Below are 121,896 nucleotides of genomic sequence, written 5' to 3' on the forward strand. Positions count from 1 at the left end.
GAACCAGTGTTTTCTTCATCCGTATTATAGGTTTTAAGCTTTCCTTTCATAAAGCAGTTCTGTATGATAACGTTTGTTACCTTTTTTTTTTTTTTTCAGACATCATCTAAATCTGGGGTCTCCAACCTTTTTCACTCGCGGGCCACATTGTAAATTTTTGTAGAAGAGGCGAGCCGGTCCAACAGTATTTTAGCTCAGATGTTCTATTTAGCTCTAGCCCCCCTCCCCCGTCCATCGCGAATATCTTTTTCTATACGTATTTTAATTAAGCGCTCAGTGGTGGTTTTGAAATTTTCTGGGCTTGCTTCTAAGTTGCTGTATTCCCTTGCACTGTCAAAAATGAAACGCTCAATTTTGACGATTCGGCAATCCTCGAGCACTATTTCGTTATTTTCGACGATCCTTTCGTCACCGAATCACGTGATATTTGACGAAACCAGAAATCTCAAATTTTTGACGAAATTATTTCGTCCCAATTTCGTCATATTGCAGTGCATTCTGGGAATTTTCGTTTCAGCCTTGTACTTGCTCGTTAAATTATCTTACGGAAATTATCCTACAGGATTCATAAAAAAGGTTAGTATTTATTGAAATTTGTATGTGCAATGTGCCTTCTTTTATGTATTGTTACATTTTTGTTTAGTGTTGTGTTTATTGTTGTATTTAAAACACATTAAAATTGAAAACGAACGGTTCGATTAGGTTTAGAATTCTGTCTGTTAACTTTGAGTCACCTCCACGTTAGGCTTAGCTAGCGTTATTTTTTTTTATTTGAAAAAGAGAATATTGGTTTGTTGACATTTATTTCCAAAACGTACTTCCTTTATTTCGTTAAAAAAATTACAAACATGACTAAAGAATTTGTACAAATTTAAACTCACAAAAAAAAAAAAAAACACTCCACCGTAGCTAAACTAACACAGATGATATAAGAGCTTTTATAAATGGCATAGAACTTTGAAGCTTTTAATTTCAACGTGTAATATATTACATGGTTATGTGTTTTCATTCTTCTCCATGAATTTTAAAAAAATAATTCTGTTAAACGAAGTGTATTTTTTAGTTTAATAGTTCAAATTTGTTTCATTTTGCATTTTTATTTTCTTAAAAAAATACTATGTACCAATCCCCCAGTAAGTATTGATATTTTTTCTTCTTCCACTCTACATTTAATGTTTTTTTCAATACAATAATTTATACAGTAGTTCCCAAAAGTGTTCGCAAACTTATCATTTTCAATGAAATATTGCTATATCCATTAGTAAAAATTAATATTTTGGAATGGGTAAACAATATTACAAAACTTCATGAAATATTTAAGTAGCAAAATAAAATTGATTTTGAAGAAATTAATAATCAAAAAGTATCAAGAACTTTATAACACAAAAGTGTTCGTAGAAAATATTTTAAAATAATTGTTTAGCAATCTTTGAATAAAATCGATGAAACTCGAGGAAAAAAAAAGCGCTTGATGCAATAAAAAATAAATGCAAACCGTTTATATCAGCTTTTGGATCCGAAATGATACCGTCTTTTATTTTGTTAAGCTCGTAGACAAGACTTTTAAATGCATATCCCATGTTGTTTATATAATCTCTTTCCCTGCAGCAGATGTTTCTAGCAATAAGTGCTTATGTTCATTATTTGTGGAGCCTTTTTTTTTTACTTGCATAAAACATGAAGTAAAGTAAATATCAATTTAATACAAATCATTTTAAGATAAAGAAAATATTAATTTCCATAAAGAACTCTATCTTTGTGCTTGATATTTCAGCAGAATATTTTCAATATTTTTTAAAATTTTCCCGCAAATTAAAATAAATTATTGAAAGTAGAGTTTTAATGTTTAACCTCGATTTAAAAAGAAAAGATAGTATAGCAGCATGTTTGAAAATTGTAATAACAATAATAAGCATTTTTTGTTTATTTTCCCACTTCATACACTAAATTTATAGGTTTTTCTATGTCAATTTGTGCTACATGATTTGTCATAATTATGAATTTTTCCATTATACATAGTTTCTACAGCTACAATAAATGCAGCATTAATTTCATTGCCATATTTGCCGCCTCAAGGTATTGTCAACAAAAAGTGAGAAATCCCGGTCTACATTAAATCAGACTAAGAAGCATTTTATAGATGAACTTCCAATAAATCCAAATTTTTTGTTGGAGCATGTGTGAGCATGCATGTGAGCATGTGTGAGCAAATGTTTTGTTTTTGTTGATTTTGCTGGATACAAAGTAAAATGTCTGAAAATTTAACCGAACTTCAATTGAAAAATTGAAAGGATAATGAAAATATATGAAAAATTAAAAGGATAATGAAAAAATATGTAAAATTAAAAGTTTAATGAAAATATATGATAAGAAGTAACAAGCTTTGCTTGTTTGTACCACACTGGTCCCTATTTTCATTATAAGTCTTTGGAAAAAAAAATCCATTGATATCAGTCAATTAGTTCTCAAGACACAAACAAACAAGGAAATGCACTTTGTTATTGGATTTCCCCTATCTTTGGCAGCTCTTCTCCCTTGGCGTTTTTTTTATTTACTGCATGAAAATTGCATATTTTAAAAATCAAATATGCTTAGTTAAAAGGTGATACTCCCTTCGTCTCCGTCCCAAACTAGTAAGTAGAGCTACGTTTGAATATTTTTGTACTAGTGATTGATTCTGATGATTTTATGATTTTGTTCGAATATTTTTTAAAGATTTCGAGGTACTATACTATCAATTAAAAACTTTACTTGGTTAGCATTCCCTCTTAAAATCATTACCAGCTGAGTTAAAAAAATCCGAAGTACACACGCCCTTAAGCTACGCCCCATTTTGTAAGTACTCTACCCCCAGTATAGCAGAAAAATCAGTTTTTTTTCCTACTAAATCCCTATCCATCAGCTAGAAGGTAGCTTTATGTAATTATTAGTTAACTTATGAAATGGAGCTTGGCTTCGAGTGTTGGAGCCCTGGGTTTTTGACTCGAATTTGATAATGGTTTAAGGAGGTAAAGCTTGGTAAGTAAATGTTGTTCATTGATAACATAGCACAATAAAATCTCTGAAAAAAGTGCAAATAAAATCATAATCACCAGTTTCAGTACTTAATTCATAAGTACTTTATTGGAACTAATTTGAGTAGGGGGAGAGAGTACTTCAGAAAACATTCGTGAAGAAAACGGAACACGAAAATCGAAAAAAAAAAAAAAAAGAAAAACGGTGTATTTTGGCTATCGGTTAAAATAAAAAATAAATTTAAAAAAAAATCACAGATCAACAATTTTCGCACTTTTGATTTTTTTATAGCTTAAAAAAATGAAAATTCAAAATGTGCAAAAGATTTAACTCGTTTAATGGCTAAATAATGCTGATTCTCGAAAAATTGAAGAAACTCTAATTCTAGAATATTATTCAGAAATTAATTTCAGAAACTAACTGAGAGTCTATCTGCCTAAATAAAAATTTTGTTCATCCGCTGTAAAAATAACTCATTCTTGCAATCTGCTTGAAAAAAAGCTGTCAGCATTGAAATCATCATATATTTTGAAAAATATGAAAATTAAATCAGATGCTTTTCAAAGTCACAAGCGAATCTTAGATTTTTAACTTAAGGAAAAAAAAACTCAGATTTTGAAAGATATCGTGAAAACATGTTTTATTTCAGAAATAAACTGATGAATTTAATCTTTAAACTTTCCTCGAAATAGAAAAAAGATGCATGTGCATGAGGGCATACACCTATGGACTTAAACCTTTACTTATTATGTTATATATTCTCTTTTTAAAACTTTTTTTAGGATGGATCCAACATCACGGAGATAATTGGAACAAGGACAGACGAAGACTTTTTCATAATTATAACAATATTCTAAATGTTCGTATATTATACATTGATTTCATGTTACACATGTTTGGAAATAAAAATAAAAACTTAGGGGTGAAAAGCAAAGGTATATTTTTATAATTATTTAACAAACATTACACTAAATTAATTTTACCGAAAGATTTATTTCACATCTGCATTTTTTTAAGATTTATATTTTCAAATACCTTTTGCAATTTTGGCAGAGAATTGTTTTCAAAGTATGAAGTATGAAATGCATGCAATAACAAAATTCCTGTATTAAAAAACAGGAGTTTTATTATTGCATGCATTTCATGTGGCCAAATAAACATTCTACATACAAGCAAAATTAATAAAACAAATAATTAATTAGAAAAAGAAAAAGGTAAGCTTTTTCTTAAGATTATCTAATTTTATTTTCTGTATCTAATTTTAGAACAAATATGTACTAACTTAAAGTTGTCCAATTTATTGTACTTTTTCTTTGAAATTTGTGGTATAAGTTGGATAAAAATCTTTTTTTTTTTTCTGGAATTTTTCATGCGATGCAATGAAGAAACTTCTCAGCAATTTTCTCCCGAGCATATATCGATCTAACTGTGCATAAAAGTGGCACATGATTTATTTTTCCAGAACCCAATGTCTGCTGAGGAAGTAGCACTTTCATATTCCCAGTAGGGGCAGGGCGATGTAGGAATTTCAACATCGTGATGATTCGCCGTCCTTACATCGCGATGTAGCGATGTAGTTCAAACAGTTTGAAATATTCTTTCCGCTTTAGGAGCACCCCCCCCCCCCCTCCCCAATTAGGGGAGTTTTCCTTACAAAAATCCAGGCTTTTGTCAGATCTTTTTCTAATTTGGCACATAGGTTCTTTAATCACATGGGGTAGTACCCCATATGAATACTACTCCATGGGAAACTATGCTATGTGGATTTCCAGCATCAAAGGATATCTGGGCCGAATCTGGAAAAGATCCGATGAAAACTGGATTTTAATAAGGAAAACTCCTATGGGGTTTGCCACACATAGCGAGGCGAAAACTACACTATGAGAATGCCGAAACATCAAAAGACAAATGTACCAAATTTGGAACAGATCAGACAAAAACTGGGTTCTTTTAAGACCCCCCCCCCCCCCACACACACACGTGGTTTCTCACTCCATAGCAGGACGAAGACGGGAATTTCCGAGCGTCAAAGGATATCTGTGACAATTTCGGAAAAGGCATGATAAAACTGGTTTTTTGTAAGAAAACCCCTCATTTGGTGCACTGTTAAAAAAATTTCCTGAAAATAACGGATAAAGTACCGGCAGCAAAGTTGCCGTAAATATTACGTTTCCGTTAAATTATTTTCCGTGACTTAACAGAAGTTCCATTTCTCATTTCTCCGTTTAGTTCTGTTCTTCCATTTATAAATTTTCCGTGATTTAACGAAAATTCCATTTCTCTTCTTTCCGTTGATCTATTTTTCCGTTTTTAAATTTTCTGTATCTTTACAGAACTTTCGGTTCTTGATTTTTCGTTGCGCTATTTTTTCGTTTCTCATTTTTACATATTTTACTGAAATTTCATTCTCGTTTTTCTATCCTATGTTTAAAATAATATATATTATAAAAATAGTTAACCATTCAAAAACTATTATTTTTTTAATTTGTATTTATTACTTAAATATATTTTAAGTGAAATTTTTGCTTGATAACTTACTTTTCAAGCATTTATCTTGAAATTTGCACCTTCAGATGAATAAAAATAATCGAAAAGTACCAGCAAGGAAATTAGTGGATTTGAATATAACACCAATTTTTGATGCTGATACTGCTCGATATTTTCTTCCACATCTCCTCGTACATATTCTGGCATGGCATGGAAAAGCATACATGAAAAATAGAATATTTTTTTTTTTTTTTTTTTTTTTTGCAGAATGAGTCAAATAAAATACCATTAAAAACCGGTTGACTTTATCTTGGAATAATATACCTGATGGAGGGTACCGCATACCAATTTACTGTGTTTAAAAACAGAATCATTGACATACACGTGAAGAATTTTTTGCTCAGATGATGTATACCCCCCCCCCCCCGGTGATTTCCGCATTTTTCTCTCATTGGAATAGCAACATAGATTTTTAGTGCATAAGCATTATACTTAGGCTAAACATATCAATCAGTTCGTTTTACCCGAAATGTTTTAACAAGAAACTTGCAATAATCTCACATAAGTTGTTGGATGAGATCCTAAGGTAATAAATTATATAATTTATATTTTTTATTATGAATGAAATCCCGAAAGGAGTAATGAATGTTTCCAGATTTCTAAGTAGTCAAGAAAACTTATTCTTGTCAAAACTGTAATTGTATTTTCAAAGATTAACAATCTGCTATGCCTTTTCGCAAAAAATATAACAGCAAGACATACTTTTATTTAGAGATTCAATATGTTTACTTTCAATCTGTCAACAAAAAAAAAAAAAAAAAAAAAAAAAAACTGAGTGACTTTTTTCTGTCTTGCTCGCACACCACGATAATCTCCGGTTGATACGAAATGTTGGCATTTGACGTTTTAATGACTTTCAAGAATACAACGCGTTAGAGCAAAAACCATCGGAATTCTATCAAATGCATATTAACAAGAAAAATACATTTGTATATTAACATGTACAAAGATATTCTACAATACTTACATGTGATCAGCGGTGCTAAGTTTAAGTGTCTCCATTGCGTCTGTACACAAGTAATCCAATAGTCTTTATTTTAAATGGATAACACGAGATTCTAAAACTATTCTCACCGCTAGAACACACAATATGACTAACGAACAGAATTGTTCGAAGTATTAAGCAAAATAATACACCGCAATAATATTCTAATACTGACTCAGTAAAACTCACATCAAATCACCAGGGCGATCAAAACACAGCTGCTTGTCTGAAAATGGCGCAAACATTTTTCCAAACTTACAAAGTCCAAAGGCGTAAAAACAATTTCGACATACGAGTATATTACTTTCCAGACATGAAATAGCAAGCTATCTATTTTGTCTTCGACATCTGAGTTGTTATTCTAAATAAGCTTTTAATTAAAAAATGTAACAGTGCGATTTAATAAGCACTATCAAAAAGCGATGTTTATCATAACTTGAAGGCTAATCAGGATACTAACAAAGTACAGCACAGCGGCAACCCTAGAAATGGAAAAATTCTGTTTTCGTTTCTTCCTTTCGTGATATTTCTGTTTTTGGAAGGAAAAAATACGTTTTGAAGCATTACGGAAATGTTCTGTTAAAATCAGTCAGAAAACTACCTGAACTTTCAGGGTTTTTTTAACAGTGTGGTTGTCCCCCATAGCGGGGCGAAAACCACCCTATGAGAATTCCTGAGCATCAATGAACGAACCTCTATGCCAAATTTTGGAAAGATCCGACAAAAAATAATTTTTTTTCAAGGAAAACCCCATCGGGGTTGCCCCCCCCCCCAACCCATACATTGACGGAAGCTAACCTCCGTGAATTCCTGAGCATCAAAGAACCTCTATGGCAAATTTAGAAAAGATCGGAAAAAAACTTTTTTTTATATAAGGAGAACCCCCAATGCGGTGTTGCTCCCCCCCCCCCCATCATGGAGGGTTGAAAACTACCATGTGTGAATTCCCGAGCATCAGAGGACCTCTGTTCCAAATTTGGAAAAGATATGATAAAAACTGTTTTTCTATAAGAACCCCTCCCGTATGGGGGTTGCCCCCCCATAGCGGAAAGAAAACCACCCTATCAGAATTCCTGAGCATCAAATAACGAAACTCTGCCAAATTCGAAAAGATCCAACAAAAACTGGATTTTTTCTAGGAAAACTACCATAGGGGTTGCCCTCCCCCCCATGGAAGACCGAAAACTACCCTGTGTGAATCCCCGTGCATCAAAGAGCCTATATGTCAAATTTTGGGAAGACCCGACAAAAATTGGATTTTTTCAAAGAACCCCCCCCCCCCCATCGTTCCCCCTCCCCTTATAAAGTGATGAAAACTACCCTGCGTGATTCTTGAGCATCTAAGAACCTCTGTGGCAAATTTTAAAAAGATCGGACAAAAACTTTTTTTTTAATACGGAGAACCCCCAATGTGGGGTTGTTTGTCCCCCCCCCCCCATAGAGGGACATAAACGACCTTGTGTGAATTCCCGAGCCTCCAATAACGATCCTCTGTGCCAAATTTGGAAAATATCCGACAAAAATTAGATTTTTTGAAGGAAAACCCCCATTATGGGGGGGGGGGTTGATTGGATATCATGGGGAGTTTAATCTGCAATGATTTGTTTTACCTTTTTTAAGAAGTTGTTTGTTTGCATTTTTACATAAATAAAAATTCGCTTGACATATTCTATGTGCCTCTTTTTTTTTAACAATTACTTGTCTTTTTTTTTGATGGGGGGGAGGGGGCTGCAGGCCCGTTGTTTCAATTTTTTCCCAAATATGACAAAGAGTCTGTACTCAATAAAAATTTTACAGAAAACGAACTAAAACAACGGCCAGTCATGTATAAAAACATGAATGTTCAAAAATCAAGACGGGAGGGGGGGGGGGGTCAATTGACCCCCTGACCTCGTAAATGACGGGCCTGTGAAAGTGACTATACGTAATAAAGTGGGAAACTACGGTGGTAAGATTCTGAAGTTAGGATTTGATCACACGCACACGAATCTTATAAAATACAGTCGAACCTCGTTATAACGAACTTAAAGGGACCATTAAAATCGATTATTATAAAAAGTTGGTTCGCTTTATCCAAAAAACAATAAACAATAAGACAAAGATTGCAAAAAAGTTCATTTCAGCAGTTATTTGTTTTAAGCGTGTTCGAATTAACGAGGTTCGACTGTATTCTCAAAAAAAAAAAAAAAAAAATTAATGTGCTCAAAGAAAAAAAAAAAAGGGAAATAAATTTTCTTAAAAATTTACGAAACTAATGTCCTCATATATGACGAAATTAATTTGACGAAACTAATGCTCTCAAAACTACGAAAATGATTGTTAATTTGACGAAACTAGAATGAAGAAATATTTCGTTACATTTGACGAAATTCGCATCCTCAAACCACTAACAAAAGCAGTTTCTTCAATTTGACGAAATGTTCGCTCGGAGCATATCCCTGGAAGTGGTTTCGTCAAAAACGAAGAAAATTTCGTCAAATTTGAAAGTCCATTTCTGAGAGTGTGTACAGTGGCTGCCGCTTATATGAATCACGTTTGCTTAACAGTTTTGATTCCATAAAACGGTCAATTCAGTAAAGCTGGATTTTATTTTGTTTTTGACAATTTGATTCTTTAAAGCGGTCGATTCAATTAACCGGCGTCCACTGTACATACAGTTGGCTCTCTGTTTAACGACGCTTTATTTAACGATTTTCTCTATTTAACGACGGTTTTCACGGTCCCAGATGGTCCACTATAGCTCTACGGGAAAATCTGCTACCTATACAAAGCATAACACGAGAAATTACTGGAATATTTTCATGCGGTTTGTTTTAAACGATGGCTATGACTTAGAACTAGAGATGCTCTTTTTTATTTTTTCTGTAGTTATTTTGAAATTTTTTTAATAACATTTTAAAACTTTAAACGACTATTTTCACACGTTTGAAAAATGATATGGAAAAACGGAAAAAGGAGCGCAAGAGATTGAACATTTCTCTTTAAAAACATATTTTGAGTTTGTTTCTGAGACAATTTGTTCTATTGATATTCTCCACGGAGTAAAGCCTTATTTTCGAAAAATTGAGAAAAACTGCGAAAAACACGCCTTCCACCAGACCACACCCATTTCCCCCCCACACCCCACTTTGAGGGACCACTTTCTCTTCTCCCCCAGGGTCTTTGGCTGCTTCTCCGCTTTTCCCCTCTGCCTCGCCACAGGCCTCGCCAGGCAATAAACTGGATCCCTACTAATGACCATTCATTCTTTGTCGTTTTTTGTATCTATGTGACTCGACGGTGACATCCGTTCTAAAAAGAAAACGCATTTTTTTTTTTCTTTTTTCGAGTTCCTCGATAAGTTTTTGAAATTATTTAGGTGATATATTTTTCAATGCTGTTTTAATATAAGTACACCGTTTGAGTGTAGAAGTTATTTTGTTTAAAGAATCTGTGTAAATTACTGCATCTTATAATGGGAAAAAATGTGAGTCTTCTCGTTTGAAGATTCATATACATATTTCAAGAATTGTCATTGCTTGAACTTTTGTCTTAATCATTTGCGCATAACCAAGATCAAAGAGCTCTACTCAGGTCCGCGCCAAGCCTGATCAACGCCGTTGTGCAAATGTCTTTTGAGCGCCTTTATGCAGTGGCGTTCGGCGAAAATATAGTTAACAGCTGGATTGACGTTTTGTAGACCAATATGACGTAGAAAAAAATACGTTTGTCATTTAATTGATTTTGAAAAAAATGTGTATTTAATTTTGGATTACAGTGCACGTGTGTGATTACAGTTTCACTTCATATCTCGAACTTATTTCGAGTTCAGTAGCTCCTCTGATATGCTAATGCGTTTAGGAAAAAGAAAATATTTTAAATATTAACAATTCTAAAATACGGAAGGCATTGAATATGATATCTAAAACAAATACATTGTCCAAAGCTCTTTTTCTGACACACAAATAGTTTAAAAAAAAGGAGGGGGAGAGGAATCGAGTAATTATGGTCAAGTCGTTACTTTTTGGAACTAAAAAGTTAGTCAAAATTGTAGTCTACAATATACAAATATTACGCACAAGTAAAATATATGCAAATACACTTACCATAATTTTTATGTATGATAAAATGAAATAGTCGAATTTCCGCGAGCAATAATTTAAAATCAAAAAGAGACATATTGCACAAATTATAGTACAACATATTCTCCTCAAGATCCAAAATGAAGAATAGAAAATTTCTCGCGCCTCATATGTTCAGCTTCGTGTACTATTAACCCTAAACAGCATTCACGCCTCCACACGAAGAAGAAAAATGCTGATGTATGAATTAACTAGCATCACGTGATTTCAGTGTAAAAGATTGCACTCTTGAAAAGCATGTTTAGACACACAACATGGCAATAATTTTTCATTTTAGATAGGCAGCGAGAGGATTGCTTGTTTCAGTGAGCAGTGTAATTTCTCCGCCACCATAGGATATATAATCAGGGCCTGATGAACTCACGGTCTGGTAGGTCCATGGACCTGGGCACCACAATTTTAGGAGCACCAAAATGGGGGTAAATTTCTTTATTTCTTCCCGTTTTTGAAAACTTCCACACAAAAAAATTGCAGATATTCCTGTGAGAGGGGGCACCAAATTTTGCCAGGGCCTGGGCATCACTTTGGGCTGAGAGGGCCCTGTTGGATACTGGATATAATGAAAAGTTCTTTTTTTTCCTTCTTTGGTTGGAGAGATTCCCCCCATTTGGAACATTTTTGATTGGTAGTGAAAGGCGCCGTTTTGACTCTGGCGCCGTAGTGCGCCTCACGACCTCGCACATAAGGACGGCGCGACCATGGATCTACTCTCTTAATTCACAATGGTTTTTTCGAACTCTTTAATGTTTCATTTTAGATAAAGGTTTTTCTTTTTTTTTTTTTTTTATTTACAATATCAATTTATCAGTCATTATAATTGTGTGAAAAAAAAGGAAAGAAGGAGACTGCGAACAAGAAAGTTCACTATGGTAATACTCTCATCAGCCAGTATTTATCTTTTTCCCAGATAATTGTTTTTTTAAATTTTCAAATTATTTTGTGTTCCTCCTATACTCAAAATGGAAAGGGATCACATTTGATTAATCTAATATATATATATGTATATATATATATATATATATATATATATATATATATATATATATACACAATTTCATGCATTTTTTCCTCCCCTGTGACTTTAGAGCCACAGGTGAAAGTATTTTTTCGAAGAATCAGCAAAGTCAGCACCTCGTATCAAAATGCTTCTCCTTTAAAGATTGTACATATTTCAATAATTATCATTACTTTTATTTTCGTCTTGATCATTTGCGCAGGCTCACAATCAAAGAACTCTATTCACAATTTACAATGCATTTTCCGAACTCTTTTGATGTTACATCAAGTCGATTTTTGCAAAGCGAATTTGTCTATCTTCGCAACTGCGTGAAAAAGAAATAAGACTGCGAACAAGGAAAGTTGAGTGTGGTGATACAGCCATCAGCAAGTAATTTAGTACCTCACAACCTTTTTTCTACGATCAATGTTTTTGAAATTTTCATATTATTTTTTTTCCTCCAATACTCAAGGTGGAACAGGATCATATTTGATTCAATCAATTTCATGTATAAAATGATGCTTTTCGGCCAGATAGCTATTTAAAACCTCAAGTGGAAGTATTTTTTCAAAGAATCAACAAAGCAATGACGCCTGCAGCAATTCATATCAAAATAATTCTCGCTAGTACAAGAAGTATCATCAGTTGAACTTTCGTCTTGATCATTTGCGCATGCTCACAATCAAAGAACTCTATTCACAATTTACAATGCATTTTCCAAACTCTTTTCAGGTTACATAAAGTTTATTTTTGCAATGCGAATTTGTCAATCATCGTGACTGCATGAAAAAGAAATGAGACTGCGAACATGAAAGCTCAGTACGGTGATACTGTCATCAGCAAGTATGATTTAGTACATCAACAGGGGCGGATCCAGAAATTTTTGTAAGGGGGGTCAAGTTTCAATGGATATCGTTATTATTCCTACGTAAAAAAGTAGCAGTTAATCAGGGTTGCCCATCATTCCATGCAGGAGAGCGTACCGCCTCATATGCTACGAAGCACTCCCCTCCCCCCCCAAGTCAAAACCCATTCAAATTACCTCCCCTCCCCCTAAATTTTCAATGCCACAGCCTGAGCCATGGATCATATTCCCTCAAACTTTCATCAAAAGTCACATTTCTTTCGGCAGATATGCTGGTCGTGTCACCGTAAGCTTTAGTTATATGAGATAACATCTATAAATAGTAATAAAAAGCACCCATAACACGCACAACATGTGGTTTGAGGGGGAGGAGAACTGGGGAAAAAGTTAAGCTCATTAGAGAAATTTGCGCTTTTGAAAATGAACAAAGAAATCAAAATAGCAATGCCTCAGTAAACAAATCCAGTCAATTCTTTGAATTATGACGCGCTAAAAAGAACTACCTTACAGAACCGAGCAAAAAAAAAATGTTGACATTGATTCCATGTACTATTTTTTCGGATGTAAAGAATTGAAGTTTAATAATAATCATAATGACATTCTTCTCACAGGGGGTCGGCTGACCCTTTGACCCTCCCCTGAATCCGCCCTTGTACCTCACAACCTTTTTTCCCCGATCATTTTTTTTTTTTAATTTTCATATTATTTTGTTTGCCTCCAACACTCAACATGGAACAGGATCATATTCGGTTCCTTCAATTTTATGAATAAATTGGTGCTTTTTTTTTCCGCCCAAATGGCTCTTTAAAACCCCAGTTGAAAGTATATTTTTTCTAAGAATCAAGAAAGCAATACGAATTTTGCAGGGCGAATTTGTCAATTATCGTGACTGCATGAAAAAGAAATGAAACTACGAACAAGAAAGGTCAGTGTGGTGATACTATCACAGTAATTTAGGGCTACAGTACTCTTTCCTCGCTCTTTTTTTTTTTTTTTTTTGTTTTGAATTTTCATATTATTTTGTTTGCCTCCAATACTCAAGATGGAACAAGATCATATTTGCTTCATTGAATTTCATGTATAAAGTGATGCTTTTTTCCGCCCAAATGGCTCTTTAAAACACTAATTGAAAGTATTTTTTTTCAAAGAATCCAGAAAGCAATGACGCCAGCAGCACTTCATATCAAAAACATTCTCCATATTTCAAGAAATATCATTAGTTGAACTTTCGTCTTGATCATTTGCGCATGCTCACAATCAAAGAACTCTATTCACAATTTACAATGCATTTTCCGAAATCTTTTCATGTTACATAAAGTTTATTTTTGCAATCCGAATTTGTCAATCATCGTGACTGCATGAAAAGAAATGAGGCTGCGAACAAGAAAGTTTAGTATGGTGATACTGTCACAGTAATTTAGGGCCACAGTACTATTTTTTCCTTGCTCATTTTTTTTTTTTTTTTTTTTTTTGAATTTTCATATTATTTTGTTTGCCTCCAATACTGAAGATGGAACGATATCAATTCATTTGATTTCATGTATAATTTTTTCTCACCTTTTGCACTTTGTTTCCCCACTTTGGATAAACAAGTCTTCTCTTTTGCGTACAGCGAATGAGACTGGGAACAAGAAAGTTCCTCATAGTGATAATTAATTCGGCACATAAATTGAGTGCCTCACTGTCTCTCCTTTCGAATAATGCTTATTTAATTTTGTGTCTTTTGCAATCTATTTTTTCCTATAATTCTCGATATTGAACATGATCATACATTTGATTCATTGAATCGATGCATTTTTTTCTTTTTGTCATATGACAGTTTTCAACTCTAAACGAAAATATTTTTCGAAAATATTAACAAAACCATGTTCCTTCCTTTTTTTAGGATTTTTTTTTTTTCTCGTTTCATGACTGATGGCAATCTTTTAACAACAGCGTAGTTGTTGGTACACGTAAATATTTTTCGAGACGCTTTCATGATAGATAACGTTTTTCATTTGTATATTGTGCTACTCATATTGTTTAACGCCACTCTATTTTCATAAGGAATTTTATTTATTTCCTACTATGTGAACAAAATGTTTAAATAACAGAGAGTGTCAAACTGAAAGAAAAAAACATTCTTTGCCTCAAGATCAAGAAATCAAATTTTTATGATACGGAAATTCCTAAATACCACTTGCTGACTATTTTGAACCACTGTACGCTTTCTTACACTTCATTCATTCTTTCGAAGTATATTTAAACCATTAGAGTTCAATTACTTACGTTTTATTATATGCATTGGTAAAATTTGTGAACATATAATTTTTATTCTTTTAACAATACGCTCAATGAATTGAAATTATCTTAAAATGTTGATGAATAGGCACATCGACGAAAGTTTGAATTGAAGTATGCTTTTATCCAAGAAAAACAACAGTAAAATTCCCAATTTGCATTCAGAGCGTGATAAAGGGCTTTTGTACGCAGTAACATGGCTTTTCTCAGATTTAAATCAAGCGTTGATTCTGCATGCAACTGTCAAAAATACTAAGCTCTGCAATAATTTGCTTTTAGCATTACTGAGAGGTGTCATTTCATTCTAATTATTTAGTACACGTGTATAAATAATGAAAACCTTAGTGGGTATTTATCATTGGCGCACACTAGGGACCAGGGGGTCAGGACCCCTCCCATAGGTCTTGCTTTTTTCCCCGATCGATTACGATTCTATATTTTGTGCGTGAAATAATTTCAAACAAAGGTTACAATAACTTCTGTTTTAATAAGTGAAAAAATAAAACCCGCATGTTAAGAGATTTTTTAAAATATTGTGCACTTAGCCTATGAGAAGAAGAATAGGGATTATAAATGAATAGACAGTAATAAGTATGTTTTTAGTTTTGTGATTACAAATTGAAATGAGATCCTTTGAACTTGAATTCATTTTTTTATTATGAGAAAAATAAAAGCGTAAATTATTTAATTTCTGGTTATTTCTTTACTTAATGCTAATTATTTATTCATTAGCTTATTTTTTACTGTTTTTTGTTCTCGGGAATCGATAAAATCAAGTCAATATGTTTGACGGCGTAATAATGGAATGAGACTTTCGACCTTGGACCCTCCCTTTAAAAAATTCATGTGCGCCACTGGTAATATGGTATCCTTCTGATCACTAACAAGACAACAGCATTTTTTTTCTTTTCCTGTTTTCTATCGTGCCAACATGCAGATTCGTCAGTTTCTTTATTTCCTCTTTTAATGCGCAGAAAATTCACAGACAAAACAAAAGCATAATTTTCTAATTAAAAACTGCACAGAAAATCCTTGTACAGGGCGCGATTGTTTTCGAAAGATTTACTATTTATGCCTTTTTATTAATTGTAACATTCATCAAACTAGCTATCAGCAAACCTAACTACACAACTACCAAATGTTTTTATTTTATGCTCACACCGACATCCGCAGAAATTCTTCGACATTTTTCTATGATTAATTTGCTTTTCTTTTCAAGAATAGTTTCAGAAATTTCTGTAAAAAGTAAAGCAATCTTTTATCGATAAAGTTATAAAGATCATCAGTGTTCCGCTCGCCCTCTCCCCCTCAATTATATATTGAAAAATACATAAATGAATGAACTGAACGAATAAATATAAAACAAATAAAAAAAACGAAGATTATGCCGCCCATGAATTGCAAAACAAATACAGAATTCGATTCGAAGAGTAAATGTGTAGAATTGTCTCGCGGTTCCAAAGTTTTCAAGTAAAAGTGAGAAGGGTGGTAGAATAGAATAGGAGAATTGGATTCTTTTTTCTTCACCCTCATACTACACCCTTCTACCCGATCTGTTGTCGTGGTGGGAAACAGGCCGGAGGGGTGGGGGACATGTTTTGGAACAGAATCCTTCTTAGCTCGCTCTCTGCCCTCATGGGGACAGCTTAGATTTACGACTGTCCTTTCAACAACTCAATGATTGACGTTGTCCATCATGAAATCTGACCAATTAGCAGTGCAAAAAAATCGAGTTAGCCCCTCCCAGATACACCCCCTGTGTTGCCACAGATTTCGTGTTTTCGTCGAATCTGATTTTACGGAGAGGTTTAGAAGAGCCTTAAGGACGATTTTTCATGGTCCCTTGAAAGTCGTTAAACAGAGAGCCAACTGTATTTGCTATTAGCTAATTCAAATTATATTTTAAGTGCCCGTAAATCTCTAATAACATAACTATAGGGGGTTTTGTAAAAGTTAGAATAGTACAGAAAACTGAAATAAAACTTATTCTTTGTCACAAAATAAAGTGAAGTTTTTTTTAAAAAGGCTAACGAGTGAGTGATACAAGACAAAATTATTGAAATGAACTAAAAATTTATTTTGTTGAATGAATGATGATTAAAAACTTGGAAATAAATGAAAACACAACACGTGTAAAGCTTTTAAAATACTTTTTATAAAGTCAAAAAAATAATAAGGAGATTGTATCAGTTCGATAAAATTTCAGTCCATACAGGGTCAAACTTCGTAGTCCCGATCATTAAGAGGGATTTTAAATTTTCGTCTGATTTAATGTACTTTAATTTTGAAAACGTCTGTTCACATTTGCAAGTAGATGCAAAAAGAGAAAACATAGCTCTAGCATGATTATTTAAATTCTTAAAGTCTTTTTCTAGTAGAGAACTGTAAAATGGAAGTAAGTTACCTTCTTTGCGGCATTCCTGGAAAGCTGTCTTGAGTAAGTCATTAGTTATTAACTCAATGACTTCCAGTTGCATTTCAGAAAGCACCTGTCAATATCGCACTTGAAAGGGTTTTGAAAGAGTTTAATTTTGTCTGATGCACAGTTAAAGTCTTCAAAACTATTTGCGGGAGACTTTCGATTTCTGTTGTCAAGTTTTTTTCGCAAAATTTAGAATTGAGCAATTAAGTTTGGCAATCAACATTTAAATCTGGTGTCAAGCTCCCTCTCAAGCTGAGCTGACCACTAATTAAACATCGGTGAAGACAGACAGGAGTGAACATATGTGTTTTCCCTGGGGCCAGAAAATGTCCCATGCCAGGGGATTAACGGGAGAATGTGGCGCGGAGAAAAGAGATCTGTTCTCAAAAAGAGAGATAGTTGCTGCACTCGTAGTTAACAGTAAAAAAATGATTAAAAAACGTTAAAATTAACTTTAAAAATATTTTAAATATTTGATTGTAATTAATAATAATGCCTCAATTATATTTCCAACGAGATTGTCTCTGTTCCGAAAAAAAGAAAAAAAAAGTTTGTAAGCTTCCCGTGGGCCGGACAAAATCTCTTCGCATGCCGGATCCGGCCCGCGGGCTGTAGGTTGGAGAGCCCTGATCTAAATGATAAATGGCATCCAAATTGGAGAAAACTCAGGGGCGTGCACAGAAACTTTGGGCCGAATGAGTTTTGCTGGCCTCCTCCATATTGTTTACTCCTATGTCCCTACACATATTTCACCCTTTTTGTTTTAAATCTCGGGCCCCTTTCAGACCCGAGATTTAAAACAAAAAGGACCGTAGGTGTCCTCCCCCCCCTTGCACGCCCCTGGGAACACCCTACCAGGCAGCATTGTGAAGGTTACGCAGTAGAATTATGAAACTGCCGGGTTAGGTTTGCCTCAACTAGGCTGTAGCCCTACTAGCAAAATTTCTTGCATCAACCTTCACAGATCTTGATATTATACTGACGGCGTCAATATTGACGTGTTTCATACTGCATAAAGCTTGCATAAAGATTAAAAAGCAATATTACAATAACAACACTTATGCAACATTGCATTCATCTTAAAATATCAATATTGATATTACCTTACAATAACAACATTGCATACATGTTGACGCCGTCAAAATGATATTGATTTCATGCTGTCGCCGTCAAGGTAATTAGTACACAATAGAACAGGTGGACTTTCGTTGATACTTGCGCATGCGCACAGTTCTTTCTACCCAGCGTCCCTCGCATTGCTTGCTGGCACATCTTTCTAATTCGATTCAGTCGGTTCAGAGGAGCTGCACGTGGCGTTGCATTTCTTTAGGCTTCGTTAAGTTGGTTGCTTAGTTATTAGTGTGGAATCGTATTGTTTTAGGAATAACTTATGAATGACTGATAACTGCATTTGTTTATTAATATAGTACTAAACAAATCATATCGCAGACAATGTGCGATCAATGTTAAAAATGGCCGAAAATAACTTTTTTCGTCCCTAGACTTTGAAACAAAGGACATGAAGCCCAGAATTTCGTATTATCACTTCAATCTCATGAGTAAGATTAATTTTATTCAATGGTTATTTATGTTATTCTTTAAGATAAATTCATGTGTTTTGTCCATGGGATATTTTCAATGCTGACATCCATTTGGAAATGTACTTTATTGTATTTATTTACTTATTTATTATTTTGCTTTCTTTACTCCTAAATGTGTTATAAAAACTTCCGCAATTGTTCCTAACTAGGCATTTTATGTCTTTATAATACAATTAGAAGCATGAATTTAAAAAATAAGTCAAGTATTACGCAAAAAGAAGAAACTTTCATTTTTTAAATTAAATTGCGAGTACTATTAATACATTTATATGAATTTCCGATCAGATGTCAGCTTTAAGGAAATATTCTTAGGCTAGAAAACTAAATTGAAGAATAACAGAAATAATTAAAGAATGAAATTTAATTCTCGACTTTCAAGTGAAAATAATACAAAAAATAAAATAAAATAAATAAATAAAATAAATAGATAAAACACCTTGCAAACGTGCTGATTTCATACTGTCATGACAATGTATATCCTGACATTTTCCTGTCATATCAATACGTATGCAATGTTACAAAAGCAAGATCATCTTGCCTAGACCTTGATTTCATGCTGTCATGACAACATCTTGATATTATCCTGTCATATCAATACGTATGCAAGATTACAAAAGCAAGATCATCTTGCCTAGACCTTGCTTTCATGCTGTCATGACAACATCTTGATATTATCCTGTCATATCAATACGTATGCAACATTACAAAAGCAGCATACCTTGACATTTTCCTGATATTACGCTGCATACACCTTGTCAGTCAATATTGTGGCAGCCTGCTGACAGCATAAATGGAGTAACATAACAACATTGAGGCAGCATTAATGCAAGATGATTTTTCTTGCACGTCAACCTTTATGCAATACTGAGGCAAGATATTTTGTAGAGGCTCACTTTCACTTCTAATTTCTTCTCCCATCTTTTCCACCCATTGCAAAGTTGAAAAGCGTCTGATAAAGCATTTTTATGGTTTCCAAATATTTAACTGATATTTGGACAGTCTTCAAAGTCTTCTGAAAATCTTTATTCTACTTTATTAACTCATTCCTAAATATTTCCGAAGTCAGGGGTGCTCATCCCTTAAGAGTAAAGGTGCACCTCCTAAATATGGCAAAGGACCCCCCCCCCCCCAATTTTAAGAGCCCTTCCCCTCAAGCAGAGAAAAATGCTCCTCTAAACGCCCCCCTCCCCCACCAAAAAAAATTTTTTTTTCAATCCCGCAGTCTGTGCCATGACCCCCTCTTAAGTGGTACCCACTTAAGAGCAGGCCCGGACTGGCCATAGACTTGACCGGGACTTTTCCCGGTGCGCCCTCTCGAAAGGCGCCCTTCTGTCGTTTTCTTATTTTCCAAAACAATGTTTTAGCTATATGGAATAAATTATGTGGAACCAAGAAGTGATTTTGCATTTGAATATTTTTACATGCAATAGCAATGTTCTTTTTATTTATATAAACGTTCCCTTTTATTACCCCCATAAAGCAATTAGTCCCCTCTCGTTTCGTAAACGGTCTACTCCCAGGGCATCGTTTGTGGCTTATCTATTGCTTCAAGGTTCAGTTCTGAGGACAAAAACGGACCCATGGTGTTACCCCAATAAAAAAGAGATGTGAGGGTGAAAGTGACAGCACATATCTATGATCAAGAATACGAGAATGGTTTTACTTATTGACAGTACACTTTAATTGCTGTAAGAGCGGATACCATAATTCCCTGTTCTGCTAACGATCATGAGTGCAATAGAAGCAAGGAAGAAGACAAATAATGGTAATATTTGAAATCTGCGCATTAAAAATAGTATAATGTCGAAATAAGCCACATAAAATCAGTATTTTAGTGGATGGATGGATATGAAGACAGATTTCACATTTTTTGTAGCTCCACAAAAAAAAAAAAATAAATAAATAAATAAATAAAAATAAAAAAAATGAAAAAATAAAAAAAAAATAAATAAAAAAACGAGGACAGGACTGTATGGTGATTTCTTGACTTTTTGAGTCAAGACCCTCTTTTTTGGAACTAAGATTTTCACATGGCGCCCTTCCCAAAATAAAAGTATGACTTGTAACTGACAGTCAAAAATAAATACGAGTCGTGTATCTGCATGGACTAGCCCTTATTTATCCTGCAGTTCTGAAAGAAATGGAAAAAGGTGTCATAAATAAGTCTAAACTAGTTGAGCAAAAATAGTAAATTTTCGAACAGGGCCGATCCTAGGGTGTCGGCCGCCCGTGTGCAAAGACCTAATGTGCCGCCCCTCAATAGTAATTTGCATATTTTGACTAATCTTTAACGACTATATAAATCTTTCTTTAAATTTCTATGCCAAGTTCGAATTTAAAAAAAGGGGGGGGGGGAACAGAAGAATGATCTTATAAAAAGGAAGAAATTTTTTATAGTAAGAAACTCCTTAGGTACAAGTTATATTTTTTTTCAGAAAGTAATAGATACCAAAATTTACTATTTGTAAAAACGCATTTTATAGTCTTTCTTCGGTGACATTGAGAAGGACCGGAGGAAGGGGAAGCGTGGGGGGAGGTATCAGGGGTTAAGGAGAGGAGGATTGCTCCAAGAAAATTATCGAAATTGGCGTATGAAAAATATTTTTAGTTAATCTTTAGTTGTGTTTGGTTGCATGGACAAAAGAGTTAAGTATATTCAAGGTGCATGGAGAAATTTTCGAAATTGATGTCAAATATCGCAATTTTAGGAACTTTTTCGAGACTTTAGGTGAAAGTAATGTTGCAGTTCTTTACTAACATTCTTTCAAAATTGAAATCAATTTGAAGCTATTTTTTAAGACCGTAGCTTAGGAAGGATCGGCGTTCTTCCCGAAAAATCTCCGAAACTGAAATTTTAAACCCGCAATTTCGGGTTACCTTTGTTGACGTTACAAGAGGGAGAGAGATTCAATCGTCTCCCATCGAAAGATTTCGAAATATAAGTTTAAAAGGCAAATTTAGGCCGTATTTGGTGACGGTAGGGGTCTGGCGGCTATCCTCCGGTAATTTCTCGGCACTATTTTTTCAAAAACCCTTTTTTGACTAGATTTGAAAACAATAGGGAAAACGTGAAAATATTCCGAACCCAAAATATTTTTCGGAACTGAAATCCATTATAGGCTATTTTGGTGAAGGAAGGATTTTGGAGCTCTTAAGCGGATATTTCTAAAATCGCAATTTTATATTATCTTTGGTGACGTTAACAGAACTGGGAAGTTTCTACGGATCTTTCGGATATTTTTCATCATTAATATCTGAAAAATATAACTATAGACTTTTGTCCACCTCAACTCGACGATTGATGGATATGCTCTAGCGCCGTAAAAGTTACATAAGCCTGGAAGTTCTCCTCCGGAATTCTTTATAAATATAAGTCCCAAAATCGTATTTTAAGAATTGTTTGATAACGATGGGACTAAGAGCGGGCGGGGGTTCAGTGTGCCCTCACGAACTGTGTTTTTGAAACTGAAGTCAATTTGAGGTTAGTTTAAGCAGGAAGCTGTGGCTCCACGAAACCGTCTAAAAACGAAATTTTCAGGTATAGTGATTGCGTTGGAGAAAAGGGGGATCCGGGGTCTTTCCCCAAAAGTTCTTGAAAATGATGTTTGAAAAACGCAATTTTAGTTTGTTTTTCAATACGTTAAGTGAGAGGGGGTGGAATTAGGGGCTTCTCCAAAGACGCCAATTGAGACTGTCTTTGGTAGTAATGTTTGCGAATGGATTTCCGGGTCCTCCATTGCAAAAATTTCGAAAATGCCAAAGCAATTTTATATGACGTTTGATGATAGGAATGTCTGTCATCTGAAAACACGTTTTGGATTTTGGAACCAACATTTTTAGGCTATGTTTGATTAAGTTAAGGTGGAAGAGGTGAATCAGAGACTTAATTGGGTCCTTAAGATCGATGGTTCAACCAGCGAAATTTTCCGAAAGTAAAGTCCTAGGAACGCAATTTTAAGTCTCCTTTAGTTTCGTCAAGGAGGTCATGGCATCCTTTTGATATTCGTTTTGGAGCCACATTTAAATTTGCTTCCCGGAGCAAGGGCCTTGTCCTCCTACCTGATCTGAAACCGAGCAGTTCATTCAAGATTTTAATCAGAAAAATTGTCGTAAAGAGGGAAAAGTACAACATTTTAGTTCGTCATTCATATATGTTACTCTCAAGGGAGTCTCCATTTTCCACTTTCTCTCCACGCATCCACGATTGTTAAACACAGAATTTGCGACATAGTTTGTTGTTTGAAATGTTTGCGAGAATATCTAATCAATAATGCTTTTTTTTTTAATAAATAAAATATGTCTTCATTGTTTAGGTCTATAAAAGCTTGGGGGGTAAACATTAGTGGCCGCCCTCGGTGCTCCTTTTAGACGGCATCATTTCATGCTTTAGAAGGGGGCCTTTTCCCTCCCCTGTATCCATGCCTGATTGCCGGTTCTGTCACAAACTTTGCAATCAAATGAAGCATATGTGTGTTAAGAGTAGATATTAATGGACAATGAACCAACACAATGTTCCCTAACATTCTATTTTTCTTAAACTATGCTATGCTACCGGGAAATCGACACATACTTAGACAATTGAACATTTAAAATTCAGCATATTTATTCGACTTATTATAAGTTATCTTGTGAGAAATTCTTGAGGAATTTTGCTTAATTATAAGAACTATATGATGCGGCCTGCGGCCGCCCCTTGCTTTGGCCGCCCTTGTGCGGCGCACACTCTGCACACCTACTAGGATCGGCCCTGTTTTCGAAGTGGTCCTAGGAGGACTGCAGGGCTCCCCGGTGCACAGTTGGGGAATTACTGGACTAAACAATAAAGATGCCGAACAGTTTTAAAGATAAAACATTTTTCGATTTTAAACTCAAATTTTGTCAATTAAAATCATAACAAAAGTTCAAGGTCTTTGCCGTTGGCGAGCTTTGTGTTCAAAACATATTCCAGTTTTTGTAAAAGATATAATTCCTTCACTGTCTTATTAGCCAGAGGTGTACACAAAGGAAGGGGATCATGGCATAACCTTTGGCATTGAAATTTTTGGGGGGTAACTTAAGAGATTTTTTAAATTTCATTTTGGGGGTCACGTTCTCGGGGGGGGGGGGGGGGGGCGCAGCATTTGGACGAGGGAGTTCGTCATTGCCCTGGCGGTGGGGGGTTGTCGCCCTTGTCTAAGCTACAGTACTACCTTAAACATATTTTTATTGAATTTCTGCATAAAATCATTACATTATTACATTTTACGCTTTTTTTATATCATTTTGGGAAGTTTTTTAATCTGTGCTTTCCCTCAGATGAAGCTCTATACCCCCCCCCCCTTGCTATCCTGTTAACTTATGAAGGTTATTATTGATAAATTTTGCATTAATGAAACAATACAATTCATTAAGAGCGAAACGAAGTCTGAAGAAGGAATGTATAACGATGTCGCTAATAAGTAAAATGCAAAGGTATTACTACTAGTAACGTCGTTAAGGTGGCCGAAAGGGGGGGCTTTCCGCCCCGGGTTTGACCTGTCTGGGGGAGGCGGTGGCACCAAAAGTAGAACTGCAAGTTTTTGAAAAATATGAAGCTGAAATGCGTTTTTAAAACTTCTAATTTGAAAATTTTCCAGGGGGTGGGACCGCTCGGACCCCAATATTTCCCACTCCACATCGTGGAATTACTACATACTTCTATACTTAGAATTAGGTTCAAATTGTCAATACTTAGACCTAGTACACTGTAAAAAAAATCCGGAAACGTTTCTGAGTATATCGTGCAGCTGTGGTTCATGAAAGTTTCAAAAACGTTTCTGAGTATTTCGGAATCCTCTTTCTGTAATGTCCAGAAACGTGTCTGAGTATTTCGGAATCCTCTTTCTGTAATGTCCAGAAACGTGTCTGAGTATTTCGGAATCCTCTTTCTGTAATTTTCAGAAACGTTTCTGAGTATTTCGGAATCCTCTTTCCGTAATTTCCAGAAATGTTTCTGAGTATTCTGTGCAGCTGTGGTTCATGAAAGTTTCGAAAACGTTTCCGAGTATTTCGGAATTCTCCAAACAATTTTCAAAAACGTTTCCGAGAATTTCGGAATCCTTTTTCCGTGATTTTTTCTAAAACATAATTCTTTATTATAGTATTGCATACCATATCAGTTTCAATTCTTTCATATCTAAGAGCAATAATACAAGCAATTTTAGAATTATTCGTGGATTTTTTTTTTTTTTTTTTTTTTTTTGGAATTTCTAATGACAAATAGTATGGTTAACAGCATAACATATGCACAGTTATAAATTTTTGAAAAATTATGAAATAATCTTGTAGTTTCATTCCTAATCACAAAATCGTCGGGGAATTGGAGTGGGGGTACCTTCTGAAAAGTGGGGATTGTTTGTTAAACAATCTTAAACTTCAGTTTTTCTCTCAATATTTTCAAGACAAAACTATCAACATATTGTATTTTTAATGCAGAACTTAAAAACATATCTTGTACCAAACTTGATAGCTTTTATCTTCGGATAAAATTTGACAGGACTTACCTACCCTTCGCGTTCCGGAATTCGTTCACCTCAAGTCAATTTCTCTGACGAACAAAGTGTACCGAAAAGTACCAACATAGAAATTGATGAATTTAAATATGACACCAAGTCCCCCTGCTGGAACCATTCGGGTTGATTCTTCTGTTCTTGCCCTTTTCCAGCTCATCACAAATATAAATACTTATTCAAAATAGGTTACTGATTTTATTTTTACAGTGTGCGCAAAACGCATTATATATTTTATTTATTAAAACATTGAACTCTATTACATGATTATTCCATTTCATATATACGAGAATAACCCCTCCCCCACCATAAAAGTGATGGTGCACCCATAAAATGCTATGAAGCGCCACCCCCCCCCTTGAAAAAGCAACATCATATACATTATAAATCAAAGTATCACATACATTATAAATCAAAGTATCATATAAATTATAAGTCAAATACTTTAATATGGTGTAGAAATACAAAATTATTTTATTAAGTCTTTTTTTTTTTTTTTGCTTTTGGTAAAATTGAGGCTCGTAAAACGAAAAAAATGAAGACACTTTTAAATACATATATGTATCTATTTGTTAAATAAATTAATACACATTTAACTAATTTAAAGCGTTTCGCTAATGCAAATATTTAAAGAGATATCGTCATTTAGATAATACTGAAGCACTATGTTCCTAATTACAAGAGATAGTTTTTTTTTTTTTTACTTCATACAATCTAGCTACACTGTTTACAAGAGAATGAAAACATGCAACCTTAAAGACGAACTATCAAACCTGACAATTTGCATATTATAACATTTAATTCATAATGCTTGATACATAGCCAAATATTAACTGAGATTGACACATAAAAACAAAGTACACAATAACACATATTTAAATTTTTTTATAATCTTCAATTCATAAATTTTACAGAATAAAACTAGACACACTTGCACTTTAAATATGTGTTCTATGTAATGTAAAATATTTTCAAATTGCAATAGTTCACAACGAAAAAATGATATTGAAGAAAATAGTTTTTTTTAACGAGATTTATATGAACTAAATCTCTTTAAAGTAATAGAGTTGCAAAGCGACTTACCTATTCGTCGGTGGTGGTCTTTTGCAGGCTTTGGTCACCAAAAAGGTGATTTTTATGACAGAAAAAAATTCTGCCAACAAAAATTACCCATTTGGTAGAAAGAAGAAAAGTATCCAAGAAAAAAGTAAATTACCTACACAAGTTATGCGACGCAATGAATTTACATGGCGTCCTCTCGGTAGTTATTTGGTTTTTAATTTCAGTTTGTATTCCTTCCGCGAGCATGCGTCGAGAATTTGCACTTCGTACTTAAAAATAAGTGACATAGCTTCAAATTCAATCTTATGACTATACATATGCAAGAAAATATAAGACTTTAGAATTATCTTCAGTGAATTCATGCGAGGAACAAAACTTCTACTAATCCCCTTGATGAGTGTTACTTCGCATACATGAGTCAGCACTTGTTTTCATTGCGTGCTTTCGAAAGTTTCAGTTTAGATTTGCTGCTGGACTATAAAATTGTGAGCTGCGCATGCGTCGACTCTTACTTTCTTGCTATACGGGAAACGTTTTTGATTATAGCAGAAAACTGCGGAGGGCGTACGAATCTGTGTATTACGGAAAACTTTTTTGTATATTCAGAGAGTTTTCCGAGATTTTTTACAGTGTAGTGACCTCTTATACCAAAAAAACTGAAAACCGATTATCTTTCCCTGTATGTGAGATACGTTTAAAGTAATTACGCGGGGCCTACAATTTCACAGAATCCCTTCCTTTCTTGATATTTCGACGCTCACATTCGTCTAGGGCAAATTACATAAAAAACATTCATAGTTTTTATTTGTCTTTTGTATATTATCCCACTTAAAATTTTGTTTTTCACAAATACAGTTGTTTCTAAAAATTGTAAAATTTTTATGTTTACATAAAATCTAAAACTTTTTTTTTTTTTTTTTTGCGTTTTGAGGAAGTGGGGGGGGGGGAGGGGTGACATCACAAATTACCGCTCCGAGTGTTCCCCATGCTAGATACGCCACTGGTATTACGAATATTAATAGGAGTCAAGAAAGACTATATTAGAAATGTAATGTGAGAAATATCGAAATAACCTTATTCGTTTTCTATCTGCAGTTATAGTTATACACATTTCAGGATAGTATAAAGCCTAAATAATAAAGAGAACTTTTACTTTCACAGAATAAAAGTTAAAGATTCTAATCAGTAAAGCATTTTATGATCGTGTTTCGAAGCATTCTTGTACTGTACAAGAGCTTTTGAGTAACTATCTTTTGGTAAGCAGAAAAAAAGGAAGCATACATATAGGCCACACACTTGTTTTATGGCTTTAAATGACGCCTTTTAAGATGCTTTTTATGGATAAGGATATGCGATGCTTGGGGATTCGTAGCAGTGGATTTCTGCTTGACAAGGGATGACAACTATCATAAATTCTATGCAGTTAGACAACAGAGGTCCAATTTGCCGTTAGTAGTAAAGAAAGGAGAGTTCTGCGGCGGGAGGCGGAGGAAGGAGGAAGGGGGCGTGGCAAGGGGGCGTGGCAAGTTGAGTTGTTTCCCTCCTGCTTCGAGTTGAGTTGAGTTGTTTCCTCCTGCTTCGAGTTGAGTTGAGTTGTTTCCCTCCTGCTCCGAGTTGAGTTGAGTTGTTTTCCCTCCTGCTGCGAGTTGAGTTGAGTTGTTTTCCAAAAGTTTTGTTTCTTCGAATGGCAACACCTGAAAAAGGGGCGTGGCACCACGTGCTCATAGAAAACGTGGTTTCTAGAGTAGTGTTGAGTTGTACACCTCCTTCTGCTATTTTTCTAAAATAAAGAATTTCTTGTTTTCTGTGTTGTCGAGATGAGTTGAGTTGTTTTCCAAAAGTTTTGTTTCTTCGAATGGCAACACGTGAAAAGGGGGCGTGGCACCACGTGCTCACAGAAAACGTGGTTTGTACAGTAGGGTTGAGTTGTACACCTCCTTCTGCTATTTTTCTAAAATAAAGAATTTCTAGTTTGCTATATTGTCGAGTCGAGTTGAGTGTTTTTCCAAAAGTTTTGTTTCTAGGAATGGCATCACCCAAATGCGGAGTAAAAGGGGCGGGGCATATGCGGAGTGAAAAGGGGTGTGGCACCACGTGTTTGCAAAAAAACATGGTTTGTAGAGAGATGTTTAGTTGTATTCCTCCTTCTGCTGTTTTTGAAGGGTAAATAATTCCTAGTTTGTCTCATTGTACAATCAAGTTGAGTTGTTTTCCAAAAGTTTTATTTCTCTGAATGGCAACAAATGCGGAGTTAAAGGGGAGGGGCACTTGCGGAGTGAAAAGGGGCGTGGCACCACGTACTTTCATAAAACATTATTTTAGTATCAGGTTGTGGCGCCATCTATTAGTAGAAAGTGAAATTAATATTTTACTCATGTTGATTTTTCATATTTTTAAACAAAATACATCTATTTTATTCTGGACTTAAATTTTTTTTTTTCATCACTCGGGATTTGAACTCTAAACCTTTGGCTGCAAAAAGCATTCCTGTTTTAAACAGCAGCGCGCTTTGCCGTTTAAGCCACGAATGCTTTCCCTTATGGTGTTGTTAAAATGGAATTTATAACTTCGCCTTCCAACTTCCCTCTGTTTGCTATATAATAACGATTAAATGCAGGAATTAAAATTTTATTAACGAATATAATTTTTATTTCTATGCTTTTAACAGTTATTATATAGCAAGCAAGGACTGTAGAGCATGGATGCAAAATAAATTTTATTTCTCATTCTTAATACTAGATAGGATAAAATCACAATTCTTTCAAATATAATTATCATTTATCACGATGACCTCAAGTGGAGAGGTAGTGTGGATCGTGTTCATTTACATTGGTCTATGTGCTGTTATGAGTATCATCTACTTATTAACAGGAAAATCAGATTTTGCGCTTGATTTCGTCTTTTACTCAAATGTTACTTCCAACCCTATGATATCCTTCAGAGGATGATTTTATTAGTTGAATAAAATCTTCTCCTGAGACAATGAGGAAAGCATATCAAGATCCAAGTCATACTGCCAGTTATGGTGGTGTTGATGCTATATTTCGTGCCGAAAATGGTGAGATTTCCAAGAAAGAAATTAAAGATTGGCTCCAAGGAGTAGATGCATACACACTTCATAAACCTGTTCTAAAGAAGTTCCCAACAAATCGAGTAATTGTACATTCAATTGATCACCAATGGCAAGCAGATTTAGTTGACCTCTCAAGTTTACGGAAACATAACAATGACTATCGCTATGTATTAACATGTATAGATATTTTTTCAAAATATGCTTGGGCAATCCCCATAAAAACAAAACGTGGAGAAGATATAGTTGATGTTTTTCAATTGATCTTTTCAGAAAGAAAACCTAGATTGTTACAGACTGATCAAGGAGCAGAATTTAAAAATGAAAAGTTTCAAAATTTTCTCAAAGTGAATCAAGTCAAATTTTTTACAACTTTTAATGCCACTAAGGCTTCTGTGGTTGAAAGGTTTAACCGCACTTTGAAGACGAAAATGTGGAAATATTTTACACATCAAAATACATACAATTTTGTTAACGTTATTGGAGATTTAGTCAAGAGTTATAATAATACTTATCACTCAACCATTAAGAGAGCTCCAGTAGAAGTTAATACTGAAAATGAAAGTGATGTATGGTTTACAGTTTACGGCAATCTATATGATATAAAACGAAAACCATGCGGTTTCAATGTTGGTGATGTTGTACGTATTTCAAAGCAAAAGCTTACTTTTGAGAAAGGGTATGAAGCAAATTGGACTGAGGAACTATTTATCGTAACAGAGTGTGTTAAGCGACATCCTCCGGTATATCGAGTTAAAGATTTACTAGGAGAATCTATTCAGGGCACCTTTTACTCACAAGAACTACAAAAAGTAAAACTTAAAGAAGATTATACGATTGAAAAAATATTGAAAAAGCGAGTCAGGAAAAATAAAACGGAATATTTTGTTAAGTTTTGGGGTTATCCTGAAAAATTTAATCAGTGGATTACAGCTTCTAATTTATCATCTCTATAAATGATCTGAACAAGAATATTTTCTTTCAGTCTACATCATGAGTTTCTATGTAACACTACCTAGCGATAGTTCCATGAACTATTTTTCGGAAAATAAAGTATCGCACTTCATAACGCGTTTACCATCCCCTATAGAATTGGTTGGTGAGTGGGAAATTGGCTTAGTGGAATTCATTTACCCCCATACGTGGTATAATGTTAATAGAAAAAATAATTTAATAGGATTTGATTTAGGTGATGGAAAAGAACTAGGTAGAAATATTCCACCAGGATGTTACGAGAATGTACCAGATATTTTAAAAGCTATCTCTATTCCTGACCATGAAAATAAAATTTCCTTTAACTATAATCCTGTAACAAAACGGGTAAGAGTTAAAGTAAAAAATAATGCCCGCATTGTTTTCCATGAAGGATTATCTCAACTATTAGGATTTACACCTATGGTTATTGGTGGTGATAGCGATTCAAGTGTGGAACATACCGCATTTAGCCCTCTCATAGCAGATCCAAATGCACACTTTAGAGTTTTGATGATATATACAGATATTATTGAGCCCCAAATTGTGGGAGATGTTTTTGCACCTCTATTAAGAACCGTCAGAGTGACCGGAAACGATGGTGAAGTAGTGAGTGTGGAATATGAAAGACCTCACTACTTACCCGTGAGTCGGAAAATGATCGACACTATTGAAATAGTTATAAGAACCAACACTGGAGCTTTAGTACCATTTGAACGTGGACGTTCATACGTGAAACTTCACTTTCGTCAAAAGTATCTTTCATGATGTATGTACCATATCGATGCTGTCAAAAATCCTTCGAGGATTATTACGCCCATCAAACTGGAACTGGACTTTCTTTTTATCAAGGAGCACCGTATCAAAGGGGATATGGTTTTGGAGGACTCTTTAAATCATTTTTCAGAGCTGCGGTCCCTCTTTTCAAATCGGGAGCTAAGGCAGTAGGAAAGCAAATTTTAAACAGCGGACTCGATGTGTTCAATGATGTCTCACGAGGTGAAAATATTAAAGTAGCAGCAAGACGTCGATTGAAAGAAGTTGGGAAAAATTTGACGGATAAAGCTGCAGTTAAAATTAAAACGATGATCGGTTCTGGCAAAAGGAATAAAAAGCGAAAACGTTCCATGAAACGTATCAGTTTTCGCAAAATCAAGAAAGTGAAAGCATCCCATGATATTTTCTCTTAAAGATGTCTTCTCTCATTCATCAAGACTCACCAGTGTGTGTAAAATCTGAGCTCGACTTATTTGTGATTCCACCAACACAGGCTGCTATCGAAAAAGGACAATTTGTTGAATATCACCCTATTGCGAGTATACGGGATGGATCTCCACTGGAATTTTCTGTATCAGGAAGTGGTGAAGAGTATGCAGATCTTAACGCTTCCTATATACACGTGAAAGCGAAAATTGTCAAGTCTGATGGATCAGTATTAACCGATAAAGATCCCATCACTCCAGCCAATTTATTTCTTCACGCACTCTTCTCTCAAATTGATATCAGTTTAAATGATCGAAATATTTCCTCTGCAAGCAACACATATCCATACAGGGCATACATAGAGACTCTGTTAAACTATGGTGAAGATGCAAAAAAAAGTTTACTCACTTGTGAACTATTTTACAATGATACTCATCCGAATGAAATCGATCCCACGGCTGAGAATGTTGCCAATGAGGGTTTGAAATCACGATATGGGCTTTGTAAAAACAGCAAAACAATCGATATGATAGGACATCTACATTGCGATATATTTCACCAAAACCGATTAATGTTAAATTTGGTCGATATTAAAATTAAAATGATTCGAAGTAATGCAGCATTTTGTCTTTTATCCCCGGAAGCGACTGCTGATTATAAAGTGATATTAGAGCATGCATCCTTATTTATCCGAAAAGTCAAAGTTAGTCCAGGAGTTTCTCTAGGACATGCAAAAGCATTAGAAAAAAGTTCAGCGAAATATCCTATTGATAGAGTCCTGTGTAAAACATATTCCATTTCAAAAGGAAGCTACTCTTTCATGCAAGACAATGTATTTTTGGGAGTCATGCCGAAAAGAGTGGTGATTGCATGTATTGAAAATGCAGCACTAAATGGTGACTACTCCAAAAACCCTTTTCTATTTTCACATCATAATGTAAATTTTATATCCATTTATGTAGATGGACAACCCGTACCAAGCAAACCAATGGAATTAAATTTTGAAAATAATAATTTTATTAGAGCGTATCACAGTTTATTCGAAGGATTTAATACTGACAAAGGTATATATTTATCACGTGAACAGTATTCCAAAGGTACAGTCCTTTACAATTTCAATTTGTCGGCTGATCTCTGCAATGGTCCTCATTTAAATCTACAAACTCAAGGAAATTTAAGAGTTGAAATTAAATTCGCCTCCCCTGTAACTGAAACACTTTCAGTACTCATTTATGCAGAATTCCAAAACGTGATTGAAATCACAAAATCACGTCACGTACTGTGCGATTTCGCTAACTAGTTGAAAATGGATACAGATCAAATACGGCGCATCTTATTTCAAGATAAATTTACAAAGAAATATTTTATAGATGTATTCTCAAGTGATAAATTACCGTCAAAAATTTATAAATTTCCTGCTTGTTTTGTTGCGAATGTTGATACATCTTCAGAGCCAGGAAGTCATTGGTTAGCATTCTATATACAGGATGCTGATCAACTTGAGTTTTTTGATTCGTATGGAAATGATTCAACATTTTTTGAAGGTCCAATTTCAAATTTCGTATCGAAATTTTCAAACGTTATATATAACCCCATGATATTACAAAGCAATGTAACCGCTGTATGTGGACAATACTGTGTTTATTATTTATATTCAAGATGTCGTGAGCAATCACTGAAGGCTTTGTTATCTACATTTGTATCCAATCATATATGTAATGATAAACGTGTGTATAATTTTGTAGCCAAATATTTTCATGTACACCCCAATTTCTATCAATAAAGATATTTAAAGAGAATCATTAATGGCAAAACTTTATTTATAATGGAATTTCCAAAGCTACAACATAGTTTCACGATGGTGGCGTCGGGTCCGACGGGTTGTGGAAAAAGTTTGTTTTTTTCCAACGTTTTAAAGTTTCGACAGGAAATGTTTTCTGTGGTACCAGATAAAGTGATATGGTTTTACGGCATATATCAACCGTTGTATGATGAGATACCAGATGTTACGTTTGTAGAAGGTTTTCCGTCTAACTATCAAGAATATTTAGGAAAAAATACGCTTTTTCTCATTGATGACTTGATGGCAGAATCCTGTAAAAATGATTCTATATCAAAACTTTTTACTCGCGGAAGTCACCATCTAAATATTTCAGTTATTTTTATAACTCAAAATTTTTTTCACAAGGGGAAAGAAATGCGCGAGATAACTTTGAATGCACATTATATTATATTATTTAAAAATAGACGTGATATGAATCAAATATCACATTTAGGAAAACAAATATTTCCTAGACATTTAAAATTTTTTCAAGAAGTTTATGAAGATGCTACAAAGAAAAAGTTTTCGTATTTACTGATTGATCTTAAAAGTGATACTCCTGAAGAACTACGGCTACGCACAGATATATTGCCCAATCAGACGCAGCACATATATCAAAGAAAGTTTGCATAAAATGAAATGATATAAGTTAAAGGATTCATTTGTGAAAATGGTAGTCACGCAGCAACAATTAAAAGAGCTCCATCTCATTCAAATCTGTCCTTTAAAGTTGCAAAAAGAATTATTGAAAAAAATTAATATTCAGTGCATTAAAGCAATTTGTGAATGTTGCCATAACACACTCAAAGGAAATATACCTTTATCGATAGAACAAAAGAAAACACTCACTAAGCATAAGACTAGTATACGTAGTTTAGCGAATCGAAAGTTATCCCTTGCAAGTAAGCGTAAACTACTTGTGCAGAAGGGTGGTTTTTTGAATATTCTTATCCCTGCAGCACTAACAGTATTATCAACACTCATCAATGGAATATAGTAAAAAATTTGCTCTTATACCTTCAGAAATGATCACAAAGCATGTTGTTACAAATAAACAACTGAGTGAACTGGATAAAGCGATGATAGATATTTTAAACAGTTCGTTAAATGACTATGAAAAAATTTCAAGATATAATAAAGTTTTGCAGAAGAAATTACATTTAAGTGACTTTAATTCGGCTTGGCAAAAGGAGAAGGAAATGGAAATGGAAAAAATAAATGATCAGGAAGAAACAGAGGAAAAACATAATCAGAAGAAAACATTTAAAGATAACATTAAGGACAATGGTTATGAATCTATTATTGTGAATAGTGTTCATAAAAACTTTCAAAAAGTTGCAAAGAATCTACTGCAAATTATGAAGAAACATCCCGACATTCTGAAATGGAATGATAAGGGCCAATTGATTTATCATAAGGAAAAGATTGCAGATTCTAACATTGCAGATCTACTGAATTTAATTTTTAGTAATAGGAAAAATACAAATGTAGGAGCAAAAGATTTATTTTTAAATGCCATGTCTGAAATGAATGTACCAAAACATTTTGTGAAAAACAAATATTTATATGATGTAAAACCTTTTAGTATATCTTCAATAATGAAAATTGATGATGGAAGTAATGAAAAACATGTACCCCCTTTACCAAAATGGGAAAATTATTATTAATAAACATTTTTGCTTTATACTTTGTTTGATTCATTACAATCAATGCAGTAACAATTAAAAAAACAAAACAAAAGTCCTTTCCCAAAGAAATACCCCATCACATATTATTTACTCCCATTTCAATGGTTGAAAGATACGTCATAGAATGGTTTCTCACCCCCACAACAAATATCGATAAAGGTATTCTTCGGGAAGAGGGAGGGTGGAAGGAAGGCGAAAATATCATTCTTCCTGCACGTGCGAAAAATCCGTTTAGACAGGTAGGAAAGGGGAATGTGCAAATGGGAACCTGTTTAAAGGGGTGGACAAGACTAGACCCACTCAGGTGTAATTAAGTGTATCATTGTGTGCAGGTTTCGAGAGAAAACATGTTTTTAAAAGAAATGTGGTTCATTTCAGCTAAACCTCTCTGTTCAGTTGAGAGTGGGAGGAAGTTCGGAGTAGATTGTCGTTTCTACTACTCTTTTTATTTCATTATTTTCATAAATTTGCTAGATTCAAAGTTTTTGTGAAATTATCTACAATTTTTTTTTGTTTTGCTATAATGAGTGATTTACCTAAGAAAATTAGTGCATTTCCCTGCGAAGAATGTGGAAAAGTTTTTTCCAGGAAAGATAACTTAAAGAGACATTTGAAAATTCATTCAGGTGACAAGTCTTTTGCTTGCAATAATTGTGAGAAAAAGTTTCGTAGAAGTGATGATTTAAAACGACATTTGACCACTCACAAAAATGACCAAGAATTTGAATGCCGTGGATGTAATTTGAAATTTTCTCGTAAGGATAATTTTATTCGTCACATGAACTCTCATTTCCAGACCATAAAATGTGATCTGTGTGAGAAAACATTTTCCCGCAAGAGCCATTTGTTACATCATGTTCGTGTTGATCATGGAAGACTTAAACGGAAGCTGGATACCGTCTCGGAAACTCCGAAGCGTACGAAGAAAGATAAAGCGGCTTTGGATATATTTTCCACTTTTGAATTCAGACCTTTAGAGCTGAATAATGCCGATTTAAGAGTAGCGCTGAATGATGTTCGTTCTTCAATAGAAGAAAAAGTTAATGAAGAGATTCAAGAAAAAAGATCCGTCAAGTGGTATTTGTTAACGAAATGTGCGTTCAGCAGATTGGGAACCGATGGAGAATTAGAAAAAATGACTTCATATTTCAGAAGCTTAAATGTTATTGATTTAATCTTGGACACTGTTAATACTCATCTAGACGAAGCAATCGCAAAATCTTTAGAATCCTTTGAAGAATTTCTGAAACAAGGTTCTGGATGGGTATTGGATAAAGTTATAGTCACTGAGCTTTTTTCAGCAAAGTATCAGCCGCTTGGCGGAGAAAGCTATATACCGTTATCTCCGAAACTTGAAGCCAAGAAAGCTATTCTCAATATTCAGAATAGTGATGCAAAGTGTTTCCTATGGTCTGTATTAGCCCACAAGTTGAAACTCGATAGAACACAGAAACCTGAGAGAGTAAGCCACTACCTATCACACGAAGATTCCATTCACATGGGAGGCATTTCCTACCCAGTACCGCTAAACAAAGTTCCTGCAGTAGAAAAATTGAATAGCTTAAGGATAAATGTTTATGGATGCAAATCAGATGAAATTTTCCCGCTTTATATATCTTCAGTAGAATCGGATGATTGTATTAATTTATTGCTTCTTACTGATGGAGAAAAACATCATTATACACTTATTAGAAATATGTCCCGTTTAGTTGGAGACATCTCAAAGCATAATGGGCAGTGCTTCATATGTCTCAGGTGTCTGCACAGATTTTCCAAGGAGTCCATATTGAAAGATCATGAAAAATATTGTCGCACCCATAAAGCGCAGAAAATTAAAATGCCCGAACCCGGTGAAAACACATTAGAATTTTCGAATTTGAATTTCCAGCACTCACTTCCTTACATAATATATGCGGATTTTGAGTCCATCATACTTCCAATAGAAACAGTGGAGCAAAATTCCAAGCAGTCATTCACAGTGAAAACAGCTTCTCATATACCCTGTGGATACGCTTATGTAGTAATTGGACCGGAAGGAAAGAGTATTAAACCCATATACTGCTATAGAGGAGAAAATGCTGCACATCACTTCCTGAAAAGACTAATCGCCGAAAAGGATGAACTTTCAAAAAAATTCATTGAAATTCAACCATTAGAACTAACAGCCGAGCAAGAAAAACATTTTCAAGAATCTTCACACTGCTTTCTCTGCAAAAAAGTGCTTGGATCAGATCGCGTGCGTGATCATAATCATGTGACGGGGGAGTATCGTGGAGCCCTCCATAACAAGTGCAATATTAATTTTCGACTGAAACGAGAAATACCGGTGATATTTCACAACCTCAAGAACTACGACGCGCATCACATTATACTTGCATTAGGTACTCTGAAAAATTATGATATTCAGGTTATTCCTTCTACGATGGAAAAGTACATTTCTTTTTCAATTACTAGTCGATGTGAAAAAAAAAAAATCACGCTAAAGTTCCTTGACAGCCTGCAGTTCATGCCTTCTTCTCTTCAAAAATTAGTAGAAAATTTACCGGAAGAGAAGTTTTCAATACTGAAAGAGAACGTACCAACAAATTTTCAAATTCTTTTGAAGAAAGGAATTTATCCCTACGAGTATGTAGATTCATTCGAAAAATTTGAGGAGGATCAATTACCTCCAAGAGAATGTTTCCATAGCTCCCTATCAGAAGAATGTATATCAGAAGAGGAATATGATCATGCTCGCCAAGTATGGAATATACACAATATTAAAACTCTTGGTGACTATCACGACCTCTACGTGAAGTGTGATGTTTTGTTACTTGCTGATATATTTGAAAATTTTAGGGAAATCTGTAAAAGAAATTACGAAATCGACTGCACTCACGTGATGACCGCCCCCGGCCTCGCGTGGCAAGCCTCATTGAAAATGTTGCCAAAACCCCTGGAACTCTTCACAGATGTAAATATGCATCTATTTATAGAAAAAGGAATTCGAGGCGGTGTTTCGATGATAAGTAAAAGACATGCAAAAGCGAATAACCCTTATCTCGAAGATTACAACGCATCTTTACCAACATCATACATAATGTACTGGGATGCGAACAACCTATATGGATGGGCTATGTCCCAGCCTTTACCGTACGGGGAGTTCGAATGGGTACCCAACACCGGTATAAATGAAGAGTGGATTCAAAATATTTCAGACGATTCTGAATACGGATATATTTTGGAAGTCAGTTTAGGCTACAATCCGGAGCTACATTTGATGCATAATTGCTATCCACTTGCACCCGAAGCAATGGTGATAACAAAAGATATGTGGTCTCCAACTAATGCTCAAAATAATTTTTCGAACATTACAAAGAGTGAGAAACTTGTTCCGAACTTAAGTGACAAATCGAATTATGTCATTCATTACAGAAATTTGAAGTTTTATTTACAGCAAGGAATGAGTTTAAAAGAAGTACATAAAGTAATGAAATTTAGGCAGAGCCCATGGTTAAAGAATTACATAGAATTCAACACTAACCAGCGCAAGAATGCAACAACGACGTTTGAGAAAAACTTTTTTAAACTTATGAACAATGCGGTTTACGGAAAAACTATGGAAAATGTGCGTAACAGAATGGACGTCAAAATTGTGAATGATAAAAAAAGAGCCACCAAGTTAGTTGCAGCACCGTCATATGATTCTTTCACAATTTTCAATGAGGATGTGGTTGGAATACAACGCGTAAAAAATACCATTACTTTGAATCGTCCAATATATGCTGGATTTACTGTGCTAGAGTTATCGAAATTGCATATGTACAATTTTCACTACAATTTCGTCAAGAGAAAATATGGAACTGCCGCTAATTTACTTTTTACAGATACGGACTCCCTTACTTATGAAATTTTTACTGAAGATCTGTACAAAGATATCGAGAAACATCTTGAACTTTTTGATACATCAGACTACCCTCTAGATCATCATCTACACAGCGTAGAAAATAAAAAACGTGTAGGTTGTTTTAAAGACGAATTAAACGGGAAACCCGTTGTTGAATTTATAGGCCTAAGGTCTAAGATGTACTCTATTCTTTTTGAAGATGGGGAAAAAAGAGCTGCAAAGGGCGTATCGAAAAATGTCATCGATCGGAAACTAAAACATGAAAACTACAGGGAATGTCTCTTTAATAAGAAATTTAGCAGGGAGTTGCAAAGCCGAATCCAAAGTGAAAAGCACAGTTTGTTTACTGTGAAAACAAATAAGATAACGCTATCCCCGTTCGATGACAAACGCTATGTGTTAGAAGATGGAATAAACACACTTTCTTACGGTCATCATGAAATTAATCGGGAATAAGAAAGTGATCACCTTGATTCTGTTTTGGAAAACTTAATTTTCCTAGGTATGTTCTTGATAATTATTTTAAATTTCACCTTTTTCATTTATCCATTAATTTTCTTCAATAATTGATGTGATTCATAATTATTTTCCTCTGATTTTTAACTTTAAAGTTATTGAATAACTTTTCATTGAATGTGCAAAATTATACTTTCATGCAAAAGTTTTAATAGTGATGTTTGTGCTATAAAATATTAAGTTACTCATGTGAAAGAAGCTTATGTAACATCTTTATGAGTATTTGAAATATATATATATATATATGTATATAGTTGTTTTCATTTTTACTATAAAATGGAAATTATTCAATCACTTACAATCATGAATTAATGTAGAAAGTTTCAAGGGATAGCTATTAATTATTTTCATATCAATTTAAACTGCTTTAATCTCAAATGATATAATAACATGCTTTAACTCTTAGTGTGAACAGACTAAGTACTTTAACACTGCTTTTAATTATAAAAACTATTTGTTTTGTAAATATTGTACGTAAAATGCTTAAAGGAAAGTCGTAAATTTAAAATCATTTTTGTACAAAGAAAGAATTCTCTTCCAATTGTTTTTTTTTTTTTTTTTTTTTGTAAGTTGAAATTTGTTTTGATCCTATCAAAGTATAAATTTACTTACTAGGGTTTTATTATCCTACTAAGAATTTTAACTGTTTATTGATTACTGTATTATAATTTCATTCATGCATCTATTGAAGAATTTCATATTAATTTTAAATTGTTTGTATTAATTGGTTTACATAGTATTTTTTCAAATGTCACTCCAAGCATCGTATTTAACTCATAACCTTCATTTTGTGTCCTCCAAGTAATGTAAAGGGAAATAGAGTAATTGTAAAGCTTTTTGTTTTATTTTACAATGTTTATGTGTTAATGTTTAGCGGATAAATCATTTTTACAATCCGCTTATGAATATTTTGGTTGATTTTCTTGATTTATAAAGTGTAGAATTTTAATTGAATCAAAGTTTTTCTATATTATAAATAACCAAATCTTTAAAGTTTGTCGTGTAGGTATCGTATTTCATGTAAGAGTCAATAAAAGAATAGTTGTCAATAAGATTTCTTTTATTCTTCATCAAATTAGTACTTTACAATTTTAAACGGAAAATACTTCATTAACATTATTTTTGCTTCAAAAGATTTTTTGGAGCATATTACATTTTACCATTGACATATAGGCATTTTACGGATTCAAAAAATTCATTTACATTAAGACATGGGAAAAAGTCACCAATTTTCACTAGATGGTAGAAAAATGGAAATTTTAAGCATGCACTAACAAATTTAGTGGCAACATCTTCCCAATTGAGCTCATACAATGCGGTACTGAAATAGTGGGAATACTTGTGAGAAAGATTTGAATTTATACAGTCATGTCCGAGTTCGTTTTCATAACCAATTTCACATCCATAACATTTGAAAAGCTTTTCAATACCGATATTAATGAATTGATACACTAGTTCACACAAAATTTGAGTACATTCTGTTACACCTTCTGGATTATCCGGATCCCAATTGTTATCAAGCGGTGGATTAGATATTTGTTTCTTAAGTTCCTTCTCCACAAAATATTCAAGCGAATCGTGTATCACACTTTCTTTTATAAGTTCAGCAATTGAATTACTGAATGATACGAGTTTTCTAACTTGATTTTCATTCAGAGTGATAACTGTTGGTAAAAACTGGAAGCTTAGATCTCTTCTTTGGAAAAGTCTCTGAAATGTAGTTTGCACATTTCCATCCACAAGCTGTCTTGAAATGCATAAGTTTTTGAGTACCATAATTCCTTTACGGCAATCTAAAGATGGTAATGAAAAGTCCATCTCATAGTTTGTATTTTCCCATACATGCGGAGAAAGGGAAATACCATGTTTCGTAGGTATTAGTGTGTTTGATGAATCTATTATGTACTTTCTAATGTGTACTCGAGTCATACCTTCAAAACAGGATACAACAGTAAAAAAATCATTACCGAGATGAAGCATATTCTTTGGTAGTGAATCTAACATGATATTGGGTGTTGAAACAGTTTTCGGAACAACTATCTCTTTTTTCATCAAAGATCTCTTGCCAGCATGACTCCAACTTGTAGGTAGATTGCGCTTCATCTCTACAATAATTTCACTAAGATTCACTTTTATTTTATAGATGAATGAAAATAATTAAAAATCAATCTTTTACTACTCACTGATGTAACTGCGTTTATGGAGCATAGATGTTATCGCTTCAACATTGACTTTTCACCCTTATTGAGGCAAATGATAGAACCGTTCTGAAACGCTCCCGATACAGTTAATGGTGTAAAAACGAATCTGAAAAAACATGTCTTTACAAGATTTGATTTGTATAGTCACGTGATCGTGTGACCTCATCGTTTTTAACGTCATTATACGTAAAAACGTTGCTATTTTCTTTTAAAGGTTAATCACATGACAAGAATCCGAGATTTTCTTTAGCCGTAATTACAGAGAGAACAATAATTAAAAGTAAGAGAAATAATAATTGATTATGCCTTAAAGCATAGAAATAAAAATTATATTCGTTAATAAAATTTTAATTCCTGCATTTAATCGTTATTATATAGCAAACAGAGGGAAGTTGGAAGGCGAAGTTATAAATTCCATTTTAACAACACCATAAGGGAAAGCATTCGTGGCTTAAACGGCAAAGCGCGCTGCTGTTTAAAACAGGAATGCTTTTTGCAGCCAAAGGTTTAGAGTTCAAATCCCGAGTGATGAAAAAAAAAAATTTAAGTCCAGAATAAAATAGATGTATTTTGTTTAAAAATATGAAAAATCAACATGAGTAAAATATTAATTTCACTTTCTACTAATAGATGGCGCCACAACCTGATACTAAAATAATGTTTTATGAAAGTACGTGGTGCCACGCCCCTTTTCACTCCGCAAGTGCCCCTCCCCTTTAACTCCGCATTTGTTGCCATTCAGAGAAATAAAACTTTTGGAAAACAACTCAACTTGATTGTACAATGAGACAAACTAGGAATTATTTACCCTTCAAAAACAGCAGAAGGAGGAATACAACTAAACATCTCTCTACAAACCATGTTTTTTTGCAAACACGTGGTGCCACACCCCTTTTCACTCCGCATATGCCCCGCCCCTTTTACTCCGCATTTGGGTGATGCCATTCCTAGAAACAAAACTTTTGGAAAAACACTCAACTCGACTCGACAATATAGCAAACTAGAAATTCTTTATTTTAGAAAAATAGCAGAAGGAGGTGTACAACTCAACCCTACTGTACAAACCACGTTTTCTGTGAGCACGTGGTGCCACGCCCCCTTTTCACGTGTTGCCATTCGAAGAAACAAAACTTTTGGAAAACAACTCAACTCATCTCGACAACACAGAAAACAAGAAATTCTTTATTTTAGAAAAATAGCAGAAGGAGGTGTACAACTCAACACTACTCTAGAAACCACGTTTTCTATGAGCACGTGGTGCCACGCCCCTTTTTCAGGTGTTGCCATTCGAAGAAACAAAACTTTTGGAAAACAACTCAACTCAACTCGCAGCAGGAGGGAAAACAACTCAACTCAACTCGAAGCAGGAGGGGAAACAACTCAACTCAACTCGGAGCAGGAGGGAAACAACTCAACTCAACTCGAAGCAGGAGGGAAACAACTCAACTTGCCACGCCCCCTTGCCACGCCCCCTTCCTCCTTCCTCCGCCTCCCGCCGCAGAACTCTCCTTTCTTTACTACTGCCGTTACTTACATGAATCGAAGAGTCATTTGGATCAGATTTTTGCATTAGTGAACAAGTAATTTTGAAGCGGCAGCAAAATTGGATATATTAAGTCAAGGATCTTTTCAACAGTAGGTTACTCGTTTCAGTTTTCATTTTTTTTTTTTTAATTGCGAAAATATTTTTCTTTATGTATAACCTTAACTTATAGAATTACGATCTATGATTCATAATTAACTGCAGTATGATATAGCTGCGAAATGACAAACGATATAGCAAAATTTTCGATAGTACATATGGTTAAAAAAACAACGTACTTAGATAAGTTGAAAAGTCTTGTGTTATCAATTGAAAACTATTATTTTAAAAGGTAAAAACTACTAAGATCAAGCCTGTCCTTGAACTCTTTTTTTTTTTCCATTCTCCCTCTCTTTTTAATATGATTGGTTCATTTTATGACGGCTCTTTCTAGGTTGCGTCAGTTTTCAAAAACAAAATTTCACACTCAAAAAGTTTTCTAAACTTTTAAGACAACAGAACCATAAAAATGAATGGAAACGTAAAAAAGTAACACTTTAGACAGCGAGAATTTCTGAAACGAATTTTCAAAAATTAGATCCTAATCTAAAAATGTTTAGGAAAAAATATCATCACGAGAAAAACCCTCCTGTTTTCTTACCCTGCGGAACAAAAAACTTGTAATTTTAATTTTACTTCGAAAAAATTAAGGAATTTTTAAATGAAAAAATTAGGCAAGAAGGGGAAAATGGGACATGGGGGGTCAAAAAACAGTGGCGGCGCTAGGCGTCGGCGACGTCGGCAACTGCCGACGGCCTCGCGCAGATAGGGCCTCGCAAAATTCTCAGAAGTTTTAAGATATTTCCATGTTTTTGATTGAAGCTCTCTTATTAAATACAGCAGACGCAAAAGTAATCAAAATAGTGTGTGCAGGGGAGACTGCACAGAGCCCAGCCTTAACAAATGTTTGGCCCAATTCTGTCGGGGCCTGAGTTAAAAATATTCAATGGCAACAGCTACAGCTTATTGATCAGCTAACTCTTTCCCCCCCCCCCCCCACACCTTCTTTCTTCTTTTTGCTCTTCTTTTCAGTTCTTTTCTTTTATCTTTTTTTTCCTAAGTTCATCTAAAAGTAAGAAAATATCCCAAATGCTGCTCCTCCGAACTCCCCCCCCCCTCCATACACACACCGAAAGGATCACGGAGCAACTGTAATTTTGTTTCCAGATCTTAAATTTCGCGATATTTCCAGATTAAAGCCCCCACATACTAACAACATCGAAAATCGTTCAAAATTGCGTTTTTTTTTAGCTTGAATTTCAAAAATTACCGCGCCTAATATTACAAAAAATGGCCCTACAACCGTATTTTTAAGGCTTGATTTTCAGAAAATATTCGGGCAAGGATCCCCATTACGTCTTTCTTTTATATCATAAGCTAATAGGCTTTTTAAACTACATTAACAAAAAGTTTAAGTGGAATTGTTCCTGAATATAAAATATTGCCAAAGTTTTTAGTATCATAATTTTCAAAAATTTTCGAGGGACTTCCTTCCCGTAAAATCTTCAAAGTTTGTCTAAAATTCCGTTTCTGAAACCTCAATTTCGAGAATTTGCAGGAGATTGATTTTGACCTTTTTTTTTTTTTTAAAGAAGCGATCTGGGACAGTCTCTGACCCTAAAGTCAACAAATACAGCCTATAATTGCGTTTTTAAGGCTTCAATTTCTAGAAATTTCCACCGAGACCCCCTGTACCTTTTTTCCCTTAACATCAGCAAAGAAAGCCTAAAATGGCGTTTTTAAACTATAAATTTCAAAATTTTCCCGGGGGAGAACCCCCGGACCCCCCTTTCTATCAGGTAATTTTTCCCCCGTCAATGTGCCTCCTCCTCCCCCCACTACCAAAAAAATTTCTTTTTGACTGCGCTATTAATCACGAAATATTTTTGTCCTAGCAATTCAGTGATTTGGGAACACTAAGTGCCAATAGTTAGTACAGAAATTAATTCCATGAATTCAGTTATTTGTCTGAGAATATTTTATGATTTGAAGAGCCTCGCAAAATTGCATCGCCGACGTCTACTTTTGCTGTCGCGCCGCCACTGTCAAAAAATGTATTTGTTCTTCTTTTAAACTGAAATCTTTGATTTTTTTTGCAAAAGTTTTATCAATTAACTAACTCTTTCATTTATTCCTTATAATGGTCACAAACAATAATAATAATTATAAATGTATATCTCTACATAAAAAATGATTTCTTAAATAATTTAATTTTCGAACTTTTCCCAACAGTTCAAGTGTTATCAAAATAAGCAAAGAGGCAATTAGGTTTACTGGATGAGTTAGTTCGATTGGTTGTATTTTCTTGTAACTTTCACCCAAGATATTTGCTATGACATGATCATGTTGTTAATCATACTACTAATAAATAAATAAATAAATATCGGATTTGAAAAAAAAAATCAGACTTTAAAGACTCTAGATATTACTTATGTTTTATTTATAAAAAATATGTATTCCAAACATTAAGCAAAAAACGTTACATTTTAACTCATTTTCATGGTTTCATGGGAGCAGTTACTTTATAGCATACATAAGCCGTTTTCATTACATTCGTGTCAAATTCGACGTTTGAGATGCAAAAAAATAATAGTATACTATAAGTACAGAACAAATGAGTAAACATAATTCGAATAATCTTTTGATTTTGAGGACTGAAATTAATTAATCATCAGTGTCGTGTCTCATGTTATATACACATCCACACTAAATTCTTCATCTTAATTCTTCTTTAGTAATTTTTATTTTTGATAAATTATAACATTTCTTGACTTATTACCCACATTGTAAAATTATGTTTTCCCTTCATGACTGAATGCCATTTTTGTATTGCTATTCATCCAAAAACATACCTTTTTTTTCTTTAAGTTGGTGTTGGTACATGTATAGAAACTAGTAATGGTCTGATATTCATTACCACTCTCTCATACTCTCAAAATAATTGCATAGCTAAAATACTTTAAAGAAGCACCATGCAGAGATTTTTAACAGTGCAAAGAAAAAAAATACTTTTAATGAAATGGTATTTTTAATTTATTCTTTTTGAGTTTTAACTTTAGCACAATAAATAAAGTGAAAAAAAAATTTTTTTTTAACAGTCTTTGAAAACGGACAACAGTTTAAAACTTGATATACATCTCTTTTTAATTTTGAATTGCAGAAGCATTTTGTATGACAAACTATCATACGCAGGGAAAAAAAAACTAAAAAAAACCTGGGCATGAGTATCGATCGCACAGAGAAAACCTCTTCAGCTTAAGGAATCGACAAATTCATGTAACAAAATGACAGCATCATGTTTTAAAACAACTGCAGATACCAGTCAAATTCAATCGACAACACACACACACACACACACACAAAAGTATCACGGCAAGAGGTGTTTCCTAATGCTGTTAACTAGTGAACGATGCATTTCTGAAAAAGAACGAACACGAAATGAATTTTCGGAAGTAGTGTCTGTTGAGAAACATTTAGCAAAACTTCTCATTCTTCGAAACAAAAATTCCCCCCCCCTCCAACCGCCCCCCGGCGTTACTCAAATTTTCAGGGAGTATTTTGGTGGTCTTTCTTCTCTCTTTTTTTAAGGACTCTTTCTAGGGATAATCAGTAATATTTAACGGGATGTGCCAACACTCTTGTGGGGGGGGGGGAGGTCTCTCCTACTATTTTTTAACATGCAAAAAATATGACTTCTCGTTTGGACATTTTCTGTAACAAAAAAAATGGCTTTATTTACTTCTCAATGATTTTTTATCCCCTTAAAAAGTCCACACCAAATCTTAATTTCTTTGATATTATGGAGGCTAAATCGGCGCCCTTCAACTCAACCTTCCCGCGCCCTGTTGACCACCCAGTCCGGCCCTGCTTAAGAGGTATCTAAATCGTAAGGTATGGATGACCTACTGAAGTCATCCAAACCTTGCGATTTTTCAGCATAATTTACAGGAAGGTTTTTTGCAGTTTTGAAGCATCTTGGCTTAGAGATTTTCCAATCATTATAATTTTCGTTTCTCTGCATTCGCCGTCGTAGTAGTCTGTGCCGTAAGTCAAGTGCCCTGCCTTATGTCAATGTTTTTCCGAGAGCCTCCCATCTGGTTAGTCACTGCTAGAGTCCCTATATGAAAACGTAGTTTTCAGAGTTGCGACAACAGCTACGCTCGGAAAGCGCAACCGGTTACAGGAGAAAGATAGGGTTGCCGCCGAGCTGCAAGATTGGCTCCTTGTTCGCTTTCGAGTTTCATTACAAAAAAATAGTCACAAGCGGGAGCGGGAAGAGTGGCTGAACCGGGTTCTGAAGTATGTAAGCACGCGGATTCGAAAATGCATGCTGTCAATAAATGAAACGCCCGATTTTGATTCAAACATTAGAAAAAGACAAAATGGTCCTGTGTTAGCAGAATTAAAAGCAGATTTTTTCTTTAAGCTTATTCTCTTTAATACGATTAATTTTAAATTAATCAAAAGATTCTGAGACAACGAAAATTATATTATAGTTTGAATTGATTCAAAATGAATGAAGGAATAAAAAATGATTTAGAAAATGAAAATAAATAAATAAGCAACAAATAACGAACATAAAAAATTGCTTGTTTTTGCTACATTAATTAAGTTTTATAAAGATTTTTGAACATAGAAATATTTCTTGAATTGATATCAAAAGCATTGCTTATTTATTTTTTTTTCTATAAAAGGAAAAAAAATACAATTTTCTGATTTAAATGGAAAAGTTTAGCATTAGCTTAAAAATTCCGAAAGGAAATATATGTCTGGGATGTCCACCTACGGGGGGGGGCACCCATGTATATGCAAAGGAAAGTTTGAAAGAGTAATACTAGAAATATGCAGAAGCTTAAAACAAGGTGTCCTATCCAGGCCCGTATCTATACATTTTGGGTCTCCCTGCAGCAGAATCTGTATGCAGCTCCCCCCCCCCCCCCCCCAAAGGCCATCAGTGTATTATTTGTAACATTAAATAAGTCTTAGTGCTAGGTTTTTTTCAATTTTTTTTCTTCAATATCATAGGCCGTTGGACCCCTTAAGACCTGTGACACCCCACACTGTGGGGATCCTATCTCGCTCCCCCCCCACTCCAAAAAAAATTAAGAACCTCTGAATATTTCAATGGTTTAGTGGGCACACCTAGTTAATAGATTAATTTGTATTTAGTTGAAAACGAAATTATATTAATCAGAGGTCATTTTTATTTGAAACTAGATGCAGATAGAAATATTCAGAAATGAATTGGGAAGTTAAGGGAAGGGGGCGTGTATTTTGACATATATTTTTTTAACATTTGTATATGCATAAGAAACAGATGTCTCCATTGTTTTATAATTATTTCTTGAAAGTACACTATCTATTATTTAAAATTTTCAACAACATTTTTATACCAAAACAATACTAGAATGAAAGGTAGTTAGGTAGTAGACATTTTTTTAATGAAACAAAATTAAAACAATTCAGAGCACCAAAAAAGGACTTGTACTTCTTTTGAATTTTTATGAGAAAACAAAAACTAAAAATCAAAAACAATTTAGCATGAGGAAAACTCATTTATTTCATGCTAAGTTTTCAGATCAATAGCATGATCTTATAGTTGTTATATTGTTGTTGTTGTAAACAACATAGATCTCTGTTGTTCAATTTATTTTTTGGTGTTATTGTATCTATAAACTTTATTTAAAACACAAAATTTCCAGCATTTTTATCCGAAAAAGAAAACATTAGTTTAATTAAAAACTTCAGTCACTAATGGGCTAATCTTCAAAAAGTGCAACTTTGCTGTCACATGCCTTTTACAGTTAAAACTAAGGAATAGTTTATTAGTTTTTAATTTCAGCAAAAATATATCCATTTAAATCTGCCGACAGTTTTTTTTTTTTGTAATAATTTTTATTTATTTATTTATTTATTTTTGGGAGTTTGCAGCATGTGAATTCTTACCTCCATGTATTAGAATTTAATTAATTCAAAATAAATGAAGTGATAAAAAAAAAGATAAGAAAATGAAAATAAATAAATGAACGACAGATAATGCACGTTAGAAATTGCTTGTTTTTGTTTCGGAAAGGCAAGCGTTATAAAGAGTTTTAAATCTAAAAATATTTCCTGTGACCATCTAAAAAGCAATATTACTAATAAAAATGGCTTGCTATTAAAAAAATTGCATGTTTAAGTTTACCCTGTACAATTTTCTGATTTAAATGTGATTAAGTTAAACATTAAATTAAAAATCTGAAAGGTAAATATGCAAAGGAAAATTTGAAAGCTTAATACTAAAAATAGGTAGATGGTTAAAACGAGGTAACCCCCCCTCCCCCCAAAAAAAGAAAGAAAAAATACCAAGAACCTCTAAATATTTTATTGGTTCAGTAGGTAATCATGGTTAAAATATTAATTTGAATAAAATTTAAAATTATTACTTTAATTTGATGTAGATAGAAATATTCAGAAATAAATTGAGGAGTTGAGGGGGTGTAATTTTAAACATTACTTATTTTCAACTCATATGAATAAGAAACAAATGTATCTATTGTTATTTATTTATTTCTCTGCATCATACATCTATTACTTAAATTTTGAACAATATTTTCACATCAAAACAATATTACAAAGAAAAAATCATTCACAGCACCAGTAGAGGACTTGTACTTATTTTCAATTTTTGTGGAATAGCAATGTTTACATTTAATTTTGACAGATATTTCAAATACAACTTAGCATGAAGAAAACTCATTAATTCCATACTAAGTCTTCAGGTCATTACCACATAAAAATTACAACCAAAGTATCTAATGTTCAATTTATTTTTTGGTGTTGTTACATCTGTAAACTTAATTTCGAACACAGAATTTCCAACATTTTTACACGAGGAAAAAAAGAGGAAACAAAGACATTTTTCCCAACTAGGCAATCAAACTCAAATTGAGGGTACCGAAACAGGATTTGTAGTTTTTATAGATTTTGGGACACACTATTATTATCAATAACTGCTTAAGTAACAAAATAGGCAAAGATTAATCTTTGTGTTTTCTGAAATGCAACGTAACCTCAAAATATTTAGATGTTCAAAATGTAGTTATTATTACCAAATTTTTAAAAATTCCTTACTCCAAAGTATCATTTCCTAAAAATAATAATTATGGACAAAACATTAGTTTAATCAAAATTTTCAGTCACTTATAAACATAAAGAAAATAAATTTTGTTATAGGCTTTTTTCCCATCTACTCAATCAGGGAGTTTCGATTAGACAGGGCAAAATATATTGATGCTTGTAATTTATTTTCTCTTATACTATTCGTGAAGTAAATTTTTATGAAAAAAAACTCCCTTGATTGAAATAAATTGAATTTTTTGTTCAGAATTTTTCATATAGATTGCTATTCCATTCATTACCCCATATCATGGATGGATGAACATGACGTATGTTCTAATATCCTGAAAAATGCTTCCAGAACTCAGTCAGAAACAGAACAGGTGCACTGACAGTCAAAAGTGGACTAAGATAACAGTTGCTACCAATCCCTTCCAAAATTGGAGCTATTTGCAGTTATTCAAATTCTGTCCTGTAGTTTAAGTGGGGAGAAAAATCTCTTTTTGAGAGGGGGGAGGTTCTGGATAATTACAGGAACAGAATAAGCAGAAATGAACTATTTATTTAATGCTGAAATAAGGTATAACAATAAACAAACCTAAATACATCTTTCATAATTTTATGTATATCTAAATTTTTTAGTCTTGCTTTAAATACCAAAAAATTTATTATAAATCTGAATTGAAAACAATATTTTTACATGACAAACAAGCATAAACCTAAAGAAAGCACTTGATTTACAAAACAAATTCAAAACTCTAAATTTAGAGAATCAAAACAGAACACCAGCTACTATTCCAAAATCTCTGTTGCAAAAGTATTGTTTGTTTAACCTCTTTACATTTCAATATTATTATACTAATGAATGACAATAAATTTGATAATAAGTGTAACAAATCAGAAATACAGCATTGTCTGTATGAAGAAGATCAAAATTTCATTTAATTACACTACTTAGCATTTAAACACAAAATTTTTGTTGGTTTGTATGTCGTTGTTGAAAATCCAAAGACCATTTCGGCAACAAATTTCCTGAAGTTTACAACATAACAAACATGAATGGCATATTATACATGGAAATTTATTATTTTTTTTTAAACAACTTCATTAAAATTAGTTTTGATAAAGCTGTCAAGCTAAGAAAACTTCGAAAATGATTTCTGGACATCCTTGTAAACTTAATACTGGAGATCATTCTATTATACAATTTTTTAAGCAAACAGTACAATATTATCACGAGTTTTCTAGAACATCTGCATCAGGGCTACAATTCAATTAGTAGTTGAGCTTTCTTTAAGTTGCAGAATATCTGGAAGAAACTTAAAAAACATTAAGGGCAAATAAATTTTAAAGCTGAAGTAAAACTCTTCAAATGTGCTAAATCATCAGTACGGCTGATGTTTTGAATTGGCAGGAATGTTTTTTAAAGTAGTTCATAAAATTATAAATGGAAAATAAATAAACACACTTTAATTGAAATAGAGCTGTATTTCAACTACTTTGCATTAAGTGTGTTGTAAAGTTTAATTTCAAATAACAGGGTGTTCTAAAAACACATGAAAAAGTAAAACACATATTACAGGGAATATTTTAATTCATCAATCTCTTTTGACTAGCATAGATTATGTTTTTCTTTCATTTATGTACATAATATTATGTACATATTTTTTAGTGTGCATCATCTTTGCTCTTAAGAAGAGAAATCATCAGTTTATAATGACTAAAATAAGTAATGATTGTTCGTGATTCCAAATTTTATAGGAACCGTGAGAAAGCTTGCTTGTTTTTTTTTTGCATTTCACTTAGGAATATCCACAGCAAAATTGTAGGGGTAGGTGGGGTATGTTGGACAGTGGGGCACGTTGTTCAAGTCCCAATTATTTTAATAATATTAATATTTTTTATTTTATTTTCTGACCAACAAATAGCTCCTATGGTCCTACAAATCCTATCACGAAATCACATGGCACAGTTATATTGAACAAATTTTTTTCCAGAAAGTGTTATTTCAGCAGTCCTGAGTAATTTTCAGAAAACTAAAAATTAATTTTTTTAATGGTTTTAGTCAAGATTGAGGCGAAAAAAAATTAAACTCCTGTCTTAAACTTTTACGTGAATGCTACTACCTCATCAAAGAGCTTACTTGTGCTTGTGATTCAAAAAATGTGAGTGCATACTGTAGAAACTATTTATAAACTGTTCTTGTTTGGCTTTAACATATAAATTTAAGTGAAGTAAAAATATAGAGAATGCAATATAACTGATGCTTAAATTTATTCTTTAAAATAAAGCCACATTTTTCTGTAAATTCATTTATCTATACCAGATATTTCAGCTGGCCACATGAATCAGTTTTGAAAGCCATATGTTTTCAAAATTGTCCATTTTCACCATTGTCTTAGAGCATTTGAATTCCCCTTTATTTCAATGTTCTATTTCGTGACAAAAGTATTGATTTTCTAAAGCCTTTAACAAATTAAGATAATCTCTGATAAATTGAATATTTTTTATTTATACATTTATTTTTATGAGTGGTTGAAATGAACTCAGATGCAAATGAATTACCTTTTGTGTGGGTGAGGCAAAATCACGAACATGTAATAAATGAATATAAATAATGAAAGAAACATTACTTTTAAAGTGGATGCATTTATAATAATAATAATATAAGAGAAATAAACAACTCTGATTTAAGGAAGCAGTTACTAAAGACTTTATTTTGCATTGATTGAAAACATCGGATAAATATAAAAATATCTAATATATATCAAAATATCGGATATTTTCGAACCCTGATCTTTACGGATAATCTCAAAAACCCATTATGACAGCCTTTATTTTAAAATGCCACACTAGTTAAAATTTAACTCCACATTAATCGAGATAGGATTATTTAAAAATCATTTTTCCACCAAATATCGAAATTTTTACGAAATTGATGTGGGGTGAGAGCTTCATGTATTTTATTTTTCTGCTGATCTAGAAGAGTAGAATTCTTCTAAAGTTTGATTCCAAGAAACGGGTTGTGTCATAATGACACACGATAGACGCGAAACATGTTAATTGTTCATCAAACACTTTTGAATATATTGTATTTCTTATTCATTTTCTTACATAAAATTACATACATGTGTCCACTTATAATGATCATCTTCTTCCTTCTTAAGAAGAGAAATGATCTGTTTACGATAACTAAAGTAAGTAATTACAAATGTACATATTGATCTCCGCGCTGCCTAAACGTAGTACATGCAACCATACAAAATGAGAAAGAAAGCGAGAAGAGCGGAAGGTCTCACTTTCCTCCAATATCTGAAGGCAAGCAAGCCACTATTTTCCTTCTAACCGACATTGCTTATCCCCACCACTTTTCATCACACAAAAAGGTTGGATATAACTTCAAAGCCCTTGCATAAAAAGTTTCACTTAAAAAATCTTTGATTCAGCATTTTATTATAAAAGTATTGATATTTCAACTCGCAAAACTTTAAATGTACCTAATTTCTGACAAACAAGAACTTTGTGGCTGGGAGGACTTTTACAATCTCAAAAACCCATGATAACAGTCCTTACCTCAAAGGTAATTCAAAAACTTGTTAAAACTTAACTATGTATCAATCATGGCACAATTATTTAAAAATCATTTTCTCAATAAAAATAGAAATTTTTACAAACCTGAAGTGGGGTGATAGCATGCACTTGATTCTTCAGGTGATAAAGAAATAGCAGGTAAAGGAAATAACAAGGCAACCTAAAAATTAGTAAACCCTAATTAGAGCATAATAAAACGTACCAACACACTACTTGAACCGAACTTAGAACACCTCAGTTTTCTGTTTATGATGGAACACACAGCGACTGGCATGCTTGTTGAATAAAAAAGAGTAAATTACCAAAATAACCAAAACTACCTACAATTCATTAAATTTTTAATAAAATAATACGTTTTAAATTGGCTCGCTCAACCTAAAAAATTGATAAAAACTGTACGGTGTGTCAAGCAAGTGTTGTACTTCATATCCACCTCAAACGCTTTGACAAATTCATGTGGTCACATTAGTTTCATAATCGAACTGACATTATTTTAACAAATTTTAACTAATAAACATTTAACAGAATATCATAACAAAACGTTTCCATAAATCAAAATGTTTTTAAAAGATACTGCCAGCAAGCACTGAAAGTCCTATAATTTATAAGCATTTTATTTCCTTTGCATCTCCTTTCAAAAAACAAAAATTTGACACTGCAAATACTTACGTTGCATAAAGTGAAGATTGCTTGAAGGAACATGAAAAACGATACATTAGTCAATTTTTGCCTAAGAAATGATCAGGAAAAATAAAAACCTTAACATTAAAACATAAGTTAAAATGGGTTTTAATATCGTCACATTCATTTAAAATAAAAATTTCCGCAGCATAAAGCATTTATAATACAAATCACAAGTTAAGATCTCTTCACATCACAAGTGTATGTTTTGTTTACTTCCACTCGTCGCCAAGCACGAAATTGATCGCGCCAAACCGAATACAGAGATCTAGCGTTAAAAAAATTTAATTTACACAATTTAAACATTTGCCTTGTCTTAAAATGTTGTTTTTCAATAACGTTGTGATTGGAATCATCGATTTAACAGAAAAAATAACTATAAAAGACCCAAATAAAGTGTCATTATGGAATTTTAGCACACCTGAACACATGTTCTTGATATAATTACGCGATAGTTAAAGAAATAGGAATGGACTCACTCAAGTAAAGCTACACACGTATAATTTGAACATTGTAGAACAGTAATATGAGCATTAAAATCCTGGACTCACCTTTAATTTTTCAGATTCCGGGTTTTTCCACAGCACTGTCATACGCTCCATGTTAATCCTACGGGAGAAGAAGAAACCTTGCCTCAGGCGGTCTTCGACCAATAGGAAAATGACACCGCGTTGTCGCAACTCTGAAAACTACGTTTTCATATAGGGACTCTAGTCACTGCGTGTGATAGGGGGCCTTTATCAATTAACTACAGCCCTGACCTTGGAGGGACCTTTGTGGTATTGAGTAGAGAATTAATGTTAGATAGGTGACTCTGGTTTTCTTAGACATAAACTTAGTACAATGAAGTAAAGTCCTTTATTTGTGCATCACCAACGGTAGTTTTTGCCTTGTTTTCGTTTTTTTAAACATATTATAGTCTTTTAATGCGGATCCTTTACGCAAGTTCAAAATTAGCCAAAATTCTTATAAATAAATGAAATTAGTTCCGAATGTAAACATTAAAGTTTTATTTGTTCTCAAATGAGCCTAAAAGTAATAATTTGAAATACGACAATAATTTCTTATTTTCTGTGCTTTTTATTTTTTGATTGTTTTCCTCCAAGGTTTTTCATACTTCTAAACAGTTTGAAGAAAGTGGCAACACGTTTTAACGGTATAAAAAATCAAAAATCTCTTTTCAGCAAGCAGCGTTCTTGAACGAAATGGCGTCGAAAGATTCAAACGCCGATTTAAACAATGCTTATCTTAATCAACTCATGCAAGAGAAAAAATCTCTTAGTGTTCAATATGGTGAAATTCACAAGCTTGTACAAAAAGGTATGTCATGTTAAAGTTTTACTTTTTACATATTTCATTTCCAAATGTCCCTTAGTTCAATTGTAGTCTCCATCTTTCCCGCGCCGGTAATTTTTGAAAATTGCGTTGTTATCAATTTCCAGTAATTTTTTGGCCAAGTTGCTTCGTTAGTACTTTTGGAAAGTTAAGTACTTGATTTTTGGCGTGTGCCATGTTCTTATTTTTCCCAAAGATTCTCCTTTCATCTTAAATTTCGTATTGTGCAGTTTACCACATAAGCCTACTTCATGGTGCGGTGTTTATTTAACATTTACTTAACTACAAAAGATCACGGACTTGGGAGTGATTTTTTTTTTTAATTTTAAACTTCATTTTATGCCTATTAAATTTTTGCTTGTCTCATGTAGGTTTCTCATCTATTATATTAGCATCAAGGCTCCCGGCTTTCGTGCCACTTTTTTTTTTTACATGCTGGGTTGTCAACCCTTAAGTTTCGTAGTTTTTCTATGTTTTAAAGCGTGTTTTTAAATTGTAGGAATGTTAAGTGCAATGCTTTTTTTTTATTTAAAACATAGTTGTAAACAAGTTCAATTCTTTTTTGAAGTGAAGATATTTGACTTTCTGGCAAGATAATGAAATTCAGCTAAATATTTGCACTTTTTACTAGGTACTTGATTGTCAAGCTTCCCTAAAAATTTAATAAGATGTTAAAATAAAATGTTACATTACAGCGTCGAGTTCTCTAACAGCTGATACCTTGAATTATTTTCTGTAGACATGTCATAGTTTCTGTAGACATATCATCAACCCCTTTCGATTAGGGGGGTCAGGAAAGAGAATTGAGCCCGAGCTCTCAGAAATTAATCTTTACACATATGAGGGCAGAGCAATAGTTGTAATTAATAATATGCATTGGCTAGATACGGCTTTATGCGCCATTTGTAGAAATTTTAATATGTTTGCGTAATTTTTATGTGTTAAAACTAATTTCTGTTTTAGTACACTTTTTTGGCAAATGTAAGTCGCCAATTTAGAAGTTCACTCAATATCATTGAAAAAAGAGCAAACATAATTTTAAAGTTCTGGTTGATACAATATAAAACTCGGCAGAAATGCACCAGTTTGTTTTTTTTTTTTTTTTTCAGTAAATTTTGAAATTATTTGATTTTGATTTTGGTCTGATCATGACATATACTTGTGCTGAACTAAACTTTTAGGAGGTTTGCTTTCATTGATTTTTAGAAGTGTCAACTCTCAATTTTGAACGTCTCGAGTTTTGTTATACTTTGTCCCCAACTCCCTTATGAAATATCCCGAATTTTCATCTGAACAACAATTTCTCATGACAAGGATTTCCGGAAAAAATCCTATAGCAGGGAAACAAGTGATCTCAAAAAATAAAACCTCAGCATGCATTTAAAAAGCTTTCTTAGATTTTTTTTTTTAATTTCCTAAATTTTTAACTGCAGTTAGTAGGACTGCCTAATGCTCCGCAAAAGAAATCTGCACATTCCTCATCATTATAGTTTTAGAATTTTTCTGTACTATTAAGGGGAGGCCCTTTTTAAATGCTGGAAATGTGAGCTTTGTGAATGGAATGCATACCTTTGTTTCCAATCTCTCCTCTTTTTGCATTGAGAAAAATCTGCTCATTTTAAAGCACATGTCTGCAATAATTATTATTGTCTTGCACTTTTAACACTTATCTTTGATAATTTCTTGTGATGATAGAATTTGTTTGCAAGTATGTATTTAGCATGATCAGTGATTGGAAAAACTACATTTTTTTTTGTAGCGAACTACTACTACTGTAGCACAAATGTAGTTAACTACAACTACTTTTTTCAAAATGTAGCAACTACAAACTACTTTTGAAATGTAGTCACTACTTCGCTACTTTTTAAAAAATAAATAACATACACATACACACCGTTTGAGGATTGAATGAAAAAATTAAAAAATTGTTCGGATTGATATATTGGCTCATTTGAGCATGGAATATTGCTATAAATTTTTCTTTCCTTTACTGAAACGATTCGCCAATCCGAACATTTTTTACCATTTGCACGAATTTTCCCTGCAAGAAAGAATTTAAAAGTGAAAGGAATTCAACCTTCAAATTTTTAATCCTTTCCCGACAGTACATAGTATTTCATTCAAGAGGTGTAACTCGGCTACTTGAAATTGAGATAAATCCAGTCATAATTTTATTTAAATTTTACATAGACATACATATCCATAAAATTGATTTAGATGATGAAAAGCATCTTTTAAACAAAAAAAATTTTAATTTTCATTATATGAGTTAATTTTAAATGAACTTATATTTCATAGTGATTAATTGCTTTTGAGCTACAAGCTAGGGTTCCAGACCTGGACACCATCGCTTTTCTTACGCCCCCCATTATAAAATGAAATAAAAGCATATTTCAATTTTAACAAATAACCTCAAACTCGCAACATTTAATAATTGACTTTTAATATGTTAATATATCAACACTATCGGTGAAAAAGGGAAAATATCCCAAACGGTACTATTAATTATCCGAAACATGAAACATAACTAAAAATGTTTACTTTACTTCAATTTTTAACAACAGTGAACTCTGGCTACAACGCAATTCGACTAACGCGAAATGTCTACATAGCGAGTTTTACTCAAGAAACACATTTTGCAGCTGATGCGAATTCCTCACCTACAACACGAAAATTTTTGGAGCGGAAGTGCAGGGCTTATATCTCCTTTCTTGGGCACTAAATATTAGTTTCGTGAATGGAATTCCCCTGTAGCATCACTGAAAGCCAAAATTCCCCGCTCCGCATTTTTTCGTTCTAAATATGAAGTTGATGAAATATAATTTCAGATAAGCGGGCTGTTTGTCTAAAGTTTGAAACGCATCTCTCGCGTAAGTTGAGGTTTGACTGCATGTGCAAATGGCATTGATACTGAAAGCTTTTTGCTTAACGTGCAAAGTTAGCCATGAAAAGGAAAAAATTAGTTTCTTTCTAAGCCATGCTCTATTAAAGGCAAATATTGGGAAAATGTGAAAGTTTCTATGTCAAACAAACTAATGGCGTCAAACAGATATAACGTTTGGCATCAAAATAATATGTCAGAGATCAGCTCGTATTTTTCAGTCTTACGAATCTGGTGAAAATTTTACTCGCGTAAGACTTGCACTAGTCAGATTCGTTTGAAAACGCGTTTTTTTTTTCTTTTTTTGAAACTTGATTCAAAAGAAGTTTCCAGAAATCGCTACAAACTACTTTTTTTCCGTAGCGAACTACTCATTTCTCTACTTTTTTAAAAAGTAGTGTGCAACACTACAAACTACTAAAAAATGTAGCTACTTGTAGCACGTTACTTCCAACCACTGAGCATGATATATATTTTTATGTGTTGCATATATTTTGTAACAAATGAGGAAATTATAGTAAATCTTAAAAAAAGCCCTTGTACATAGTGATATATCGCAACATCATGATAAATGGTTGATTATAAATGACTAGAAATTCCTTCATCATTCTCCCCCCTCCCCTATTCACTTGTTAATACAGTGAAATCCTGTTATGATGAATTAAAGGGCCCTGAAATTTTGTTTGCTTTAATGGAATTCAAGCAGTGTAAATTACAATTGCATTGGATTAAAAATTTATTTCATTGATGAAAATTTCATTGCATTAGTATTTCACTATATATTATCAGGGCTCAAAATTAGTGATCTGCTGGTCTGGGACCACAAAAACCCATAATTCCGACCAGTAGAAAATAAATTTAAGTGGTCCATAGGACCAGTGAAGTTTTATTCCTGTTTGACTTTCAAAAATTCGAAGTGTTTTTTCAAACTGGAAAGTTTGAATAGTCATATTTTGAAACTGTTATCACCTTTATTTAAAATGCTTGAGTTTTCTTTGCCAGAGAAGGTATAGATAAAAAACTTTCTGCAACATTATAACATTATTTTCCTTCATCTTGCTTTTTTGCTAAAGTGGCAATAAAGATGAAGTTTTGTTCTTTCTTACTAATATCTGCAAACAGAAAGATGCCCATTTCTTTCATTCTCCAGTCCCTTGGACATGTGTACTGAAAACTGCAAATTGACACTCCATTTGTCTTGTTAATTTATTTTAAGTTTTTTTTTCGTTTTTTCAAACCTGGACTAGATTTCAAATAATGGAACAGTAAAATTAAGTAGCTACCAAGGGCGCCCATATAGGAGGAAAGGGCTCAAGCCGCTCCCTCCTTTGAAATTAGTACTCCCTTGCTTTTAGTACTTTTTTCTTTGCAAAATATATAAATATTTCTTCTCCAGCAATTAATGAATAAGTTATTAAAAATGTCAAATTTTAATAACTCGAATCTGTACTGAAATCTGTTTCTATAGGGAAAATATTCTGCTAAACCATGGGGAAAGTATCTGAGCCTCTCCCCCCTTAAAATTTTGCATATAGGCGTTCTTAGTAGCTACTAGTCCATTAGACCAATGGCTTATTTTTCTGAAATTTCTATCCTTGTATATATATACAATATAATATTCACAATGCCATTTAAGTTTGATTTCAAAACTTTTTTTTCTCAAAACCTGAAAATTTAATTAAAAAATGGGGGAGGGGGTAAACTTGTCTTTTCTTGAAATTAGTCTTGTTGGATTTTCAAAAATTGAATTTCAGGTCCGATATGCAGAGTAGCAGAGCACCTGGAAAATGAGTTTTTATTTTAAAAAAAATTTTAAACTTTTTTCCAGCTTGGAAATTTTTGTGAGTTTTAAATTTCTATAGATTAGCAAGAGAACTACCTTTTCATTGCTCGCTTTTTTCTTTTTTCGTAAGAGTCAACAATAAGCTCAATTTCAAAACTATCCAAAGCAGTTCATGTTAAGAGATGTGATGTTAGTCGATTTACGAGGCAGTTTTCTATTCATAACTAAATGTACCAATTGTGACCTGTTCAGTGGTAGAAGAAACTTTAACTCAACCAACAACAAACCAAAAAATGATTTTCCAAAACATGAGAAAAAAGAAAAATCTAATTCTGAGATTGAGAATTAAAAAGGTAAGTGAAAACTTCATAAATAAAAATAATTACAAAGTTATAAGCTCGAGTTATATTCAAAAGATGTTATTGCAAGAGATTTAAAAATAAAATAAATGTCAAATAACACCACAAATAATACTTAAACTTATGCTGTGAGAAATTTAAAAAAAAAAAAAATAAATAAGCATTCTGGTTGATAACAATAAAAGTACTCAAATTGATAAATTTCCATTTTTAGTTATGTGGAATTAGTCCTCAATTTGCAATTTACTGTAATACAAATAGTGTAAAACGGTTGAAGCAAAATAATACTTTTAACAAATGATGAAAGACAAATAATTTGTTAAGTTTTGAATATAACTCAAGGAATATGTAATTAAAATTTTAATTTAAATATTTGTACTGATTTTTAAGATTGTTTTAAGTATGAAATATTTGAAAGAAAAAATGAAAAATCAATTATTAACTTATAGATTATTTCAAACAACTAAGAAAACCTCTTGTATTTTAAAAGCTGCATAAATTTTAAACTTAATGTTATGAAATTCATTATTTTAGAAATTGACCGTGTTATGAATTCTGAAGCTTCCGATGACCCCCAAAGAAAGGATTATCATTTGGATGTGAATTCTGGGAAGCAATTTCGTTTGAAAGTTAAAGTCCACATTCCTGTTGATGAACACCCTAATGTGAGTAAAAATAGACGCCAAATGTTAAACATGTCCCAAATTGTAATAATTAAACCAAACAAAAGGTAAATTAGTCTGTTATTATAAAATAGTGAAATTTTAAATGCTTTAAACTGTTTATATGTCCAAAAAAAGGAAAAAATAAAATTGATAAAAAAACTTCAACAAAATAAAATAAAAACATAAATATATAGAGTAGTTTTTTTGGGTTTGCCAATGTTCAGGGCTGGCAAGTTTCTGCCGGGGCGGTTAAAACCACTGGTAGAAGCCGGTTAAAACCGGCGTGGCAAAAACCACTTTCTGCCACATTTTCGGCAGAAACTGGCAAAAACTCTCAAAACGACAAAAAAAAAAACTATTGACAGACATTGTGATCATCAAATGTTACATTGTTTGGACTCTGCAAGTTGCTTCTTGGAAAAGGTTGTTCTAAAAATATAAATAGTTTCTCAATTTAATACACACGAATGAGAAACTTTAGAATATTCTTGCAACAGAAGAGCTAGCAAGCAATGCATCAAGGAACATGCAATATTCATGAAACTTTCAAATTGTATAATTTTTTAAAGTGGTCCATCATATAGTAATTCGGGTAGTGGTAAAAGTCAGACTAAAAAAACGAGTTTCGAGAAGTGGGGCCAATTTGTTTTGCAAAGCTGTGATATTAAGAACAAAATCTAGATTAATATTGGCAAGTCAAATTTGACACTTTCTTCTTGAAGCACATAATTTCAATCACAAGCAATTTAGATGAAGCTTATTTGCGAGCAAATTACAAACAGTACTGCCAGTTTAATTCTGCATGTCACTCCTCTCCTAAGAACCCATATGATTTTCGTCCTTTGTTAGATTAATCCAAATATTACGAGCATCAGCAAATGAAAATTTCCCTTTCTGAACTAAATCAAGGGCACTAGCATAACATTTTATTTTTTACAATGATAAAATGAAGTTTAATTTTTTAGTTTACCTAAACAAATATCAATTAGTAATTACTTTAGTTTTTTAAGAAAATTTTAAGTTTTTGCCAGTTTCTACCGGTTATAACCAGTTTCTGCCACTGGCACGGCAAAAACTAGTTTCTGCCGGCAAAAAGCCAACCCTGCCAATGTTAGAGGATGTTTGCACATCTTTTAGGTTCTTTTTTATGTTGTCCTAAATTCGACAATTATACTTGTATTTTAATTCTTTATTCAAATTTTTCTAGTGATTTTGTTGACAGTTATAGAGGTGCATAAAATATTCAATTGTTATACAATATACAATAAAACTTCGATAAGTCGAAGTGAATCCTTATACTCGTCTGACTGAATGGGAAATTAATGTTTATTTTTGATTAGCCGAATTTCCTAGAGTCGAAATACTTAAGCATAATTTCACAGCGTTCGTACAGGTCATGGGAATCCTGGAAAGTCATTGAAAAACATAAGTGAACTTTTTTAAATCTGGAAAAATTTCCTGGATAGAGAGAAAGTACCAGTAACTAAAGGAGCATTAGAAATCTTGAGTGATTTAACAGTATAGCACATAAAAGCTATTATAAGTGGAAAATTGAACGATCTCGAGGTCAAATCTGAATTTTGAAATCTCTTTGCAGTCACTTGCCTTTTTTTGCAATGAGATTTTGCTGCTTGAGCATCACTTATTTTGAATTTACTGATATTTTCAATACTTAAGTTTCATATTCTGTAGCAACGTAATTTCAAGTTCTTAATTTTGCCTTAGCCCACTTAAAGAAAAAAAAAAATTCAATTGCATCAGAGTTTGATTCCATTATTCGTAAGAACTTTATTATTAAATTTATCAGTTTATCTCAATTTGTTGTAGGTTTTAGAAAATGAAGATCTTTTGTCAGGCAATAGAATACAGAAAAAAATTCTAATACAGTGAAACCTGTGTAAGTTGACCACCCGCGGTGCAGTACTTTGGTGGTCAACTTATAAAGGGTTAACTTATAAGGGGCGGTAATGGTTTTTTTTTTTTTTTGTCATTTCTTGCACCAGATCTGCGTACCCGCAGTGCGAGAGGCGCTAGAAATTGATGAAAAAATAGAAAAAAAAAAACTAGCACTGAGGCTTATTCGCTTTTCAAATAGACACTGCTGGCCACTAGGGAAAGGCCCTACATATTTTGTTGCCAGGGGGCCCAAAATGTATAGATCCGGGCCTGCTCTTTTTAGCAGAATTCCTGTGTTGCTGCAACGTATTGAAACTGAAAGAAAAGACTTTGAACTTTTCTACTGACACCTATTTTCATTGAACAGAGTACAAAAAGTTATCTCAAATAGAACAACAAATGAAAAACAAGTTTGGAGAATAAAAAGCAGCATAAGCTTTATGCTGCTGTTTAGTTAGTAAAATGCTAGTATGTCATTAAAGCATTAAAAACATTCTTTGAAAGCTATAAAATATATATATATATTATTATTATAAATAAATAAATAATAAAATAATATGCTGAAGAAAGTTTTAAAAAATAAACCAAGTGGTCAACTTACAAAGGGTTTTTTACAATACTCCAGACCAAATTTGGCGTACATTAGTGGTCAAGATAGACAGGTGGCCAAGGTGGAGAGGTGATCAAGTTACAGAGGTTTTCCTTCATTATATGAGATAGGACTAATTTCGTTCCTGACAAAAGCGGTCAACATAGACAGGTGGTCAACTTTACAGGTTTTACTGTACTCTAAAAGAATAGTGCCCAACGTATGGCCCGCAAAACTAATCCATGCGACCCACTACTACGTTCGATGTCGGGAATCAAACATGTTCTGGAATTTCTGAACCTTTTAATTGATATGCATTTGAAAATGTACAAATAAGTAAACAAAAAAGTATAATTTTAAACCAGAAGATTGATTCATTACTGAATGGCTTAAAAAAGATCTGGTTTAGAAACTATGGCTTTACTTTAAAGAACCAAAATACTGTCAAGTTACATGGATGATTAAATGCACTGTTGACACTAAAAGGCAACTTTTGAAGCAAATTTATTGAAATTTAGTGATGACTCATTCAACCTTTGTCCCATTCAATATCATTCTGCCTGTTTATCAAAAAGAAACAAGTCAGACATTTAAGCATAATCATATTCATTTCACTGCCTTTGTATTTTATTTAAAATTTATGTGATGAAGACAAATAAGAATAGTTTAGTTTTTTAAGTGTACACTTATATTTTTTCCATTACAAGTAAGTGTTTCAATGAGGCTGTGACATTCATATAGACGTTTTGCTAATGCTCATTTCCAGAAATTAGCAAGTTAAGATTAGATAGTGCTATTCTCTTCATGTAACAAGGTCAGGAAAATTTTTATTGAAGTCGTAAGTCATGGAATTTTTTCATTCAAATAGAGTATGAACCCTGGTTTTATGACTAATTCGATTTTCTGTGTTAATGTAATTCCATAAGTCAGTCTCTTCTGCTCCGATAGCATGAACAAAAAAAGGCTAAATTTACAAATTGAGTTAAGTTTTGTTACAAAAAAAAATCGCATTCAATGAAACAGATTTTATGGATTTTGTTGCAGTTGATGACAAAATTTATCGGAGTATTCAACTCTTGTAGGTATTTAATATGTAAGTGACAGGGTTGGTAAGTTTCTGCCAAGGTGGTTAAAACCACTGGTAAGAAACCGGTTAAAACAAGCATGGCAAAAACCAGTTTCTGCCATATTTGCGGCAGAAACTGGCAAAAACTCGCAAAATGAAGAAAAAAATTATTGACACACAGTAGAAAATATATGGAAAAAATAATTGTTAACTAAAGCACAATAAATTGACACGTTGCAGCAATGTTACATTGCTTGGACCCTGCAGTTGCCTCTTAGGCGTGGTGCACATCTAGCAGGCACAAACATCTCGCCGACAGGTTTCAGGCAATCAATCGGTCCGAAAAACCAGTTCATTCTGCAGTGAACGTGCACACCTAAACGACAGGGCGGGGGTACATTTGTCTCAGTCTTACCTCTTTCCTTCGAAGTGTAGCAGGAAGGATATTTGTTCTTGTCTCTTTTGCGTCGCCAACGACAAAACAGCAAGATGAGTCTTGTGGTGGTAAAAAGCTCATAATTTAATATCTCTTATCAAAAATGTTGAAAACAAAAATAAAAATTATTTGATAACCTATCGTTGGATTGTTCGAACAAAAATGGAGATAGCGTGGAATAGTGATGTGGATCGGGTAAATACCCAGTGGGTAGGTAAATATTTTTTGGGTATTTACCCGAGTATTTACCGAAGGCCTGGGTGAATACCCAAAAACTGGGTATTTTACAAAAAAATGCAAAAAGTGAATAAGGATTTTTTTTAAAAATCTAAATATGAAATAATTGGTAAAACTGATACATACATATGTATTACACAGTTTATAATATTTTTTATCGAAAGACTTAATGAAATTATGAAAGAAACATATCACGAACCAAAGAATCTTTTCAATGCCATAATTGAAGATGTTTGTTTTTTTTTTTTTTTTTTTTTTTTTTTTTTTGTAACCAGTTAAGCTTTTTACTTTTTGTAGAATTACTTTTTATATGTGAAATTTGGCTATCAACATTGATTAGGCATATCCAACACATTTAATGTGAATATCATATTAGATTGCCGAGTTGTTTCACACAATAATTTTTTAAATATGTGATCAAAATACAAATTTTAGGGGAAAATTTATTGTTTTGTATATAGTTGGTTATACAAGGTGTTTCGTTTTAACCTGCAAGACCTTTATTTTTGCAACCGTTAGTCCTAGATGCTTACTTCCAATTGCAAAAATATTCAGATGCAGAGTAAAGATATTGAAAGTTTGAAGCAAAAATAAGAGTCAAAAACGACAAAATTTAACTTTTTATACGGCTCTAGGTCCCCTAACTTATATTTAGAGAAATGATCTGAATTTAAAACTTACTGACATAAAAAAACTTGACATTTGTGCAATGAAAACTCAAGGAGATATTCCATTTGAAAGTTTTAAGGGACCATGCAGAAGATGAGATTAGAACTTATTACCCTTTCAGAATAATGACAGGTTGGCAAAGTAAAAAACACAAGGTATTAAATTTTTCATTTCTACTCAAAAATTCATGCAAATGTTATGCCGTAATACGCAAAACACGCTGCAAAACCTTGAACGATTTGAAAAATCACTCTGCACACATATAATTTTATATAAACACTCATTAACTGCTATATTTTCCCCCAAAAGATGTTACTGACGGCGAGTGTAAAATGGTGTAAGTTACAAAACGCTGCGTTTCATATCTCGGTGAATATTGGTCGTACTAATGTCAAAGTTTTTTTGTAATTGTTTTTCAGTGGAGATTATTTCCCTAAATATCAATAAGTCAGAGGATCTGGGGCCCGTGTAAAAAGTTAAAATTTGTATTTTTTTACTCATTTTTATTTTTACTTCAAATTTTCAATATCTTAAGTCTGCATCTGATTTTGAACATTTTTGCAATTGTAAGTATGCATCTAGGACTACGGTTGCAAAAATAGAGGTCTTGAAGGTTAAAACAAAACTCTGTATATATCAGGGTTGGCAAGTTTCTGCCGAAGTGGTTAAAACCACTGGTAGAAACCGGTTAAAACCGGCATGGCAAAAACCACTTTCTGCCACATTTGTGGCAGAAACTGGCAAAAACTCACAAAATGACAAAAAATTAATTACTGACATACAATAGAAAATGCATGGAAAAACATAATTAGTTGTAAACCCCAAAGCATACTTTAATTACAATATCTTCTCAGTTAAAGCTTAAATGTGACATTGTCTTAACTCTGCTGTTGGCTCTTAGAAAAGGTGTTTTCTATAATCTAAACAGTTTCTCAATTTAACGTGCACAAATAAGAAATTTTAGAATAGTCTTGCTACAGAAGAGCTAGGAGGCAATGCACCAAGGAACAAGCAATGTTTGTGAAACTTTCATCTAGTGCATATTTTTCTAAACTGGTCTACCATGCAGTAACTATAAAAATGGTACGAATTTGACTGGAAAAATAAGTTTTGAGAAATAGGGTCAATTTATTTTGCAAAGCTATGACATAAGGGCAAAATATCGTACAATAATATTGGCAAGTAAAATTCGGGCACTTTCTTCTTGAAGCACACGATAATTTCAATCACAAGCAATTTAGATGAAGCTTACATAAGCATTCAAATTACAATCAGTAATGCCTGTTTAATTCTGTATGTCACTCCTCTTTCCTGAGCACCCGAATTATTTCTCGTCCTTTCTAATATTAATCCAAATTTTTCGGGCATCTGCAATTGAAAAGTTCCTTTTCTGAACTAAATTAAGGGCACTAGCATAGGATTTTATTTTTTTAAATGATGAAATAAAGTTTAATTTCTTAGTTGACTTAAACAAATATCATTTAATAATTACTTTAGTTATTAAAGACACTTTTAAGTTTTTGCCGGTTTTTACCAGTTTCTGCCGGTTTTTACCGGTTATAACCAGTTTCTGCCACTGGCACGGCAAAAACTAGTTTCTGCCGGCAGAAAGCCAACCCTGGTATATATACATAGTGGAATACATACAGAAAAGTATTTTAGTTGAATATAAATTTTTGAAATAAATACCTGGGTAAATACCCATTTTGAGTATTGACCCAGTTATATACCCTGGGTATTTACCCCTAAAAATAAATACCCGGGTATTTTACATCACTAGCGTGGAATAAAGTCGGAAGAAAGCTAAATTCTACTGGAAAATTAAATTTCAGAAACTAAGAACTATGATAATATTAATTTTTTTGCATTATTTTTGGGTTTATGATATTTTTTTAAGCTTTATGGGAGGTATGTGATAATGTAAAATTCTACAGAAATGTATGCATTTGACGCCTTTTGGAACCGTTTTGTACGTTGTAGTTTACTTATAAATGAGTAAGTTCAATGATTTCTATAATGGTAATTTATAAAATGAATTATTTTAAGAGGTATTCAATTTAACTCCTAAACTATGAACATTCAGAGTAGAAACTTAGTTCAGTTGTTGAAAAAAGGCTGAGGTGCTGGAAGAAATTGGACAAAATGTGCTAAATGAGAATGCAGTTTCATTTTCTTTTCATTTATTGATGCATTCTTTTATGTCCATATTTGTTTAATAAAAAATATCTTTAATAATAAATAAAAACATTTCCTGAGAAAAATATTTTATTTTTTCTCTTTGCCCATCGAAAAAAGTGAACATTTTCCACCTTTTTTTTGGAGGTACAAATTTACTGCCATAAGTCAAAAAAAAAAAATGTTTCAGTGCAATTTTTATTGCAAAATTTATTGTTCATTCGTTATGTATCGTCATTTTCAGGACAAATTTCCAATTTGTTCATCTTGAAAGTTTTGTCAACTATTTCACTTTGACTCACATTCCACACGCAATTGATTAGTTCTTGAAAATTCGTAGGATATTACAAGATGTTTTGATTAAGTTTAATTTAGGTACTTAACTCTAAAAAACTTAAAATGAAAACATCAATAAACAAAAGCTCAGTCTGAAGTTTATATTAATTTCTTCTTCGGCTGCAAGTAACAAAAACAAAGCTTCATCATCGGATAAATCGTTATCTCGCCTACGAAAGGTCGCCATGTTTGTTGACAACTGATAAATGTAGCACTGCGCATGCGCGCTCGGTACCATCTTGCCTACTGGTTGTCTGTCAAATGTGCGCTGAAAAATGTTTCGTCTCCCACGTGAAGCAGGCAAGATGAACGTCGCGGGCATTTTTGAGACATATAAAACCTCTAGGTGTGCGCCCTGTCTTAGAAAAGGTGGTTTCAAAACTACTCAAAAGGTGGTTCAATGCAATTAGGACATTTCAGTCCTAATTACGTTGAATGTGCTCTGCAATTAAACGATAACTTTTTCCGGTCTCTTGAAAATCTATAAATCTGGATTATATTGTATATTTTTCTCATTTAATGAGTAAAAATTTATATAGTAATCATAGTCTATTAATTTTGTCAAGTAGATATATCGTTGGAGCATCGCTCTTTCAAGTATCAATATTTATCTACCATTGTACATTAAGTTAAATTATACTAGAAATATTTCTGTGCAGTATTTAAAATAATTGTAACAAAAAAATAAATAAATAAAATAATTCAGAATAGGGTTCAGCATTCAACTTTTTGACCCAAGACACTCTTAAAAAGCACAGAATTTCGTTTTAAAACTTATAAATTCCGTGATTTTAACAAAAATAAAAAGATATTTCAATTGTTTACCTTTTAACAAAGCGTAAAAATCGTCAAATTCGAAAAATCGGATTCCGATAGCGGATGCAAAGAGATCGCAATGCTCAAAGTGAAGGCATCAAAAGTATAAAAAGGCTTGTAAAAGAAACATTTTTGATAAAATTATTTTTAAATTGCATTTTAGAGTCCTATGAAACATTTCATTAACATCTGTGGACACAATTGAAGCAAAAAAAAAATAAATAAAATAAACCATCTATTCAGCATTTTAATTTTTGACTCATAACAGAAAATGGGATTTTGCTTTAAATACTTGAAATAAGAGTTCTAACAGAAATAAAGATACTTTTCATTTATTTGAATCCTAATAAAGCGAAGTTAGCTTGAAAAAAGAACAAAATATAGTTATCATATCGGATGTTAAAAGATTTTTCAAAATGTAGACATCTAAAGAAAAAAAAAACGGTAATTAAAAGTTTATTTAAAGTTAATCATCCTTGTTAGCATCGAAAAATCAAAACCCATATAATTTTCTCCCAAAATAACAATTAAACATCGCACCGCACCGCACCGCACCGTAAAAACGCAAATATTGACAAGCCGACAAAATGAGAATATTTTCTAATCAAGTCATTATAAAGGTTCAACGTCAGACGCTCAGTGGTGATAATTTTGAAGTTGGTAACCCTATCTGAAGCGATCATATTTTTTCCTCACCCTTACTATCCCTTTACAGTTCTGAGTTCATTTCGCAGATATATATTATTATTGTTTATTAAATCATGAGCAGAGAAAAGTGCTAACCAATGCCTTTTCAGAAAAGTTTACAACAACACTGTTGCTAATTAGCTGTGATAAAACAAACAACCATTATATTTATTTGGCAGTAGCAATTATTTATCGCTTGCAGGAGCATAGCAAGAGTGCCGATTTTTTTTTTTTTTTTTCAAAATTGGCCGATTTTGTATAAGCTGATCCCTCTAATTTGACTTAAAAAAAGGTTCCAAAAATTATCGGTTTATACACAGAAATATGCGTTATTTTCTTTCAGATTTGCTCTTTCAATAAACAATTTGATAGATCCGATCTTGTTTATCAGAATTTTGTGAAGGGTCCGTTTTGTTTGATCGGGATTTTGTGAAAGGTCCGTTTTGGTTGATCGGATTTTTGTGAAGGGTCCGTTAACGGACCCAAATATCCTCTGGCCAGACCCCTGTTAATTTAAGTTCTATTATAGCTCAAAGGAGTATTATTAAATTTGTAAAATTTAGGTTCCAAAAGAGCTAATTTTTTAATGGTTTTTAAAAATAAGTTTTACTTAATGTTTTCAAGAAAATTTTTTAAATTGTCGAGTAAAGAACACGAAATTGATGATTAAACTCTTCTATTTTAAAATTCTTTTCTTAGTTCATATTTTTAAATAATACATTCTGTAACTACAAAAAATTGTCTATTATTGCATTATATTTTGAACATTTTCTTTTGCATACATGCATAAATGTCAAGAATTTTGGTTTATGAAAAAAAACTCGTGAATACAAATCAAAATTGTTAATAAAGAATTTAATTTCTACATAACTAGATTAAAATCAGCTGTATAAATAAGTTATATAAAAATTTATACTTGAATGATCACATTGAATAAATAAATAAAATTACATTTTTTGTTTCGACTATTTAGATATTTTCTCACAAAATTGTTTCTCAAAAAATAGTTTTGGACACAGGTGTTATGAACAGGACAGTAAAAACCTTGCCAATTTCATTTGTACACATGCATAAACATGGGGAAATTTGATTATTATCAAACAAAAAAAAAAAAAACTGCATATATATATGTTGGAATTTTAGTCAGAAATTCAACTGATGTGTTTCTAGATTAAAATCAGCAGCATAAATTGAATGTTCTCATTGAATAAATGTTCAATATAAACATTACTTTGATACATTTTATTCTGTTTTTGGTGTTTTCTCACAAAATACAATTTCTCTAAAATTTTGGACAGGACTGTAAAAAAAACAGGGTTTTTACGGTAGTGTCTAAAACCTTACCAACCTTGCTTTGAAGTGATAATGTATATATTTTAAAAATCTATCATAGTAAAATAACTTGGAGTATTATATGCACTTTAATTAAATATGATTTTCAAGAAAAATTTTGTTTTAAATTAAAAGAATTAAATTTTTTTGGATAGTCTTTTAAAAATGTCAAAAAAAAATGCTTTTTTTTTAACATCCAAAGTTTTCCAGAGTGGGAAGTTACCAGCAGTTACTGCGAATAATGTAGGAGAATATTTAATTTTTGATAAAATTTTGCTTTAGAGTACCAAAACTCTTGTTTTATGAGAACTGATGTTATATAAATAGCTCAGTTTCTAGAAAATTGTCTGCACTTTGGTTTTAACTGTAACTTGAATTATTTATCGGGAAGAAAACTAAATTTAAACTTTGAGATAGTATCCTTTCAAGTTTTTGAAAGATCTATAGGAGGCAGTGAGAAGCAAAGGGAGTGGCAAAATTAAAAATTTCAAGATAACAAGTGCACACACGGTAGGTGAACCTCTCCTGTCTTGGGTCAGTACTAGTAGCCCTGGTAGTTGCTGCTATACAGCACGATTTAGAAAAAAATCAACGAAAGCCTACCTAGGATATTATCTTTAAATATGTTTTACTCGAAACTTGAACATGTCCACTTACATCCCTTTGCTTCTCACAGCTTCATATGACATTTAATGTATTTTAATCAATACATACAAAAATTTTCAGAGTGGGACCATATAAAACGTTCAGAAATGATTAAAATTCAACAAAAATTGCTATGTTATTTGTTGTAAGGTTGTAACAGATTAGCCCTTCATGGTTCACTCTGAAAAGTTTCTGATGTATTCATTGAAATACTGTTACAATGCACTTACAGAGAACACATATTTTGCTCATTGTAACCTGAATTTTGTTGATTGTTGTGTTGAAAATTACAACTATTATGTATTAGTTAAAGTTTATGAAAATTGGTAATTTGTCTTTTAATGTTTTAAACTTAGTCTGTTAACACTGTCTTTTTGCAGTTCAATTTTGTTGGAAAATTGCTTGGCCCAAAAGGAAGCTCCTTGCAACAATTACAAGAAGCTACTCAAACAAAGATGGCTATTCTTGGACGTGGATCTATGAGAGATAAGAAAAAGGTTTGTTTTTTTTTTTAAGTGGTGAAAAAGAGGAAAAACATAAAGCCTATAGCAATTTCAATCAGTTCTTTGATCATTTTTAAACATTTCTATACATCGAAATTTTGAAAAAAAAATTTGGCATAAAAGCTAATTTTCATGTATGAAACCTAATTTATACGAGCATCGGATTAAATGAAATTTGATGATTTAAAAATTAACAGAAATTACATTTTTACGTCAACATACACCTTCATAATCTTCGGAAATTCAACTTGATCGAAAGGTTAGAGGTTTTTCGTTTTAAGACAGTGATTGAGAGAAAAGTAAAAAATCGATCTATTTAACTTAAATGATTTTTACTGAAGCTAAGAATAATCAACAGACAAAAGAGATAACTTGTAACTGATTTTACAGTGTTACTGGTTGCAACTAAGATTTGAAATAAACTTGAGGGAATTTAAGAACTTCAGAACGAAACGTCTTAATTACACACCCTTGAACCCCGGATTCCTTATAAGTTCCGTAGCAACCTTTAGTGAACATAATTTTCTCCTCTAACCTTAATTTTTCATAAGACAAACAGTCTAAAGTGGACAAAAAATCTACGAATGTCTCAACTTTCGATATAGAGATTTTTTCGATATATAGAAACAATTTTTCTATATTATAAACATAGAAATTTGCTGGGATTGTGATGTATAGAAAATTTTGATATGTGGAAGTTTGATATATGGAGGTTCGGCTGTATAACTGAAGCATCTCAGGATCATTCCATTTCAAATTGCCAAAATTAAATAGTGGGCCGTGCCATCATGTCTCCAATTTTTTCCATTATTTTTTTAAGAGTAGATATCTATGAGAAAAGCTCAAATTATTTTATTTTTTGAATGAAAATTACGTTTTGGAGAATTTTCAAAAGTAAACAACTTTTTAGCAATTAACTATTGATACAAATCCTTTGAAAGTCCAGTATTAATTGTTTTGAAAAGTTTTTGGCCTTTTTTTTAAGCATAAAGGGGATTTAAAGTAATAGAAAACTTGTATTTTCTGCAAAACAAACTTTTATTATTTTATTTCAAAACAACAAAACACCCTTTTTTACATAGCAAGAGAATTATTTAAATATGCTACAAAATCCCATTGAAAAAACAAAAAACTGACTAGATAGAGTGGCAACACCTAACTATTCATAGAATACTTTCTGTTGTTCATACTGAAAGAAAAAAATATTAGCTTGAAATTGATATCAAATTCTAACTTAATTGGTTGAAAAATCAAGAAATTAGATTCTCTGAATTCGTGCCAAAACGGCAACTCCAAAAATTGATCAAAAATCAAATTTTTGAAAATTCTCCAAAGCGTAATTTTCATTCAAATAATCTTAATAACAATTGATTTGGACTTCTCTCATAGATATCTGTTTGTAAAAAAATAAGTCAAAATCTGACACATAACTGCACATGGCATTAGGCGATTTGACGTGAAATTACCCCTCGGTTACGTTTCGAGTAAATCCATAGATCCTGATATTAATAGAATTGGTTATCCTTAAGGAATTCAATATTAAGTAATTGTTTCTATAATTATTTTCAAGAACCAAACTAATTTAACCTTTTTATAATTATAGGAGGAAGAACTTCGTAACCAAGGTGATCCAAAATACGCTCATTTAAATGATGAGTTGCATGTTGAAATTACTGCATATGCTGCACCCGCTGAAGCATATCGTCGTATGGCCTCAGCAATTGCTGAAGTGCAAAGATTTTTAATACCTGTAAGTAATCATTTTATGGAGTTCTGGCTGAATCAAAACATTTTCTAGTTAATTATCCTGAAAAAAAAATAAATACCAATTTCTAAGGCTATTACTATTGCTATTTCAAATTGTTACTAAATTAACCGAAAAGATCTGTCCATAAATGATGCATTTTTGAACATCTCCCCCCTTTCTTTTGCTGCATGTCATGCTATTTTGCATCAATGTATCAACCTTCTGACGGTCCTGGGTTATGAGTAATATGTGTGAAGTTCTTTTCCATGAAGTTTTTTTTTTTGGAGTAACTTGCCATGTAAATCAAGTGCCCCACTTTCTATCAATGCCTTGCTATTGACCTGAGTCTCTGACCGTTTGACAATGAACATTTAGCATCAGCATAATCAGGGGTCTGGCCAGAGGATATTTGGGTCCGTTAACGGACCCTTCACAAAAATCCGATCAACGAAAACGGACCTTTCACAAAATCCCGACCAAACAAAACGGACCTTTCACAGAATCCCGATCAAACAAAACGGACCATTCACAAAATTCTGATTAAAAAATCGGATCTGTCACAAATTGTTTATTGAAAGAGCAAATCTGAAAGCAAAATAAAGCATATTTCTGTGTATAAACTGATAACTTTTGGAACCTTTTTTTAAGTCAAAGGGATCAGCTTATACAAAATCAGCTAATTTTGAAAAAAAAAACGGCACCGCACTCTAGCACTCCTGCAAGTGATAAATAATTGCTACTGCCAAATAAATATAATGGTTGTTTGTCTTACCACATCTAATTAGCAGCTGTGTTATTGTAAACTTTTCTGAAAAGGCATTGGTAAGCACTTTTCTCGCTCATGATTTAATAAACAATAATAATATATATCTGCGAAAGGAACTTAGAACTGCAAAGGGATAGTAAGGGTGAGGAAAAAATATGATCGCTACAGATAGGGTTACCAACTTCAAAATTATCACCACTTAGCATCTGGCGTTGAACCTTTATAATAACTTGATTAGAAAATATTCTCATTTTGCCAGCTAGTCGATATTTGCGTTTTTACAGTGCAGTGCAATGTTTAATTGTTATTTTGGGAGAAAATTATACGGGGTTTTGGTTTTTCGATGCTAACAAGGATGATTAACTTTAAATAAGCTCTTTTAATGACCGTTTTTTTTTTCTTTAGATGTCTACATTTTGAAAAATACAATCTTTTAACATCCAATATGAGAATCATATTTTGTACTTTTTTCAAGCTAACTTCGCTTTATTATTAGGACTCAAATAAATGAAAAGTCTCTTTATTTCTGTTAGAACTCTCATTTCAAGTTTTTTAAAGCAAAATTCCATTTTCCGTTATGAGTCAAAAATTAAAATGCTGAATAGATGGTTTATTTATTTTTTTTTTGGGGGGGGGGGGGGGGGGTCAACTGTGTCCACAGATATTAATGATATGTGTATCATAGGACTCTAAAATGCAACTTTAGAATAGTTTTATCAAAAATATTTCTTTTACAAGTCGTTTTTATACTTTTGATGCCTTCACTTTGAGAATTGCAATCTCTTTGCATCCGCTATGGGAATCCGATTTTTCGAATTTTTGATTATTACGCTTTGTTAAGAGGTAAACAATTGAAATACTTTTTTAATTTTGTTAAAATCACAGAATTTATAAGTTTTAAACGAAATTCTGTGCTTTTTAAGAGTGTCTTGGGTCAAAAAGTTGAATGCTGAACCCTATTCTGAATTTTATTTTATTTATTTATATTTTTGTTACAATTATTTTAAATACTGTACAGAAATATTTCTAGTATAATTTAACATAATGTAGAATGGTAGATAAATATTGATATTTGAAAGAGCTATGTCCCCCCCCCCCCCCCCCCCCCCCCCGACAAATATCGGAAAAACACTCCAAAACTGATTTTATCGACATAGAAGAGGAAAACACTCAACTTTAAGTTTAATTGATGCAGTTTGTGCCATCTCTAAATTCTAAAATTTCGTTTTAACGATTTTTTTTTTTGCAAAATTTTTTGGTTTTTCACAAAATTAATTCATTTTTCACAAAATTATTTGATTTTTCACAAAAAACGGACCCTGTGAAAAATCCTGGACAGACCCCTGATAATGGCAAGAGCTTGGATCAGGCCCTGACATAAAAGCAGCCAAATAAATACTTTCCCTGGTTTTCTTCGGTTTTATTTAATTCGGAAATTCTATTTTCAAAAATATCCCTCTGTATCATAGTTAATTTGGTTCTATTTTTGGGAAACATGCCCTTTGCCAGAAATTGCTTTCTGCAGTTGATATCTAAAAGATAAAGCTCTTAATTGTTTCAAAAGTATTGCAAATGTTGCTTTAGTATAGTTTAATTTTTTCTTGTAACCATATTTCATCATTTGTAACAAATCAGTGTCAAATGTGTTATTTTCTTTTAGGAAAATGCACAGCCATTCGGAGGTGGTCAAGTAAGTTAATATTTCTAACACATTTCATGTACTAAATCATTGATATATTTGATTATGCTGTAACATGAATGCCAGCTCTCCCAACATGTTCGGGGATACCCTGGAATTTAGTTAGTCTCCCAAACTCCATATTGAAGTTATCCTCCCAAATTTTCATCAAAACAACAAAATTCCCTAAGAAAAGAATTTTTCAGCTATTCTGATTTTGTTGACGATATAAGAGAATCTTTTCCCTTTCTCTAATTTCATCTCCAAAGACTACTGTAAAACATTCCAGATAAAAAAATTATTGTAATCTGGTTTTCTAGTTTCTTATGCTTAATTTTCAAACATTGAATTTCAGGTTCTGTATCTTCTACATCAGCAGTTCTCATCGGGGGGGGGGGCCTAAAGTTTCGCAAAATAACAAGGGGGAGTGGGGGTATATCGGATAAAATTAAAGCAGTTAAATTCGATTGTTCACAAGTGAATATTTAATAAGTGTCGGCCCTCTCATTAATCTTGTGAAAGTGAGTAGTGTGCATGCCAATCTCACCTAGATCCCAAGTAACTTCAAAAAATTGTATTTACTTTTCATCATGGATTTCTTAGCTCTAGACAACCATAATAAAGATAACCATAAGTTAACTCAAATGTTCAAAACTTTTATTTTTAACAATTAAGTTTTGTATGTGAAACTTTTTGGATTTTTCCTAAATTACTAGTTTTCATCTATCCCAATCAGCTCCACTTTCCTATTATACTAAAAGATTTGTAATCTAAGTCACATCTAAAGCAAACTTTAGTATAAAAAAACTAAAACACTTTGTTGTGAATGAACTGGAGGAAGATAAATTATGTAGGCAGGTTCGTATTTTCAAAGTTATTTGGGGGGGGGGGGGGCTAAGGGTATGAAATCATTGTATTATTATAGGAAAAAAGCATCAAAGTACTAGCAAAAATGCATAATTGTATTATGTTTTTAAAAATCCAGACAGGGAGATTGCCCAAATGACGGGTCTGTATGTAGGTAATTTGAAATTGAGAAATGGGGAGAGGGGGGTATAATAAAGATAACCTTACAACTTTTAACAAGAATATTATTAAACGATGAGTAAACTAAAATGGAATTTGAGCTATGTAATGCAATTTTGAAGCTAAATCAACATTATTGTAAACAAGAAATTGATTTAATAGAGAACTCAAGGAATTAAATATTTTCGAAGTAGTAATAAGAAGTGGTATCAATTTGAAATAGTTAGCCTTAATAAAATACAAGCTTCTTGAACCTTTGAAGCAAATACTTTAGCATAATGAGCAATAAAAATAACAGGTTTAACTCTTTCAAATAACTTGAGCTAACATGATTATTGAAGTGTTGCATCTTAATTCCTTACATGAATACCAATGAATACCAATTGAAATTAAATCATTTGTTTTATGAATTTCATAAACGTAAGATGGTTTGTAAAGAAAAAATAAATCCCCATTTGGTAATGGCATGCGGAGTATCAGAACTTACATTCTAAACGCAATGATGGGCAGAATTTACAAAACCTGCTTTCGAAAATTTTAAATTAAAAACATTTTATTTCTATTTAAACTAATCCCAAAGGAGTACTACAATGCACTTTATATTGAGGTTTGTTAAATGGTGAAATTTGCATTATTGTGCGGTTTACATCAACAGGACTCTCACACAGGTCATTGCATTGAACAACAGTGCTTGCTTTTTTTTATTAAACAGAGGTGAAACAAATTTTGAAAAATCAACTGAGTTTTTCTAAAAGGACCTAGACATTCAGAGATTGTGTATACACTCGAATACGTCAGACGATATCACTAATGAAAAAACAACTGGTCTTAAAAGACATGCGTAAATTAAATTACCCTTTTGCGAAATACTGCGAGTGTTTGTATATATTTATTTCTTTTTTCAAAGCCAAAAAATGTGTCAGGCTCGAGTTTTCGGGGTTCTAGTGCTGATTATGACTTTTAAATACTTTAAAAAAAAACTTTAAAACACACTATTTTTCATCTCAAATTTAGAAAATTTCCCGCGGCAAGACCCCCTCCCTCCATTTTTTTAAGTCGGCGTCTCGGGGAGTGCCCTTCCATTCAAGTCAAATGTCCTACCTTATATCAATGCCTAGATGGCACTGCATGGCTCCCCATAAAATAGAACGAAAAATCTCTTGCTAAGACAAGTGACATGATTTAGTTGAACTAGAAAATTTGTAAACCAATTTTTAGATTTTTACTTCGAAAACGGCATGTCACGTGCTGTTTGTTTAAAATCATACGCACCAGAAAATATGGCATTTTCAAGGTACAAAAATCTGACCTTTATTTGGGGTGGGGGGACCTCCAAGGGATTACATAACTCCCTAACCCCCCCGGTGATGTCCGGCCCCCCAATAATTTTTGTAAGTTGGCGCCCCTGGGAAGTGCAATAGAGAACCTATACCCAGTCTAAGGAAGAGCTTGTTTTATACGAGGGACGTTTTTAATGTAAGTTCCATTTAGAAATTTAAAAAAAAAGAGTATAGATGGAGCATTGCCATTTAGTGCACAAAAATCTACCATCCTTGCGCTATATTTTGACACTGCTCCCGTGATTTTCCAAGCATTTGTCATAGCGTGGTACAGGTTTTTGTATACTTAATCGTAGAGTATTGCAGTCTGTGTAGTCAACCGTGAGGTAACATGTTCTCTGAGCTCATTATTGCTGTTGTGCGGCAGACCATCTAGGAAAGACTTGAGATGCCGAAACAAATGAAAGTTGCTGCGAGCGAGGTGGGGGCAGACCAAAGGACGTTCAAAAACATCCCAGCCAAAGCCCTGTAAGAGTTCTCATGGTCGTCTACACAGGCGGCAAATTTGTACGAATAGGTATACAAAAACCTGTACCACGCTATGACAAATGCTTGGAAAATCACTGGAGCAATGTCCAAATCTAGCGTAAGGGTGGTAGATTTTTGTGCACTAAATGTATTTGCCCTATCTATACTCGTTCTTTTTTTATATCTAAACGGACCTTACTTTAAAAACAAGCCTCGTATATATACAAATATGTTATACAATCCATTAAAACAAAAGTAAAATCAAACTTGCAATATAATGAATTAAAGAAGGGTACTTAACATTTAAAGATGTGTCGACAAAAAATAAGCAGAACGGCAAACTTGATCAGACACATCATTTAAAATAAAATGACTCGTTATTACTTACCTAAAGTACCTACAATTTAACTGTTATCGAATGATAATTGGAGATAGGTAAATGAGTGTGGTGGGCATGCGTCATATCAGATTTTGAGTTATGCATATAAAATTTACAAGCAGTTTTATGTTCTTGTGGCCGACTACTAGAGCACTTGCCCTATTTTTTGGAACCCTTTTCGTTGACACACTGCTAGAACCAACACTGCTAGTGTACCAAGGTGTTGTATGTTTCATATTGTTTAATGAAATTTTTACTTAAAAAAATGAAGAATCTTTTTAGTGGATGCATTTTAAGAAATAATATCAAAGAATGGCTGAAGAGATTTAAAAATTTGCTAGAGAATAAATTAAACTGTTGTAATAAAAGTTGCAAAAACTTTCAGCATAGTTCAAATCTACAGGATCCAAAAGGATTGTAGTTTTTAACACTGCATGTGATTTTCTGTGAAGCATGTAATCTGGGCTAGAAAAATCATTAAAATTTTATATGCTGTACTGATCATGTTTGTCTAAGTACATGTTAAAATAAAAAAATTTACACAGTATTTTTTATTGCCTAATAATAAAATTTGAATTCGTCATATAGCATTAATCAGATAAAAAAAATGACTTGACAGCTTTGTATCTGAATCAAGAATTGTTTCAAAATAAAACATAAAAGAAAATTTGATTAAATAGTACATAACAAGTCATTAAAATTACCAATACGTAATGAAAAATTATGATAATTACATGCCCAACTGGGCATGTAAGGGTAGAAGATTCATGCCTGATTGAAATTTTTACATGCCACTGGCGTGTCGGAAAGATATAATTTTCGAGCTCTGGTGTGGTCCATGTTGGCAACTTTTGAAAAATAAGATTTTTATTTTTGGAATCTTTGAGCTTGCTCTTTAAATTTATTTCATTTCGCTGTTATTCTCTGGTGTGGGGAGGGGGGGGGTTCTGATGTAGGAAATGTATAAATTCTGGATATCTCTGAAACTTGTAGACTTTTTGCAACAATGCTCAAGTGAAGAATTATACAAACACAAAGTTATATATTTAATAATCTACTGGTACTAGAAATTTTATTAAAATGATAATAAAACATGAATGCCAGATCTGGTGGTGTTGCTCCCTTGCTGCAGACTGGTTCTGCCCTCGGGTTGTGCACATTTGACTCTCCTTCATCCCTTCGATGAGCCTATAAAATGAGTACTAGGCAGGCTTAGTAACTAAACCCTCTCAATTGAGTAGGTAATGTCACAAACTTACATTTGATTAAAGTAAGAAAAACGTTAAAAGCACAAATTTGCCTTTTTTAACGTTGTTTTTCTTACTTTACTGCTCAGCACAAAGGTATTTATCTTACATTTGATTGTGCTTAGAAGGATTAAAAAGATCCCTTATTCTTCCGTATAAATACCATGGTGAAAATTACAGTATTGCTATATTTAGTAATCTACTGATATTTTCCTCCTAGTAGATGATGGTAGGTGAAAATATTGTCCAAATCTTTGTGCAATTTTCTCTAAGCTTTCCTTTCTCTCGTTTGTTAAAGCTCTGTTAATTTTCAGGAATATTTTGACGAAATGCACCCACCTCAATACATGAATGATGGCAAGCCAAAACCTCCGTTTGCAGCTGATGGGCCATCAATGAGAGGGGGTCCACCAATGCCCCCCAGACCTATGGGCCCACCGATGATGGCTGGCCGCGAAGGCCCCCGTAGGCCTGCACTTGCACAGAGCACCTATGCCAGTGAGGGAGAAGAGTGGGGAGCTCCCAGGCCTTCCCCCAGACGAGGTGGATTCAGTGGCGCAGCTCCTGCTCCTCGACCTGTAGCTCGGGTAAGAGTTGTTTTATTCTAAGTGTAGATAGTTATCAGGGCCGATTTTGCTACCGTTTTTCGGTACCTTCACAAAAATCTTATTTTGAAATCGGTACTTTCACAAAAATCAAGTAATAAAATCAGTAGTTTCACAAAAACATCGAAAATTTCACAAAAATTCGCATTTTAAAATATGAAATTTGTTTCTCTGTTTAAAACAAAATATACTCTTAAAATAAAATTATAAGCAGGTTTATATGAACAATAGCTTAAATAGAAACCTTTTTGTAGTATTTTAACTCATTTTTAGCTGTTTCACACCGAAGTGTATTTATGCAATAGTATCGCAATCTTTCAACATCTGTTTTGGGAAACCGTTTTTCTCATCATTTCCTATATTGTACACAGTACATAGACCATTAAGCTGAAATGACGATGGTATTTTTCGTACTTCTTAGGTTTTCAGCTCCCCCCCCCCCCAAAAAAAAAAAAAACGAAACCTGTTAAAAATACTAGATGACATTTACACTTTTCGAACTAAAATTTCACTTGTTCCACTACTTCTTTTAAAAAAATTAGGATGTGTCTAAAAATTTCACAAAAACAATACTGATAAAAAAACCTTTCACAAAAATAGAATGATGCATTTTCACAAAAATAGGTAGCAAGAAAAAAATCCTGGATTGGCCCCTGCTAGGGTGTCGGCCCGCCCGTGTGCAAAGACCTAATGTGCCGCCCCTCAAGAGTAATTTTCATATTTTAACTATTCTTTAACGTCTATGTAAATCTTTCTTTAAATTTCTATGCCGAGTTCGAACTTGCAAAAAGTGGGGGATGGGGGAGAATATCTTATAAAAAAGAAATTTTTTATAATAAGAAACTCCTTAGGTACAATTTATATCTTTGAAGAAAGTAATAGATACCAAAATTTACTAGTCGTAAAAACGCATTTTATAGTAAGATAAATAAATAACTTTGTGCTGTTGTAAAGAAACAAAAAGTAACAACGTATAAAAAGCACAAATTTGGCAGATTACCATCTGCGAATTTGTGCTTTTTATACGTTGTTACTTATCGCATTTTATAGTCTTCCTTCGGTGACATCAAAGATAAGGGACGGAGGAAGGGGGAGGTGCCAGGAGTTCAGGGGAGGGGGATTACTCCAAGAAAATTATCAAAATAGGCGTATGAAAAATATTTTTAGCTAACCTTTAGTTGTGTTTGGTTGCAAGGACAAAAGAGCCAAGTATATTCAAGGTGCATGGAGAAATTTTTGAAATTGACATCAAATATCGCAATTTTAGGAACTTTTTCGAGGCTTTAGGTGAAAGTAATGTTGCAGTTCTTTCCTAAAATTCTTTCAAAATTGAAATCAATTTGAAACTATTTTTTAAGACAGTAGCTTAGGAAGGATCGGCGTTCTTCCCGAAAAATCTCCCAAACTGAAATTTTAAGCCCGCAATTTTGGGTTACCTTTGTTGACGTTGCAAGAGGGAGGGAGATTCAATCGTCTCTCATCAAAAGGTTTCGAAATATAAGTTTAAAACGCAAATTTAGGCTGTCTTTGGTGAGGGTAGGGAATCTGGCGGCTATCCTCCGGTAATTTCTCGGCACTATTTTTTCAAAAACCCGCTTTTGGCTAGATTTGAAAACAATAGGAGAAACGTGAAAATATTCCGAACCAAAATATTTTTCGGAACTGAAATCCATTATAAGCTATTTTTGGGAAGGAAGGATTTTGGAGCTCTTTCGTGGATATTTCTAAAATCGCAATTTTATATTATCTTTGGAGACGTTAACTATTCTGGGAAGCTTCTACGGATTTTTCGGGTTTTTTTTCAACATAAATATCTGAAAAATATAACTATGGACTTTTGTCCACTTCACCTCGACGATTGACGGATATGCCCTAGCTCCGTAAAAGTTACATAAACCTGGCAGTTCTCCTCCAGAATTATTTAGAAACATAAATCCCAAAATCGTATATTATGCATTGTTTGATAACGATGGGACTAAGAGCATGCGGGGGTTCAGTGTGCTCTCATGAACTGTGTTTTTGAAACTGAAGTCAATTTCAGGTTAGTTTAGGCAGGAAGCTGTGGCTCCACGGAACCGTCTAAAAACGAAATTTTCAGATTTAGATATTGCGTTGGAGAAAAGGGGGATCCGAGGTCTTTCCCCAAAAGTTCTTGAAACTGATGTTTGAAACACGCAATTTTAGTTTGTTTTTCAATACGTTAAGTGAGAGGGGGTGGAATTAAGGTCTTCTCTAAAGACGCTAATTGAGACTGTCTTTGGTAGTAATGTTTTCGAATGAATTTCGGGGTCCTCCACTGCAAAATTTCGAAAAAATGCGAAAGCAATTTTATATGACGTTTGATAGGAAGGGCTGTCGTCTGAAAACAAGTTTTGGATTTTGGAGCCAACATTTTTAGGCTATGTTTGATTAAGTTAAGGTGGAAGTGACTTAAATGTGTCCTTAAGATCGATGGTTCAACTAGTGAAATTTTCCGCAAGTCGAATCGCAAATTTAAGCCTTTAGTTTCGTCAAGGAGGTCACGGCATTCTGTTGGATCTTCGTTTTGGAGCTACCTTTAAATTTGCTTCCCAGGGAAAGATCCCTGTCCTCCTACCTGATCTGAAATCGGGCAGTTCATTCAAGATTTTAATCAGAAAAATTGTCGTAAAGGGGGAAAAGTACAACATTTTAGTACGTCATTCATATATGTTACTCTCAAGGGAGTCGCAATTTTCCACTTTCTCTCCATGCATCTGCGATTTTTAAACAGTTTGTTACATAGTTTGTTGTTTGAAATGCTTGCAAGAGTATGTAGTCAGTATAGCTTTTTTTTAATAAATAAAATTTCTTCATTGTTTAGGTCTATAAAAGCTTGGAGGTAAACATTAGTGGCCGCCCTCGGTGCTCCTTTTAGACGGCACCATTTCATGCTTCAGAAGGGAGCCTTTCCCCTCCCCTGCCTGATTACCGGTTCTGTCACAAACTTTGCAACCAAATGAAGCATGTGTGTTAAGAGGGGGACACATTTTGAAATTTTTTTATTATATACTTAAGAGTTTTGAATTTTTTACTGATTTACCATCTAATTAATAAACAAAATCACAACATAAATATGAAAAAAAAATTTTTTATTTGAATTTAATTTTTTTTTAAAATGGGGTTGCTTTAAATTGCTATAACTCAAAATGTTGTTGGTCAATTTTTAATTTTTTTTCAAAAAAGTATGCACAAATATCTAAGCTTTAATTTTTATTCGGCGATTTTGAAAATGTTGATTCAATAAAAAATATTTGAAGAAAAATTCGAAAATATTTTTTTTAAATCATATTTTTTGCTGTAAATGTTTTTTTCAAAATCGCCGAATAAAAATTAAAGTAAACTGTTTGAAAAAGACATGCTCCAAATTTCATTACTTTGTCTTCATTGGTTCCTGACTTATGAGTTTGAATGCAAGAAATCGGGAAAAATTGCATCATGGAGAAAAACGCGTTTAGAGTTTTAAAGTTAACATATTAGTTTAACACATTAGTTTGGTGTGGCCAACAAAAAGAATTGTCTTTTGTTCTAATAAAGATATTAACACGATTCAAGCGTACTTTTAAGCAGAAAAACGGAGTAGTTTTTTAAATGATAAAAAAAAAGCAAAATTTGAAGATTTTTGTGTCCCGGACCCCCTTAAGAGTAGATATTAATGGACAATGAACCAACAAAATTTTCTCTAACATTATATTTTTCTTAAACTATGCTATGCTGTCGGGAAATCTACACATACTTTGACAATTGAACATTTAAAAGTCAGCATATTTAGTCTATTTATTATAAGTTATCTTGTGAGAAATTCTTGAGGAATTTCACTCGATTATAAGAACTACATGATGCGGCCTGCAGCCGCCCCTTGCTTTGGCCGCCCTTGTGCGGCGCACACTCTGCACACCTGCTAGGATCGGCTCTGATTGTTATTAAAGCATAAAAGCATTTTCTTACTCATTTTGAATGCTTAACAAATTCTGCTGCAGTAGTCAAAAAAGGGCCAAAAACGTACGTTTTGGAATCATGCCAACGACGTCAAACACGTGCTGCGCTGAAAGTTGCATGCCTAGTTTGAGATTTCAATCTTTTTGCATCCTGCAAGTATTTCAATTACTTCTAATGTTGGGTGGTTTTTTACTATGTGCTACCTTATATCTGCTTATTTAATTCATCATTTCAATTTTTTTTTTCTTTAATTTATTTTGGAAAAAATGCAAAACTCAATCAAAAAATGTGGCTCGGCACCCACAGTCTCTATTTAACTTGGCATGGTTACTTTTTTGTGTATTTAAGAAAGTGTAAATAATGTTTATGGTGAATCTCAAATGGTTTAGGCTTTACAACCTGTTAAAAGTTTTGAGATTGCATGATTAAATGAGGCAGCTGCAAGTTGTTCTTTTTTTCCAAAATTGTATTAAGTTTTCAAAAACATATTTTGGGAAATAACCAATCGTTTATATACATATATACAGACTTAGATAAAATGAAAAGCTTTCTGCCAACACAAATCCTAACTGGAAAATTTTCTGCAAATAATTATTTTGCCCAACTCACCCTTGAATAGAAAATTAAATTTATTTTATATTCAAATATGAAAGAGACAAAAAAAGGCTTTAAATCATTTATTTATTTATTTATTTATTTTTTGCAATAGGGTCATTCCATGTGAAATCAACACAATTTTTGATAACATTTTTCATCAACATCTCCGATTTCGATTATTTTTGGTACAGTTGTTGGTTGTATTGATGTATGACTATGTGCCAAATTGTATGAATTCTAGTTGATTTTTACCAAAGTTACGAATTATTGAATATTTAAATTTTGATTAAAAATTCTGCTATTTTCAAATTTTCAAATTCATGTAGAGCAAAAACGACTAAAGATACCAATATAAAATTGGTCTCATTTTAAAGGTATTTAAAAGAGCTTTAATGTGATATGTAACTTGAGCTGGTTTGCAAAAAAAATATAAAATTTAAATTTCTTAAATTTTAAAATTTAAATTTTTAAAAAAGTGACTTTTAAAATTTTGAAAAAAATTGTACAGAAAGTTTGTAATGTCTCCTTACATCATGCAAAGTTTTGTTTTGGGATCTCTATGGGATACAAAGATATGGCACATAAATGGTACACATGTTTTCGGAAAAAATAAAAAATCATGCATTTTCAATCGGTAAATATTTTAATGAACATATGTTTCAACTAATATTTCAATTATTACACTCTGTGAATATTACTTCAGTACAACATATGCATATTGTTATGTACAATCTTCAAAATAAGATGAATTTATAAAAATTGATATCAATAAAAAATAATATATTAAATTTTAATTTTTAATTGATCAAAATTAATTCCAAAAATATTTTTCTTTAAAAATTATATTAATTTATTTTGTGATTTGATACTGAATAATTTAACAATCACTCACAATTGCATCATCCAAACACATGATCTCAGATTGGATGATGCAATCGCTGTGCAGTGATAGCATCATCCATTTGTAGTTACATTTGTTTAACAGAGTTGTCCCAGTGATATTGCCTCTTAACAAGTTGTCAGGTGCTCTTGCCCAAGGCTGCTTAGTTGATCAACCATTTTTTGTTTGAAAACTTAATGCTTTTTTATGTTTTCTTTTTGAATTTTATATCTTTAACCTTTAATTTAAGAAAAAAAATATTTAAAATTTTGAATGGCAGACAATAGAGTGACTTTGTATTGCTGCAACCCATTTGGATTATTAAACCATTCGCGTGTGCATAAAGGACTACGGCCGTTAGCTTCGTGGATGTTTACCTTATTTCCAGAAAAAGAAAAGCTTTCAAAAATATGTGACATTTGTAGAAAAAAAGCGTACAAAATGAAGGACCAACAAAATGCTGACTTACCCAGTTGTAGTTATACTGTGCCAACTAATAATGATTCCGATTCCAACATCAGTGTTGATTCTGAAGGTGACCCAAATATTTATTTCCAAGAAGAAACTTTAGGAGGATTAAATAAATCACTTCAAGAATTAGGAGAGTCTCCAATTAAAGGTAAGAAAGTTAAACAAAAAAAATATTCAACAAAAAAATTTAAAAAAGTCAAAAGAGTTTTATATAAAAAGTTATTTTCTGCAGTTCAGTCTTCTGATGAAGATGATAAAAATGTAGAAACACTCATGACTCATCTAAAAGATAAATTTCCAGCTCTAAGCAGGAAGAAAAAATTAATGTTATTGACAATACTTCCTGAAAATTGGAGCATTAGGCGAATAAAGAAAGAGTTCAATGCCCCAGATCATATGGTAAGACAGGCGAAGAAACTTGTGATAAATAAGGGTATTTTATCTACTCCAGACCAGAAGGTGGGAAAAAGCATCCCTGTAGACGTAGTCTTAGCCGTTCAAGACTTTTATGAAAGTGATGATATCAGCAGGGCAATGCCAGGCATGAAAGATTGTGTTTCTGTCCAAAAAAGACTCATTCCCAAACGTTTATTACTTCTTAATCTGAGAGAAGCTTTCCGTGTATTTAAAGAGACAAATCCAGATCTTAAAATAGGATTTTCAAAATTTGCTTCTTTGCGTCCCAAAAATTGTGTTTTAGCTGGTTCGAGCGGTACACATAGTGTTTGTGTATGTAGTGTACATCAAAACATAAAATTAATGATCGAAAATGCAAAATTATCTTCTGTAACATCTGGAGTTATACAAACATATAAAGATTGCCTTCAAATGATAATGTGCACACCAGCAACTACTGACTGTTCCTTAGGAAATTGTGATTCTTGTCCTGGAGTACAGGTAATTGATACATTGCTTCAAAATGCATTTGAAGAACAAATGATAGAGACTGTAATGTTTAAACAATGGGTCTCAGGTAGTGGCGATAGGTGTACACTGCAAACTGTTCAAAATTCAGTTGAAGATTTTGCCACATTTTTTTCTGATAATATTGCAGTTCTTTGTAAACATGACTTCATAGCCAAACAACAAAGTTCATTTCTTCGTGAAATAAAAGAAAATTTACCCGATTCTGAAATTGTAGTAATAGCAGACTTCGCAGAAAATTACGGATTTTTGCTACAAGATGAGACACAATCTTTCCATTGGAGTAATAATTATGCAACTATACATCCATTCGTAGTTTATTTTAAAGGATCTGAAAAAATTGAACATTTCTGTTTTATAATTATATCAGATTGCTTGGAACATAATACTGTGGCCGTGTATACATTTCAAAAGGAACTTATGAATTTTTTGAAAAGTAAACTGACAGCATTAACAAAAATTTATTATTTTTCCGATGGATCTGCCTCACAATACAAAAACAAGAAAAACTTCATAAATCTATGTTATCATTTTGAAGACTTTGGTGTGAAGGCTGAGTGGCACTTTTTCGCAACAGCTCATGGGAAACGGCCATGCGATGGTGCAGGAGGAACAGTGAAAAGACTTGCTCGAAAAGCAAGTCTTCAAAGACCATATACTGATCAGATAACGACACCAATAGAACTCTACAACTGGGCAAAAGGAAACATTTCAGGGATGGATTTCTGTTTTGTCCCATATGCAGAATATATTGAATCGGAGAAGTTTTTAAAAAATCGCTTCCAAAACATACGTACAATCGAAGGAACTCGAAAATTACATGCTTTTATGCCTATGGAAAGTAAATCCAAAATTCTAACTAAACTTTTCTCAAAAAGCGAAGTTTCTGTACAAGAACATTTAACATGTACGGTAGATTATCACGAAATCTGTGGATATGTCACAGCAGTGTATGGTGAAAAGTGGTGGGTGGCATATGTTCTTGCAAAAAATGAAGATGAAGAAATAAAACTGACATTTCTTCACCCATCAGGGCAATCTCCTTCGTACACGTACCCTGAAATGCCAGATGTGTTGTGGATACAAGCAAAACACATTTTGTGTCTTGTACACCCAGTAACTGCTACAGGGCGTACGTATGCACTTTCAAAACTTGATCATAAAAAAACTGAAATGGCTTTCCTTCAGTACAATGTTCAATGATGGATTGTAAGTTTCTTATATTTCTATGAATTGTCTTTTTATATTAATCCAGAATTTTATTGCTCAATGTTTTTATAATGTAAGTTGCGATTTTTTATTTTTTCCGAAAACATGAGTACCATTTATGTGCCATATCTTTGTCTCCCATAGAGATCCCAAAACAAAACTTCGCATGATGTAAGGAGACATTACAAACTTACTGTGAAATTTTTTTCACAATTTTAAAATTGTCACTTTTTTAAAAATTTAAATTTTAAAATTTAAAAAATTTAAATCACATAATTTGTTTTTGCAAACCAGCTTATGTGACATATCATATTAAAGGTCTTTTAAATACCTTTAAAATGAGACCAATTTTATGTTTGTATCTTTAGTCGTCTTTGCTCTACATGAATTTGAAGATTTGGAGATAGCAGAATTTTTAATCAAAATTTAAATAATCAATAACTCATAACTTTGGTAAAAATCAACTAGAATTCATGAAATTTGGCACATAATCATATACCGATACAACCAACAGCTGTACCAAAAATCATAGAAATTGGAGATGGTGACTAAAAATCACTGTGTTGATTTCGCATGGAATGACCCAATAACATATACAGTCGGACCTCCATATATAGAAATAGCAAATTTCCGGAAAAAAATTCGATATACCTAAATTGAATCAAGCTTCACAACTCAGTTCAATAGGCGCCACAGGCAGCACTTTGATACTAGTATAGATGATAAATTTACTAGAAATATAAAATTTGAACGTTGCTTGACTTGTGGGAAGCCGGGGTACTAGTGCTGTTTTTGTAGGCGTTTTGCCTGCAGCACTCACGAAACATCACCAAGTTTTTCCCCTAAACCTCGGGGTCCATATATCGAAGAAGCAAATTGCCAGAAAAAAATTCGATATATAGAAATTTCGATACATAGAAACAATCTTATTTTATCATAAAAATCTCTTAAAACATTAAAATTAAAGCTAATTTTCGTGCATGAAACCCAATTTCTAATTTATACGAGCATCGGATTAAACGAAAGTTAATAATTGGAAAATTAACAGAAATTACATTTTTGCGCCTTCATACACCTTCATTCTTCGGCAGTTCAACTTGATTCGCAACAAGAGGGGATTTTCGTTTTGACAATGTAATCGAGAGAAAAGTAAAAAATCAATCTACTTAACTTGAATGATTTTACTGAAGCTAAAAAGACTAAGAAAGATAATCAACAGACAAAAAGGATAACTTGAAACTGATTTTACAATGTTACTGGTTACAACTAAGATTTGAAATAAACTTGAGGGAATTTAAGAACTCCAGAACGAAACAACGATCTATATCTACACACCCCTCAAACCATGATTTCTTATGAGTTTCTTAGCAACCTTTAGGAAACATAATTTTCTCCCGTAACCTTCATTTTTCAATGAGACAAACAATCTAAAGTGGAAAAACAAATCTACGATTGTCTCGAAATTTTTTTTCGATATATAGAAACAATTTTTCTATGTAATGAACATAGAAATTTGCTGGGATTTCGATATATAGAAAATTTCGATATGTGGAAGTTCGATATATGGAGGCTCGACTGCAGTTTGCTTATTTCTCACCAACTGAAGAAAACTACCAAAACCATTTTTTTTTACACATGTGCTTTAAAAGGCTCTTTTGGAGAAAGACTTTAACAGAAAGAAACTCTAGGATTTTCTTAAAAAATCCCCTTAAAAAAAATTGTTTTTTTTTTTTTTTTTTTTTTTAATATATCAACGTTAGCAGTTTGAAAAAAAAATTTCTGCAGAGCCAAAAATTTTCTGCGAACGTCGTTCGCGCGTTCGTCTATATTATGCAAGACTGCATATATATTTATTTTTAATTCTTACTATGATAAGTATTCTACCACATAAATTTTTCGCTGTTGTAAATTTTTACTTTGCAAACAGACCTATTTTAAAATTTCTGTTCTCACTTGTTTAACACTATAAACTGAAATGATGCATCCAAGATTGAACTCTGGCTCTCCCAACCCTTTGTTCAAAGAATCAAGGGTTAGAAATTGTTGCCTCTTTTTCAAAATTTTTGTTGAATTTTTGAGTTTAATGGATTCTAGGTTCTATTTTGATACGATTTTGGATATCGTCCCTTTTACGAAATTTTTTTGGATTTCCTCCTTTTTGCTCTCCAACCACTCTCATCCCTGTGAAATTTTCGAAAAAATATTTCTCCTTGTAAAAACCAGAAAATTGGTAGAGGTAATGTTTAGCTCTCTGTTGACTATCATGGATGGTAGTGGCTTTATCTGCCGCCTCAATTTCTCTTTCAAATCATCTCTCAATTTTGAACTCTGAAAGAAACTTGGGTAAGATTTAAATTTTTTTTAAAGTACTTGAAACAGTTGACCATTTTTCATTGGAGTGTTCCATTAAAATTTTAGAAACTACTATTTAAAATTCATTTGTGGATGCTTAAACAATATTTAATACCCTAGGTGGGTGATGTGAACTGTTGGGGGACATTGCCCATTAAATCTACTGTGTTCCATATTTTGAAAATTTAAATGACTTGTGCAAAAATAATGAAATGATCAGAATTATTACTGGTTGCATTAACACTACGACCCATATGCCACATGCTGCCTGTTTTGTTCAGTGTTTAGAATCTTGATCCAATAGCCCAACTTTCAATAGGTCTAAATCATTTAATACTAGGTGTAGCATCTGGCCACTTATATTTTAAGCAACTAAACTACTGTTTTCAGTATCGGAACTCAACTGCAGCAGTGAGAAAAGAATGTTATATAATTTGCTATTTGAATTTTTTATAACATTTTGGTGTTCCAGTTTTTGATGTTCTGTGATCTGGACTTGACTGCAGTCTGATAGATTCTTATTGCTGGTTTAAAGCGGGCTGATATTTAACCCATTAAATTGAATAACGTAACATAACCAGACATGCCAACTGCTCCGCTTTGAGCGGAGTTTCTCCGCTTTACAGTTCAAACTCCGCTGATCCGCGCAAGTTCACAAAAACTCCGTTTTCGAAACTCAATTGTCAACAATCGGTAAGACCTGCAAGGGGAGAAGCGAGAGACGATTACCGTAGGCTACGGAGCTGCGCGCGCTCCCGCTGTCACGGAATATGCCAATCATCCGACGCCGGGGCCCGCGGCAGGGGGGGGGGTGTTACTGAACTTTCGCTATCTTGATGCGCGCGCGTGTCCTCGATAGGTTTTGATGGCGTCATGAAACGAAGGGTTTGCCGGTCAAGTACCGTTTGAGTCTCCTCGCGCTTGCAGATTAATTTTCTGTGCTACAGACTTTCGTGTTTGGCAACGGGTGCAATTGTTGGTGTTCTCAACTTTGAATGTTGTGGTTTGGTGTTGATAGTGAACTTGTGCTTGCTGAATTTTTCTTACCGATTTTTTGATTGTGATTAATAATCATGCCCCCAAAGAGGCTGCATAGCCAAGTTTTCAAAGAAGATTACACAAAACTGTTTCCAATTTTAAAAAAATCGCGAAAGTCAGAAAAACATGCTTATTGTATGACGTGCGATTTTGATTTCAGTATTGCACATGGTGGACAATCGGACTGCAAGCGCCATGTTGATAGTCAACGCCATAAAGAAAAAGTGCAGTTATTAAAAACTAATAAAACTTTGAGTTCTTCGTTTGCTGTATCATCAAATGATGATAATACAATTAGGGCAGAACTTTTATTTACTAATTTCCTTTTGGAGCACAACTTGCCTATAGCCGCATCCGATCATGCAAAACCTTTATTTAGAAAAATGTTCCCAGATTCGGAAGTGGCAAAAAAATACGGATGTGCCAGAACTAAAACAACTGCTATTATCAAGTGCTTAGCAAGCAACACTTCTCAGGAACTATCAGACTCTCTAAAACATTGCAAATTTGCATTAGGAACTGATGCAAGCAATTCTGCATCTTTAGAGAAAATATTTCCAGTTGTGGTGATTTTCAACGATAATGGAACTATCTCTACACGTTTGTTAAGCCTTCCAAAGTTAGAGGGGGATTCAACAGGTAAAAATATGTTCAATTTACTGGACGAAGAACTCTCAAAGCGATCAATACCGTGGTCGAATTGTGTTGCATTTTCATGTGATAATGCTAATGCAATGATTGGTAAAAATAAAGGCTTTACAAAATTTTTGTTGGAGAAAAATCCTAAAATATTTGTCAGTAGGTGCTCTTGCCACCTCCTACATTTAGCTGCTAAAACAAGTGCCAAAGCATTGAGCATGAATGTTGAAGACTTTTTAGTTGATACATTTTACTACTTCAAAAAAAGTGCAAAGCGGGTCGAATTCTTCAAATTGTGCCAACAATTATGTGAGCTTGAAGAACATAAAATTTTAAAGTATGTTTCGACAAGATGGTTGTCCATGTTGGATGTGATCACAAGATTTTTGGAGCAATGGGAATCGCTTACTCTTTTTTTTGAGAGTGAAGGTGAAAATCCATCTGAAAAGTGTAAAAAAATAAGAAAAATGTTCAGAAATTCTGCAACAAAGTTGTATTTGCTATTTCTGCAGAATACTTTACCTGTGTTTACAGGTCCAAATGTTCTGCTGCAGACCGAGGCACCACTCATCCACCGATTACGTCGAGAGTTACTTGCTTTCTTGACAAAGCTTATAGCAAATTTTATTTCCCCAGTTGCTGTTAAGGAGGCCGACTCAATCCTTAAATTGAAGTTCTCGAGCAAAAAACGACAGAAGTGTGATGAAGATCTAGTAATTGGCAGTAAAACTAGACAACATCTAACTGATCAGACTTTATCTCTAAATGATAAATCAGAGTTCTACCAAAATGTTAGAGACTTTTACGCCGTAGCCTGTCAGTACATAGTTGATAAATTTCCTTTAGAGGACAATACATTACTGCATGCTGAAGTTGCTGATGTCAACATGAGATTAGAAAAGTCTTTCTGTTCAGTGGACTATTTTATTCAACTGTTTTGTGAGGATTTTACCGATGCTCAAAAGGGTAAAATTGAAAGTGAATTTTCGCTCTATCAAATTGATGAATTTTCAAATGATATTCTCAATTGTGACAGGACGGATCAGGCTTGGTTTCTAATTAGCCAGCTCAAAGATCATCGAGGCTGTGTCAAATATGAAGTGTTACCCACTTTGATGCGAAGAATTTTGTTAATTCCTCATAGCAATGCAGCTTGTGAGCGTGTGTTCAGCTTAGTTAGGAAGAATCAAAATGAATTTCGGGCTAATTTAAGTGTGTCAACCTTAGAATCGATAGTTATCGAAAAGTCAAAATTAATGTCTAAAAGAACACTTTGTTATCAAAAAGAATTTACTAAAGAGGAACTCGTTAAAGCAAAGAAAGCAACTGTAATGTTGCTGCAAAAAGCCTAATCTAGGTACTGTCATTTTAACTTCTGTTACTCATTTGATGTTCTTTTCCCATGACATTTTAAATTAATTTTTATTTGAAGTTGACTGTATTTGAGTAATAACTAATTTCAATAGTCATTTATTGTTTGTATATTGTATTTGCTAAATGTAACAGAAGTGCTGGTAATAAAAAATAGATGGAAATAATTTTTTAATAATATGTTTCATTTAAAATCCACAATAACACTTAGTGTTGCCATTACAAATTATTAGTTTATCACAAAGTCGCTGATATGCAATTTTCTCGCTCGCAATACTCGAATCTTGGATCTGCGGAAAAGTGCTCCTCTTGAGCCTGTCTGAAAGTTGGCAACCCTGCATAACGTGGTTTTGGTTTTTATTTAATTTAACAAGATAACGCAAAAGCGATAAGATCCTGCATGAGAACCTAGTTATGTTTCTATTATTCTGGAAGTGAAGTTTATTTCCACTAGTATTCTATTTTCTTATTCCCCCACCCCCATTTTTGCAAAATAGATTAAGATAAAATCTTTTTTTCTTAGGGTTATGAAGAGCCTGCAAATGATTATAACAGTTATGGTGAAAGTTATGGTGATTATAATTCAGGGTATGTATTTAGGTGGTTTTATTTATCTATTTTTTCCTCTGTAAGTATTAGCTTATTAAATGTGCTCTTTTTTTTAGAAATGCTGTATCCTACTATGACTATTCTGCTGATGATGCAGGATATGCTGATGGCTACGCAGGTAAGTTTTGTTTATAAACTATTATACTGAGTGCTTAAACTATACTTTCTGTTCCTTAAAATGTCTGTTTCATTTAGATGTTATAGGTTATGAATAGTGTGAACTCTTTTATTTTTGAAAAAGTTATTTTGTTGGCATTAGGCTTCACAGTACAGTAGAACACCAAAAGTATATCACAGTGCCACTTCATTTATCATTTTTCTCCATGGTGCTGGCTTGGTTATTTTAAAAAATCTAAACTACTTGCAGTCCCAACTAAATCGGATTTTTGACTTTCTTTGAGGATTCAGTTCAAGTGTGCTAGGGATTTTTCTGGATGAAACCATCAGTTTGTATGCTCCTTCAATACTCCTTTATTCAGGAAATTTTTTGGAAGGGCCCTTCAAACTCCTTCATTTTAGTTCTAACTCCTTCAAAACTTTTTTAGTTCAAGGCTACATAATTTTCCTCTGACAGTAACATAAAATACTTCGATTGACAACTTAACATCGTCACGAGGGCAAAGGTATAAGGATGATTTTGATGTAGTAATTTCGTATATTTATATTTTTCATGAAGATGTGATTTAAAAATTAATCACAGAAGTCATAAAAGTTTTAAGGGAAAAATATTAGTTGACTAAGACATTTCATAAGTGAAGTAAAACATGCTTAAATGGTGCTTGGCTATTTTTTCCAGTTTTATGATTATTGCTTTTCCCTCCACCAAACTCGCAACAGCAAAAGTCAGTTTATTTTTTAAAAATTTTTTTGAAGATACATAAGTAGAAGTACTATATTAAGTGATTGTGTTAAAAAAACAATCATTTAGTAAATCGCAGTTACGATATTGTAAAAAGGGTCATCCACAAGTGATGTTAAGCCTTGGGGGGAGGTTTTCATGAAAATGTGACAAAAGGAACAGAGAGGGTGACAAAAAGTAACATCACTTAGTTATTATAATAATGTGACATGTGACGAGGAGTAGTAAGGTGAGGCATGACACTTTGTGACAAAGGGGAAGGGAGGCAATTATATTGCAAACAGAAAGTAACACCCCTTAAGGTTAGCCCATTAGTACTCCTTCAAAACTCCTTTATTTTATTTCTGAAATTGAGTACGAACCCTGAACAATTTCCTGAACAAATTTTTGACCCCCCCCCCCCCCCCAATTTGTAAACCAAAAACCAGTTTTATGGCTAATAGGGTAAGTAACATGACTAGGGCCACTGTGGTACAAGAAAGGCTCCTTCTCAGTGTGAGTGCCAGGCCCCTCTCAGCCCTAAGACTAGCCAAATTTGACAACTCTGAGTTGGCCCCCCTTAAAGAGTAGGCCCCTAGTTTCCAGACTAGTCTGAAATGCACTTCTGTTGGCCCTGAAAATGCATGGCTGCTGCAAGTCTATTTTTACAATCTTGAAAGTCTGGATTTGTATTGTTCCAAATTAGAAATGAGACTACATCTGATTATAAGACTACACTTGTTAATGAATTCTATTGTTATTGTAGTCGCTGCCTTTAAATGAGCCTTTCAGGTTAGGTTTGCCCGTACTATTGGTATTCAGATTTTTTGATCCATCCTAAACACTTTGCCTGGAAAATGTTCTGTTTTCTGTTGTAAAAGATATTTCCTTTCAAAATTCTTACTCTCTGACTCTTTATTTTTAGATGAGTCTCGTGGACCAGTTAGAAATGCAGGGGGTGCTCGAGGCAGAGGTGCCGGAAGACTTATGACTCATCCATATGGTGGTACTGCACGACGTGGATACTAAACTGATACATTACACTTTGTTTTTACCATCATAGTACTGTTCATTGATAAAACATAATCACATATTCGAAGTTGGTAGTTCAACTCTCACTGTATTACATTGGGTTTAATTATGATCAAGCATTTTTGTGCCGAAATACAAATTCCAACTCATAACAGTATAAAGCTGGCGTTTATTTCATCATTCTTTAAAAGAAAAAAATGTCATTTTCACATCAATTATCAATAAATTGATTTCAAAAAAAATTTATTGTATTTTATCTTTTCTAAGAAGCTGTTGATCTTTCATAGACATTTTTTGTCTAAAACCCTACACAACTCTCGTTAACCACCTGCAGTGCTGCAATGCCCTTGTGAAAAAAAGACTGCTGGAGTTCTCTGTTTAAGCTTTTAAACTAGGATTTTTTTCTTGGAGACATTGTTTCATAAAGTACCTGAAATAATTCATTAAAGAAAATGAACTGATTCAAACGTTGAATTGCATCATACATTAGAAATATAGAATTACATTCAGTATCTTAATGTTTTATTGGCGACCTACTGTACGTTTTATATATCATACATTTTTTTCACTTGAAGTTAGATGAAAGACTTAACGTTGCAGTTTCAAATCTTTTTGCCCGCCGCAACCATCGAAAACCCACCCTGCTCGAAAGTTTAATCTGTGTCAGTCAACCAATCTAAATTGAAACCGATGCGCAATGGTGGAAATTTATTCAAACGATTTCGAGTTCCAGTTTTTCAATTCTATTAGGAGAACGGGTCTTGTAGAAGATGAAATGATGGAAGAGGAAATTTTTGATGTTTTAAGGAGTGAAGACCTATTTAAAGAGCCTTGTTGGTTAAGGGCACCTAGATGACTTTCTGATAACAGGGTTCGTACCGGTTATGGAAAAGAAAAAGCTAACTTCGAAAACTGAAATTTTCATTGTAAGTCATGGAAATTTATTTCAAGTGATGGAAAAATGTCCTGGACAAAGAGAAAGTAACAACTAAAGGAGCATTAGAAATCTTGAGTCATTTAACAGTATAGCACATAAAAGCTATTAAAATTGGAAAATTGAACGATCCCAAAATCAAATCTGAATTTTGAAATCCCATTGCAATCCACTTCTGTCGCAGCCGCTTGCCTTTTTTCGCGATGTGATTTTACTGCTTGGACATCACTTATTTTGAATTTATTGTTATTTTTGACACTTATGTTTCATATTCTGTAGTAGCAAAATTTCACGTTTTTAGTTTTGCCACGCCCACTCAAAAAAAAAAGCAATTCGATTGCATCAGAGTTTGATTCCATCACTCGTAAGAACTTTATTATTAAACTTATCAGAGTTTATCTTAATTTGTTGATGGTTTTATAAAATAAAGATCTTTAGTCAGGCGATAGAATATAGAAAAAGAGAAATTCTAATACTTTAAAACAGTAGTGCCTAACATACGGGACGCAAAGCTAATCCATGCGACCCACTGCTACGTTCAATGTCAGGAATCAAACATGTTCTGAAATTTCCGCACCTAATTAATTTATATGCATTTGAAAATGTGCAAATAAGTAAACAAAAAAGTATACTTTTAAATCAGAAGATTGATTCATTACTAAATGGTTTTTTAAAAAAAGATCTGATTTAGAAACATAAAAACTAAACTGTGTGGCTTTTCTTTAAAGAACCAAAATACTGTCAAGTAACGTGGATGATTAAATGCACTGTTGACACTAAAAGGCAACTTTTGAAGCAAATTTATTGAAACTTAGTGATGACTCATTCAACCTGTTTATAAATAAAATATTGGACATTTGCGCATCAAATTCGTTTCACTGCAGTTTTACTTTACATAAATTTATATGATCGAGACAAATAATAGTTTAGTTTTTTAAGTGTACACTTATATTTTTTCCATTACGAGTAAGTGCTTCAATGAGGCTGTGGAATTCATGTAGACGTTTTGCTAATGCTCAGTTACAAAGTTATCAAGTTTGAGATTAAATAGTGCTATTTATGGGCGCCCATATTCAAAATTGTAGGGGGAGGGGCTCAGATATTTTAAAGCAGGATATTTCCTCCAATGGAAGCAGATTTCAGGTCAGATTAGTCATTAAAATTTGACATTTTTAATAACTTATTCATTAATGGCTGGAGAAGGAATGTTTTTACCTTTTTGCAAAGAAAAAAGTACTAAAAGTAAGGGAGTTCTAATTTCCAAGGGAGGGGGGGGGGGCTCGAGCCCCCCCCCCCCCTTCCATATGGGCGCCTTTGGTGCTATTCTCTTCGAGTAACGAGGTCATGAAAATTTTCATTGAAGTCGTGGAATTTTTCCATCCAAACATAGTATGAACCCTGTGATAAAAATAGTGTCTCCGAGGAGAGAGAAGACATAAAAGATTTTTTTTTGAAATGTAATTTTTAATGCTTTTTGAGTAAACTAAAGTGGATTATTACACTATGGTAGGTAAAAGCCCTTTATTTCTGTCGCCTAATTAAAAAGGAATTAAATATTTTCCTCGAGCATAAACCTTGAGGTTATTTATCATCTCTACATAGTATAAAATGAAGTCTCCAAAAAGCGTCTGTTTCTTTGAACTCGAGAACTATCCGGCCGATTTTGCTGAAATTTTCACAGTTTGTTCCTTTAAGTCCTGAGAAGGTTTGCAGACCAGTTCGAAAACAATTCGATGAATAGTTATTTTTTTATTCCAATTTTCACATAAATTCCCGAATATGGGGGTGAAAAATTACTTTCACATATTAATATTACATATCGTTCAAAAGGGTAGAATTTTCCGCGTTCTACGCTATTTGTTTCAATGCTCTAACTTTATTACAGCGGCAGTTATTTGCGTTTTAAGCTCGAATTTTTTTAGGCTTAGCTGAAATTTAGGTACTACTTTCTTCATTAAATAAATCAATAAAAAGTGAAGGAGTTGTCCCACAGCTTTCTTTTTGGCGCCATTGGAATAAGCGACCTTTTTTACTCCAGAATTAACTCGACCTATTGTCGAAAAAATAAGCTTTTATCTCGAAAGGAAAAAAAGTTACAAGCCTTTTTAAATCAAGTGTAAGAAATCTCGATTCCATTCAAATTGTGAACCATTTTCTTTCGCATTTTAATTCCTTAAACTTATTTTATTTTGTGTTTCCATGGTTACGCATTTTAAATCCATCTTTCTGGATTTAATTTCTTAAAAGTATTTTAATATCTGTCTTCATTGTTTAGAAAGGAAATCATGATGTTTTTTTTTACTTATTTTTTACACCTGATTGTTGAATATACGTCACTTGACACAATTTTTATTTTCAAGGTGGACCGGGCAACGCAGCTAGTTTAGAAAATATACGAAATGACAAATCGTGAGCGTCGAGAGGAGTGAGGCATTTTATGCTGAAACACTTGTTTTTTGTTTTGAGTCTGGAAAGATCTGAAGCATTTTCTTTCAACTTATGCAACTGTCCCATTGATCCGGACTCGCTCCCAATTGGAGCATAACTGATTTTAATGAATGATAACCAATTACAATATTCAGCATAATCTATAACAGTCGAATCATGGGTGCAAGACCTCGGGACGGAAAGAAATTCGATGACTTTCTTCCAGTTTTTACTTAAAAAAGAAAGATTGAGTGTTTGAAAAATATGCTTTAATTACTGGACCGTTCCATAACCACGAATTTACATAGGCATTCTCTCGGTTTTCGGCGGTGGGCTTATTTTGTTTGCAACGTGCTTTTGGAGGCGTGCCTTTTCGACTCGCGCCGTTTGATTTTTTTTTAGGTATAAGCTGTGTTATTTCTAACTCACTGCATTGCAGACCGAGGAGTTTCTCGCTATTCTCAGTGATTTTTCGAAATAATCGGCTCTAATTGAAAATTTAGCCTTTTCTCATGCTATTTTCGATCATCCTTTCGTTTTTATTATTATTTGCGGGGTTTTTTTTTTGAAAACTTACACGCATAAATGAGAATTATGTACGATCTCTGATTGCTGACAAGATGAAATGTTTTCGCCACAGCAAAGGGCTTCCACATACCAGGTAAAACTGAAACTATCAGGGATCATGAAAATGGAAAGTTTTGAAATAATCGGGAGGAAATTTCAAGCTGGTTGGAAGCACCGATGGGCGACCGTTCCTGCATTTTTGACAAAGACTTGAGGAATCACTTAAGTCCAATGTCATTCATTGAATAACACTCGCTAGAATGGAAATATGGGGGGGGGGGGGGTGAGAGAGATAGAGAAAGGAAAGGAGAAAAATAACGGCAGCACGAGTTTTGCGAAAAAAAGCTGCTTTTGCAAAGAGGGTAAATCCACAAATTAACCCACGATACTGACATCTTAAAACGTTAATATCTTGGACAATCTAAGAGGGGGGAGGGGCTACTTAAGGGCTCTAGTATGAAATATTGAAAAACTGAATTGAAAGCCATTTCTGAAGCTAGGAGTGATTTGATATTTCTCCTCTGCAAAATCTTAAAAGTTAAAAAGTTTTAGGCTGTCTTTAATGATGTAAAAGTGGGGAAAGGGAGGTTTAAAAAAAATCGTAAACTGTAGTCTTAAAAACACTAATTTAGGTAATCTTTGGTGAACACAGGCGTGCGCAGGACTTCAAAAATGGGGGTACCACTGTACAGGGAGGTTGAAATTACAATGGGAAAGGCTCCCATACTTGCTTGCTTAAGGAAAATTTTTAAGTGTTGTGAGAAAAAATCATTTTAAAAGCGTAGGAGGTAAGAAGGTAATGAAACCAAAAATCTAAAATTTTAGCCATTTTTGTATTAACTTTGTTTCTACGAGCTAATGGGGGTACCACGGTACCCTTGGTGACCCCCGTGCGCACGCCTATATTGGTGAATTTATAAGAGATGGTTTCGGTGTTCTAACATGAAAATGTTTTGTAGCTGATGAGGCTATACTTAAGTGAAAGGGCATTTGGGACCCTCTCCCGAAAAGTGTTTGTAATTGAAGTCCTAAAACAATAAGTTTTAGAATTTAAATTCTTAAATATTCGGTGATGAAAAGGGGAACCGCAAATTTAAGTCAAATTAAGTGACCTTAGGGAAAAGAGTTCGGAAGGGGGGGAGGGGGGTCTCTCCTCCAGAAAAATTTTCCGTTCTAAAGTATTGAAATGCTATTTTGGCTATTTTTAAGTGAGGTAAGAGTTGGAGAATTCAGAAATCTTTCTCGGAACATTTTCGAAATTGAAGTCTTAAAACTTTGGGTTGTCTTGGGCGATGTGTGAGGGGAGTTGCTCTCTCAATAGAAAAATAAATCTTAAACAAAAACTTACACTGCGTTTAATAAACACAATGAGGGGAGGGGGTATTCCTCACCCCAGTCCGAAATATTTCCGTTTCTGAAATTTCAATAGCTTTGTTTTGGGGTATCTTTGGATGACTTAAGGGGAAGGGCGTTAAATTTCCAAAATTAAAGTATTAAAATTTTTAGGCGGTTACAAGTCATGTTTATAGATAAGGGGAGTACTATTCTTACAAAAAAAAAATAGAAACTGAAGCCTTAAAAATTGAAATTTAGGACATTTGTGGTGAACTCAAAGGAAGGGGTTCTGGAGTTCTCTTCCAAAAAATTTTTGATGCTGAAGTATTTAAAGCGCCGCTTTAGGCTGTGTTGAGTGCCTTAAGATGGATGTGATTCGGGGACCCTGCCTGGGGTTGGGATTCAGTTCCCCTATTTCTATTTTTAATTAATGAATATTGGAAAGGGTACCTTGTTTAAAAATATCTACGTCACTGAAGAGATTTTTTATTGCTAATTTCACCACCTGCTATCTTATGAAAGTATGCTTTTTCAAATGAAGACTGTGGGGGGGGGAATGGTGCCAGTTCATTATCATTAGTCGGCCATACCCTCCCCCCACCTCTCTTTCTTTTCTGGTTTGTTGGCGCTACCTTGGGTAAACTTTCCGATCAGAACTAATTTATGTTGCAAAAGTGAAAATCTCATGTCCTAAGCGATTTTATTGATACAATGAAAATGTTTACGATCGGCAAAAACTAATGGTGAGGAGCTGCGAACGCTTTTACCCCTAACCTTATCCAATATCGTCTAAAATTGTGTTTTTGGAACTTCAATTTCGAAATATTGCCGAACGAGGGTTCCTGAATTCCATCCCTTCAATAGTGCATTCAAAATGCGTATAAACGTTATGAAATATGGACTACAACTTCGTTTTTAAAGCTTCAATTTCGGGGAGAGCCCAGAGCGCCCCTTCCCCCCCCCCCCCCTTCTCTAATATTTTTGAAGGTTGCCCAATAATGTGATTTTGGGACAATCAGTTTGAAATAATTGATGTAAGAATCCCTGAACCCCTCCTTTCCCTGAACTTTACCAAAATGGCCTACCATACGTTTTTTGGACTTCAATTTGAAAAAATTTCTGGGGGAGAGCCCCCCCCCCTTATTGCCGGATTTTAGGTTTTTTGAAATTTGATGTCAAAACGCTTAAATATTATAATTTTAAGGCTTAAAATTTAAATCAAACAGATTCCCAAACTGGCATTGTTAAAATCTACAACATTCATACACATAAACTTTTCCTTAAGCCCGCGGGTGGGGGGGGGGGTCTGAAAATATTTTCCGTCTTGAACACATCACCAAACTTGCACCCATGAGTCGAATATTAATAACAAGGCGAATTCTTGTGTGATGTAATGATTTTTGATGTAAAACAACAAAAGTCTGAGATATTAGTGAAAAAACTTTCATTAAAACTGACCTTTCCCCCCCTTCCATTTCAACTTTTATAGCTAAAATACAAAAACAAAGATTAATTTTTATCGCTATATTTAATTTTTACGCTTTTTGTTCGTGAGTGGAATGGCGTTTTGTTTTTTTTTTTTTTTTTTTTGTCTACCAAGCTTTTGGACTAATTAGTACAAAGGATGTTATGTGAATTTTCAATTCTTTATAATTCTAACTGATTAATACCTAAAATACAGAAGCCACATTTAGAAAGTTTGAATCTGAATTTTTCCCGAATTGGATTAAATTACTAAAGTATGTGTTATCACGGAATACAAGATTGGTTAAATTCCATTACATAAGTGAGAATCTTTCTTCTAAAATAAAACAATACATATATAAATCTGTACATCGGGGGGATACAACGATATATCTATTTGGGGAAAAAAAAAATGGACAGTGTTGTATCCCTTCAAGGAACTGATATATTGCATTTGGTGCAGATACAATGGTGGTAAAAAAAATTGCATCACCCGCGAAATCCAAATATTTTTAGCATTATAAGTAATTATGACACATATAACGGTTCTATAACACGAATTGGCATCGGTACATTACGCAAGCTATTGCGTAAGATTGCAGCGTCCTTCTGGGGCCTCGGTAGCGCAGTTGATTGGCGCGTCATTGTTGTAATCCCGAGGTGGTGGGTTCGATTCCCGCCCGTTACCCTGGTTCTAACTTCCCTCTCTGTGCTGTTAATTCTGTCCTACACTATGTCCCTGTATTATGCTATCTGTCATATTGGACGTGAGTTCATAAACGGGTCCTGTGTGACCGAGTACACGAACTCGAAATGTATGTTGTCAATGTCAATAAAGCGTCCTTCTAACTTTATATAAAAAAAAACAGTTGAACATTCGACGCATTCATCTACGATCTGTACTTATGAGTTGCAGTGTGTCGAAATACGTTCAACTGACACCACAAAGGAAGAGGGTTGTCGTTGCATTGGTTAAAGAAGGATTGTATTCACGTTCCATAGCAAAAAGAAGAAACTGTTCGCAATCGACTGTTCGACTACGGAATAAGCTAAAGAGCACATGAAGCATATTAAGAAAGAGTGGCAGTAGTCGTCCACGAATATCCAATCCAGCGCAGGATAGGTATTTGATAGACTCAGTCTTCGGAACAACATGAGAAAACGAATCGGGTGTTCACTCATCTACGTCTACTGTACGAAAACGACTGTGTTGCGGGTTTGGTGACAAGTCGACCACGAAAGAAGCCATTGTTGACCAAAAAAAAAAAAAAAAAATGAGGAAACAGCGTCTAGACTGGGCAAAAGCTCATTAAGGGTGGACTGTCGATCAATGGAAATCAGTTGTGTTTTCGGACGAGTCCAAATTCAATCTGCATAGGTCCGACGGACAGCATACAGACGCCGCAAAGGGGCGGAATATCATACCAACTGTATTCAACACACAGTCAAGCATCCCGTATCCCAGATGATTTGGGGATGTATTTCTGATCAAGGAGTTGGTGGGCTTCACTTTGTGCAACAGTAAACGCTCTTGTGTATATTGGCATTTTGGAGGAGAAATTGCTTCCTACTATCCGGGATCACTTTACTTTAGTTCCAAACGTCCTTTTCCAGGATGATTCTGCTCCGTGCCATATGGCAAAACTGGTAAGTAACAATTTAAAAACCTTTATCCTGCCATTAGACTTAAATTGACATGGAGTTAAGTAATTTTTTTTCTCTGAACTCACACGCAGGTTCAGAAATGGAAAAATGAGCATGGGGTTAGCAATTTGCCTTGTCCTGGAAACAGCCCAGATCGAAAATTGATGGAATAGAATGGGTGTAGAAGTGATGAAACATAAGTTAACATCACTTGCAAAACTCCGGGAAGCAATAATTCGTGTCTGGCACTATGAACTCAGTAAAGGGTCATTCCATACAGATTCAAGGGATGAGTTCGCTCTATCATCTTTATTTTTTTTGAAATTCAAATCCCAAAATGATGCATATGAATAATGTTTAAAACCACTATTATTTTTTCTCTAACCTTCACCCTTGATTTTTTTTAGGGGTCATCAAAAGTGATTTTTGCAGTCAAAAATGGGACTTTTATACCTTTGCATTTTGGCCAAAATCTATTTGAATTACATTTATGGCAGTTAATTTTACGCTTTGATGTTAAAAGTGCATAAGATAATAGTCTCACATGCTGAGTTACGTGGGTGTAACTTAATAATTGAAATAATGGCAACAGGTTAAAGTTCATGGTCAAATGTAAAATTTTTGCTCATTTCAAAAGGTCATAACTCGCTTAGGGGAAGAAACGCAAAATGAAATATGGCAAAAACTAATCACTGGAGTCACACTAATGAGAAAATATAGCTGTAATTGTGTGTTTGTTTACCCTTTACAAATTACAGCCCCTCAAAGATAAAAAAAATTGATAAAAATTGCATTTTTAGACCCCTGTAAACCAAAAGGGGATGGAATTAAAAATAAAATTTCTTGGCCAATTGAATATTCCATTCACGTACTATACATTATATATATTGTTTTGTGTATTTGGTTTGAAAAGAAAATACAGGTCTTTGAAATTGAGCAATTTTGCTGGTTAATTTACGCACTAAAACAGAAATAATAAGTGTGAAAACTTCATTGCACTTTCTTAAATGGCCTATATAATATATTATACTGAAAAAACATATTTTAAGAATAAAAAAAAATTTTTTTTAATTTGATAACTTAGAAATATTTGGACATAAATGAGTAGTTCATACATGATTGACAGCTTAAGTAGTTAATTTATAGACTATCTACACACACAAATTTTCAATACACACAAACATACGCTCTGTACATTAACTTATGTAACTTGCCTAAACACGTGCAAAAGCATTATCTACATAGTTGAAAGGAAAAAAAAAGGTGAGTTTTTCATTTCTTGCTTCAGTGTAGTTTTAAGAAAATGAACTCACACAGTAGTACTATAGTTCTAGTGGTGACACAGCATGTGGCGTACTGAAATACTTTACTCAAATACACAACAAAAATAGAAAGAACTTTCTTAATTTATGTAATCACGAAACGGATGTCAACTTAAGAGCTGAATGGCATTTCTATTCAATATCACACGGTAGTGGACATTGTAACAGAATCAGAAGAACCGTAAAAAGAATTGATACTACTAAGACTAGCTTGCAAAGAACTACTAGAAGTCACATTTTAATTCCTACAGAAATGCAGGTATACCTTCTGCATTTTTGCTACTAACCATTGCATGTATCCTTGTGAGCATTCGGTATATTAAACTAGCTGAAAAAATGCTGCAAGAAAGATTTGACTCCGCAAATAAAATTCCCAATACATTTAATCACTGCTTTATGACACCGTATTTAAATATTATCACAGTAAAATTATTGTCCCCTAGCAATAGGTATGAAAAATAGTGTGTTACTAACAAGACTATCAAAGGAAAATGCCCATTATTGTCAAAAAAGTTATTACATAGCTTGTGTTGATCACTAAATTTAGAACCCCTGTCATTGTCTTGCTCCTAGTACATTTTCGAAGTATCAAATTATGAATGTGCCTTGGTAAAGCATTTTAAAAACGCCATATACTTGAGTCACCATTACAACTATAGGACTACTAAGTGAGTTCATTTTTTCAAAACTACACTCAAACAAGTTTGCATATGTTTAAGGCAATTTAGATATGTTAATGTACAGAGCATATAATTGTGTGTATTGAAAATTTGTGTGTGTAGATAGTCTATAAATTAATTACTTAAGCTGTCAAAAGTTATCAAAGTTTCTAAGTTAAGCTAATGTTTCTGTTTCTAAGTTATCAAATTAAAATAGTTTTTTTTTATACTTAAAATATGTTTTTTTAGTATAATATATTATATAGGTCCTTTAAGAAAGTGCAATGAAGTTTTCACACTTTTTATTTCTGTTTTAGTGCGTAAATCAACTATCGAAATTGCTCAATTTCAAAGACCTGTATCTTTTTTACAAACCAAATACACAAAACAACATATATAAAATGTATAGTACTTGAATGAAATATTCAATTGGCCAAGAAATTTCATTTTTAATTCCATCCCCTTTTGGTTTACAGGGGTCTAAAAATGTCATTTTTCTCAATTTTCTGATCTTTGAGGGGCTGTAATTTGTAAAGGGTAAACAAACACACAATTACAGCTATATTCATAGGCGTTGGAACCGGGGGAGCTTGAGCTCCCCCTGGAATATTTCAAACCAGCTCAGCTCCCTCGGAAAATTCTAGCACTGCAGCTTATTGCCGTACATTGATTTCCTCAAACCTGATTTCAAAAATGTGATCTGCCTTTTCTAGGAATTTCGGAATTTCCACCCAATAAGCAACAAGAGCAGGAAGCAGACGGAGTGGTCAGTGCACTTGAATTCACCTTCACCCTTTTTTTACTGTTAAAACATCTCTTGATTCCAGAAAATGCGGAAAAGTGGGCTCTACCCCCGCGGCCTGCGAACATCAGTACCAGTACCAATATGGATTTGCTCCCCACCTTGAGCTCGTGTTTCGGCTTTCGAGAGCGGCATTGCAGTTCAGTTCATATTCTTATTAGTTTTGCATGCGGTTTTTTTGTCCAATGCGGTGGCGAATCCAGAATTTTGTTCTGGGGGCGGCTGAGGTAGTTAAAATTCTTGCTGAGGTCTCCTTGTCATTACCAAAGTTTATCGATGTAAACGAAAGTGTTCTGTATCATTATCTCCTAATATTTAGGGGTGTTAATGACTAATGAATCTTTCTGAGTTATAATTGAAATTGTCTAAAATTTGGTATTCAGTGTTCAAATTCTAAATTTTAAATGTATATTCAAAGTTTTTTCATTCGTTTAGACATAGTTGTTATGCAATTTGAAGGCAAAATTTTCAATTCTTGTTAAGGATGCAAAACAATTACTCTGACAAGGTGATGTAAATGAAATAGAAGAAAGAAAAGCTGAAAGATGTTAAACAAATAGTGAACAGCGAGAAAGAAGACAAAATTTTAAGAATTGATATTAAACACGAAAATTAAAGAGAGAGAAAGAAAGAAAAACAAGTAGCTATTATATCTACACTTTTTTCTCCTTTCCTTCTTTCAGTGAGTAAATGTATAAATATTTGGAACAGGTAGGGGAAAAGTTCAGAAATTTGAAGGGAAATTTCGGAAAAGTAACACTTCTGTTACTATCGCAAATTTGTGTATCAACCTTAAGAAGAGCGAAAACAAATTAATTGATAAAGATAGAATATATGTAGGAAATTATATATATATATATTTTTTTTAACATTAAGATGCATAGAGGGGGAAAGAATTTATTTCTGGTATGGGGGTGGCTGCAGCCTCATAGCCCCCCCCCCCCCCGCCCCTGGATTCGCCATTAGTCCAATGATCACAAAAAGAGATAATAATGAGCCAGTTTGGCATTTAAATATGAATAACATGGAAGGTGCTCCAGACATGACTGAAAAAAGGTTACTAAGGTTGTTTGTACTTGTTCAAATAATGTTGAACTTGTTCAAATAATTTCAACTTTCCAAAAACTTACAGTGGCTCCCAAAAGTATTCGTACACTTACGATTTTCAATGAAATACGCCATTATCGATTCGTTAAAATTAATATTTTGGAACGGGTATTTAATTATAAGATCTATGATTTATTTTTTGACAAAACTACATGAAAATTGTTATTAACATAATAAAACTTGATTTTTAAGAAATCAATAATCAAAAAGTGCCAGAAACTTGATCTTACAAAAGTCTTCATACACTTTGAAAAAAATGTCAAAAAACTAGTAAGTAATCTAACTTTTTACTAAGTTATTATTTAGTAAAATACAGGGTTGGCAAGTTTCTGCCAAGGCGGTTAAAACTACTGGTAGAAACCGGTTAAAACCGGCATGACAAAAACCACTTTCTGCCACTTTGCGGCAGAAACTGGCAAAAACTCACAAAATGAAAAATTAATTCTTGATACACAACAGAAAATGCATGGAAAAAATAATTGTTAACTAAAGTACTGTAATTTTATTACAAAATTATCACAATTCAAATTCAAATGTTACATTATTTGGACCTTGCAATTGCCTCTTAGAAAAGGTGGTTTCAAAAATCTAAACAGGTTCTCAATTTACTACTCACAAATGAGAAGTTTTAGAATATTCTTAAAACAGAAGAGCTAGCAGACAATGCATGAAGGAGCAAGCAATGTTCGTGAAACTTTCATTTATTGTATAACTGGTCCACCATGTGGTAACTGGGGTTGCGGTAAAAATTTGACTGGAAAAATAAGTTTCGAGAAATGGGGCCAATTTGTTTTGCAAAGCTGTGACATCAGGTACAAAATTTAGGCAAGTAAAATTCTGGCACTTTCTTCTTGAAGCAAATGACATGATAATTTCAATCACAAACAATTTAGAGGAAGCATATAAGTGAGTAAATTACAATCAGTGACGTCTGTTTAATTCTGTATGTCACTCCTCTTTCCTAAGCACCCCTGTATGATTTTTTATCCCTTGTTAAATTAATCCAAATACTACGAGCCTCTGCAATTGGAAAGTTCCCTTTCTGAACTAAATCAAGGACACTAGCATGGGATTTTATTTTTTTTAAATGATGAAATGATGTTTAATTTTTTTAGTTTACTTAAACAAATATCATTTACTAATTACTTGAGGTATTAAAGACATTAAGTTTTTGCCAGTTTCTGCCGGTTTTTACCGGTTATAACCAGTTTCTGCCACTGGCACGGCAAAAAGCCAACCCTGGTAGAATATCATGCAGTATCAGCAACAGCTTTTAAACGTCTGGGAAGAGATTTCATTGTTTTTTTTTTTTTTCTTCCTTTCTTTCTTTTTTTTTTTTTTTTTTTTTTTTTTTTTTTTGGAACTATTTCTGAGTAAGTGTTCAGCCGCACTTCGAGTCTTACTGTTTCTAATTCGTTTTCCGTTTCAATAGTGTATTTTCATAATATATCCACCAGATATCTCCAAATATGTTCTATTAAGTTTAAATCTGGCGATTGAGGGGATATTTCTAAGCTTAATGACAATATTTGAGGCATCAAACGCAAACGTGTGCTTCTTATCGTTATCTTGATTAAAAAAAACGAAGTTGTTTCCGATTGCCAAATTTTGGGCTAATAATTTAAAATTGTTTTTAAAAATATTTCACTGAATAGCATGATTCATCGAAAAATTTCAAACTTCCAAGTCCTTCACCCTCACACAAGAACACCTTCACCGTCCTGATTAACTGATCCCAACTAAGTTCTTAAGATTTAATTTCTCATTTTTTTTTCTATTTACAATTAGGGGCTGTGCACATATAACGTTATCATTTTAGGGGGGGGGGAGGGGGTAAAGCCAAATGATATCGTATGATATCGAGAGGGGGAGGGGGGGTTTTAAGTTTGATAACGTTATCACTTTTTTAAATTTTCGTATAATATTGCAATTTTCGTATTTTTCGTGCAATATTCGCGAGTTTATTTCTAATTTAAGGCACAAAACACATACAGTAACGATTGATTGAAATAACACCAGAAATATCACACCTGCACTCCAGAGCCAAATCCTCCTCCCCCACGGTTATTCCGAGAATTCGCCTGGGATACATCTTTTTGTTCTATCGACCAAGGTCGCCCAATGTCACCTTTGTTCCATTCCCCTCGCTTTTTTTTTCTACCTATTGACCAATGAAGTTATGCGAATTGCGAACTGATAAGGAATGAAGACGGCAACTTGTGGAGTCACACTCATCGATGCAATCGTTCTTGTTGTGTGAAGACGTTTTCTAAATCTCTTGAAATGGATAAAAATAAAATGTTTTTAGAACTACATAAAAGCATTCAAACTGCAAATCCAGATAAAACAAAACAAGTTTGTCAGAGAGAGGCAACCATATTTTGGAATGCTCACAAGTTTGATCCAGAATTCAACACTGTTTTACAGAGAAAGCTTGAAGAATTGAACAAAATTGCAAAGAAAAAGAGAGCAGGGCTTTTATCCTTTTGGACAAAGGTAAGTTTTTTCTAAAAATTTGATAATGCATGCGTTGGTATTAACATGGGGATGTAAACTATTGCGTCCACTCTACTCTAAAACCGTTTCACTAGAAAATTGGAGCATTATGGAGGAGATTTTTTTTCTTAGCGGGGAGAATTTTTAATTTAATTTTTTTTTTCAGTTTCCTTTCTTTTATACACATCTGCTTTTTTTTATCGTTTGGAATTATAGATGAATGTTATATTTTTTTAGTTTCTTTTTTGACCATGGTTGATTATTCTATTTTTGATTTTACATTTTTTTTGAAGTTTTTTTTTATTAGAGAATATTTATTTTTTTAGTTATGATTTTATATTTTTTTTTTTTTTTTTTTTTTTTTTTGTCATTTCCAATGAACTTTTGTTTTTTTTGTTTTCCTTAGCAGATAGGAAGATTTTTTTTTCATCAGAACATTTTTTCTAATGAAATCGAAACTGAATCGTGTTTGCTTTAGAAAAATGATTATTTTTCTTTTATTCTGCATTCTTATATACGTTAGAAATTTGTTAAATGTAAATTGTACTTTTCGTTTTTATTTAGTCCCCTTTACAACTGCGGAACAGGCTAGTCATCCTTTTAAAATAAAAATATCAAAACAAAAGTTAGAACTTATCAAAGATTAGCATAGTGATTTTGATTGTTGGTTTTGAATTGCAGTTTCTGAATATTTGATAAAATGGATTTCTGACTTTTCTTACACTTGTCAGATTTTTCTTTATTAGGATCACGTAGTGTATACTAAGATCGTAATGTTAGTACGGACGTACGGACGTTTCTTCGCACGATAACTCTCGAACCGATGCGAATTTTCGAATGGAATTTTTTTTAATCGATTGGTATTCTTAATATCTCGGTCAAGGGTTTATTATAATTCTTTTTAGTGAATGTAATATTTTGTTTGAAAATATAACATTCACTCCAAAGGCGCTCACTAAACAACATTTATTTTTACACAGGTACCTTCAACGGAGAAGAAAGCACAGATTGCAGCGTCAACAGCTATGAATGACAGTACCAGTTCTGGAAGTAGCGAAATAACGAATTCGAAACCCGAACCTGAAGTTATTCCGAAAGATTCATCTGAGAAGCCCATCAACAATGCCCGAGAAGCACCAGCACAAAAGACACTGATTTCAAAAATTGCCCTAGCGAAAGATCGGCTTTTCTTGATTTTGCGTCAAAGGGATGTTGGGCTCGCTGAAGTGAGCCACTCTGATATTCAAAAGGCCAGAGATGATGTGAAAAATCTAGAAAAGCAATTAAAACGGCTAATAAATGTAGCTGAAGCCAATAGGAAAGCGCGAGAAAAAAAGAGAAAACTTTTTGAGGCATTGGAAGAGAAATATCCTGAAGATAATATGAAGTTAGTTAAGAAAATAGGGAGACCAGCTCTGGAAAATGACCAACCAGAGATTTTGAAAGTGATTTGTGAACTGGCGAAGCAGGGAGCTGGTGCAGATGGACGACGACGTTGTGAAGCCCTTAATTCATGTATGACATTAGACGACTTGCACAACGAACTGAAGGAAAATCACGGATTAATGCTAAGTAGAACAGCTACTTACTTGCGATTACTGCCGCGAAATTATTCTACAGTCGAAGGAAAGCGCCATGTTACTACTGTGCCGGTCCGTTTATGCCAACCACAAAACAATCAAAGAAGAGCTCACCCAGACAGCGAGTTTTGTAAAATGACAATCAATCACCTGAAAGAATTATCCGCAACGTTAACCAGTCAAGATGTTGTCTTTCTGTCAGTTGATGATAAATGTAGGGTACCAATTGGCATTACAGCTGCTAAAAATCAAAGCCCATTGATAATGCACTTAGACTATCGTGTTCGACTTCCAGACCATGATTTTGTGAAAGCAGCTAGACACAAACTAATACCAAGTGTTTATGCCGGACTAGTAATTAAAGATGGTAAACCATGCGATCCGACAAGAGTATCATATTCCGGTCCAACTTATATAGCGATTCGCTCTGCTAAACACGATTCTTCAACTGCTGAAACTCATGCATTTGACTTAGACAATGTGATGACTCTGCCAGAATTTTCAAAATTAGTTCGAAGGGAAGATTCTACTGTAAAACCAGTATTAATCATCACAAGTGATGGTGGCCCCGACGAAAATCCTCGGTATGAAAAAGTACAGCTTGCCGCAATTGAGACTTTTAAAAAGTTTGATTTGGATGCCGTATTCCTAGCCACAAATGCCCCTGGTCGTTCGGCCTACAATGCAGTAGAGAGGCGAATGGCACCCCTTAGCCGCCAACTCTCAGGTTTAGTTTTGCCACATGATCACTTCGGAAATCACTTGGATTCGAGTGGTAAGACTGTTGATGTCGAGAAAGAGAAGAAAAACTTCGAAGCAGCTGCAAATGTGCTCTCTGAAGTATGGAATTCAACAGTAATTGATGACTACCCTGTAGTAGCAAAGTATCAGGCACCTGGAAGTGAACGTATAAGTTCAGAAGTTTGTCAGAGTTGGAAAAGAACACATATGAGATGTTCCACATATTTGTGTCAAATAGTAAAATGTGACGATCGATCGTGCTGTACACCAAAACGATCAAATATTGGTTCAATCTTAAAGAACCATTTCTTGCCAGTTCCTGTTCCAGTCAGTGAGGGATTGACCATTCAAAAGGGAGGAGCATATCTTCCTTTGTGTGCCGCGCAATTGATGCAGGATGCTGCCAAGCTGAAGCAGACATCTTCAAATGTTAGTGAAATTGCATATGATTTGTTCTTGCCATCAATAAACGACGAAATCTTGAAAAAACGCATTTGTGTGAAGTGTGATATATATCATTGCACCTTAAAGGCTTTAAAAGATCATTCAAAAGTATGCGGAAAAGCCATGATCATTGAGAAAATGAAACCAAAGCGTATTGCTGCTCGCAGGCGGACAGAACTTTTGGCTTGTTTTAGGGATGATGATGATCTACAGTGGATTGATAAAGATGAGTGTGATTGCAGTGCAGATTTGAAAAGTGATCTTCCAAACATTTCAGACGAGATACCTATAATAGAACTAATGGAACCAACATGGGAAGAATTGTGACATTATTTCATTATTCATCACTGTATTCCACTTAATTTTTGTTCATTTTTCCTTATCTTAATTATTGTAAATTCTTAAATTTCCTTTTTTAAATGTCAATTTATACGTGATAAAATAATTATAACAAATACATTTTTTAATTTATCACATATTAGTCGTAATATTAAAATTATTCTATTTTTAATACCTTTGTTAATTATACCTCGATTTTATAAAAACATTACTGATAATTATGGTATTGATATTGACTGTACACAAATAATTTTATAAATTAATGGGTGGGATATAGAATTAAAAACTTAATTTTTTTGTACCTGATAACGATATCATAGAGTGAGGGGGGGGGGGTCGTGTAATGATAACGTTTGATATCGTAGGGGAGGGGGGGGGGTCAAAAATATGTGAAAAATTGATAACGTTATATGTGCACAGCCCCTTATGCAACAATTTAACCCAAAATGTTGAATTTATTTTTATTTTTAAGTAAGACGTTGTTCCAGAATTATTATCATTGATTTTAAGGCGGAAAACGTAAGCTTTCTGTTTTTCGCACGAACAAAAAAATTTCTGCAGGAAGAGGTCCCATTTAATCCAGGTAATCAGAGAACTTGGCGAATAATTTTAGGGGAAAATCAAACGAAAATGTTTCATTCAATTCTGCAGAAAATTTTTCATCACTCAAAGGTGTATTTTTCCATCATTTTTTTAACTGTAAATCTCCGATCACGCTTTGTTAACTTTGCATTTGACATTTTCTTACCTTGCTTTCGATCCGATTCTCGTCTTTAAAGCATTTTATCAAGCACTTCACTATAGAATGGTATAAATCCACTAATTTGGAGACATTTCAAACCGATTTACGGCTACTGAGAGAGAAAAAACATCGAATTTCGAATTGTGTTTTTGGTTAATGAGCATAGCTGCCATTTAAAAATAATAAGCAGAATATTAGGGCATAAATAAACAAAAAGTTAAAGCCAAATGACTTTACAGTGTGTCATCACAATGCAAAAATAATAAAAAAACAATTTATGATAATTTTAATCATGAATTTATTCGAAAATATTTCAGTGTGCGATGATTTTTGTGGCGTATTTTTTTCTCTGACCCTTCGTTTTTTGACAAATTTCAAAAATAAAATCTGGCAATATTTTGAAAAAAACTACTGGGTTTTATTCAGAATGGCATAGGAATGGTGTGAAAAAAAAAAAAGGGCTTCATATTCGAGTTCAGTTTCGCGTTACTTTGATTTTACTACAAAATTTCAAGGTGTACGAACACTTTTGAGAGCCACTGTATCTCATTTTTAAGTTATCTGACCCCTCAGATTATACTTTACGAAGTTACAGTTATTCTTGTTTTTTGAGCAATCACGATTGCTTATTGCTTTTATTTGACTGTTTTGATGTGCTATCATTTTATTTTCCCGCCAGCACCCTCTGCAGCACCACCGTCGACCGGCCTCGCGATGATGTTCCTCTAGCGAAAACCATCTCCAGGTAGCGTCAATATCCTACACTTACACGCATACATACACGCACGTACAAACAAACACATACACATACACATACATACACCTACACATCCATACACCTACACATCCATACACCTACACACATACACAAACACATACACACACACGCATACATACGGACATATACACACACACCTAAGCACAACTACCCACACACTCATGCCTGCACACAGACACAAACACATATGCCTACACACACATACACATTCCCCTCCCCTACCACAAGCACTCATACACACAACTACCCACACACTCATGCCTGCACACAGACACAAACACATATTCCTACACACACACACACACACACATTCCCCCCCTACCACAAACACTCATACACACAACTACCCACACACTTATACCTGCACACAGACACAAACACACACGCCTACATACACACACACACTCGTGATTGCGAAAAACATAATTTGAATTCCAGATGTCAAAATTCAAATTATTTTTTTTTTTTTTTTTTGTTTTCTCAAAATTACAATTTTTTCATCACTTACAGATATATTTTTATGCCAAAATTGTTACCTTTCATCTATTATTGCAGAAAAAAAGCCAACAATATTTTATAGTTTCTATCAAAGACTCAAAGACTTTAAACTAAAAATTTATCTGAACAATATACTATATAGTGAATAATTCATTTTAACACATATCCAACGTTCTGTTTTTCTGCCCTCCTGTTTCATCTATTCCCCTTTTTCTAGTTCTCAGAAAATAAGAAAGTCGTCTAAATGCTACGCTGTCGAAGCCTCCCCTTTCCTCCAAAATTATTACAGAGCCCCTCCAATTTTGTTTTCAAGGCTCAATTCCCTGAAAATTTCCGGAAGAGAGTCTTTTGAATGCCTTGCCCTCCAACAACATGGGAGATTATGTAATATTCCGTTTTTGGGACTTCAATTTCAAAAAAAAGCTGGACCCCTAACGCCAACAAATATGAACCACAGTCACGTTTTTCAGCAACTACAATTTCGAAAAATTAAGAAACCTCTGAACCTTTTCTGATTACATCATTGAAAAACGCTCTCTATTAGGACTTCAATTTTGAAAAATCTCCAGAGTAGAGCCCTAATACAGACTTTTCCACTGCCAATCTTTGAAAGTTGTCTACAATTACGTTTTTAGGACTTCCAATTCGAAATATTGGGACGGAGATGTAAATCGTTCGAAAAATCGATCGAGGAAAATCCTTCGAGTCATATTTTCACTAAAGGCAACAAATATGGTATATGATCGCGTTTTAAGACATTAATTTCGAAAATTTTTCAGGGAGGGTATTCGAACACCTTTTCTCCCCTTAACATTATCAAAGATCACTTATAAGTTCGATTTTAGAATAAGAATTTTGAAAATTTTCTGGGAGAGACCCAAAAAAACCTCTATTCCTACGTGCTCATCTTCGAGTACTAACCGACTCCTTTTCAAAACCAGAAGTTTAATCACCCCATTCTCTCCGTAAACAATTGTATATATACAATATTCAATAAGAGATGGAAGCTTCGAAGCCATTTTTTTGTGGGGGAAAAACGTTTTAAAAGCCTCCCTCCCCCCGCCAGCCCCCCAAAAAATTATTTTTTGGTTGCGTCCCTGCTTCTGCCCCTTGGATTCCAGACACTTCTTATACTGTGTCCCAGCTCCCCCTACTTCTACGAAGTTCCTACGCCTCTGGCTATATTTTCTCATTAGTGTGACTCCAGTGATTAGTTTTTGCCATATTTCATTTTGTGTTTTCGTCCCCTAAGCGAGTTATGACCCTTTGAAATGAGCAAAAATTTTACATTTGACCTTGAACTTTAACCTGTTGCCATTATTTTAATTATTAAGTTACACCCACTTAACTCAGCATGTGAGACTATCATCTTATGCACTTTAACATCAAAGCGTAAAATTAACTGCCATAAATGTAATTCAAATAGATTTTGGCCAAAATGAAAAGGTCTAAAAGTCCCATTTTTGACTGCAAAAATCACTTTTGATGACCCCTAAAAAATCAAGGGTTAAGGTTAGAGAAAAATAAAAGTGGTTTTAAACATCATTCATATGCATCATTTTGGGATATGAGTTTCAAAAAAATTAAAAATGGTGGAGCGAACTCATCCGTTGAATCTGTATGGAATGACCCTCAAGAATATATTCAATCACTCGTCCGTTCAATGCCCCGTAGATGTCAAGCTGTCATTAAAGTTAGAGGAGGACCAACAAAATATTAGGTTATATTTTATGATGTTCAAACATTTCCATGTCACTTTTGTTTATTTTTGAACAGAAAGAGTGTTACAATTAAAACCTCTACTTACTTTTTCGTCGTCCACTTGGCAATGTGGATGCACTTCACATTGTACTTGTTGCAGTTTCGGCCATGCATTTCCATAAATAAAGTAAACAATTATCGGATTCCAGCTGTTAAATGTTTATTTCATAAGTTTTGCAGAATTTCACATACATTCATCGTTAATCGGTCGACCAAAACTTCTCACATATCGAGGGTGATGCAATTTTTTTACCAGCAGTGTAAAGCTAGCGAATATATTATATTATGTGAAATGATTTGTAAAGTCATTCTAATAAAATTAGTTTAAGAACAAAATCGTAAGAGATAGAATTTTCTAAATTATTAAATGAAAGCTAGTTAAAATAAGTGCAGGATTCGTACGGTCATGGAAATCCTGGAAAGTCATGGGGGGAAAAAAATAAACAATTTCCAGACCCGGAAAAGTCATGGAAAATTGATATTTTCATTAAAAGTCGTGGAAATTTATTTTAAGTTATGGAAAAATGTCTTGGGCAGTAATAAAGAACAGTAGAGAATTAACATTTTGAGTGATTCAACTGTATTGCGTGTAAAAGCTATTAATACTCGAAAATTGAACTATCTCAAAAACGAATCTGAGTTAAGGAATCTTATTGCATCCGTTTCTGTAACAATCGCCCGCCTTTTTTTTTTTTTTTGTAATGCGATTTTACTGCTGAAACATCCCTAATTTTGAATTCACCGTTATTTTTAGAAATTATGTGTTATATTCTGTAGTAGTGGACTTTGCATGTTCTTGATTTTACCACGCCCTCTCAAAAAGTAATTTAATTGCATCCGAGTTTATTTCATCCACTTGTAATTGTCAGAGTTTATCTTAATTTGTTGCAAGTTTTAGAAAATGAAGACTTTAGTCAGGCAATAGAACATAGAAATAGGGGAATTCTAATAGTCAAACAGTGATGGTGCCCAACGTGCAGCTCGCAAAATTGATCCACGTGGCCAGCTGTAATATCTGGGTTAGAAAAATGAGTTTACTGATAAACATGACTTTACTTCATTGAATGAAAATACTGTCAAGTTACATGGATAATTAGAAGCACTGTTGACACCAAGTGGCAATATTTTTTTTTAAGTAAATTTACGACCGGAAACTTAGTAATAACTCATTCCACTTTTGTCCCATTCAATACTTTTTTGCCCTATTTATTAAATAATTATTAGACATTTAAACATCAGTATATTGCATTCATTATATTTTTACTTAACTGAAGTTTATATGACAAGACAAATAAGAATAGTTTATTAGTTTCTGCAGTGTGCACTGATATTTTTTTTAATCAAGTAAGTGCTTTGATGAGATAGTGGCATTCATGTAAAAGTTTTGCTCATGCCCACTTCCGAAAAAAATGTCAGGTTTGACATTAAATAGTACCATTCTCTTCGTTTAACAAGGTCATGAAAATTATTATGAAGTCATGAGAAAGTCATGGAATTTTTTCATCCGAATTGAGTATGAACCTTGTAAGTCTATTTTAAAAATACTACATATTTATTACAGCCGATTTATTTATTTATTGGAGGGGGGGGGCCTTCCTTAGTGGTACTTTTTACTAAAGACTGACTTACGTAACCACAAGTTGATACTTTCACCAAATTCTAGTATTCTGCCAATATATTAGTTTTGTCATAAGGAACTCGGTAGTACTTTATAACGACATATTCTTCAAGGTTTTACTGATTCATCAAGCGAATAGTGTTGTATATCCTGAATTAAAATGTACTATTGAAAAAAATGTTCAAATGTTTTTGCAAAATGCATTTTATTTCCTAATATCACCACAATGGTATGTTTTCCAACGAACTGTCATTACTTGATTTTCATAATTAGTGGAGATATTTTTTAAAAAATATAAACATTCTCCTTTGTTAAGATTGTCT

At 33.4% G+C, this 121,896-nt stretch overlaps 1 protein-coding gene across 2 annotated transcripts; it reads left to right on the forward strand.

Annotated features, from left to right (window-relative positions):
- Positions 1-55,893: 55,893 nt before the first annotated feature.
- LOC129216097 (KH domain-containing, RNA-binding, signal transduction-associated protein 1-like) lies at positions 55,894-98,547 on the forward strand. Of its 2 annotated transcripts, XM_054850249.1 has the most exons (9): positions 55,894-56,052; positions 61,625-61,755; positions 73,020-73,136; positions 74,746-74,892; positions 77,316-77,345; positions 82,108-82,380; positions 96,360-96,424; positions 96,502-96,563; positions 98,209-98,547. In XM_054850249.1, exons 1-9 carry the CDS (start codon positions 55,938-55,940, stop codon positions 98,310-98,312), a joined length of 1,044 nt encoding a protein of 347 aa, XP_054706224.1. In that variant the 5' UTR covers positions 55,894-55,937; the 3' UTR covers positions 98,313-98,547. The 2 variants fall into 2 exon arrangements, with proteins under 2 accessions (XP_054706224.1, XP_054706225.1); XM_054850250.1 differs by lacking the exon at positions 77,316-77,345.
- The last annotated feature ends 23,349 nt before the right edge of the window (positions 98,548-121,896 follow it).

This window comes from Uloborus diversus, chromosome 2 (assembly GCF_026930045.1).
Source record: "Uloborus diversus isolate 005 chromosome 2, Udiv.v.3.1, whole genome shotgun sequence".
NCBI classification, from domain to species: Eukaryota; Metazoa; Arthropoda; class Arachnida; order Araneae; family Uloboridae; genus Uloborus; species Uloborus diversus.

What these genes read in the sequence shown, in the direction of transcription:
- LOC129216097 (XM_054850249.1), top strand. Translation starts at nt 55,938, where the DNA reads ATGGCGTCGAAAGATTCAAACGCCGATTTAAACAATGCTTATCTTAAT. An exon ending in CTGTTGATGAACACCCTAAT is followed by an intron (nt 61,756 to 73,019) that starts GTGAGTAAAAAT and finishes GTCTTTTTGCAG; the next exon opens with TTCAATTTTGTTGGAAAATT. An exon ending in TGCAAAGATTTTTAATACCT is followed by an intron (nt 74,893 to 77,315) that starts GTAAGTAATCAT and finishes ATTTTCTTTTAG; the next exon opens with GAAAATGCACAGCCATTCGG.